The sequence below is a fragment of the Narcine bancroftii genome, chromosome 5 (assembly GCF_036971445.1).
Source record: "Narcine bancroftii isolate sNarBan1 chromosome 5, sNarBan1.hap1, whole genome shotgun sequence".
Lineage (NCBI taxonomy): Eukaryota > Metazoa > Chordata > Chondrichthyes > Torpediniformes > Narcinidae > Narcine > Narcine bancroftii.
The window spans coordinates 234,142,564-234,286,742 of record NC_091473.1 but is presented as its reverse complement, the minus strand read 5'-3'; the positions used below and the strand labels follow the sequence as shown (position 1 = coordinate 234,286,742).

The 144,179-nt window shown below is 40.7% G+C and overlaps 2 long non-coding RNA genes across 2 annotated transcripts; one reads left to right on the top strand and one right to left on the bottom strand.

Moving 5' to 3' along the window:
- Positions 1-58,130: 58,130 nt before the first annotated feature.
- Positions 58,131-116,591, top strand: LOC138765052 (uncharacterized). Its single transcript, XR_011358440.1, has 3 exons — positions 58,131-58,165; positions 104,616-104,799; positions 116,431-116,591. It is a non-coding gene; the product is annotated as an uncharacterized lncRNA (long non-coding RNA).
- On the bottom strand, positions 60,018-62,823 carry LOC138762943 (uncharacterized). Its single transcript, XR_011357251.1, has 2 exons — positions 62,399-62,823; positions 60,018-60,437 (listed from the first exon to the last, which is right to left on the bottom strand). It is a non-coding gene; the product is annotated as an uncharacterized lncRNA (long non-coding RNA).
- Positions 116,592-144,179: the final 27,588 nt, after the last annotated feature.

Genomic DNA, 144,179 nt, shown 5'->3' with positions numbered 1-144,179 from the left:
AGTTCTCGTAGAGGTTCACCGTCTTGTCCCTTCTGACCGCCATCCTGGGTTCCGACTTCCTCCTCACCCACGGGCTTCTGGTGGACATTCAGGGTAGGCGCCTGGTGGATACCCGTACTTTTCAGGCCATTCGCCTCAGCGCCTCCCGCACAGAGCAGCCGCAGATGGCCATGATCAGCACGCCCAGCGACGAGTTCCAGCGAGTTCGGATGAGTTTCCAACCCTCCTCAAGCCACAGTTCTCCCCTGCCTCGCCACGCCATGGGGTGTTCCACCACATCCTCACCAAGGGCCCACCAGTTCATGCCAAGGCACGCTGGCTCACGCCTGACAAGCTCCAGGTGGTGAAGGAGGAGTTTTCGCATCTGTTGGAGCTGGGGATCATTCGGCGGACCAACAGCCTGTGGGCCTCGCCACTCCACCTGGTCCCGAAAGCCTCCGGTGGCTGGCACCCCTGCGGAGACCATCGACGGCTCAACGAGGCAACAGTTCCTGACCGTTACCCCATCCCTCACATCCAGGACTTTATGGCCAACCTGCATGGTGCGCGGGTATCACCAAATCCCGGTGCACCCTGAGGACATACCCAAGATGGTCATCATTATCCCCTTCGGCTTGTTTGAATTCCTTTGCATGCCATTCGGGCTAAAGAATGCTGCTCAGACCTTCCTGCACCTCATGGACTCTGTGGGCAGGGACCTGGATTTCATCTTCATTTACTTAGATGACATCCTCGTTGCCAGCAGGGATCGGGTGCAACACAAGGCCCACCTGCACACCCTTTTCTCCCGGCTGGCTGACTTTAGCCCCACCATCAACCCAGCCAAGTCCATGCAGTTCCTGGGCCATTCTATCATGATCGAGGGAGCCATGCCCTCCGCTATCAATGAGTTCCCATGTCCGAACAATCTCAAGGGACTGCAGGAGTTCGCGGGTATGGTCAACTTCTACAACCGATTCATCCCAGGAGCTGCGCGCATCATGCAGCTGCTATTCACCTTCATCACAGCCATGCACAAAACGCTCACCTGGACCCCAGAGGCCTGCAGTGCATTCGAGGCCACCAAAGACTCCCTCGTGAAGGCTACCATGCTTGCCCACCTGCTCACCGACCTGCATATGGCACTCTCCTTCGATGCCTCTGCCACAGCCGTTGGTGCCATCCTGGAGCAGCAGGTGAATGGACAATGGAAGCCACTGGCATTCTTCAGCCAGCTTCTCCACCCACCAGAGTGCCAGTATACACTTTGAGTTACTGGGCATGACCTGGCGGTGCGGCATTTCTGCTATATCTTGGAGGGAAGGACTTTTACCATCTTCACTGACCACAAATCCCTCACCCAGGCAATCACGATGGTGAAGGACCCCTGGTCGACCAGCAGTAGTGTGACCTCTCCTTCGTGTCGGAGTTTACCACCGACATTCGGCACAAGGCGGGGAAGGACAATGTGGTCACCGATGCACTCTTGCAACCAGCCATCTGCGCGCTGATGCCTGCCCTCGACTTCGGCCAGCTTGCCCGGGACCAGAAGTCCAATGAGGAGACACGAGCCTTCAGGACTTCCATCACGGGCCTGCAGTTCCCTCCCGACTCCGAGCGGCAAAAGCACCGTCCTGTGCGATGTCTCCATGGGCACCCCATGACCAGTTGTTCCCCACAAGTCTTCCATCACATCCATGACCTTTCGCACCCACCCATCAGGTCCAAGGTCCAGATGATGGCAGAGCGGTTCGTCTGGCATGGACTGCGGAAGCAGATCACAGGCTGGGCCAGAACATGCACCCATTGCCAGATGTCCAAGGTACACAGGCACCCGTGCAAGAGTTCGAGCACATCCGGGAATGGTTCAGCCACATTCACGTGGACATAATTGGGCCTTTATCCATTTCCCGGGGCTACCGTTACCTGTTCACAGTGGTGGACTGCACCACTTGTTGGCCCAAGGTGATCCCATGCTGGACGCCTCCATGGATTCCTGCTCCCGAGTGCTGTTGCATAGTTGGGTTGCCTGGTTCAGTATTTGAATCACCTCACCAGCAATCGGGGTGCCCAGTTCACTTCCGCGCTCTGGGCACATCTTGCCAACAGGTTGGAGATACAGCTACACCGGACCTCGGCCTATCAACAGCAGGCCAATGGGCTGGTCGACTGTCTGCACTGCCACCTTAAGTCGGCATTTATGGCCTGCCTCACTGGTTCCGACTGGGTGGACGAACTGCTTTGGGTGCTCCTGGGCATCCGCTCCACACCCAAGGAGGATCTGCAGGCATCATCAGCTGAGCTGGTCTATGGCGCACCGCTGGCACTTCCTGGTGAGTTCATCAACGCACCTCACAGCCCCCAGCAGTCGCTGCACGAGCTGCTTCCCGGGTCTGCTTGGACTCCTTTGCACCCCCACCACCACCCAGGCACGGCACACAGCCATCCCACGTCTCCAGCGAGCTGCTTTCCACAGAATACGTCTTTATTTGGCAGTGCCCACCCGGGCACCTCTTCAGAGACCTCATGAGGGGCTGTACAAGGTTGTCCAGCATTCAGGGTCTACATTCACCCTGAACATCGACGGCAGGCGGGAACTATTTACTGTGGACAGGCTGAAGCCAGCACAAATCGTCCCCACCGAAGCAATGATTGTGGCCCAGCCCAAGAAGTGAGGCCGCCCAGCTAAAAAGGACATTGGCACTGGTTCTGGGGGAGGGGGTGCTGTGTGGTGGCACACCACTAGGCAGGCAAACCAGCCCCGCTTGTAATCCACGCTGCGGGGCAGCCGGCTAAAATGGCGCCGTCGGGGGTATCCCCTTCTTATCAGCACAGGGCTCAGAAGCCCACGCTGGGGTATCACGTGACGCCCGGGTGACGTCAGCACCCCCCAGTGCGGTTCTCAGCCAGGTCCGGGCTGGGAGTACAAGTCCAGCCCAGCAGCCTGCAATAAATCAGTTCTGCTCACTGAGCTCAACCCGTCTGGTTGTGTGTTCTTTCAGTAGCAGTGTAGCTGCCGCTACACTATCTTGGAAAACAGATATTGAAACCATTCTGTTGAGAACACTTGAACTTTATCTAATTCATAAGCAGATCATAATTCCCCTTTTACATTGCAAATAGAATCATCGCACATTTTTTGAATGGTGTGGCATGATTAGTTTAGTGGTTCGCGCAATGCCTTTGCAGTGCCAGTGACGCAGGATCGGATCCGGCGCCTGTCTGCGTGGGTTTCCTCTGGGTGCTCCACTTTCCTCCCACCCTTCAAAACATAACAGGAGTTGTAGATTAACGGGGGTAATGTGGAATTATCAAAATAGGATTGAACGGTGAGCTGAATCCAGAACAATTTAACCCAGTGTTAAATGGACTTTGATCTTCATTTACATAAAATTATCATTATTACATTCTTGAGCAAAAAGTCAGTTCTCTTTTACACTGATTAAGATGGTATATCTGAGATGAGACTTCAGCAGCATGACTGCGTTTATCCACACCACTGCAGCCTTCTCCATAAATAGCATCATTTTGTGTCAACGTGTTCTTCAGCTGCTTTGAATTGAGGGTGAGTCACTCTCTCGGAGGATCTTTCTTGGACCCAACGCGTTAGTAGCACCATGAAGAAAGTACTTCAGCGCCTCTACTTCCTCTGCAGAGGTTCGGTATGACTCGAAACCCTGGCAAATTTCTACAAACTTGAAGTGGAAAGTATTCCGACCGACTGGTATGAGGGACACCAATGCCCCCTGAGTGGAAAGCCCTTCAAAAGGTACCGATCGCAGCCCAGGACATCACAGGCAAAACCCTCCCCACTATCAAAAACATCTACATGGAAAGCTGCCGTTGCAGAGCAGAAGCAATCGTCAAAGATCCACATCACCCAGCACACGCTCTTTTCTCGCTGCTATTATAAGGAAACAGATCCAGGAACAGCTACTACCCCTCTACCATCAGACTTCTCAACAACATAATCAGGGACTTATTTAAGAACTCCCAATTTGCACTTTATTGATTTTTTTTTCTCTCCTGGTATAGCAATTTGTTTACATTTCTTTATTTGCTTGCATGTATATATGGAGTACAGTATTTTTGCACTACCAATTCTCTCTCACGTGGAGGAAAAAGAATCTCAGGGTTGTATGTGATATCATGTATGTAATCTGACAATAAATCAGAAATCTGATAATAACCATTGAGTTATGATTTAAGAGCCTGAAAACAACTCATCTATGGTGTCCAAGTTGTCTACCTCATCCCAATTTGCTTGCATTCGCTACATATCCCTTTTGCATCCATGAATCTGCTGAAGACTCAAATTGGATTGTTGTCTATTCAGCAGGTAAATAACAAATGTGTATCAAGATGGTTTTAAGAAATTCCTGTAATAAAAACAAAGGTCATTTTATGAATAATATACAACTAGTGACCAATAACTGATTTGCCACCTGTAGGAATATGACAGATACTCACCTGGTCCATCTCTGAAAACACTCTCCTTTTTCTGGATCTCTCTGTCTCCATCTCAGGAGTCTGACTCTCCACTGACATTTATTACAAACCCTCCAACTCCCACAACTACCTGGACAACGTCCTCACACCCTGTACGCAGCAAGGACTCCATCCCTTTCTCTTAATTTCTCAGTCTCCGCTGCATCTTCTCCCAAGATGAGGTCTTCCAATCCAGAGCCTCTGAAATGTCTGCCTTCTTCCATGAACATGGCTTCCCCTCCACCACTATTAACTTGGCCTCACCCGCATCTCCTCCATTCCCCATTCATCTGTCCTAGCCCCTCTGGTGAATGTCTGCCAAGCTTCCCTCTGGCAAGTCTTGCTGTACTAACATTGGCTGTGCATTATCTCTACTGTTAAGGACACTCCCCTTGGGTATAACTGTGTCTGCACCTATTGTCTTTCATTATTGTACCATGAGTTACTGCTAATAAAATTGAAGTGCCATTTGATGAAGTAGACAAAGACAATGTAGTCAAACAATAATCATGAGATCCAGTACAGACCAGGCAGGTTAAATGATCCCTCTGACGCATTGTCACGATCTGCTGCTGGTGCTCAGCTGGAGGGGCTAAAAGAGATCCATAGCAGGATTCATGAGGGTCTTCCACTACATAAGGGCCGACAACCTTCCTTTCCCTCTGGAAGAAGTCAGGAAACTTTCCCTTTGTGATACCTTGCCCTGATGTCTCGTCACCATCTGTCATTAAGTCACTTGACAGAAATTTCAGCATTTTTGGTTTTCCCAATTATATTCATACCGATAGGGGCTCAGCATTCAAGAGCACTGAACTGTGGCGAGCTCTGCTATGGAAGGGGATTGCCACCAACCATACGACGAGCTACAACCCGCAGGGCAATGGGTAGGTCAAAAGGGCTAATGCTACAGTCTGGAAGATTGCTCATCTTGCTTTAAAAACACATGGTTACCCTGTTATCCGGTGGCAGGAGGTTCTGCCTGAGGCACTACATTCTATTCGGTCTTTATTGTGTACTGCAACAAATCAAACACCTCATGAACGTATGTTTGCCTTTCCTGGGAAAGCAGGAGCTGTGATGGACTGGCCAGCCTGTTTATCTGAACCTGGAACCATGCTGCTGAAGATCCATGCTCGGACATGTAAAACAGACCCTCTAGTCCAACCAGTTCAGCTACTGCATGCCAACCCCAACTACGCTCGTGTTAAATTCCCAGACAGTAGAACTGACATTGTACCCCTAAGAGATCTGGTGTTGCCTGGTTCACCCCTTCCTCACACCCCTACTCAGAGGGAGCCTGAGAGATTGGGCTCACCCTCCCCATAAGCTTTCAGATGGCTATGCTGAGGCTCCACTGCCTCACGCTGGCAATTCTGGAGCAGGCCCAGAGGTCAGTCCTTCCCACACTACTGACCAGGAACTGTACCAGTTCCCAAGGTTGCAAAGGAGCCATCTGTTTTGAGAAGAAGCACCAGAATTCGTAAACAACCTGATAGGCTGAAATATTCATAAAACATCTCATTATATTTCGATTGCTTGCTAGATACTGGTGAATTTTGGCTGTTAGAATATTCTCAATGTCAAACATTGAATCCATGAATCGCTTGTTTCAGTCTTTCCTAGCATCTGTCCTTTTGATTTTAACCCTTCTTTTGCTGGGGGGAGTCTGTGGTGAATGTCTGCCAAGCTGCCTGTCTCCCCTCTGGCGAACCTTGCTGTACTAACATTGGCTGTGCATTATCTCTACTGTTAAGGACACTCCCCTTGGGTATAACTGTGTATGCACCTATTGTCTTTCATTATTGTACTATGGGTTATGCTAATAAAAGCCATGATTATTGTTTGACTACATCATCTTTGTCTACTTCATCAACTGGAACTTCAGCTCCCCCCTCCCCCTCACCCCTAGAAACAATAAACACAGAATCCCCTTCTTCCTCACCTACCACCCCACCAGCCTCCACATTCCACACATTAACTGCTGGAATTTCCAGTCTTTACTACACGACCCAGAACCAGACACATTTATCCTTCTCCTACCCTCTCAGCCATCTGTAGGGACTGCTCCCTCTGTGACTCCCTTGTGCACTCTTCCCTCCCCAGCCATTGCCTCCCATGGCACCTTCCACTGTGATTGTAGGAGGTGTAACACCTGCACCATGGTCCGAGGTCCCAAACAGACCTTTCAGGTGAAGCAACACTTCACATGTACCTCCAAATAACTCATTTACTGCATCCGGTGCACTCTCTGTGGCCTCCTTCTCTTCATTGGAGAGACTGGTTGCATATTAGATCACTTCACCCAACTCCTCCTCTCAGTCCACAACAGCGACCTCCCATGGCCAACCATTTCAATTCCAAGTCACACTCTCAAGCTCATGTCTGTTCGTGGCCTTTCGCACTACCCCATCCTGGCCACCCACAGATTGGAGGAACCACACCTCATTTTTCATCTGGGCACACTCCAACTCCAGGGCATGAACAATGAGTTCACTGCGTTCCACTAATCAGCTTGTGTTGTCCCTCTCCCTCCCTTTAACTAGTCATTCCAGTTCCTACTTCCTTTCTCTCTCTACCTAGCCTCCACTTCCCTCTGCCTATCATCTCCCATCCTCACCACCCCCCATTCCCCCTTTTGTTCAGACGTCTCTCATGATCCCCCACACCTTGATGAAGGGTTCAAGCCAGAAACATTGGTGATGTGTCTTTACCTTTGATACATAAAGGCACTCTTTGACCTGATAAGTTTCTCCAGTATTTTTGTTTTTTTCCCTCAAATTGGTGCACTTTTTTTCACTTAATACCTGTGAGGAAAAGAGTCATTGGATTTGTTCAACAGCATAATAAAGTTAAAAACATAGAAACATAGAAGATAGGAGCAGGAGTAGGTCATTCGACCCTTCGAGCCTGCTCCGCCATTCAACAAGATCATGGCTGATCTTAAAGTTCAGTACCCCGTCCCCGCCTTCTCTCCATAACCTTTAATACCCTTATACTGAAGAAATATATCTAATTCCCTCTTAAATATATTTAATGAACCTGCCTCTACTGCCCTCTGTGGCAATGAATTCCACAGATTCACCACCCTCTGGGTCAAGAAATTCCTCCTCACCTCAGTCCTAAATGGTTTGCCTATTATCCTCAAACCATGGCCCCGGGTTCTGGATTTTCCCATCATTGGAAACATCCCATCTGCATCCATTCTGTCCAGTCCTGCCAGAATTTTATATGTCTCTATGAGATCCCCTGTCAATCTTCTAAACTCCAGCGAGTACAATCCGAGTTTGCGCAATCTTTCCTCATAAGTCATTCCTGCCATTCCAGGTATCAGCCTGGTGAATCGCCTCTGCACTCCCTCCATTGCAAGAACATCCTTCCTTAGATAAGGTGACCAAAACTGCACACAATACTCCAGGTGTGGTCTCACCAAGGCCCTGTACAGCTGCAGTAAGGTATCCTTGTTCCTATACTCAAACCCTCTTGATATGAAGGCCAACATACCATTTGCCTTTTTTTTTTGGACTCTGTGGAACTCCTTTTTGGATTCTGTTGGACTCTGTGGAGCTGAGTAATCAGAACAGATTCTCCCCTGTTCTTTGTTCATCAGGCAGATTATGAATGAGTTCCAGTTATATTCATGAACCATTGTATATTCATGAAAGGCTTCACCATGTTCTAGATTAATTTTGAGACACAAAGGACATGCTGGACAGAGTTTATAACAGATATTGGGGCCCAATGTGCATGTGGTGGGAAGAATTTGAAAGGAATTTCCCTACTTTTGGTTGTTCACGTTTCAACCTAAAAAAAGCAACCATTTATTTCTTGATGGCCATTATTTAAAAAAAATACAAAAATAAACAAAACAAAAAAATCTGTAGCACCGGATAATGGCATGGTATGCAAGAGATTGACTTTACACCAACACAAATTACGTGGATAGGCTGCAGAATATTGATTCATAATGAAAGCTGTTATTACAAGACAGAATTATGCAAGATGTAGAGGACATTAACATAATTTCTTTGATCACCTTTAACTGACATTATGCATCATTTCCACCTCAAAAATGTTTCATGGCCTAGTTCCATATCATTCTGCTTCTTCTACTCCTCCTCTTTCTTTTCCTCTCTGGTATACCAGATTATTCATGCTATTCTGCAAAGTTTCTAAATTCACTGGTTCTTTCCTTATTCCAAAATTCAAAGTTCAGAATACAAGCATGAAATCACATATACCACTGAAAATCGTTCTGCCTGCGGGCCAGGCAGGATATGTACTTATTTGTAGTGCAAAAAAAATTCAAGATACCGATACAAAAGAGAAAAATGTAAACAAGGAAAGAAATGTAAACAAACTGACTTCACTACAGAAGAAAAATAAATATATCGGGTAATAAATTAAGAGTCCTTAAATGAGTCTCTGAGCTTGTTGTTCAGGAGGCTGATGGTGGAGGGGTAGCAGCTGTTCCTGAACTTGATAGTATGAGTCTTGTGCACCTATGCCTCTTTCCTTGTGGCAGCAGTGAGAATGGAGCATGTAGTGTGGATCCCTGATGCTTGCTGCGTCAACGGCAGAAATCCATGTAGATTTTATCAATGGTGGGGAGAGTTTTTCCTTGGGATGTACTGGGATGTCTTTTGCAGGGCTTTCCTCTCAGAGGAATTGGAGCCCCCATACCAGACCGTATTACACACCTGTAGAAATTTCCCAAGGTTTCTGATGTCATGACAACCCTCCGTAAACTCCTGAGGAAGTAAAAGTGCTGATACGCTTTCTTCATGACATGAGTGTATTGAAACAGGAAAAGTCCTGTGATATAGTGACTCCCAGGAATTTAAATTGGCTCACCCTCCCCATCTCGGATTCCCCCATTGATCAATGAATTGTACAACTTTGCTTTACCCTTCCTAAAGACCATAATCAGCTCCAATTATTCCTTCGCATTGTTTTAATAGATACTTGGATGGGAAGTGTATGGATGTCTAGATCATTGGAATGACGTAGAATAATAGTTTGGCACAGACAGATTGGCCAAAGGGCCTGTCTTTGTGTTCTATGAGTCTATGGTAACCTAACACTGACAAATTGTAGCAGTGAGCATGCTTTTCCTTCCCTGATCATTTGTCTGGCTGAAACTGCCTCAGAAGGTACCTCAAGCCATTTAAACGGCACCACTGTCACGGTTTCCACTACATCTGCTGATTTCACTGGCAGGAATAGAAACACAACTTTAGTGTCCAATATTCAAGTATAGAGGCCTCAATTACATTCAGTTGGCTTGGCAGGCAACATCATTCAAGTTCAAGTTCATTGTCAACTGATTGCACAGTACAACCCCAAGCAACAGTGTTCTCCAGTCCTCAGTGCATAACAAGCAGGCACACAACCTGACATAACACGCATACAGCAAGTAATACATTTGCAGGACTCTATAGTTTAATAAATGGCAGCATCTTGGATAATTACTGTGAGCAGTTCCTTTGGCCGTTCAGTATCCTCACTGCTGTTTCTCAGCCTGCTGGTGCTGGGTCTGATACTCCTGCGTCTCTTCCCCAACAGGAGTTGCTGAAGGGTGCTGTGTGTGGGGTAGTAGTGGTTCTTTAATGATTTTTGTTCCCCCATGCTCAACATCGGAGGCCTGAACAAAATGGGCATGCTCTTCCAGCCTCTGTCACAGGAAGTGATTCTTAGTTGGACAAAGGAAAAGACACAAGGATATGCCCAAAGTCTTCACAAAATGTTCAAAGCAAAAACCCCAGCGACTCCAGACCATCTCTGGCCCACGATTCCAAAATTGAGAAGGAGATTTTGGAATGATATTGAAAACCTTAACTGTGGGGGTGGGGGTGGGGCAGACCCAAACTCAGTGCTAGTGCAGGGAGGGACATTAAAAATGTCTACTTTAAAAATTACCCCACCATATACCCAATCTGTGCAGTTGCCATGTTGACTTCATTTAGCCCTATCCCCCCCTCCCCCACACCACCACAAAAACAAGTTATCCAGGATCCCGAGGGGCTGCAAGTGTATCTTTTACAATAATTTGTAAATACAACTAACCCAGGTAAAGGATCCTCCTTAGCTTTTGTCTGTCCAATGTAATTATACCAAAGCCTCTTTATCCCTTATCTCTACTTCAGCTAATAAGCAGTCTTGAGGAGCAGATTCGTTCAAGAACGTGGCCTAATTTTGAAATGACCAAAACCCACTGGCTGTTTCTGTGATCTCCAACTAGAAATGATCTTTCAAAGACACTTCTAGCCTATTAAAATCTTAGGCAGCTACATAGCTGTGTAGAACACCTATCCAAAATCCTATATATTTTCTTGAAAACAGATATTAACAGTTAGTTCCAGTTTATAATCAGTTGTGATAATCAGAGAGGAAAAAAATGTTTAAACATATTTAAATAAATGATAGGATAATAAAGTGCAGCATATTTACGTAAAATAATTGAAAACAATTTGGTCATTCAGTTGCCTTGCTGTTTGATGTGGGCAATCATGTCCCTCCATCCATCACAATCTCTAAATTGAAAGCAATAAAATTAATTAAAATGAAGGAAAAGAATCAAAGTTCTCATTTCTACTGACCTTTTAGATGTAGATCAATGATCCGGGTTAAAATGGTCAGACTAGATAAACTAGGCATGACTCATCTGATGCTAAGAATCTGGCTATGAATTGCATCCAGCATTCAGCTCAATCTGATGAGGAACCAACCCTGGCACATTCCATACTTCTGTGTGGCAATGCACAGACATGAAAGTCAGGCATGTGTTGATACAGGTGGAGATACAGGAGCATTGCTCTGAACGGTTCAACCACCCAGTCATAATACCTATGGTTCTTCAGGCATTAAATAGCTATTAAAGAAGCCGACGGGCTTTGTAAGTCTTACAACCATGGAGTCTGTACCCAAGATGGCCACATCAGTGCTGGCAGCAGGCCTCGAGGGGTTTCTTTCTCCGGGAAGCGGTAGACAATCTCAGGGCACCAGAAAGGAGAAAACCCTCCTATAGAGAAGGTGTTATACTACATTTAGAATGTAACATTTGTGAAATTATTGGCCAGTCCTGTGCCTGCTGAGCTTCTGAGATCAGACAATCCAGACGAAGCAGAGGAAATGACCCTACAGGATGGCGAATGTGACCGTGTACCAGTGATGGAATCAGCAGCTGAGGGACCCACACAGGCTCTGGGCGATTTCCAGTCGGGGGATCTGCACGGACTGTGGGCTGCTTGAGATGGGCTCATGGGAGCCAGGTATCGGAGCCAAGATTCGAGAAGGGGTCAAAGACAAGACGGACTCCTGATTGTGCCAGAGGTCTGGATCTGGAGCTCAGGTTTGATGGATAAAGCAGGAGTCTGTGCAGCTACAGAGGCTGCAGGTGTGCTGGAGGAGAATCCAAAGTGTATCTCTGAAGTGACTCTCCTTTGCTTCACTTTCCTTCATACTGCAAGAGGCACCGGGCAACACTAATGGCAACTCTTGGTCCATCATAAAGCAGGCAGAAGGCAGTTTCATGTAATATTACATGTTCTGTACAATAAAAGAATCTGAAATAGTGTTACATGTAAAGTGAAAACTGGTCTTTGAATACAATTCCACTGGGTAGCTATCAATACAATTGTACCATACTATATTAATGGCACCAGGTAAATATATATTGTTGCTGAACCATTGTTACCTTCATATTAATATTGTCCCAAATGAAAATTCTATCACTAAAATTTCCTGGTTATGTGGCTGAGATTGGAGAAGTTGACCTTAAGGCATTTGCAAATCAGCTTCCATTCAATAACTTCACAGTGCAAACAATTGGTAAAATAACTCTTGCTTGCAGCTGGATCACTGGTATCTTAAAATTATGTAATCACATTTGAGGTCTTGAGCAGATTCAGTTGGGAAACAAGTGGAAATAGGTTCAAATAACATATTATAGCTGTTTCTTGGAATATTTTTCTTTCGTTAGATTTTGACAATTTAAACACATTTTTCTTTCAAAATCTCAGTTGAGGTTAAAATAAATCACACTCAAAAATATGTTGTTGTTCTAAATAGCTGCAGAAGACTGCTATTTTGATTATCCTGTGACATCTGAAAACAGAAGGCTTCTAAAGTACAATATTTTCTTAATTCTCAGTTCCTTTCAGTGCTATTGATTCCAACAACCAAAGGAAATATTAGCATTTAGATCTATCAATTTTTGAGGTCTCTTCAGTCAACCAACTTTTTTTAAACTGCATTAATTACCAAAAGGAACTTGCTTTGTTTTTATAGATTCTGAAAAGAAAACTATTGATAGAGATCACCTTGGTGCATATTCATGTGCATGACAACAAAATGGAAAATATATTTTAATATTTAACAGCTATATTAGGTAGATAATATTCTGTTCATTTAGTGAAAGTGTTTAAGTATTCTTCCATTAATTTTATAGACAATTATTCCAAGTTTTGTACAACAATTGCAATAAACACCTAATGACAAATCTGTTGTCTATAGGTGTTCCTAGATTGATATACATAATTATTGTAATATTTTGTGACTCAATGAGCTAAACATTGATATTGTTTATTATCAAGGATAAGCATCTTTATCTTTCAATTATGAAACTGCATGTCTTGTCAATGGAACCGTTAAGTAAAGTTCCATGGGTATCAAAGTTTTTTCAAAAAAGTGACTGATGCTTAATTTTTTTTCAGATAAATTAAAAGCAATTATGGTATTTTTATATTTCTTTGGCTTCAAGTTGAAGGTAGAGCAGATAAGTTGCAAATTTGTGACTTTTGGCCCAATGACAAGTTGTAGATCACTAACTCACCAACATTCAATGACCAACTTTACTCCTGCTTCAGTTAATGAAGCCTTGTCCATGCAGAACCTCTCAATTTGATTCACATTTTCTTCTGATCTGGCAAAGATTCAATTTCAAAAATTTTATTGTTCAGGCGTGGATTAAATGAAACCTGTTGTATTAGAGGCACTGCAAATGTTAGAATGTTGAGCCAAAGAGAAACTAAAGAGACTCAACAGATCAGGTCCCTTTTTCAGATTAAGGTAGAAAAGGGAGATAGCAAGCAGAAAAAGGAGTTGATGGGGGGGGGTGGGGGGTGGGGGGATAGATAGTAGGAGCAAGAATAGGCCATCTGGTCCATTGACCTTGCTCCACCATTCAATGAAATCATGGCTGATCTGATCTCCACCTATCTGCATTTTCCCCATATCTCTTAATTCCCCTATGTAAAAATCTATCCAACCTTGTCTTAAATACATCTGCTGAGGTAGCTTCCACTGCTTCAATTGGCAGCAAATTCCATAGATTCGCTACCCTCAAGGATCCTTCTTCATTCCATCCTAAATATATACCCTGAATCTTGAGGCTACATCTCCTAGCTCTAGTCTCCCCCCACTAATAAGAACAACTTACCAACCTTTACCTTATCTATGGCTTTCAAAAATTTATATGTTCTTTAAGATCCCCTTTCATTCTTCTAAATTGGACTAATGGTGAGAGTGGCAGAGTAGAGTGATAAGTAGCAGAGGAGACAATTAGGGAGGAGACATTGAGTGAAAAGCAAGCACTGGAAAGGGAAAAGAAAATAGGAATTGGTAAAGGACAGATGGAAACAGTAGAAGCAGGTCAGTTTGTGGAGGGGAGTTGTTAAGCAATTTGGAAAACCCAGAGCTCGTGCTATTAGATTGTAGGCTTCCTGGGAGGAATATGTTATGCTGATTTTCAAGTTTGACCTTGGCCTCCTTCTGGTAATGGAGGAATTCTATGTGGGGAAATAAGTAGAGTGAGGAAAGATATTGTATTCTCTCTCATCATTGCCTTTCTTAACTCAGATATATTATTTTATAAAGCAGTTTCAAAGACACAATGAAGAATATTTCATGGTTCCAAGGAAATAGCCATTGTGTGCTTTTTTTGGCATAGTTGGATGTGGACAGATCATGGAAATGTTTACTTCAAGCAATTTAAAGCTGTCTACCATCCCCACCTCAAAACTGATGATGCAGTCGGGGGGGGGGGGGGGGGGTGAATCCAAGCCTTTTCTTGAATGATCACTCCTTAGTCTTGCAGACACTGAGGGAGAGATTGCTGTTCTGGCACCAAGCAACAAGACACTATCTCTCTTTTATATTTTAACTCATTGTTTGAGGCATCGCCTATTTCTTTTAAATCAATGACAAGATATTTCTCAAAAAACATCCTATTTACTACAAATTGCTTCCTTTTTCTGACTTATCTTCATTTGGGACAGCATCGATTTCTATTTTCTCATGTTCAAAATTATTAGATACATTTTAATGGTCATCATTGATGTTCATGTCAATGTGGTACAGGTATCAGACTACCAAGTCTGGTATTGCGTATAATCTTGACTAAATTCTCCTTGTTCCATGTGTTAACTTGGACCCTAAAATATGTCATTTACAAAGGGCATTTACAGTAAAAACCCTTGCTATACAGCACCTATGAGTATTGGTAGAAGTCGGATAAGTGAATTTTCTGTTTGCTTGAGATTGTGCTTCGCGTGAATGGTGAACTACCACGAGGGGACGCTGATTTAAAACCATTGTATTTTTTAATCTATTTATTTTTGGTAATTTTTTTTTTAACTGGTTGTTTGAACTCAGGATAACAGGGATTTTAATGTATAAAACAAACAAAAAATTCTAATAGAGAATTTAAGAAGAAAAACTTCTTGACACAATTAATGAAATCCGACCATCTAAGTTAGTTCTTTGTACTGCGAAAGTCCCAAAACATGGAAAGTTGAAATCAGCTGTCTGCAGTCTCTTGACACTTTCCTTTCTCATTCCCATTTTTGATAATGAAATTCAATTAACCTAAAAGTAATAAACTGTCATAATTAGTAGTAAATTAAGAATGTGAAAAGCCAGTTGCAAACATTGTGTTGAAATCCTAATGGCTTTTAAAGATAAACTTGAAGTTTAGGAAATCATTCAAATTAAGCAATTGCTAATTCAACCATTAGTATGAGAACACAACATAAAACTGCTATGTACAGGACAGCTTAGTCTTGCTTGAGTTCAAGTACTTTGTTTTAACAATATGAAGAGCATTTGGTCAGTAATCATTTTTACCCTTGAATCTTATTAAACCTACTGTTTTAACATGGAGCATTACAGCACAGTACAGGCCCTTTAGCCTTGATGATGTTCCAACTCAACAATCTAAACCTTCCCTTCCTCACAACCATAATCCTCTTTAGTACCAGCCACCATCACTACCCCCACAATGCATTCCAGGCACCCACGAGTCTCTGTGTTTAAAAAAAAAGCATATGCCAATGTCTCCCCTAAACTTTCCTCTCCTCACTGTGAAGAGATATTATTTGCTACTGTCACCCTGGGGGAAATAACCTGTTAGTTGTCCAGCCTATAGTAGGCAACACAGTTAGCATAGCTTTTAGTTCAACACTGTTACATCGTCAGCAATATGGGCCAAGGTTGGAATTTCATTCTGTCTGTAAGGAGTTTGAATGTTTATCAGTGTCTCGGTGGGTTTTCCCCAGGGGCTCTGGTTTCCTTCCACCATTCAATATGTACCTGGGGTGTAATTGGGCAGCATGGGCTCGTGGGCCAAAAGAGCCTGTTATCATGCAGTTTGTCTAAATAAAAAAATAATAATAATCTTGCAGAGCTCTATTAAGTCGTCTCAATCCTTCCTCACTCCAAAGAGAAAACCCCTAGCTGTTAACCATGCTCATAAGATATATTCTCCAATTCAGGCATGAAATATCTTCTCTACTCTCCTTCAACATTTATTTTTATTTATTATGTCAGTCTGTCGTCTTTGAAGAATTAAGTGAAAAGGTTCCATTTGCCAGCATGTTGAGTTATCCTTTCACACTGGGCTACAACAGTTGTTCATAGTGAGACTGGAAATTTACCAGCATTACATCATAATGGCTGCATTAGTAATATTTTGACAGGCTCCAAATGAAAATAGGATTTTAGTTGAATTGTACATGAACTGTTTGATATCTTGAAACTCTGGTGGGGGGGGTCAACTGAGGTGCAAATCAGCCAAGAGTTCCTCCTACTGTTAAGCTCAAACAACTAACCTCATGTCACATCTTTGGGGCAGGGCTATTATTAACCAAAGAGCTGATGGCCTGGTCTGAATTACTTTCCTTCAGGGGTCTGCAATTTTCATATCCAGTGACTTACCACCTGATCTATTTGCTGAACTATTTGAGAGCAAATTTCAGAGGAATTAACCTCCTTATTCCCATGAGGAAGCTGTAATTAGGGCCCAGCAAAAACCAGTTTTGATTGTAGTCAAATTATATATACATTAACATTGATGCACTGTTCAAATATTGTCATTCACACCATGAATTATTGTTTAAGGGAAACACCCTGTTCATACTCTTATCCCCTCTCCTGTCAGATGGAAGTCAGGAGTTTGAAGACACATGCTATCTGATTACAAGACCATTTCTTTCCCAAATGTTAACTCTCTTGAACTGGCATCTTGTAGGTAAAAGATTCTGCATTTTTGTTATTTTTTTTGCATTATTTGTGATACTCGAGCATGAATTTACTTTACAAAGTTTTTATTGAATTTCTCAGAACATATGACAATATTCATTGCAGTTCCGGAGCAAGTTTCTTCTGTTTAGACCATGCCCTTTCTGCCAGATAGGCTGCTATCAGGTAGGTATAGTGGCATTATTTGGGTATAATGCTTAATTCTAATATACTCTGTACCTGCAGTGCTTAAATGGAAAAAAAACCCTAAAAATCTGAAAAATAAGGCCTACTTTGGCTATTACTGGGAAATTATCTTTCTCAAGGTGGGATCTATATTTTTCTTTTATCTATAAGGATTCCCTGGAATATCCTCTCAATCTACCTAATTTATCACATCAGCATCACCTTTGATCATCCTTTGCCCCTCACCGCTCCTGCCAACTCATCCCCATCATCTCTCCAGTCTTTCTCATTGCTTCCTGGATTAGGTCCATAGCCTTTCCTTTGATCAAGAGCCTGAATACTACCCGATTGTCTCCTCAATCATACCCTAACCTCACCATCAGCACTCATTAATTCACCTATCAACTTATGAATGGCCCATGCCCTGGAAAAACAACAACTGTTCATATTATCTCCACCCCTCATGTTTTTGTATAACTCTACAAGGCCAGCCTCAACCTTCTACATTACGGGGAGAAAACTCCCCAGCCTATCAAGCCTCTTATTTAAGAAGCCCTCAAGTCCCAACAATATCCATGTGAATCTTTTTTTTGCACCCTTTCTAATTCAATGACCTCCTTCCTATAACAGAATTGCAGAAAATTGTCCAAATATAGTCTAATAACAGCAGCATGCAAATAGGTCCAAGAATTCCAAGCCCATTGTCTGTTAGGGTGTTACAAGATAGAATAATGTGAAAATCTATCATGAGGATGTGCACAGTCCAAGAAATTAGCTCAACTGGTGCAAAACCTTTATGCCCAAAATGTTGTGGAAAGGACACAATTGAAAATTCCCCAGGATCCAGCGTCGTAAGGAAATATTGAGAAACTGGTGGAATTTCAAACAAATGAGGTCATCTTCAAGCCCTGAAATGTTTTTAGAATCAATGTGGGATGGCAGAACACTAAATACTGCAGGGGAATTCTCTCCTTGTGATTGTTAACATTTATCACTTGAATAGCATTCCTTAAAAAGAGTGCAAGTGAGCTTTTATTTCATTACTGTTTTATGAGACCTGATTGCCTAGGTACAAGGTGATAAGTTTTCCTACATAACAGCTGTGACTATATTTCAAAAACTTCTTAATTAAATGTGAATTGCCTCAAACAGCAAGGTTATGAATGATGTTTTAGACTAGGTTTATGGCAGTAAATCTAGAAGTTTTGCAGAATAAAAGAAAGTTAAATAAAGGAAACCTGAAAAAAAATTGTTGTTCATTATCATTCATTTTATATTGAAGTTAAAAACCTTCTCCAATATTAATCAGGAAGTGCAAAGAAAAATGTAAACCAATTCATATTAATAATTATGGATAGAGGAGTTGGAAATTCATGCAAAAATGGTCTTTTCCTTTTTAAATTATTTTAATTGAATTTAATATATTAATCATATCTACTAATATAGGAAAAAGCATGCTACATCATATACATGTCAAAAATTAGTTTAAACATAATTCAAATCCATCCATTATTGTTGGTTTAACATTATTTCTTAAAAATAATTCTGGATAGAAACTAATTGAGTTACATTATTACCAAGCCTTGGTCAGAACACAGTAATATTTGTCTAATAGGATGAGATGATCTTGGACAACCATAATTAAACCCATATATAATTGGTTAATCTAAACAAAAAGAATAAAGAAAAAAAACCAAAAAACTAAAATTTAAATCTAATCTACCCCCTCCCCCTAATCAAGATGATCTTGTAGAAAAAAAAGTACAATTATGGATCAAATAGTGACCTTCAGAAAAGATTTAAAAAAAAAAATCGCTGGAGCATCCAAATGATTGGGAACATGATCTCACTATAACATTTTTGGATGAAGACTGATACTCTGCTCTTAGTTTGATTAATGATTCTTCATTTTGTACAAAGCAATGTTTATTAGAATTTAAAGTAGTACATAGAATACATTTGCCCAAACTCAAATTATCTATTTTTTTTTTAAATGCAGATGTTGAGATGTGAGAAGTGCAAATGTTTGAAGCTTCATTGATATATGTATTTTGGGAGTTTCCCAATTTAGGAAGTTTTGGGAAAATGTTTTTCAATCTTTATCAACAATTTTCAAGATCAAAATAGAATGATGTCCTTGAATTGCCTTGTTTGGTATTTATTGTGAACCGTATATACTTTTGTCTGCTTCTCCAGAGAAAGTTTTAGCTTTTAGCATGTTGATAGCCAGACGAGCAATTTTAATGAAATGGAAAGATGAATCTTCACCTATTCATACACAGTGGTTACATGGTTTAATGTCATATTTAAGCTTGGAGAAAATGAGATAAAATATTATTGAAAAGATGTGGGGCCCATTCATAGAATACTATGATTGGCAGATTTACCGTATTGGACGTGTTATGGCCTGACCTTTTGGATCATGGACTGTCATCATAAAGGATGGAATTCTGCTCTGAACTCTGTGCAACTTGTGGTATAGCTGGGTGGAGCTATGCAGACGGAGAAAATGGAACATTCAGAATGGAATCTTGATAACAGCAGTTGGAGTGGCAGAGACCAACCGTGACATCCGTGTTAAAGGAACATGCCTCATAAAATAATAAAGGGTTAAAAACCACAATGAGAACTGAGGGAAATCATCTAAAGAGGCACTGAAGGCTATATAAGCTTACGGCAACGCCACACAAGTCATTTTTCTCTCCAACATTCAATACAACATCCTTTTGTTATTCAATTGGGAGGGAGTAAATTTGGACATTGAGCTTTGGGATTGAATTCAGTGGATGGTTTTCGGACTGATTTATTTGACTAATAGGTTTTTGTGGGAATTTTTCTCTTTTTGAATATTGATAACAGACTGTAATGGGCTGGGTTAATTTTTTTATATTGATACTGTTTTATGAAAATAATATTTGCATTTATGTTATAGTTACTTATGAGTGGGATTCATTGGGTTAAGTCATTATAGTGTTTTTAGTCATTAATAAATTTAGAGTTAAAACCTAACTCTTGAATTGTGTCTTCTGTTGATGCTGGTTTGAGGTGTAACAGACACCTTCCCACCCCAAAAAAATGCCTTCAAAACCATCCTGGGTCCTATTTGCGAAGGTAATATTTTGGTGCCGCCATTTTGCAAGATGGCAGCAGGAAGAAAGTGCCCAAACTACTCACCCATTCTTTCCAGAATCACTGCCCCTACTACTCACTTTCCCTGGTAAGAAAGCTTACTCTCTCCTTCCTTCCCGCTTGCCAGCTCTTTCCCTCCCATCACTCACTCTCTCCCACAGTGCTTTGAGGAGAGTGCTGAACCCCCTTGTTCAGGCTTTGTTCAATGACCACAGATTCCCGAACAGATTGAATGAGGTGTGGGGGTGGGTAGCAGTCAGCAAGCCACTCAGGTTGCTCGTTCACTGCCACCCGTCCCTCATCCAATTTGCTCAAGGGACCTGTCGCTTGTTCACTCCCTCCCTCTCTCTCTCTCAAGTTGCTTGCTCTGTCTTGAGTGCTTTAAGGGGAGCGTTGGGCCTCATTGATCATCGAGCAAAGCGCGATTATCGAGGACCAGTGATCCCCTCAAAGCACTCTGGGAGAGAGCAAGCGAGTGACAGGAGGGGGCGAAGGAGTGAGAAAAGGGACTCCCAAGCAAATTGAACGAGGTAAATACATTAAAACAATTTTTTTTCCTGTAATCTCATGTTGAAAATGAGAGAGGGCGGTGTCCTACATGCCAGTGGGTCTTATATATCAAATACAGCAAGTACTGAAATTGTCAATGTACATTTTTTGTTTGAATACAAATTAATTTCTCTACTTCTCATAACCCAAACTCTTCCACCCCTCTCCTCAAATGGCAAAAATATTTCTTCATCGCAGTTTTTGATAACAAAGTAGATATCTGAATCTAATATCCTTGCTCAAGTGTTTTTTTTAAAAAACAAGATAGACATTACCAACATTCTCATATTTGTTGGTCCAAAAATATGCAAGAACAACAAATTTTCATTAATCTGGATTTTTTTTTTGTGTTAGTCACTGATGCCAATCAACAAATCACCTTGTGCACAATCCTTGATGCATGTGAATTGTTATACAAGAATAGCATTAAAGATAATACATGTTGATTCAGGTTCATTGAGAAGCACTAAGAACTTGGTCGTGACTCAATCTTGCTGTCTACAACCTCAATTTCCAAAGGGAACATGGATGGAAGTTAATTCCTAGATTTGCATAGAGCTCCTGTTGGTCTGGCTTAAGGTACTGGCAGGTGCAAAGGCATCTGTCACCACACTTGGGCTCTATGGATTTAAACAGTAGAATGCCATCTTGCAGTAGAATCCCAGACCATACATTTGCCACTCAGATCCAAGAGCACACAAGATTTAGTGTTGGACTGGAGACACTATTAATGGCAGTGGCATTCTTTACCTGTGAAAAAAGGAGACACTTGTAGAAATGATTTTTAATGATACTGAAATACTTCAGTTTAATCTTTTGATGAAATGCAAGTATTAATAAACTTTGATATAGATTTTTTTAAAACAATCACTTATGAAATAATTTTCACAGCAAGTTTTAAGTCATTTTGAATAGTGTTAGATTCGTGGGGCACAGATTTGTGGATGCTGACCATCAAGAAATCATGTTAGAAACAATAAATGGCAAATGTAATAGGGAGAATCCTTTTTTTTCCCTAGTATCAAAGATAATTAACTTTTTGTAGGATTTTGACATGTGAGTTATTGACAATATGTTGCATCCATATCAATGCAAGTAAGTTATTGCTTTTTACTAACAGCAATAAGATTAGTTGCATTTGCAGGCATAATCATATATTTTTCATGTTAACCATAAAAAGCAATGTCATCAATTGATATTTATGAGAAAATTTACTTTCTTAGCTTTTCTCAACATTGAGGTGTGAGCTAGGTGCAGTGATTTGACTGTGCTGGTGTAGGCTCAAAAGATAACTTGGCTGATCTGGACCCAATCTATCACTAGGAACTTGCTTGCTTCAGATACTTAATTTTTTTAAAAGTTGAAAACATCAACCCTCCTGATGGCACACTCTCAGCCACCTCCTACCCTTCCCCCCCACCACCCCCCCCCCAACCCTCCTGACAAAGCAAGCTGTTTTAGTCAGTCCAAACATACTTGGGCAGGCACTCAGTCCATGTGCTATGCAAATATTGTCTTAGGCCTGGGCATGTTTAGTCAGGGTAGATGTAGACAGGCTATAAAAGTGGTTCACATATACAGATGCTGTGTATTACATTGCTACAGATCGAATGCATGTTGATGCACATGTTCTTTAGGTAATAGCATTGTGAATGTACTTAACAATAGCATTTATTGTCTTCAGGAAGATTCAAAACAGCAGAAATGTCTTGTGAATATCAGTGATGAACATGGTGAAAGGTTCCACTAGGACATTGCAATAATATAAAAGCCATATGGGTAACTGGAATCCATCTTTGCTGGCTGACTATTGTTGGACACTGACACAAGAAGCATCAGCTGCTGAGTACAATTGAAAATCAGTGGCAAAACATTTTTAGGTCAGTTGAACTAAAGCAATGTGTTAGCATCAATACGTGATTAAACATGCTAAATTCAATAAATGTTAATTTAATGTTCCACCAACTTCCTACATGAAGCAGCAAATCTGAAATTATCTTTGTGTTCATCTTGAAGTTATCTATCATAATCCCCATTTTTCAGGAAGCAAACCTTTTTTTAAAAAAAATGTTGCCCCGTTTAATCAGGTTCAAACTGTAAGGCATCTCTACGCCTCCATCTGCCATAATATTACCTCCACAATTGATCAACTAATATCCTGAGCACATCCCCTCTTGGGCCTCTCCTGTGAACCATATCTCCATCATACCAATTTTAAAGTAACCGAATACAAGGGGAAAAAAAACGTGCATTTTTTTTTATGTTCAGTAAAATGCACTGAATAAATTTCAAGTTGCAAGTGACTGCCCGAGAATGTCAAATGCTTCCTCGCAAAGAGGAAACCAGTGAAGATACACTGCTCTCTATGTACCGACCTAAATTAACATTCCACAAAATGAGTTGAAATCTTGTAAAGGGATACCACACAACATTCAATTTAGAGGTTAGAACTATTTCAGTGATTCAAAAGTAACACTTGTTTTCACATGAGACTAGGTTAATTAAAATCTAACTTGCATATTTTAGAGTAGAAAATTTAATAGTTCACCAGAAAATAAATTTATATTATTATTAAATGTAAATGGTGCTAGAGGCACCCAGCAAATCTGGCATCATTCATAAATGTGGGAAAAAAAGTTTGTGTTTCAGTGTTGCAGCCCCCCACCCACCCCATGGTTGCAGCTTGTTTTGATAACTTTCCCAGCAGTTTGTTTTTATTGCATCTGAAGGGTTTTTTTCCCCATTTTCAATTAGCTTCAGTTTCAGGGAAAATTTCTTCTTTAACAATACTCAATGATTATGGCAAGAACAGGATGTCAAATTACAGACATGTCAATAAACATCAGTGATACTGCAATCGGTTGTATTGTAATAATGGTAAAATGATTGGCATTTTCCATCACTTCTGAGTAAAACTTAACTGGCAATAGCTGACATCTGTATGCTTACAGTATCTTGAAAACAACAAGGAGACACAAGACACTGGAATGTGGAGCAATAAAAATATCTGCTGGAGGAACCCATTGGGTCAAGCAGCATCAGAGGGCGAACAAGAATGGCTGATATTTTGTGCCTAAACTTTTGATCTTTTCCTCCCACTGATGCACTTGACCTTTTGAGTTCCTTCAGCACAATGCTTGGCATCTGGGGTGGGTCTCCAGCCGCTTTGAAACATGGTTCCTCAACAGGTCATTGTGTTGCAATTTTTGTGGATGCAATCCGCTTAGAAGAACTGATGGGCGGAGATTTTTGTTTTGACATATAACATGGTCACAGGCCCTTCTGGGCGGCGAACCTGTGCTGTCAACCAGCATTGGATTGAAGGGTGGGAGGATACTGGAGTTCCCCAAGGAAACGCACATAGAAATGCTGAAGGAACTAAATGGGTCTTGAAGTGTCAATAGGAGGTAAAGACGTATTACTGATGTTTTGGGCCTGAGCCCTTCCTCAAAGCTAGATCGAAGATGAAGTGTTGTTCCTTTAATTTGAGGGTGGTCTGGGCACCCTCCTTAGAGACCGTACCAGATTCCAACCCAGGTTGCTGGTGCTGTGACAGCATGGCAGAAACCGCAATGATAACCATACTGTTATAGAAATTGGTAAAATCTGGCATTGCTATTTCAGTTTTTTTTATCCTCCGCAAATGTTTCCAGCAGAACAATGAAATTAATATATCCCTGCATTTTATTTTTTGATTTGGAGTCTAAGAATCCTTCAATTCAATTGATACCTCTGGCTGTTGTTGGGCTCAATGCACCTGAACATCTCAGACACTCTGCAAATGGTGTTAAACCCCAAACTTGTATCGGAAAAGTCAGAAACTTCATCACTGTCAATCTAATCAGACATCTTCAGTTTATGTAATCAGCAACATGGTCCTTTCCCGTTTACTGCAATTCTCGGATAAGATATAATTGACACTGGAATGCCAAAGGAATTCAACTATTCTTGCAGTGTCCATTGGAGGTCAAGATTTATTAGTGGTTTCAGGTTTGAGCCATTCCTCAAGGTAGAGTGAAAAAAGACAGGCATGTGAATTAAAAGCTGGGGGAGAAGAAAAGGAGAAGAATGGAAGGGGAAGACAGAGAGACCAATAGACAAAAGGTGTTAGTTATATACAAGAGGAAAGATAAGAATTGATTTTGGCTCTGTAAAAGGCAGGAGAGCGGAAAGGAGACAGGGAAGAAGATGGAGGGTATTTCTAAAGGAAAACAGAGGCCAATGTTAATGGCATATAATTGGCGGGTGCCCAGACCACCCTCAAATTAAAGGAACAACACTTCATCTTCGATCTAGCTTTGAGGAAGGGCTCAGGCCCAAAACATCAGTAATACGTCTTTACCTCCTATTGACACTTCAAGACCCATTTAGTTCCTTCAGTATTTCTGTGTTTTGGCTAAATCAGCGTCTGCAAACTTTTTTCACTCTTGTATTATTGAGCTAATCTCTCTCTATTCTTTCATCCTTAAGGATGAAATATGATGGAAATACTGAGTTAATATTCTAGAATTTCCCCCTATGCAAAATGAGATACAAAACTTTGCTGTGCTTTCTATTGATTTGAAATGAAGTTAACTCGATCGCTCTTGCTACAGGTTCAAACGTAAAATAAAATCACTTCTTGTCAGGAGCCAACTTAATGGGAAAGTTTACTTTAACAAACAGGAAGGATGTTCTAGTGGAGAAGTCACATCTCATCAGTGAATCTGTTAGAATGTCTGTGGTTTAGTTCAAATTAAACTAACATTTGGAAAACAATTCTTTATTGGTTTTGGCGTAGATTCTCAATCTGAGCCAACTATTATTGAAGTATAATTCTGATCCTTCAACTCTGTTGTTATGTAGACATTTTGGTAATCAACTTATTTTCAACCCTCTTAAAAATAGGATTCCTGGGATAGATTTCTGTGCAAATCTCAGGCTGGATTTTAGCCTGTAGGCTACTTTTGTGTGGCAGATATTTCCAAAGATACAAATTCCTGACCATTTCCCCTCACACTTCCACCACAACTAATAGTGGGTGAATTAGATGCAGTTGAGTTCCTCACCCATGTTTTATTCAATTTAATCTCGGAGATATATCAAACTATTTTTTTTGTGAGTTAATTATTTTTATTTTAGACATGCAGTACTGCAACAGGCTCTAATGGCCCATGAGCCCGTGCTGCCAAAATACCCCAATTAACCTGCAGCCCATGCACATTTGGAAGGGTTGGTGGAAACAGGGGCACCCAGAGGAAACCCACACAGACACGGGGAGAACCTAAACTCCTTGCAGACAGCGTCAGGTTCACATCAAGGTTGCTGGGGCTGTAATACATGTGTGCCCAACATTACAATGCAAATATCAGCTTCCGGTACTGCACTGAAGTGTTTGGTGTTCATATCTGTGTCAAGAAATACAGTCAAGGGAGGAGAAATGAAAGAGAAAAGCATTAAAATTTGTATGATGGAACTTTACCCAGGCTCCACATTTTTGCCAGCCCCTCCCATCAGATCCTGGATCATCGGTGCAGCCACTTCTTGTCACGATCTATAAACTCCTTATGATCAACAGTCGAGACAAGGAACCCACACAAGTGAAGTCTTCACACGAATCAGTTATCTTCCTGCTATTTCATCTTTCTCATGCCGAACTAACATTAGCATCTCCCTTGCTGGACCTACCTGAGCACCTCAGCTGCACAATAACAAGTTTTAGGTTTCCAAGACTCAAAACAGCAAATAAACTAACTCACCCACCCAATTATTTATGGTGCATACATGAAGTAAGGGGCAGAATAAACTCTATTCTTCCACCCCCCCCCCACCCCATCTTTCTGCAGTGATCTTGCACTGAGCAGATTCATATTTAAATTAAAACTTGTGTTGAAAATTACTCATGTTTTATTTTGTTCACTCGCCATGTATTACACATGAATAAGAAAAAAAATTACATTTTCCTCTGAAAACCAACTATAAACAAATCCACTTAAAATTCAGTTGCCACATTGGGTTGGATCATGTTTTTTTTAAATACTTTATTTAAAACATTTTAAACCACAAAACATTGAAATACATTTGAATAATGATTCATATAAAGAAATACATGGAATATATAATAATGCCCCCCCCAAGCCCCCATTCCCACCCACCCTGCTACCCCTCCATCCACCCCCTTACCCTCCCTGTAAACCTAAACCCCAAAGATAGAAAAAAAGGGAAAGGAGTTCCAAACCATCAATCACATAACTAAATGCCACGGACTAGAGTAACACCACACACCATAGAAAGTTCAAAATTTTAAACCCACATAATCCAAATAAGGGCTCCAAACTTTCCATTTGAAAAATTAGCAAGCAAATTATACATAACCTTTTCCAATGGAATACACTATCTCAACTCCATAATGCAAACTTAAACCAATCTTATTTTTCCCCCAAGTAATTGCTGTACATTTTCTTGCTACAGCTAAAGTTAAACTCAAAAACACAATTTAATACCTATTTAATCTCAATTTCAAGATCAACATTTTAACATTACTTCATAAAAACTGTTGGTTCCTTTGGCAATTTATTCTTAAGAACTTTCTCTAAAAACGATGTCGTGTCCAAAAAAATTTAACCATATCACATAACCAAGTAGAATATAGGAAAGAACCTACTTCCTTATGACACCTAAAACACAAATCTGAAGAAATTAAATTATACCTCTAAATTTTATAGCTGATTTATGAAGCTATAATGAACTAACCTATATCTCACATTAACAATCTTAGTCATACTATCTTTACATAAATTTCTCTAATCTTCCTGATCAATTATTATCTCCAAATCTTTTATCCGCTTTAATTTCGACTTGTATAAATCTAACTTAGTCATTTTATTCTGTAATAACGAATACATTTCCAATATAAATTTTTCCTTCTCACCTTACATAAGCAAAATTTCAAATTTTGACTGTTTTGGCAACCTTAGAGAATGTCCAAAATTACCCAATAATAAAGCTCTAATTTGATAATAACAAAAGAAAGTGTACTTTGTAGAATTTTATATTTTTCCTTCAGACATTAAATAATTAGCTTCGTAACAATATTGGACAATTTTAATTCCTTTCTGATCCCATATTTTCAAAAGTTGATTATTAAGCATAAGGAAAAAGTTGATTCTAGTATAAAGGTGTCTTAGCTGAAATTTTCCCCTGTGTACTCATTTTTTAATTTATCATATTCCAAAATTCAATTAAATATCTCAAAATAGGTAAATTATATGTAAATAATAACTTAGAATTCCATTTATAAATAAATTGCTCCTTTTTCTTCTCACCAATTTTGGACAATTCAATATTAGCCCAAACCAATGGATTATCCAAATCAAACATTCTATTAATAAATTTCAATTGTGCTACTCTACAATAATTTTGAAATTTTTGAAGTTGTAATCCTCCCAGTTTATACCTCCAAGTTAATTTTTGTAAATATACCCTAACCATTTTATCTTTCCACAAAAATTTCCTAACTATGTAAAACATTTGAGGAACTTTACAAGGTATAGATTGAAAAATATATTGCATTCTATGAAAAATATTTATTTGAATACAATAAACTCTACCTATTAATGTTATCGGTAAATCTTTCCATCTATTTAAATCACTCTTCATTTTATGAAATAAAGGCAAATAATTTAACTCATACAAATGATCTAAAATCTTATCCAATCTAATAGCTAAATATTTAATTTGATCTGACCATTTAAATCAAACAATATCCTTTATTCCTTGTTTCTTATATTTATTGTATGTCTCCTTTTTTTGACTCAAGTTTCCAATATCTCTTGTAAACTATGGCTCTCTCAAACTTTTGACACTGCCTTTTATCCTGACAGGAACAAATATTTTGTACCCTCAAAATCTCACCTTCAAAAGACAGGGATTCAGCCTCCCCGCAGGAAGAATAGGAGCCTGTGCAGTACGCATGTGCTGAGTACCGTGCAGACGCAACTGCTCCTCAGGCTCAGGAGGAAGAGGTCTCTTGTCATGTCTCCCACCTACATCATCACACCACGCCCGAGTTGGATCATGTTAACTTCACTAAAGTTTCTAATTTATTTTTAAAATGACTGAAGCATGTAGGAATTACATTCAAACATCTTTATTCCTCCAGCAATGCCTCACTGCCATTACAATGGGAGCACTTCATACAGATTTCATCATACTTCATATGGTACAGTGTTTGTACCATTTCGGAATTTTCTTTTGATGCTTGGGAGCAATGGGAACAGTTAAATGTCTGAGAAAGCATATTAGGAGATTTCTAAAGCTAGTTCAGTGTCACCTCAATGTAAAATATTACAAAGACAAATCAATCAGGTAATTGAGTGCCAGAGATCTGGTGATAGATGAAGCTTTTGAATCCAATGACTGGGCTAAAATTATCAAAATTATTCATGGCATTTTCAGTAAATGACAGTGGGGTATTGCTATTTGCTCATTGAAAAAGAGGACAGATCAGCCAAGGTTAGAGTCACAATGATGTAACTATTCACCGAGGGAGGTTTGTATTCATTAACAATTAACCTTCCCCAACTGGGATAAAGTAGACAGTTAGATTTCGGAGAAGAGACATGTGGATTTAGTCATCTTAGTGAATCCTAAATTATCATCAGCTGCCCCCTTGTTGGACCTCAACGGGCACATCAGCTGCCCCCTTGTTGGACCTCAACGGGCACATCAGCTGCCCCCTTGTTGGACCTCAACGGGCACATCAGCTGCCCCCTTGTTGGACCTCAACGGGCACATCAGCTGCCCCCTTGTTGGACCTCAACGGGCACATCAGCTGCCCCCTTGTTGGACCTCAACGGGCACATCAGCTGCCCCCTTGTTGGACCTCAACGGGCACATCAGCTGCCCCCTTGTTGGACCTCAACGGGCACATCAGCTGCCCCCTTGTTGGACCTCAACGGGCACATCAGCTGCCCCCTTGTTGGACCTCAACGGGCACATCAGCTGCCCCCTTGTTGGACCTCAACGGGCACATCAGCTGCCCCCTTGTTGGACCTCAACGGGCACATCAGCTGCCCCCTTGTTGGACCTCAACGGGCACATCAGCTGCCCCCTTGTTGGTCCTCAACGGGCACATCAGCTGCCCCCTTGTTGGTCCTCAACGGGCACATCAGCTGCCCCCTTGTTGGACCTCAACGGGCACATCAGCTGCCCCCTTGTTGGACCTCAACGGGCACATCAGCTGCCCCCTTGTTGGACCTCAACGGGCACATCAGCTGCCCCCTTGTTGGACCTCAACGGGCACATCAGCTGCCCCCTTGTTGGACCTCAACGGGCACATCAGCTGCCCCCTTGTTGGACCTCAACGGGCACATCAGCTGCCCCCTTGTTGGACCTCAACGGGCACATCAGCTGCCCCCTTGTTGGACCTCAACGGGCACATCAGCTGCCCCCTTGTTGGACCTCAACGGGCACATCAGCTGCCCCCCTTGTTGGACCTCAACGGGCACATCAGCTGCCCCCTTGTTGGACCTCAACGGGCACATCAGCTGCCCCCTTGTTGGACCTCAACGGGCACATCAGCTGCCCCCCTTGTTGGACCTCAACGGGCACATCAGCTGCCCCCTTGTTGGACCTCAACGGGCACATCAGCTGCCCCCTTGTTGGACCTCAACGGGCACATCAGCTGCCCCCCTTGTTGGACCTCAAACGGGCACATCAGCTGCCCCCTTGTTGGACCTCAACGGGCACATCAGCTGCCCCCTTGTTGGACCTCAACGGGCACATCAGCTGCCCCCTTGTTGGACCTCAACGGGCACATCAGCTGCCCCCTTGTTGGACCTCAACAGGCACATCAGCTGCCCCCTTGTTGGACCTCAACGGGCACATCAGCTGCCCCCTTGTTGGACCTCAACGGGCACATCAGCTGCCCCTTGTTGGACCTCAACGGGCACATCAGCTGCCCCCTTGTTGGACCTCAACAGGCACATCAGCTGCCCCCTTGTTGGACCTCAACGGGCACATCAGCTGCCCCCTTGTTGGACCTCAACGGGCACATCAGCTGCCCCCTTGTTGGACCTCAACGGGCACATCAGCTGCCCCCTTGTTGGACCTCAACGGGCACATCAGCTGCCCCCTTGTTGGACCTCAACGGGCACATCAGCTGCCCCCTTGTTGGACCTCAACGGGCACATCAGCTGCCCCCTTGTTGGACCTCAACGGGCACATCAGCTGCCCCCTTGTTGGACCTCAACGGGCACATCAGCTGCCCCCTTGTTGGACCTCAACGGGCACATCAGCTGCCCCCTTGTTGGACCTCAACGGGCACATCAGCTGCCCCCTTGTTGGACCTCAACGGGCACATCAGCTGCCCCCTTGTTGGACCTCAACGGGCACATCAGCTGCCCCCTTGTTGGACCTCAACGGGCACATCAGCTGCCCCCTTGTTGGACCTCAACGGGCACATCAGCTGCCCCCTTGTTGGACCTCAACGGGCACATCAGCTGCCCCCTTGTTGGACCTCAACGGGCACATCAGCTGCCCCCTTGTTGGACCTCAACGGGCACATCAGCTGCCCCCTTGTTGGACCTCAACGGGCACATCAGCTGCCCCCTTGTTGGACCTCAACGGGCACATCAGCTGCCCCCTTGTTGGACCTCAACGGGCACATCAGCTGCCCCCTTGTTGGACCTCAACGGGCACATCAGCTGCCCCCTTGTTGGACCTCAACGGGCACATCAGCTGCCCCCTTGTTGGACCTCAACGGGCACATCAGCTGCCCCCTTGTTGGACCTCAACGGGCACATCAGCTGCCCCCTTGTTGGACCTCAACGGGCACATCAGCTGCCCCCTTGTTGGACCTCAACGGGCACATCAGCTGCCCCCTTGTTGGACCTCAACGGGCACATCAGCTGCCCCCTTGTTGGACCTCAACGGGCACATCAGCTGCCCCCTTGTTGGACCTCAACGGGCACATCAGCTGCCCCCTTGTTGGACCTCAACGGGCACATCAGCTGCCCCCTTGTTGGACCTCAACGGGCACATCAGCTGCCCCCTTGTTGGACCTCAACGGGCACATCAGCTGCCCCCTTGTTGGACCTCAACGGGCACATCAGCTGCCCCCTTGTTGGACCTCAACGGGCACATCAGCTGCCCCCTTGTTGGACCTCAACGGGCACATCAGCTGCCCCCTTGTTGGACCTCAACGAGCACATCAGCTGCCCCCTTGTTGGACCTCAACGAGCACATCAGCTGCCCCCTTGTTGGACCTCAACGAGCACATCAGCTGCCCCCTTGTTGGACCTCAACGAGCACATCAGCTGCCCCCTTGTTGGACCTCAACGAGCACATCAGCTGCCCCCTTGTTGGACCTCAACGAGCACATCAGCTGCCCCCTTGTTGGACCTCAACGAGCACATCAGCTGCCCCCTTGTTGGACCTCAACGAGCACATCAGCTGCCCCCTTGTTGGACCTCAACGAGCACATCAGCTGTCCCCTTGTTGGACCTCAACGAGCACATCAGCTGCCCCCTTGTTGGACCTCAACGAGCACATCAGCTGCCCGTTGCTGGACCTCAACGAGCACATCAGCTGCCCCCTTGCTGGACCTCAACGAGCACATCAGCTGCCCCCTTGCTGGACCTCAACGAGCACATCAGCTGCCCCCTTGTTGGACCTCAACGAGCACATCAGCTGCAAGATAAAAGTTTCACCTTTCCCCAATCTCAAAACAGCTAATCAACTAACCCATCTACCCATTAATTTATGGTGTATATATTAAATACAAGCCAAAATAAATTACATTTACCCCCCACCACTTCTCTCCATCTTTCTACGGTGGTATTGACCAGAACAGATTCAATATGATGATTAAATCCATCTTTGCAAAAGTATGTTCTCCTAATTATTCTGATATCATTTTATCTGCCAAGATATTGTACACAAGATGAAAAGATTACATCCTGTATTGGAACACAATGCAATAACGGGTCCTTAAAGCCATTGCTGATCGACTTGCATCCAAACTTTCCATTTCTATCTACATGCTGTACTTTTTCATCTCCCTTGCTAATCAAGTGTCTCTCTATTTCTCTCAGCAGTTAGTGCAATGCTGTTACACCAGTGATCAGGATCGGGTACAAATCCCATGCTGTTTGTAAGGAGTTTGCACATTCTCCCTGTGTCTGCTGGGTGCTACAGATTCCACGAGCTGTTCAAAAGGCACCGAGGTTGCAGGTCAATTGGGTGGCAGAGTCTCATGGACCGAAAGGGGTGGCCAAAAGATTTTTGAATCCAATTCCTACATGATTCAGTCATAATCAAAATCAATTAGTAACTGCAGTAAAGTTTGCAAGATTCAACCCAGTGTTTGTAGTAACTCAATTTTAAGTGAATCTGTTTATAGCTGCTTTACAGAGGAAAGGAATAGTTCTTCTGTTTCTCATTTTTGCATAAATTCAAGGGAAGTGAAAAAAATATAAAACAAGAGTGTAATTTCAATATAGAGGTTTTAATTTTAAAATGAAGATTTGGTCAATGCATTAATATATGCATTTTATTTCATTGCCTGAAGTAGATGTTCTTTGGTTAATATTTTGTATTCATCCATCAACATGATGAATGTTAGGAGTAAGAAATAAAATATCTTGTTACCTTAAGCTGATGGTATTATGAAGTAAAACAAAATTCTGCAGACACCATGTTTGAAGTAAAAAAAATGCTGGAGAAACTCAGCAGGCCAAACAGTGTACTTTATGTAGCAAAAATAAAGATGCTTAACCAACATTTTCAGCTTGAGCCCTTCATCAAGGTATTATTCCAGCATTGTATTCATATTGAGGATTACTGGATCAAGTTTATTGGAATTCTGTGCACTGAAAGGCAAATACCATACATTTCAGCTTATAAGAACCTTCAGATAAGACAGGTCCCCAGTATCAGTCGGAATTTCATGATGTTATCATAGATGATGCCCTCCAAAAATACGTGTTGACTGAGCTGGCATCGCATTGAATGAGCTAATGGGCATGGCCAGATGGTGAGCGTTACCAAGGAGCCTCCAGCAAAATGGGAAGCAAGTTTCAAGTTCAAAGTCATTGAAGTGGCCAAGGAATCGACCAATTCTGCTGCCGCTGTGGGGACGTTTGACATAACTGAGAAGAGGGTGAGAGTGAAGAAAAAAGATGTTTTAAGAAAAATGTCAAAGAAACAATATTCGATGAGAAGAGGAATCATTCATTGGCCAGAGTTGGAAAATCATGGGTACTCAAACAAAGGCAAAATTGCTATGTAGTCACAAGAAATAAAATCAGAGCATATGTACTGAAGTGGACAAGGACAAAGCCAGAACACAGTAGAGATTTTAAAGGCTTAATTTTGGAAACATTGTGTAAATTAAACCTACTTGTGTACTAGCCATGCATAGGAATTCTGCTGTTGAGATTGCCAGTCTGATCCTATTATTAAATTTGGAACAATTTTGTATTGAGATGGCGATAAAACCAGAATGATGAGGATTGAGAAAACCCCCCATGATAGGCAATAAAATGATGAAATATAAAGGCGTGAAAAATGTGCAAGCCAGAAGTACACATGAAAGGTGCATTTTCTTTTACAATTAGAAAAAATTTTAATAATATACCAGTAGCTTAAAGATTTGTGGTAGGGTGGGGTTTGAGTGAGTTATTGAACCAATCTTGTGGTATTTTAAGTAGAATTTTAAGGTCAGATTTTCATATCTTGCCTATAAGAGAACCCCTGTTTTTGGGTGCTTCAAGGATCATCTTCTATGCCAAAATATACAGAAACATTAAACTCCAGAAACTTGAAGGAAATACTTATCAGATCAGTGTTGCTTGTGAATCTCTTAAGCACCTGATCTCTCCAAAGATTCTGTACAAACCGTCTTGCCATCTTCGCCACTGCAGCTATTAGATGTCTCACTGCATAATGTTCCCCTCCAGTACTTCTGTCAGCCTTCTGGCTAAAAACAATCTTGCACCTGGCAGTGAACTTAACAGTATTGATTTTCTTTTCTCTGATGTATTACTATGCTCATTTGTTGTGAGAGATTGGATTTTAGCTGCTTGGAAAACTCTTGGATAGGTAAAACCATTGCTTAAGACAGTGAATTATCAAGTTGCTCAGTAAAATATTCAAATTATCAAGTTGCTCAGTAAAATAGTCAACCTTGAGATTCAATTCTGCATCCATATTTTGAAGTAGAGTTTTTACTGTAATAACACAAAGTCATGCTATGTGTTTACATTGTAAATGCAGCCAGATATACTTGAAACTTCTCCATACACAACGAGAACATAGAAATGAATTACACTGAGTATAGTCATACTGTTTTTTTGATATTGTTTGACACGAAAAGTTGTGAATCTATTTTAATGAGTATTTACAATTTGATGAAGTTATTCTTATTATAGTAAGACTCCTAAAAACATTATGTAAATTAAACCTACTTGTGTACTAGCCATGCATAGGAATTCTGCTGGTGAGATTGCCAGTCTGATCCTATTATTAAATTTGCAACAATTTTGTATTGAGATGGCGATAAAACCAGAATGACGAGGATTGAGTAAGGAATTCAAGGTCAGAATACAACTATATTGAGCATTGGTCTTGGAGGATTCTTCTTTTTTAAGCAAGGGGCATCTTCATTGGACACAGTCCAGAAAAGGTTCTTTCAGATAATTCCAATGATAAAGGGTTGTCATACAAGGTATAGTCATGGCTATACATGGGATTTTGTGAATATTCTATTTTTCTTAAGGGAGAAGATTCACAAACCAGTAAGTGACATCTCATAATAGTGGGCCACCAATTTATGACTGAGATGAGGATAAAAAAATCTTCTCTGAACAATATGCATCTTTCTAATTCTCTACACAAGAGACCTGAAGAGGCAGAATTGTTGAATATTAAATTTCAAAATTTGCCTCACCTTTATCTAGTCTGTAAAATCTCTTGAAAATGTATGCAGAAATAATTAAGAGGTTCATTTTTTCCACTTTGGTTAAATTATTCCAAAGATGCAAGTATGGTTTGATATGAAAACATTATAAAGCCATCTCCAGATTCCAGCATTTATTGTCTCTTGTGTGGGCTCCCTACATGCCCAAAAGAGAGCAAGATAGAAGGAACCTCCTTGACAATTGTGCTATTGGCAGAAGCTTCTCATTTCCAGCCCGTAGAACTTTTTTTCCCCTGACAAATTGAACCACGGATCAGCATAAAAGATTATGAAAAATAGAAAAGCAAAAGATGTTGGGTACAACATGTCTAAAGCTTGCCAACTTTTTGTTTTGACATGGCTTATGTTCAAGAGTGAAAACCAGACCCCCGTATCTCTAATTTCCCAGTGCAGACAAGATCTGGTTTTAATTACCTGTCCAAAATGCAGAAATTCCCACAACAGAATTGCTTCATTACCCTAGCCCAGATTATGTAATTAACTCCTGGAGTAAAGACAGAACCCACATTTTGACAAGTGAGCAAAATGAATCAAACTGACAAATTAACACTGGAGAATCAGACACCAGAGACTTAATTCAAAGAGAATGTGTTTCCTACAATTTATTTCAGAAACAATTCTTATTTCTAGTAGTCCATTAACATTGTCAAACATTTGTCAAAAAAGACTGAATTGATAAAATTTTATTGCTCCACTGTATAGTTCTAAAGCAACTGCGATTCAGTTTATAATATGCAGTTTTTACTTATGAAATGGCATATCAAGCATTAGTTATTTTCAATTTTATATTAAAAATACAAGAGCAGATCCAAGTCTGAATGCCATATTGAATCCATTATTGACAGTTGATTAGCAAGATGCCTAGTTCTGATCCAATGTGCTGCAGGATGTTAAAAGTAATCTTCACCAATATATGATTGGAAGGTGGATTGCTTCATTCTATGGGAGAATACAAATCACTGATAAGAGGACAACTGGAGCAGCAGTTAGCTCAACCCTGTTACAGCACCAGCACCCGGGACCTAGGTTCGAATCCGGCGTTGTCAGTAAGGAGTTTGAGTTCTCCCCATGGCTGTGTGTGTTTCCTCCAGGTGCTGCGGTTCCTCTCACCATTCAAAAACACACCAGGTGTGCAAGTCATTTGGGTGCAATGGGGCAACACGGACTCCTGGGCCTTAAGGACCTATTAATGTCATTTGTCTAAATTTGAATTGTATTACAATCATAAAAGCTGGCACATTCACATATTACTTCAGTAAATAACATCTTATTGTCTGCCTTCGGAAAATATGTCCTTAAAATGAAAATAAATTCCTTCAATAAATATCTGAAAGTCGCACAATTAAGATTTGCTTCATAAAGAGCTTCCAGAGGTGTTGTTGAGATGGTGATCTTTCTTTCTTTCAAAAGATAGCTTGATGATTGACATTTGAATCTGGTGCGAGACCACATTTTGTGGAGTCACTGCAATCTCTCAGGACTGAATTTCAAAGAAGTAACCAAGAGGTCAAGACTGACAGTTTAAATTTAAATTTAAATATACAGCAGGGTAACAGGCCTCCCAGCCCACAAGCCTTTGCGGTGCAAATACACCCAGTTGATCTCCAAACGCTTTCCCTCACCCTCCCTCCCCCCCCCCCCACTCCACTCCACATTGTGAAGGGTGGGCAAAAACTGGAGTGCTCAAAAGAAATCCACGAAACCACAGGGAGAATAGGCAACTTCCTTACTGCCAGTGCTAGATTCAAAGCTAGGTTGCTGCAATTGTAACTGTTTCTTCATAAATTGAAAAGCAAGATTAACTTATTGCTTCACTATCACTTATGGATGAAGTGTTGTATTGTCTATGTCATCCCTGTAAAATTTTAATTCTGCTTTAATAAGAGATTCATCTACACATAATGTTCTGTACACACATATATACACACACACTTATATATACGTGCCTGTATACATATGTAGATACACATGTGTGTGTGTATGTATATATATTGTATATTTACGTGTATGTATATATAAATGTATATATATGTGTGTGTATGTACACACATACACACATGAATCTGTATACATACACACACATATATATGTGTGTGTATGTATATATATTGTGTGTATTTACATATGTATATATAAATCTGTATATATATATGTGTATGTACACACACAAATCTGTATACATACACACATATGTGTGTGTGTATATATATATATATATATACACACACATACATGTGTGTATGTATATATACATACACTTTGCTCTCTCGCTCTCCATAGATAGAGGCATTTAGAACAAAACAGCTACAGAAACAGGCCATTCAGCCCATAGTATCTATGCTGAATAAGATGCCAAATTAAAACCCTGCTGTTTCCTTATATTTATCACTTCATTCTCTGAATATTTATGTCCAATTAAAAACCTCTGTTACAGAGTTCTGGGTTGTGCCTATGTGATGTGTAGTTTTATGTCAAAAAGTGAGTTTGCCTTAGAGAGCCAAAGTGAAGGAGAGAGTGGGAGACAGACTGAGCATGTGCAGAAAATGATCTAAAAAAAATTCGGGACTTGGATGATAAACCACCACTGGTGGGTGCTGTGGAGAGGAAGGAGGCCCAGAGCAGGAGTCATGGTCTAGAGGACAGTTTAGAATGTTGGGATTTCAAAAGGGATGAACATTCCAAAGGCAGCCAGAAGGATCCAGACCAAGCCAGTGGTTCCTCTCTCTGCAAGCAACACAAGACAACTTGAATTTTGGGCTCTCTCACACAAAGATCTTTTGGCTTCAGTTTTCCAAACAAACTGAATATTGTTTATGATCTTTGTTTCGGTTGAGATCGAAGTTTTGTGAGTCTTGTGTGTTTTATGTCAATTTTTTTCTGTGGGCTGGTTGGAAATATAACAAAGTAATCAAACTCTAAGTTATATTTAGGCTGGGAATTTATTAGTTTTAAACTGTTATAGAGATTTGTATAGTTACCAGTGGGCATTTTTATAAAAGGAGGGATTTTGAATTAATGTTTGAAGGTGAATTTTCTTGTTAATACAGTAGTTGTTCATCTGTACCCCTGTGATATGCCTTCTTTGTGGTTGCTGGTTTGATCATGTAATACCTCAAATTGTGTCTGCTTCCATCTCTACCCATGGTAGCTGGTTCCAGGAACTCACAACTGTAAAAAGACTTGCCACACACATTTCCTCAAAACTCCTTTCACTTCCCTCTCCCACAGAATATTTATTTTGCAGGGTGACAAAAATGATTATAAATAATGCTGCGAAGTAAATATTATATAGGTTTTGGCAATTTTCATTAAGAGCAATCCTTTAGCATGGAGGTAAAAAGCTGTCCGAACATTGCTAATGTGTGAGTCCATGTCAATACTGAATGGCAAATAATTTCATTAGTATGTGGTGTTAATCAACTTATAATTCATATTAGGCTCATCATCCATAGATTTTTTTAGACTGTCAATATAATCTGACGGGTACCCTCATTACCAAGAGTGAATAGGAGATACAAACCAGACAATTATTACACAAGATCATATAGGATGTACAGCCTCAAATCGGTCAAGTTTATGCTCCACTGGACACTTCCCATCTTTCCTCATTGATTATCAGCTTATCCCACTATTCCATTCTCCTTCATGGTGTTATTCAGCCTCTTCAATGTATCTGTACTATTTGCAACAACCTCTCCTTGTGGTTATGAAAACCTCAAGAATGGAATTTTTTGGTGACCATCTTTTTTATGATAGCCCATTTATTCTCTTCCCCTGAAGTGGAAGCATTGTCTTTTGAAAACCTTCATGATTTAAAAACCCCTATTCCTTCTTTGCCCTAGAGCAGTGGTTCTCAATCTTTTCCTTTCCACTCACAAACCACTTTAAGTATTCCCTATGCCATAAGGCTGGCTTAAGGTGGGTGTGGGTGGAAAGAAAATGTTTGAACACCACTTTTAAATCGAACCTCATCGACTCGTTATGTGCAAGGTTTCATAACTTCAAAGGAAATGGACCAATGACAATTTTACTCAAGCAAAATATTTCAATAACACCTGGGTCTAGAGCAGTGATTCTCCACCTTCCCTTCCTACTCACATCCCCCCTTAAGCCATCCCTTACTAATCAGAGCATTTATGGCGTAGGGATTAAAGTGGGATGCGAGTGGAAAGAAAAAGGTTGGTAACCACTGCCCAATAGGAAAGATACTCATCCATGTGGAGAACTTGTCTCTCACAAACCTAAAGTAAATCCTCCAAATGTGCAATGATTTGGTTAATGGCTGAAAAAACCCAGCATCCACAGACATGCGCACGCAGATGTGCAGATGCACAACTTATTTGCCATTTAGACCATCTGTTTCAATTTGGATTTAATAATAGTAATTGCTGGAGAGCTGGAAAGTACGATTATGGCAAGTGATTTGTTTAACCATGGTCATTCTGAGCAATTTTGATTTTTTTTTTGATGTAAAGCAACACTGGGCTACACATTTTCAGGGCAATTGTAAGCAAAGCAAATACATCAAACTCTGTTAGGCAGTAGTTCCACTGAAAAAAGTAAATTAGTGTGGTTCATGTTTGATTTCCAATCTGAATGCATCCTAATTACACTTTAAGCAAGAAATTAAAGTGATTATCAGTCAGTGTAAAAATGTTTAGAATTAGTTGTCAGATGGCATACTTGCCTTGTGCTTGCTTTGTACTGAAGCTCTTTCTGGATAATTTTTCTTAAGCTGGTACAGAAGAAGTTAAATAAGTGATATAATTGTAATAGGGAACACTTATGACCCTAAAGGATTCATAGCGGCAGATGAAGTCAGGTGCAACATCAGTGAAGATGGCCAAGGGCATCAGCAAACAGTGGATTGTGGAGAAATTTAAAGTCTGAGAAGGCAGTTGTGTCATAACGGACAATGATGCTGGAGTGTGGGCTTGTGGCAGTGAAGGTTCAGGTAACAGATTCAAAGGGTTCAAGGAGTTGCAATCCTGGATATGTATTAGTATCAAACCACAATTTTTTTATTTCCAACCAGGAGCAAAAGCAAAACCAGAGGCCACACTAAAAATGATCCTACTAGCGTCAAAGTTCACTAAACTATAAATACAAGAGAAGATAACCCTACCCTGTCTCGACCTCCAAGGTGGGTGAGGAATTGGGGTGGGGGTGGGGCAGGGGGCCAGCCGAGAGCAGAGTGGGGGGAGGAGCAATGGCTGTCTCTCTTACCCATAATCCCCCATGTTGCTGGAACCACTTTGGTATTCCAGCAGCATGATAGATTGAGTAAGGAAGATGGCCATTGCACGCAAGCACTGACATTATTTTCGACCCAGACAGCCGTTGATCGTTTACAAATTGGCCAACAACAGCTACATGGTGCATGTACATGGGTAGACAATCCACCTCCAAGGTGGTTAGCCTACCCATGCATTTTTTTTTTTTTTTTTTTTTTATAAATTCTACCCACTAATTGGCCTGAACACAGGTAGATAACCTGCCAAATTGGCAGGTCAAATCCAATTTGTAAACCTCTCTTAACTCATGACTGCTCAAAGTAGAGAGGATGATTTCACAATGGAATTGTAAGCCAAGAGTTCGTGTATTTCTCCAGACACTAACACTTGAGAAATCCCGTGTTTAAACCTGTCTAGCCACCTATTGGTAGCTTTGAATTGTGAGGTTTCTCTGTTGATCAGCTGATCAAACTTCTGTTTCAGCTTTTGAGAAATGGGCCTGGAAATTGGAAGGCCTACTGACCGAGCTTGGATAAACCACTCGTACAGGGAGTCATCGAGGCTGACATCTTTGGCTGTCTTCATGCGTTTGGCATTTAGTCTCATCTCTTCTTCAACTTTCCAAAGTGATGCACGCAACTCATCTTCCTGAGATTTAGAGCCAAGAGGTGTTGATTCAGGTATGCCGAGATCACGTGCAAGCTGGGTTTGAATTTTATTCTTCAAGAGCGTGAAGTTCATCTTTCACTGAAAAGATTTTAGTCTTCAACAGTGCATTCCAGTTTGATCTGAAAACAAGTTCAATTCCAAAAAGGAGGGGAAAAAAGGGTCCACTGGCTGATCACTTTATATCCAGGTTCACATCTTCCACTATATCTGCATTAATATTTCCTCAGAGATTTATGCTCAATTTACTTCTTTCCTGTGAATCTTATCGCTTAGAACTTTATACCTGCACAAAGTGACTGTCAATATTCGGATCAAAAGATCAATTAGTAATCTCAGGTAGATTAATATATGGTTAATAACATTGAGAAAAAATGTTAGCTAATCATTGTGCAAATCTCTAGCACAACATTGTGATCAAATGAAAGATTCACTGAGCAAAGAGAATGGGATTGTGGCAAATAATACAACAGCAAATCCCAGAGATTTGTAATTTGCAGAGTATCTCTTAATCCCATGCTTGTTGTTTGATTTACACATGAATATCATGGTGGATTGATCACACATCGCTACTTTTTCTGCAGTTTCCAACCCAAAATGATTAGCATTCCTTGGACAAATATGCATCAGCAGGAGCAGGATGCAGCTTAGAGCAAGAGATTAACTTGTTCTTCGTTGTTTATTCTGACAGCACTCTCTGAATCCAGTCAGATGTCCTGGAACAAACAGCATATTATACATTTTACCCTTGAAGGAGAATTTGTTGTGCATTTGGCATTATCTCATGGTGGATAATCAATGTTCCCTTCAAAATATAGAAAAGGTATAAAGTCTCAGCACAGGGAAATGAACAAAGCACCACAGAGCCATAGAATGTTTTGGTTGGCATAGCTGGTCTGAAATTAAGACACCACTGTGTATGCAAATAACAGTCACTGTGCTGAGAAACATGTTGAATTTTCTTGGTGAATTTGTGCTTAAGAATGGATCTTTGACTTTAATATTTCAAAAATAAGCTTAATTCAAAATGCATACAAGCACAGTACAAATAGTAGATGTATTTAGTTATTCATAGCATCAAATTAATACATTCAATTTACAAAATATTAATAGCACTTGCATGACTTCTGAATAATATGCCTACTTATTAGTGTTTGAGAGGCTGTGATGCTGCTCTCAGCCCCTCAATGTCTTGTGGCAGGACCTCAGGTTACAAATCCTTTGTGTTGGTGGAACCAAGCTTCAGTTCACCCTTAAGCATGTACTCTGGAATATGCCAGCTGTCACAGTGTTAGGTCTGCTTTGTTCATGAATGAGTGAGTCAAACACCAGACGGAGTCGAAATCAAGGTTCTTTGTTCTTTATTGCCGGATTGTAACACTTGCAACTAACAGTTGCATTCTGCCGTTATCAGCAAGTGGTGTTTTTTATATACCTTAGGATACGTACTTAGTAAATTATCATACCATGACATTGTCCAATGAATAAACTGTTGCTGTCCCTCTCTGCACATCAATTTGTCATCCCCACTCTTATCTTGAGAGTACAAGGTCACAACTGCATCTTGTTACGGCCCACCACTGGGTGACTCCCTCTACATTCCCAGCTCATGATGTTTTTACCTAACAACAGTGACAACTGTTGAGGGTTATGGAATGGGTGCAGGTCAGTAGGACTAGCGGTATGATGTTTCTGGCACAGACTAGAAGGGCCGAATGATCTATTTTCCATGCTGTAGTGTTATTTGGCAGCACTCACTAAAGACACCTCGTTGCATTTCAGACCAACAGATTTTGAACAGATCAAAGTGTGTCTGACTCCAAATTGCTGAATTGTCATGTGTCCCTGGGGAACAGCCCATTAATCAGAGGTCTTGTGAAGCTGCGAGCCTCATCAGACCTTGACAAGGACTTTGCTTACTTTTCCAAAACTTTTTGGCAAAAGCAGATTCCACAAAGGTGGACAATCATTTTGTTCTCAGTGCAGCAGTCATGAGACAAGATAACATTCCATCAAGAACTACAAGGTGAATTTAATCAGCACCAATTTTTAACGTGCAATCTACTGATAAAATTGGACCTATCAGTTATGGCAATTAAGAACTTTATTAGCATTCGCTGATCACTGTAATTAAATAAAAGTAGCACAGCTACTGTCTCGCACTGAGAGAGACTTGGGTTCAATCCTGACGGGCGTTTTCTGAGTTGTGACATTCTCTCAGTGACTATAAATTTCCTACCATATCACAAGGTCATATGGATCAGTAGGTTAATTGGTCACTATAAATGGTCCCTGGGTGAGTGGTAGAATCTGAAAGGAGTTGATGAGAATGTGGGGAGAGCAAAAACTGGGATTAATGTAACTGTGTGATTAAGATTAGTGCAGACTCAGTGGGGTGAAGGCCCTGCTCCCATGCTAAATGATGATAGTCATTGTTCTGAGATGGATTTATACCTATTAAACGTGTAATAATTCTATTGGTCTGTGCCATCCAATCAAAATACTTATAATTGTTCTAAACAAGAGAAGCAAATGCGAAGGTTCTTTACTTATTTGCATTTTAGCCAATCCAGTGAGTGGTGGGTACATCAAGACTGGTAAACCCCCAGGGGGCAAGAGAAATAGAACATCTTTATCAGTCCAAAGATCTTTGAAGGTGACAGGACCATTTGTCAAACAGAAATGCTGGAGGAACTCAGCTGGTCTTGCAGTGTCCATTTCAGGCCTGAGCTCTTTCTCAAGGTACAAGTGAAAAAAGAGACATCTGAATGAAAGACTGGGAAAAGAAAGGAGGAAGAGTGGGAGGGAGAGAAGTACAGATCAACAAAAGGTGTTAATTGGATATGATGAGGAAAGGTGAAAATTGTTTTTTGGCTCTGTCAAAGGAGACAAAGGGAAAGGGAAGTGAGGGGGGGTGACAGAACTAGAGGAAAGGAGACGGGGAAGAAGTTGGTTGGGGGAGGGGGAGGGTAGTTCTAACAGAAGCCAGAAAAATCAATGTTAATGCCATCTGGTTGGAGGGTGTCCAGACAGATGAGGACGTTGTTCCTTAAATGTGCAGATAGTCTGGCTGTGCATGTGACCATGGACAGACATATCAGCAAGGGAATGGGGAGGGGAATTAAAAAGTAGTAAGGAAACAAGGTAAGGAAGGCATGTGGATTACTAGCCTTCAATTGCTTGGGCATGGAATACAAGATCAGGGAAGTAATGGTCCAACAATATAAACATTTACAAGGCCACAGCTGGAACATTGTGTGAAATTTTGGTCATCTCTGTTTAGAAAAGACATAATTATTCTGGAAAGAGCCCAGTGGAGATCTGTCAGGAGGTTGCCTGGGATGAAATATCTCAGTCAGAGGAAAAACTAGATCTCTTTTAGATGGAGAAGAGAAAATTGAGTGAGAACCAGATAGAGATGTACAAAATTATGAGGTTCATAAATGGGATAGACATCAGTAAACAGTTTTATTTCCATGGTTGAAGTGCCTATACATAGAGGGTGCAATTTTAAATTAAAGAGTTGAGATTAAGGGAGTAGAGATGGAAGTTTTGGTTCCCCCAGAGGATGTTTGAGTTTAGAATGCACTGCCTGAGAATGTGATGAAGGCAGAGGCTCTCACAATGTTGAAGGAGCATCAAGATAAGCACTTGAATTGGCATGGAATAGCAAACTTCAAAGAAATTGCTGATAAATAGGATTAATGTATCTATGTACTTGCTGTTTACCGTGGACAAGTTGGATTGGTAGGCTTGCTTCTGTGCTGTTATGATGTATGGCTCTACAACTATTTGAATTTTTTGATACATTTGAACAGATGTTCAGTAAACTTGAATTAAAAAGTTGCATACTAAATAGTAATCTTCATGCAACACTGTTCAGTGATTTTTTCCCCCCCTTGCTACTTCAACTAAAATCCAGAGTCTCATTTACCACTAATGGAAAAATTTGTGTTTAAGTAGAATCGTCTAACATTAAAGACAGCAGCATTTTAAATCTGTGTGAATGTCTGCCTGATTGATTGCTGTAGAATTCATTCTAATTGACCAAGCTCTAGTAATTGCTTGTTTCTAACCAACCTCATTCTATTCAAAACCAAGATAAAGGGAAACAATCACACACAGACAAACATACTTGCAATGCACCATACTTTCGGCATTCTGAATGAAGAAAAGATCAGTCTTCCCAAAGAAGAACAGTTTTAAATTCCAACATGGCCTTCTTGCTTTTTTGGATACAGTCACTACATCTTAATTGTGCTTCTCTTGTTACCAGGTCTTCCCCAGTGTCCCCTTTTTTTTGCCAGCCATTGCTCAATGGTGGCACACGGTCAGAAAGTTGTGTGATTCAGGCCCACTCTGGACACCTGAGAACACAATTTATGTTTACACTCCAGGGGGTGCTTTATTTTTAGAGCTGTCATCATTCAGATGAAATTTTTAAAAGATTATAAAGGGAAAAAAAGGAATTCACAGCATTTCCTGCCAAATCTATAACCTTCAACCAACATTAACTAAACAGATTAGTTGAGCAGGAGGAAATCTGTCTTTGGGACATTGCTGCATTTAACGGCTTTTTTTTTGATATTGCAATAATGACCACGTTCAAACATTGGCAACAAACTGGTTGCTATTTATGGAGGTTGGGAAATGCACCACACATGAATTCTGACACTATTTCTTATCATTGATATCATTGCGTCCTTTGTGATACCTTCAGTTATTTTGCAGCAGAGACCAAGACAATTACCCAACAGTTTGTTGAATGAGCTTAAAGTTTCTATGGTCTCAAGCAGAAGGCAGCAACACCTAATGATGTTGCCGCTGTTCCTCCTCTTCATTTAAGGAGTGAAAGCTGCCAGTACATGATTTCCCCCCCCCCCCCCCCAATATGGGGGAGCCATTGATTGAACCACACATGACCTTGACAAAGCAACATATTAATGCAATGGCTTAAGGATGTCACAACAACAGGAGACAAAGTTATATTTCAAAGACCTTGTGTGTACAGGCAGAGCAACAACTCATCACATTTTCCATGGCAGCTTTTCCTGTAGCTCTGGTGTCTGCCAACAAGAGAAACCAATCACCTAGGAATGCCAGCACCTGCAATAGCCTTTGCTAGGTGTATGCTATACTAGCTTGAATGCATAACATTGATCCTTCTTTGAGGTCGAGTCAAATCCTGCATACAGTATGAAAACACATTCACAAGTGGTTTCCAGTGTTTCAAGAATGCAAGTTCTCACAAGGACAGTATAAAAGTGAACAATGAAACTACTTGCCTGCTGTGAGTGAGGAAGCAGGGTTGGTAGGTCTCAGAGACGTGGTCTCTGGATACAGCTTTGATGGGGAAGGATTTTATTTACAGAAGGCAAGTGTGGGAAATGGTAACAGATGCCACACATACACATAACACACTACAGCAGCCATGGGAAAGTTATAGTGGACAGTTAATAACAAACATGGGGAAAATTGCATGGGTACAAAATACACACACACGAACTGGTACATGCAATGATCAAGGAAAAATCACTACAATGCCCTACCACTCCTCGACTCAGTGCAGGAATGGCACTATGCTACAAGGGACACTAATTAAACATTCCCAACCCTTTTAAGAGTGCATATCTTACCAACTGTTTCTTCAGCACCCTTCCACATTTCTAGGCCTGGAGTGAAGCAGGGTGGTCCCAAGCTGGGAAAGAGAGAAAAACCAAAGACTACATGGTCACCTTTATAGTGTTGGAAGTCCAGCCCAGTTTGTTAGCAGGACAAATGGCTTGGTGCCAGGAGGGTTAATCCAATTACAACAGCCAATGGCCCAAGCCCAAGTACAGGCAGGCTGAAGAGTCCAGTTACATGGAGCCAATAGCAAGGTGTGCATTAATGGATGGGCAGAATCAAACCTTGATTGGCAGCTGGTGTGTCCTCTGACTAGGTTGGGAGCAGTGCTGTCACATGACAGCCACAAACCTTCCCAATGCACAGTCTCTTTGCTTAATATTTTCCTTGGCTTTAATATCATCTCCAAACTTTCCAATTTTAGCTTGCATGGCCAGGTCATTGACATATATTACAAAGTACAAAGGTCCCAATACTGACATCTCAGGAACGCAATGGTATACTTCTCTCTAGACTGTTCACCATAAATAGCTCTGGGTCTTTCAACCAATTTTATATCAGTGGTGTGTCAGTCTCTTTTTTCTCAAGGGCTATAATTCAGTTTCAAATTTGCTAGTGGTCAACATGCATCATTCAGTAACTTTATCCCAGAAGTAACAACACCAGAATAATCATTTGGCTGGCCTTGTATGTGAAATTGGCAGCAGAAGGTTTCAACCCTATTCTACATGTAAATGATAGCAGTCAGACTATGGCTAAAGTGTTGACTGAAAAATGTGTTCAGAAAGTGAAAGGACATTCTATAGTCATGGTGTCATTCCTGACAATAATGTGGTTAAATATGGGAAAATTAAATTCCTCCTTGTGATAGAACAGATTCTATCACCAATGTGTATATGTAGAGATGGTAGTGTGGGATGACTGTGATTGGCTGAGAGTGTAGCCACACCTACTGGCAGGTCTTAAAGGATTGCTCCAAGCCAGACCAGGTCATTCTGGACTGATTGATCTACTTGTGATATGCTCCAATCTTTTAGTTAATAAAAGCCTTGGTTTGGATCAACAAGTCTTTGGTTCTTTGGACACGCACTACACTCCTTTCTGGATATCCATGCATCTGGAGGCCTTTCACACCTGAGCATGATGGCGACTCCACCCACCTATCCACAATCCTGCACCCCTCCTCTGCCCACCTATCTCCAACTGTCTCATCCCTGTCTCTCTGCTCTTTATACCAGCCATCTTTTCTTTTCCATTCTCAGTCTTGATGCGGATTCTCAAATCAAAACATCAACAATTCCTCCCCCTTCTCCATCCCCAATGCTGCGGCTTGCATTTTTTCTCTTGCCATTTTTTTTGTCGATTTTTTTTTTGCATCCTGTTCAATACACAGTTCTCACCATTGTGTTCAGAGTCATGGACATGTGTACAAATTTTTATTTATTGGCTTTTGGGGCGACCAGTTATATAAAGTTATTGAAGCAACTGCATGGCCCCTCATCCATTCATTGTCCATGTATTGTTCAGATGGCTGGCTCCACCTCCACCTTCCCCAGTATTAACCCTCATTTTCCCACCTTACCTCAGATTCACCTGAGCACTATTGTGCCCACTGGCCACTTATTGTAACCTATTAAAAGCATGTTTGTACTCCTCACTTGTCTCTGAGGGCATACAGTCGCGTTACAATTTTAATAGCTTAACTTTGAAATGGGTTGGAAGCCTTGTTGAAGCCAGGCATGCTCCAAATCGACCTGCTGTCCCCAGAGGTGCCAGAGGAATTCATTTACTGGCTGGAGTGCTTCCTGTCCTACCTGACAGCCACACAAGACGTCTTCAACTTGGATGGTCTACAGAGATCAGCACTTATCTCTCAAGTCGACCCCAAAGGGTACACTGCCATCAGAGACTGTGCTACCTACGAGTCGGCCTTAGAAGGCATGAGGCCCCAGAATGATGTGCTGGTGAAACACTGACCCTCTCAATGTTGGCAGCGTCCGGGTGAGTCACTGATGACTATATTCTTGAACTGTGGGCCCTGACCGAAAGCGCCTCTATGAAGCGCCCACGGCCTGTGTGAGAGAGGAAGAACAAATGTGGGATGCCCTCGTGGCAGGAGTGAGGTCGAGGTATCTGAGGCAGTGACTGCTGGAGTTGGGGAAGTAAGACTTAGCCAGCACCCTGGAGCTGGTGAAAGCGCTCGAGCAGGCCCAACTGGGAGCTGATGACCTCACAGGCAAAAGCGACGCCTTCTCAGAGGACGGCTACACATGACCGGGGATGCTACTTCAGAGGGCAGGCACAGCACCACATGCCTGATACCCCGTGAAGAACTCTGTGTGTGCAGGATGCGGTAAGCAAGGGCACTGGGTGAAGGTCTGCCGAGCTAAAGTGAACTCAAAGAGGGCAACTGTGTGTGCAACCCCCAAACCATCACTTGACCCGTGCCCAAGTCCAGAAGGACCAACCCACGCCTCTCTGTGCATCTTTCTGTGCCTTGTGGCGGAACCTTCCCCCAGAAGTGGACCATTGCGGGAAGCCACCGCAACCATCTTGCCGTGCCTCGAGGTTGGCACCACCTAGTCCATAATCAGATCAAGATAGAGGGTGGCCATCTTACTGGGCCTCATGGTTGATGACATCTTTTCCCGTGGGCCAAGAGGAGAGAGTCGACGTCAGTATGGGAGCAACGAGGTTTCCGGAGCACTGGCCTTGGACTTCCTAGATCAGGCAATACCTCACTAATTGAATAACTTGAAAATGGAAGTGAGAGTAATGGACATTTGACTGATTGCTTAGTAGACGGGCTTTTGGAGCTTTTATAAAGCTCTCCATGGAGAGCTTTATATAAACTCCATGATGGCTCTGCGGTACAACTATCATATTTTTCTAGTTTTGCACTCACACTCTGCAACGATCCAGGGGTATTGTACATCTAACTGTAAAAGGTGGAGAATTTTGTAAGTTCCAAATGTATGTATTCCCCCCCCCACACCACTGTTTCTGAACCTGACTCTCAATTGCAAACCAATAGCCACAAAGAGCTGGTGATATCCAATAGCCACAAAGAGCAGGTGATATAATGCAGAGGGATCGGGAATTTATCAGAGCAAAGACACAGTGGCTGCTCAAAGAAAACATCATTGAGCCCAGCCACAATCCATGGAGAGCCCACGTGGTAGTTGTGAAAGGGGAAGAAAAGTGCAGGTTAGTGATTGACTAAAGCCAAACAATTAATTGTTTCGTACTCCTGTACGCGTATAAACCTCCCTTGAATTTTGGATCTGGTAAGCAAAATTGTGCAGTACCAGGTCTATTTGACCATCAATTACCGATCCATTTCAAAGACTGTCCCTATGCAGCATTTGAGGTAGATGGTCAGCTCTATCTGTTCCCGATTAAGAATAAATGCCTTATTTTCATTGTTTTCTGATGGAAAGTAGATTCAACATGTTCCTAATGGAAGATTACTTACAATAAAACCATCCTCATTACAGAGAATCAAACTTCGTGCCCATAGTAGCGGTAAACAGAAATGGTGTAGTTTGAGAATGTGACTTTTCATTAATAGAATCCTTACCTACTCAGGTAGTATAGACAATAATTCTGGTTAATGATGTTTTCTTTGAGCAGCCACTGTGTCTTTGCTCTGATAAATTCCCGATCCCTCTGCATTATATCACCTGCTCTTTGTGGCTATTGGATATCACCTGCTCTTTGTGGCTATTGGTTTGCAATTGAGAGTCAGGTTCAGAAACAGTGGTGTGGGGGGGGAATACATACATTCGGAACTTACAAAATTCTCCACCTTTTACAGTTAGATGTACAATACCCCTGGATCGTTGCAGAGTGTGAGTGCAAAACTAGGAAAATATGATAGTTGTACCGCAGAGCCATCATGGAGTTTATATAAAGCTCTCCATGGTAGTCTAAAATCTCAATCCTTAGTTAGCTATCTGGATATCCATGAAATAAATTTCAAACACTTAAACATACTTGCAAGCAATATAAAGGTAGCACAATAGGTTCATCGGGTGGCAATCTCAACAAGAAATATTATTTTAAAAAATTCTTATTGCTCTATAGAATTCCATTTTGAGAGGGGAGACAAAAGGTGAGAAGAAGGGCATTCTATCTTAGTTTTACATAAAATAACTAATATATGGAAGAAAATGTGTCTTGTTTGTCATCTCTGATGTACTTACCTGATAAGGCCTAAAACTATTACAGTAATTAGTGATATTCCAGAACAATAAAATCTCAGTGAGACTCCTTTTAGTGTCAAGCTTAAAAAGGAGTGAAGGGCAGGTATATAATTAAGCCCAATAGGTTCCAGCTGCATTATATGTTTGCCACTCACAATGACAGAAAATAACTAAGATTTTAGTGAAATACAAAGAAATGTACTGAAATTGTAGGCCCACAACAGATTTTTAAAACCAATTTTAGATATTGAAACGTTTTTCAAAAGATATCACCTCTTTTTTTTAAAAGACATTTTCATTCCAGTATGCAATTTTCAATCTTGCATGAATTATATTCTAATTTTCATGCAAAAATGGCATAAAATCAACCCCTAGTTGAAGGTAGATTTAATTATTTCTCGCAATGATCAGTGTCACTTTCTGGTATGCTTAGCTGCATTGACTCATGGGTATTTGAAAGCAGTGAATATTTGCATTAGTACAATAGCCCTTTGGTTATGGTTACAGGCATTATATAATCTGTGCCTGTGCTTGAATTGTATTTGATTATTTTTTTCAGGCACCGACATAATGCTGATTAAAACTGTCCTGACATTCCTGTCTCTCCCAATGAATATATTAATTAGGGAGTGTATTGCAGATAATTGCATTTCATTTGAAATTTGCACCATTAATTCCAGGGGCAAACTGCAGATCATGTTAAAATTTATTTCAACCTATTCTTAAACGGGACTAACCATTCAAGCAAAAAAAAATTAATGTTGCTAGAACTCAAAGCTTTTACCAGGGAAAAGCTGAACAAATGTGGATGCCTGAGGCAGATAATTTTTTTTTCCCCTGGATCTTTATTACACCAATGAGAGGCCAGCCACTTTCAGATTTTGTGAAATCTGGAGTTGATATGCTTTATGTCCATGAATGAATCAATCAGAGTCAAATTTCATGGGATGACATTGAGATTTCTTAACAGAAATGCAAGTACTGAGTGTGGAGTTCCATACTTTTAGTTTGATAAAAATCTCTAATATTTTAAACAGAGGAAATCATGAAAATGTGTGAAGTCATATCTGAGCAAGTAATAGAGAAGCACAAAAACTGCAGATGCTGGGGTTAACAGAGACACACCCCAAGGACGCGTGCTTAGCCGACTGCTCTACTCGTTATACACCCATGACTGTGTGGCCAGGCACAATTCCAATGCCATCTACAAGTTTGCTGGTGACACCACAGTTGTCCCCAGAATCACAAACGCCTATGAAGAAGCTTCCAGGAGGGAGATAGATCAGCTCGTTGAATGGTGTCATGACAACAACCTTGCGCTCAACGTCAGCAAAACCAAGGAGATGATTGTGGACTTCAGGAGGAAGTTAGGGGAACATGATCCAGTCCTCATCGAGGGCTCAGTTGTGGAGAGGGTCAAGAACTTCAAATTCATGGGTGTCAATTTTTCTGAGATTCTGTCCTGGAACCTCCATGTCGGTGCAATCACAAAGAAGGCTGGCCAGTGGCTGTACTTTGCGAGGTGCTTGAGGAGGTTTGGTATGTCACTGAAGACTCTTGAAAACTTCTACAGGTGTATCATGGAAACCATTCTGCATGGTTGCATCACTGCCTGGTATGGAGGTGCCAATTCTCAGGACAAGAACTTCAGAGGGTTATTAACTAGGCCTGTGACATAACAGGCACCAGACTTCACTCCATTGAGAACATCAACATGAGGCAGTGTCTTAAAAAAAGCAGTCTCTATCCTCAAAGACCCCCACCACCCAGGCCATACCCTTTCACTCTGCTACCATTGGGAAAAATGTCCTGAACCTCAAGGTTCAATGTTCCTTTTTATTGTCATGTAATAATACAAAAAAAATGGAATAGCTGGAATGAAATACAAAGGTCTGCAACACTGTAATTGTAGATAAAACACAGCAAATGCTGGAGGAACTCAACTGGTGTCACTTCATCCACAGGAGGTAAAAGTATAATTGATGTTTCAGGCCTGAGCCCTTCTTCAAGTTATGAGTTATAAAAGAGGCCTGCCAGGATAAATGGTTTGTGGATCTTGCTTAAGAGGTAGAACGGGGAGTACAGGCTTGGGAACCAATGAAGTTGGAGGCCGCATGAGGGAGATGGTTGGAAGTGATGAGTTCATAGATAGTGCACGAGACGGTGGTTTGATTAGTTTTAGTGGGGTCCTGTTGGGGGATAAGTAAGAGGAGGTGTCTGAGAGTTGTCATCTGATTTTGGCAGAATAGAGGTCAGTGTGCCAGAACACAACAGGACCACCCTGTCTGTGTATTTGATAGGGAGGTTGGGATTAGTTCAGAGAGAATGGAGGGTGAGGTGCTCCAAGGGGGTGAGATTGGAATGAATGAGGGGAGCGGTGAAATTGAAATGATTGATATTTAGGCCGCAGATGGAAATATAAAGTTCCAGAGGAGGTATAAGTTTGGGCAGAAGTGTCCAGGAGGAGGAAAAACGGTCTGTAGTAGGTGATCTTGGTTGTAGAAGTGGGAAAGAGGTGTACCGATAGAAGAGTTCAGCATCCTGCTGTGTGTGGAACTCACTGAGGTGTGGGGAAAGAGGATAAAGTGAGGTCTCTACTGAGATCAGAGCATTCCTTCTCTGAAAGGGGAAGGTCAGAGGGGATGGTAAAGACTAGGCAGGGATTGAAGAGTAATTCAGTGGGGTGGAGGTTGTCGTGGGGCAGAGGAGGATGGGATGGACCAGGAGGTGGAAGTTAGAAAGGATCCAAAAGAGGGTGAGGAGGACCTGAGAGAGAGTTTGCAACAGAAGCTCGGTCCTGTGGGCTACCGGAGCTCGGGTGAGAGTTTGCCACGGAAGCTTGGTCCTGTGTACCGTCGGGGTCAGGGAGGGGATTCGCAATGGAGGCGCAGTCCTATAGGTTAGCACAGCCAGGGTGGGAGTTCTTGAGGCTATATCTTTTAAGTTGCTAGGGCCAGTGTGAGACCTGCATTGGTGGTCACAGAGGCAGCAGTCTCAAGGGAGGCGAGCTTCCTGACCCTTGATGGACACTTGGTGAGTGTACTCCTAGGGGTTGTATCTGTGGATCTGGCAGAGGATGTAGTGCAGGAGAGGTCCGTGGCAGGTCATGGCAAGTGAGGTTCAGAGTTGTGGTAGCAAGAGAGCGATGGTTCACTAGTATCTATGCATGGAAAGAAAGATGGCCCGTAGGATACAGTGAGAGAAACGAAGATAGCAACAATCACTGAGAACCTGGTGGGGTCCAAACTGGGAGGCCTGAAACTGGAGCTGGAAGTCATGTGGCGCCAGAGGCCAGTAGTTAGGAAGGACATGCGGCTGTGGAAACGAGTCTGGGAGTGCAGATGGGAAGCAGTGAGAGAGACTCTCACAGAACTCTCTTTTTTTTTATTTTATTTTTTTTATTTTTCACACTATGAACCATACTAACCAAAATACACACAAACATTTCCCTCTTGAATATACACAGTGTCATTTTCTCCCCTTTTTCACCCTCCCTTCCCTCCCTCCTTCACCCCCCTCCCCACCCACTCAACGTTCAACCTATATGATACATTAAACCCATTAAACAATGTCATCACACAATGAAAATAAACAAGTTGAAGACACAAATTTCTTGTTTATTTTCACAGAACTCTCTTTTAATAGAGAAGGAAAAACCTGGGCAATTTCTGCTCTACAGTGTCATCCAGTGGCTAGTGGACAAAAGTGCAGACCCATTCGCAGTTTTACTCTTCAACAGGAAGGAGGAACACAAAAAAAAATGCAGATTCTGGATTCTTGAGCAATGTGAAGCTGGAGAGACAGAGCAGGACAGGCAGCGTCCACATCAGTAGCAGTCTCAATAAAGGATCCTGACCCGAAACAGCGACTGACCATTTCTGCCATGGATGCTGCCTCACTACCCTTTTACAGGATATTTTGAGACTGTCCCTTGAGATCAATGAGAGTTTATCAACATTCCTTGACAAAAAAAATCAGGACAGTTGAATTTGTCAAAATTATACCTTATTATATTGTTGCCTACAGATATTGCAACTAATTACAAATTACAATAGGGATGTGGATGTGATTTGCAATGCAGGCCTGTGGCAGTGACATCGCAGATCCAAGCTGGGTAGATGGAACTAAAGATCTAGGTGAGTGGAGTCCAATTAATTGCTGGACCAGGAGCTGAATGGTATGTTCCTGTTTCAATATTACTTAGGCAAGTCGTTCTTAACCTTTTTCTCTCCACTCACATGCCACCTTAAGTAATCCCTTACTAACCACAGATCACTTATGGCATAGGTGAGAACTTATCTAGTACGATTATTAAGAAATCATACAATTATTGTTTTGTTTTAGATTACGAACCAAGCCAGGAGCACATTGAGTACGTAGGATTTTCTCGAACACTGAGTGCTCATTTTCAGGTATCATGGTTGGAAAATTGCAACAAAAAAAAGTTGTTACTGCTGAATAGAGGCATTTTGCATTCTACATTTTGTGCACTGAAGAGATAAACAGATTAAAGAGCTAAAAGGGGAACCTTTCAACCTTGACTCAAATATACATTGTTACAAAGTTGAAACAACTGGGAACACTTAAACAATGGGAAAACTGAAGAAAATGTAAAATTGCATAAAATGAATTATTGACCCAAAGAATTGTGTCCATTTTTGAACATTTTTAACCAGTTATAACCTCAGCACCAATACTTGTCCCAAGTTGCTTACAGAGTCATATATTCCTTGTGCTCTGTCACAAACATGTTATTGTGGAATTATCCATTCCATACTTAATTTGCAAGGAGATTGAATTTTCCATTTCAAAGCGCGGTACAAATTCAAGTATTGCAAAAGAAACACCATCTCGCCTGCAGTCAATTCTGCAATTATTATATGGCAATTCTTTTTTTTAAAATGTCAATTAATTTTAGTTTTGTGTCTCTAATCTTATTGGTCTTAACTTCAGACCTGCATTTTAGCTTGCCTGCAAGGTTCTCCATCTGCATGAATGCAATTTCAGAAAAAGTTACACATGATACTGGCAAGCAGAATGTAGAATCTTATCATTATGTGACTCATGGGGCTCTCATGCATACATTTGGAGATAACAGTGAGCTTATCATATTTTCTCCTAAGTATTGTTACTGATGCACAGTAAAACTCCTGTTATTGGTCATCTAAGGGGACTGGAAGCTGCCGGAGAAGTGAATTTTTCGGTTGTTTGAGACTGCGTGTTGCACGGTGGGTGAGCTAATGGCAAGGCATACCAAGTTTAACCTTCTTTAGATTTGCCTATTTATTTTCCTCTTTTTTTTTTGCTTGAGACTGCCAGTTGTTTGAATACCAGATAACAGGAGCTTTAATGTATATTCTCACAGTGAGTTGCCCAAAGGACCCTGACATTTATTTTATTTTTCAGTGGAATCATTACAATTGGATTCTTTGCTGAAGAGTTGCAAAAAAGTCTACATTTGATGAATCAGTCCAGAAGTAATCATAACTCCTACATAATAATTTTAGAAAGGAATAAATAGGTTTTGTAAGTGGATGTTTCCTGTGTCTAGAGGGCTTGGTTAAAAAAGTTATGAACCAGAGATGCAAGACATATGGAGTCAATGATCAAACACTGTGATCTGAAGTAAAAACATAATGCTGGAGAAACTCAACAGGCCAAAACGTGTAGTGAAAATGCAAAGCTGGAGAAACTCAGCAGGTCAAGCAGTGTCCTTTATAGGGCAAAGGTAAAAATACATAATCAACATTTTGGGCTTTTGCCCTTCTTCAAGGTAGGGGAAAATGTCGGCTGGTATCCGAACAAAAGAGTAGGGAGCAGGGGGTGGTGGTCGCAAGGCAGAAGGTGATAGGAGGGAGGGGACGGCAGCGATCAAGGGGAGGAGGGATGGCTAAGTGAAGGGAGGGAGGAGAACTGGAAAGGGTGGTGGGGGGAGAGAAGAGGAGAGCAGGTTAGCAGAAACAGGAAAAAAATGATGTTAATCTTATCTGGATTGAGAGTGCTCAGATGGAAAATCAGGTGGTTCCTCCAATTTATAGGTGGTCTTGGTTGGATAGGACACAAGACCATGGGCAGACATGTGAGTGTGGGAGAGTGAAACAGAACTGAAATGGTTGGCTACTGGAAGGTCAATCTTACTGTTGCAGACTGAGCGAAGGTGCTCAGCGAAGCGATCTCCCAATTTGCACGCAGTCTCTCCGATATGGAGAAGGCCGCAAGGGGCCATAGTAAATCAGTTCTGTGGATACACAAGTGAAGTGTTTCTTCACTTTGAAGGCCTGTGTTTTTATTTTTATTTGAGTCAATGGCCAGATGGCCACCTCTTTCCAAGACTAAATCCAATGGGAACAAAAGTGGAGCAGAAGGCAAGAGGGCTAAGCATGTCCCATCCCCAATATTGGTGTGCTACATAAATTGAGGGTACCACCATGGGGCTGTCATTCTGTGGAAACCTCTGGAGCACAGGCAATCAAAAGAAAGAGGGTTAATTTTAAAAAATGATGTTTAATTTTCACTGCTCTTTAAAATACATTTTCCAGGCTTTGCAGAGAATATCAGCAAAGTGCTTAAACAGAGGGGGGAAAAATGAAAAGTACTATTGGATAATTGAAAATAGTAGAGGCATCATGAAGGTAATTAAAATCAAAATGTGTTGCTGATACAGAATGTTTCTGATGACTTATGTGAATGATATAATGAAGGAAGAATTTCCACTGAATTAGAAATCGAAAAGTACATCATTGTGGCACGTGGGGGATATTAAGGCTGTGAGGGAGGGGATGGTTGGACGTAGAGCTGTGCCAATTTTGTGCAATCTCAGTCCGGGAGATCTCACTTGTGGAGAACAAGGCATATGGGCAATGTGCAGATTGAGGGGGAGGGAACGAGGAAAGCTGGTGCAAGGCAAACAGTTGTGGGATATTTTGACAGGATCGTTGGGTGTCAGTCAGGGAAAAATAATTTAGTCAGGACGGGACAATGGAGGGGTATTAATCAGGGGAATGATTGGGGTGTCAGTCAGGGTTTCGAGTGATTTAATAATTGGGATCAGGGAACAAGAGAGCATGATCAAGTAAAATTTAATAATCTAAATAAAATATGATAGTTCCTTAAGACAAATGCAACCACTCAGCTGAGATCATCCCCTTTTAAATAGTACCAAACAGGTTTCAACACTCTTGCGTTAGTCTCATGTCTCTCACAGTCTGCTCCATAACTATTCAGCACAAATGACATTGAACTCTATGTTCTATGTCATTTGAGGTCACTGACAATATCCAGAATGAACTGGATCGATGCATCTGATGTACAAATTTTTTTTCAAATTTTAATCCTCCTAATCTATAAATACACAATTGCACTTGTAGGTCAATTAGTTGCCCCTTGCTTATGTTTTTCTAACACAATGGGAGGTAATACTTAATAAGAATTCATCACATTTCCTTTAAGTTATTCTATTTTCCTTGAAGCTCCCTCTAACCAAGATGCCCTTATGGCCTGTGCTAATTAAGATACTGAAAAGAAGCTGGTGTGAATTTAATCAGGAAAGAAGAATTGGGAAATTAAACAAAATAGTGTTAATTTTAGAGGAGAACATCATCTAAGCATTGCAAGGTGCAGTTATTTTAACCCAATATCACTAAAACCAATGAGCTGATTGTGGACTTCAGGAAGGGAAAACCAGAGGTGTCTGATCCAGTGATCATTGGGGGATTAGAGGAGAGGGTGAGAAAATTTAAATTCCTGGGAGTCACTATCTTGGAGCCCCAACAGACTAATGTCATCATGAACTAAGCACATCAGCACCTCTACTTCCTCTGGAGTTTGCGGAGGTTTGGTATGACGTAGAAAACCTTGGCAAACTTCCACAGATAGGTAATTAAAAGTGTGCTGACCAGTTGTATCACAGCATGGTATGGTATCACCGATACCTCTGAATGGAAAGCCCTGCAAAACGTAATGGACGCAGTCCCAGAACATCACAGGCAAAACCCACCCCACAATTGAGAAAGTTGACATGGAATGCTGCCATTGGAGAGCAGCAGCAGTCCTCAAGGATCCACACCATCCACATCATGCTCTGTTCTTGCTGCTACCATCAGGAGAGTGGTATGGATGCCACAAGACTCACACCATCAGGTTCAGAAACAGTTGCTTCCCCTCTATCATCAGACTCCTCAACCACAAACACCATCACCAACTCACTTACTTATTTTGCACGTTATTTATCCCTGATTTTTCTTTTCGGTATTGAACAGTTAATTTCTTTGCATTTCTCTCTTTGTTTCTATTTCTCTCTTTTGTATACGTATGTTTTCTTGAGTATAGTTTTGTGCACTACCGATAAATAAAAGTTTTTGCCTGTCCTGCAGAAAAACAGAATCAAACACTTCAACAATAAACTGAATCAGGGCCTCAATTAAAGGACACTTGCTTTTGCACTTCATTGATTTTTGTTTTTCTCTCGCGGTATTGCACAGTCCATTTGTTTACATTTCTTTATTTGTGTGTACATTGAGTACAGGGTTTTTTTTTGCACTGCCAAGAATGTGGTCATTCTGCCTCGCCCGCTGGAAAAGAATCTCGGGGGTTGTATGTGATGTCGTACAGGTTCTCTGACAATAAAGCTGAACTTTGAACCTTGATCTTTGCATCATATGTTGCACCAGCATGCTCAGTTGAGCAGCATAATTAGTCTACTGGTTAGCACACAACTGTTACAGTGCCAGAATCACGTTCAAATTTGGCGATGCCTACAAGCAGTTTGTATCTTCTTTCTGTTTCAGCATAGGTTTCCTCCAGGTGCTCCAGTTTCCTCTCACGTTCCAAAGATATATGGGATTAGTAGAGTAATTGGGCAGCATGGAATTGTGGACTGGAAGGACCTGTTACCGTACTGGATCTCTAAATTAAAGATAATAAAAACATATTAGTAGCATGGCATTCCAAAGAATGATGTGCTTGTTCTTTATCTCTCCACAAAGCCAGGGAGTTCAGTAATCGGCCAGGTACACCTGAAAATTATGCCCATCACGAAACCAACCGAGAGTTGGGTGAACGCATGCAAACACCTGCAAAGGAATTGGCACAATGTGAAGTAGAGGATGAGGCAAAACATTTTAATGGGATTGCTTTCAATTTTAAGATGCAACTAGAACTGAACTTCAAAAATATAGAATTTGAACCAAGCATAGATGGATACAATGTCCAGATTAGTAAGAGTAGCTGAAGAGCCATTATCGGTACTGTACAAATCTACAACTCAATCACAGAATCACTTCATACTGATCAAGCAGCTTTGGAAAATGGTTTGGACTATTCCCAGAAGAAGTAATAATTTCAATATTCTGCATTATTCAGAGATTAATAGTTGCATTTCATTTGATCACAGCAGGGAGGCCTCACCCCAATAGTATCTAGGATGCTGCAGTCCTATTTTCCTCAGGGTTGTTCCGACTGCTGAAGTAGAGGGTTTAGTTACTTCACTTGTGCTAAATAATCTAGAGCTTATTGTGATTTTTTTTAGTGCATTTACTTTTTATGTCTATCCTAAACTTTCACACAATTTGAAATGTATTTTTCTATGCCAACAAAATGAATACAATCCCTGTAAACCTGAAATACCTCTGTAATTAAAATATAACTATTATTTCCTAGTTCAGCAAAAAAATAGATGCTGAATGTCTATCAATGATCCTGTAACATCGTGCTGCAATAATAATATTAGGTGGATATTGCGGACAGCTTTAATTCAAAGGAAAATGCAGCTTCAGTGACCTGTCCTGACCTAGCCATATTAACGCAATGGCCAAGTAACCACCCCAATGCTTCTACTTCCTCAGAAGCATGAGACAATTTGGCATGGCACTTGAGTCTCTTAACTTGCATGGATGCACCATGAAAAGTATCCCATCAGGATGTAATACTACGTGATACGGGAACTGCTCCTCCCGAGACCATAGGAAACTACGGAAAGTTGTGAATGCAGTTCAGGCCATTACACAAATCCTCACCGTCCCCTCCCATATGACACCATATAAACCTCCTATTGCCTTGGAAAAAGCAGCCAATCTATTAAAAACCATGTCATTCTAGCCACATACCCTCCTTTTGTCAGGAAAAAGCTAAGTGTGACATCGCACACCTCCAGATTCAAGGACTGCTATTTTCCCATCTTTAACAGACTTCTGAATGAACCTCACACTAATAAAATTATGTTGCTTTGTTCTGTACCAACTGATCTCTCTCAGTAACTCTGCACTTCCATACTGTGTATATTCTATACCTGCTGTACTACATATGGCATATTGAGCAAGTCTACTCATAAAACAAACTTTCTTTCTACACCTTGATACATATGATAATAAATTTGAACTTGAGTAAAACAATAATCTCCAATTGAACTAAGCTAAAAATCTTCAAAAAATTAATCTGAAGAAATAAATCACAGTAATGACTCCCAAGGATATTTTTTTTCTTTTTGCTAATCGTAAGATTTGCAAGCATTTAATGTTCTCAAATTGTTCATGGCTGAAGACAGAACTGAAAATGTTCCATGGATGAAAAGTTTCCACCAACAAGAGTTTATGGCAATCACATTTTCAGAAGTATTATTACAGAAATCAGAAGGTGGGACTCTTTATCAGTTACGCCTGAATCAAATTCAGAATGTATTGACGGCTGGCAATCAAATGTGTATAATCTTTTAGGAATGTATTACTTTATACTTTAAATCTTGCAATGAATAATTACAATCCCATTCTAAATGTGCAATGAATTGATTAAAGCTCTGAAAATTAACTGGGTGACAGTTTGGAATCTCTAATACATCCACAATGTCAGTGTGGTGTGTATCTACTACTTACAATGTAATTTTCTTCTGGATGCTACATACTTCAATGTCATTTCACAGCAAGAAACAGTTGGCAGGCTGAAACAGGAGAAGGCTGAAAGTACATGCAAACCCCAGCTAACCTCATATACGAGTTGAAATAATTGCTATTTCTTCATTTGTTTCCATAGGCAAGGCTGGTCATTTTGCCTTTCCCAGTGTGCATTAATTCAGTCTGTACATTAATCCATTAAGTATCCTATGGTCAAACCGAAGATAGTCTGTATTTGGGAAATGTTCTCGCGCAATCCCAAAGCTTGCGGAATCAGTGCCTATTGAGACTACGTGATCCCTCATAAACATTCCCTTTTTTCAATATCCCACATTGTGCAGGCCACTAAGAGAACCACGAGTAATCCCTAGAAAGAGATAAATATCCTGTTCGACTAATCAGTGATGCGGTTGGGTCTTAAATGTGCTCTGATTTGATCCAGAAATCCATTCCATTATGTTGTGATGCCATAATACTTTTATCACAATGGCTACAGTTAAATATAAGGTGACTCAGCATCATTTTCTCAAGGGCAATTTGTGCATTAAATGCTGACTTGCTGGTGATGTCCATGATCTAAGAACCAATGCTGAAAATAATGAGGCCACTCAGAGCCCACTGTGATGTAAACTTTCTATTGGGGTTACAAGTGCATAAGGTTATCCTCTAATTCCTGAATATGTTGTGTTTTACATTGTATATAGATATGATTTTGGGAGATAAAGTGCGGCAGTTTTTTTTTAGTGTAGGTCACATACAAACACTTCAAACAGATCTCATTTAAAATGCTCAAGCTAGACAGGCCGGCTCCGAGTGCCTGTCTAAGACCCTCTAAGAGGGTCACCTGGTTTTTGTAAACAGAGAAGGAGTCAAACAGGCTTTTCTCTGAGAGAGTGAGTGAGAGAGAGAGAGAGAGAATTCAGTTCTGCAGTTTTTACAGTCCAGCAGCAGCAGCTGGGACTGGAACAGGACAAGCTGGCAAGCTTGTGGAAAATCCCATTTTGAAGACTGGTTGTGAGTGTTTAGTTCAGCCTAGTCACAGCCCTTGTGGTCCATACAGGAGGAGAGGACTGGGTGCTTAATGTTTCACTTGAAATAAGGGAAACAAAAAAAGAACGCTGTGGTGACCTGAAGGAAAGAGGTTATCATCTGGAAAATCCTGATGGGACAAGTTTCTTCGGCAAGACACTGACATGGCTGATTAAAAGGGATCAGTTTGTATCCAGCAAACAAGAAATCTCTCTCTGAAAACCAACAAGAACCTTCCCGAGCAGTAATCATTTACCTTCAAGCACCAAAGCCTGGTGAAATTCATAAATGTTAAATTCTGTCTACACTATAAGAATTGCCTGCAACCAGTGAACTTGGAGGAATGGACTGTGAATTAAAGAGCTAATTTAAACTTACATACATGTGCTTTTAGAATTAGAAGGGGTTGTTAAGTTAAGTTAATGGTAATATAAGATAAAGTTTGATCCTGTTTTCAAGTTTAAAGATAATTAAAAGCAACTTTTGTTTAAGTAACCATTTGTCTTGGTGAATATCTGCTGCTGCTTGGTTTTGGGGTCCTCTGGGCTCGTAACACCATCCTGACTGAATAAGAATGACAATAATATAAACATTGTGAGTTGCACAGATACCTAAGCCCCTTTTCCACTGGAACCTTGTCCCAGGAATTAATGGGAAATTAACTGGGACAGGGTGCCAGTGGAAAAAGAAATCAATCAGCAAGCCGGTATCAGATGACATCATTTCATGGCAGGGAATGACAACCTCGACCCCTACTCATATCCCCAGTGTCAGCTGATGCCAGCGTGCTGATTAAACCAGTGGATAAAGGACAGCAGAAAGATACCTGTTTCTGGTTGAAGGTAGACGCTCCTATCCATGGGTATGAGTTGTGTTCAGTGGAAAAGCAATCAGTTTCCCAGTTAAAGGTGACCTAGCGGAAACAGCACAAACAGCTTTCTATCCCAGGACATTGCAAGGCCAATTAACTGGGATGCCAGTGGAAAAAGGGCTCTAGGTACAGAAACGTTCCTCTTCGGATTTTGACCCAAACCAACAAAGTTGTGTTTCATAAGGTGGCGCAGCACTGTTACAGCACTAGTGATTAGGACCGAGGTTTGCATCCCGCACTGTCCGTAAGGAGTTTGTATGTTCTTTCCGTGCCTGTGTGGGTTTTGTCCTGGTGCTCCGGTTTCTTCCCACCATTCAAAGCGTATCACCTGTTGTAGGTCAATTCAGTGTAATTAGGTGGTAGGGCTCATGGATTGAAAGGGCCACTTACTGTGCTGCAAGTTTAAAGAAATCTAAAAAAAACTTGAGAACAAAAGGAAAGGAGGACATTTTTTTGTTTGGGCACCTGCCAACATTTGCTCACACCTCAATGAAGGGCTCAAGCCCAAAACATTGGTTATATATCTTTTTATTTGCTATATAAAGTACACTGTTTGACTTGCATTGCGTTTTTACTTCATTCAAGGAGTCTGCAGTTGTTTTGTGTTTTGCTCGCAGGAAATTAACCTTTTGTGTAATCCACAAAGACTTCCACAGAGCCAGGCTGGCTGTGGCTGCAGCAACTCTGAGTGAGGCCTCGGGAGGCCGACGCAGGCTTATATCCCGGAGGGTGATTGACACCCGACCGGGTGGGGCTTGATCCATTCAGGCCGACTGATTGACAGCCGGCCAGGTGTTGTCCTGACCCCTTACACTTCTGCAGGTACAGAGGTTTCCCCCTGCAGTAGGCCGGCAGTACACTCCTGCAGGTGCAGAGATTGCCCCCTGGAGTAGGCCAGTGGTTCACTCCTGCAGATACAGATGTTTCCCCCTGCAGTAGGCCAGTGGTACACTCCTGCAGGTACAGAGGTTTCCCCCTGCAGTAGGCTGGCAGTACACACCTGCAGGTACAGAGGTTGCCCCCTGCAGTAGGCTGGTGGTGTACCACCACATATATTATTCCTTTATTATTTAATCTTGGATGAACTTAAAACTGATTCAAAGGCCCAATAATATTTTATTGAATCAGTAACTAAAGAGAGTGAGAGGGAAGAAACTAGCAACCACTGTGGTGCACTGTTAGACAGATTCAGATACACACACAAGGTAAAGACTGTACAACAGGCTTTAATCCACAAAGACTTCCACAGAGTCAGGCTGGCTGTAGTAACTCTGAGAGACTTGGGAGGCTGGCGCAGGCTTACATCATGGAGAGTGATTGACACCCGACTGGCGGGGCTTGATCCATTCAGGCCGACTGATTCACAACTGGCCAGGTGTAGTCCTGTCCTCTTTACTCTCCTGCAGGTACAGAGGTTTCCCCCTGCAGTAGGCTGGCAGTACACTCCTGCAGGTACAGAGGTTGCCCCCTGCAGTAGGCCGGTGGTGTACTACCACATCACTGAATGTTAATAACAGCCTGGGACTTTTACACCATCTCATCAGCAATCAGACTCCCATAGTTTGCTTTTCTGTTTTGTTTTACATAGTCCTGTGTGAGGATTAAGGCAAATCCCAGTGCATACCGTATATTCTAAAGTAATAGTCAATCTCTGTCAAACTCTCTACCTGAGATCTACGTCCTTATTCTTTCCCTTAATTGAGATCTAGGCAAGAATAGGAATTAGATCCTCTGAAGTGGATCCCGGACCCTGACGGTTCCTCTTTCTTTTCATCTTCTGCTTTTCATCTTCTCTATTTTCTCCATCTTTCCTTTCTATTTTCTATCTTGGAGTTTTGTTTGAGAGGGAAGGAGGGAATGAGGTCATTTTGAAATATGGACAAGCTGTATCACCAATTTATTTTTTCATTTCAATTTATGTACTTAGGTAATGGTTAATTCTAGATAAATGTTTGACCACAAAATTAAAATATTTTTAAGAAAAGACCTAAAATTGGAAATCTGAAATCTCTACCTGGCAGAATCACACAGCCCCACTTACCCGAAGTCTATGTCTTGATACCAGTTTTATATTAAATTAATAAATGCAGTCATAACCAAAAAAAAGTGATAGTCAATCCCGACTAATAGTCGACCTCCCTTTCTTAGCCCAAGCCGCCCGCTCATCTGAGCTCCTAACCCCCTGACCATGAACCCACGCTTCGGCCACCTGCCTAACCAAGCTCCCTATGGCCTGACCATGCACGCATCTGAGCTCCTGACACCCCAACTGCCCACCCATCCAAGTTCCCGATGCCCCAGTGACCGATTCGCATCCCGGCCACCTGCCCACCAGAGCTCCCAATGCCTTGAACGCAGACTTACCATCCCATCTCAGCCATTAGAGCTCCTGATGCCTTGAACAATGCATGTACTTGCTGCGGTCCAAAGTTGAGGCCAAAAATTTGACCTGAAAAATTAGTTAAAAAACTCAACTATTACCTGAGTATATATAGTACATTAGAAACAAGAGGGTAACTAGGGTGAGGGTAGGTCCACTTATGGACAAAGGGGGGAATTTATGCTTGGAGTCAGAGGAGATAGGTCAAGCACTAAGCAAGTATTTCGTGTCAGTATTTACCAGGGAGAAGGATATGGAGGGGAAGGGTACACTGAAATTTTGTGTTGTAATAAAGCAAGATTCAACATTCAAGAATCAATTTATTCTGATGTAATAAAAACATTGTCATATTACACAAAATTGCCTTTTACACAGATTTACCATGAACAGAAATTATCGAAGCACCCCTAACAGTCAGAGGATGTGAAGCAAAAGGGAGACCCTCCAGAATCACTGAGTGTCCGAGGATTCATCTCCAATGCTGTCCCAGCCCCCATAGCCACACAAAGTTCAGTCCGAACCATTGGCAACCCAAGCTCCTCATCTGGACCTCCGATATGATTAGGAACCCTCCAGCGCCCTGAGCCCCCTCTTGTATTCTGGTTCTGATACCTGGTATCTCTTCAGTCAGGTTCTAGCCAGTCTCCAGCGGTCCGCTGCCAGGTGCGAGTCCCTTGACCGCAGTCTCTAGAAGCCCACGGCCTGCATGGGTTCCTCGCCTTGAATCACCAACCGCCCACCGCCCGTGTGTTTCTCAGCCTCAGAGCCCCTCACTGGTCTGCCGCTATGATCACCATCTTTTCTGCTTCTCCTTCAGAAATGAGGGGGGGTGGGGGGAGGTGGGGGTCAGAAGGGGGGTAGACTCCCTGTGTTCTGGTTCCCTGAACCAGTCCTCCACTTCCTAGGAGTCTGCAACCTCTCATGGCTGCTGCCAATTATAGGTGCCCCCATTTTGGGTGCAGACCCCATAGTGGTGGGATTTTAAATAAAACTACCATCAAATCCTTTAACAGACCATTCAAGCCTTTACGGAGTTGGACTGGGCAGTTGGACCTCGCGGTAGAGCTGCATCTCCACTCCCCACTCTCCGTGGGTCTGCACCAGCGGCAGTGCTGTCGTTAAAGCAGCTCTAGCAGTGTTGCCATTTATTTATTTCTTGAAGTGGGAATACCAAGGTGAAGAAATTGCCAGGGTCTAATGAGAGCTATCTCAGATTATTCAGAGAGGCAAGAGAGGAGATTGCTCTGGATTTGACAGAGAAGACTGGAGAATAGCCAACAGTTTCCCTCTGCTTAAGAAGAACAATGGGTCAAGCCAGGAAATTATGAGTATTATATGGTAAGGAAATAATTAGAAAAGATTCTTAGGAATAGGATTGACTCGTATCTGCAAAAGCATAAACCATTTAGGGATATTCAGTACTGTTGTGTGTGGTTGGGGGTGGGGGTGGTGGTGGGTGGGACTGCCACATCATACATGTTTGATGCAAATTACTGCAGGGCTGTTTGTCGCTGGTCCGCATGGCAGACATTGCAAGTTAATGGTGTAGGGACAGAATGCTTCAAGTGATGGATGGCAGTCTGCTTAATTAGCACTCCTCTTACTGAATGCTGTTATATCCCTTGGTGAGCAGCATTCATCCAGTTTAAATAGACAGAATTACACCCATTACAAGCAAAGTAAATAAAAAGTGGAGAATACTGAAGAGAATCAGCGGACATCTGTGGAAGGAGAAACACAGCTAATATTTCAGACTAGTGAAAAATTAGATACCAAGTCAGCTTTATGTTGCAGAGACATGTCATGGTTGGCAGAGTAGTTAGCCAACTCCGTAACAGCGCCAGCGACGGGGATTCGAATCCCTCGCTGTCAGTAAGGAGTTTGTGTGTTCTCCCCGTGTTTGTGTGGGTTTCTTCCGGGGGCTCTGATTTCCTCCCACCCTTCAAAATGTATGGCGGGGGGGAGGGGGGGGTTGTAGGTCAATTTGGTGAAATTGGGCGGCACTGGTTTCTTGAGATGAAAGGGCTGAACGTCTACATTTAAAATTTAAGAAAGGGGTGGAAAGGAAAAAAAAAACAAAAGGGATGTGTATCATAGGGAGGAGATCACAAGAAATGGAAGGTAGCTGGAAATACACACCAGGTAAGGCCAGATCTGTGGGAAGAGAAACAGCATTAATGGTTCTGTTCAAAGTCCCATTGTCAGAATTTAGAAGGGGAAAGAAACTTGGTTAGGCTGAAGAGAAGTCAAGTAAAACCAATGTGACCATGAGGATAAACTGATCAATAAGTGAATGGGAGGAGAGGCAAGATGTGTCCAGTGGTCAACGCCCTTTCATGGGTATCATTCTTTTTGGGACTTCCTAGCCCATTCTTGCATTTCCAACAAGCATTCTCTTTCTAATGGCATGATCCTTAGCAATTACGGACCATGGACCCTTCCCCGCCCTATCTGCAGCGTAACTATCATCTTTCATTTCCTTTTCCATTCTAATGAAGATCTTCAGATTTATCACCTTTAACATGGACAATATCCTGCTCTCCTGCCAACTCCTCTGTAAGGAGACTTTCTTCCTCAAGTTCACCTTGTGCCCATGGCACTTCATAAATATTTGTGCTAAAAAACATTCAGACAGTCTATTATTATTATTTCCACGTGATGGATCAATACAATATCAATATGCAAGATCCTGTGTAAATCCAAAACACATAATTACAGAGTGGAACAGGAAAGTTTGCAAATGCTCTGATTGCAATACATTACACAAAAGTGCTGGAGAAACTCAGCAGATCATGCAACATCTATAGGAAGGAAAGGGTAATTAATGTTTTGGGCCTGAGCCCTTCGCCAAGGTATGAGTAAAAAGATGGGGGTAGGAGAGGAGAGAGAGCAAAACCAAATATTCTGTCTGGGGCCTATCCTACCAAATCTCCATAGCTCTCCATCTCCTTTTCTCCGGCTTCCCTCTTCCCTGTCCTCTTCATTCAGAGAGCAATCACCTCACCATCACTTCAGCTTTTTTCTCTCTCATCTATCCACCTATGACCTCTTACCTGTTAGCCTGTACTCCTTCCCCTACCCCTTCCTTGCCTCCCTGCTTCTCTCCTCCCCTCTCCAGGTGTCTGCCTGCTACATAAAGCTATCCTGACTTTGCCCAATCTTGATGTTTGAAAGGATGGCAAATCCTATTGCCCAGAATCCCCTCCAATACATTAACCACCAATGATATCAGTCTTACTGCCAAGAAATCCTCTGGCTTGTTTCCTTTAATAAAGGAACAACTACGGTAGCCACTTTCCACTCTTCTATGACTTACAATGGTATAAATAGTTCTCACAGGTCCCCGTTCATTTTTTTCCCTACTTCCCACAAAGTGCAAGTATACACTTGTTCGTTTAGGTCCCACCTTCATATGCTTCAAGGCTGTTAGCACATCCTCTTATAATTTGAATGTAGTCCAAGACCACACTGCTCATTTGCTGCAATGAATAATCTTCTCCACAATAAATATACATGACAATTATTAATTTAAGCTAGAGACTCGTTTTGGTGAGGATTCCAGTTCCAAGATGTTAGGTTGGACCCTAGAGTAACCCTTCTTAAAAAAAAAGTGTGGTAGAGTATGGGTGGCGAGTGGTAGTGTAGGCTATAACAAAAAAAGGGGGGGAGGGGAGTCTAACAAGCAGGCACATTAAGAAATAAAATTAATGCAAAATAGCCATAATAGGCTTGACTGTAGAAAACCCAAATACATAAGGAATATGGCAGAGTAATATTGCACGATATACTACAAATTAAATTGACAAAGAAAATAAATAGGTCTATTTTAATCAACATCGTAAAAGCTCCAAAATATAGGTTAATGAGAAATCTGATGAACCGAGAGGAACCTGGTAATATCTTTCTTTCTTTCTTTGGCTTGGCTTCGCGGACGAAGATTTATGGAGGGGGTAAAAAGTCCACGTCAGCTGCAGGCTCGTTTGTGGCTGACAAGTCCGATGCGGGACAGGCAGACACGGTTGCAGCGGTTGCAGGGGAAAATTGGTTGGTTGGGGTTGGGTGTTGGGTTTTTCCTCCTTTGCCTTTTGTCAGTGAGGTGGGCTCTGCGGTCTTCTTCAAAGGAGGTTGCTGCCCGCCAAACTGTGAGGCGAAATGTTTCAGGAATTAGTAAATTTGTTGAAGACTCAATTTAACCTCAAACTGAGATCATATAAAGATTGAAGTTTTGTTCACTGTTAAGAAGATCTAATGAAATATTGGCTAAATATATAGCTGTGGAGGAATTATACCAAACAATTTTGACACCATTTTCTTTTCTGTTCAAGGACTGGTAAAACTCCATTAATATGGCATCTTTGGTTTTGTCTGATTAACAACTTTTCCAGACTATTGGCCACTACTTTTATTAATATTCTCATAGAACTATAATTCACTTATTAGTAGTACAAGAAATCTTGCAGTAAATCCAGTGAGAAAAAGGGCACATACATTTCAACAAACCATGGGAAATGGGGGAACCAGTGAACTAGATTCCAAATGATCAGATACTAGATTATTGGAGGTTTACACATTCTGAAATAGAGATGGCCATCTCAGATGTAAACCCAAGTTTTGTAAATGCACTGAAAATGATCCAGGCAGTCTTTTGCAGAATTTGCAAAAGCTAGATGGTTGTGTGGGTGCATGTGGGTATGTGCACTGTTCGTTTTCTGAACGTTACTACAAGTTGCCAAAATGTCATACAGGTTTGAAGGGATTCATCTCTGGAGGTGATTGGAATATTTATAAAAAAGAACAAAAGGAAAATGAAAATAATGGAAGGCATTCAATTTGAAAACATTCCACAATTTAGAAAGCAAGTTAAAAACTAGTACCAAAATAAAGTATTCATGGCATTCAATGCAAGGGGACCAAGTTAACAAAAGCAGAATCATTAACTAATATCATAAAGATAAATGACAGAAACATGACATTTGGTCTTGATTGTTGCAGCAATAACAGATTGAACTTACAGCTGGGTGGTTAGGAAAAAAAACATCTGAACTTCAAGCCATAGATAAATCTGAAAACCTCAATATTAAAGATGAATGCATTGAAGTAATTTGCATTGCTGACATGACAGTAAAATATAGATAAAGACTGGTTAAAATTCTGCCTCTGTTAGTTGTTGCATGCTCCAGACCAAACCTGTTGCAATAATGCTGGGGGGACAACGTCCCATTTGTTTGTTCATTATGATGTGTGAGGTTAGAACATTATGGGAGGTGATCCAATATTATGGAAGCTTCCATAGATGAGCTGAACATCCAAGACAAAATTTATGTGTCATAATCCTTCAAGGCACTATCAGTGCCTTATGCAATGAAAACAAAATTGGAGGTTAAAAAAAAAACAGAAAGAAAATAAACTACACTTTAAATGGGCACCATACTTTATCTGTGGAGTCATTAACCCAGTTCAAGATTTAGTAGTGAGAATTCCTTAGGGATTGTAAAATGATTTCTGAACACAAAAGCTCTTTGAAATTAAGTTTGAACAAGAAAGTTATGAAGATTTCCCCTGGAAACAATATTTTACTTGCATCTAACAAAGTCTCATGTATAACAGTCTTATGTTGTTAATGCAGTACAACTCCAATTATCCGAAATCGGATTATCCAAAATCCTCAGTTATCGATTTTTTTTTTGGACCTGGAAGTGACATCTGTTCGGCTCCAAAAAAATTCAGATAATTGAAGATTTCAGAAGAATTAAAAATCCTCATTTATCTGAAAAAATTCAAAGCTAAAATGACGTCATTTCGCCTCCAAATATTTTCAGATAAATGAGGATATCCGAAATAATCAGAAATCCTCAGTTATCCGTAATTTTTTTCGGGGCCGAACTGACGTCACAGGATGTAAAAATTTTGGAATTTTGGAAACACCTCTGAGTAGAGTTTTGAGTTTTTTGCATTGGATTTATCTTATTTTGTTCAGGTTGTTTTTTGGTGAGATTTAAACATTATTTCATGCTTTAAAAAACCTTCCCTTGGTGTTTGCTGTTGTTTAAACACTGTTCAAAATGATTTGCTATTGCTACTGGGCTGTGTTTGAAAAATGACCAGCAATCCAAAAATATTGTTTATCCGAAATAAGCCCTGTCACGACTACTTCGGATTATCAGAATTACACTGAATTTGATGAGACTAATTAATTTTTCATTTCCATTTTCCCTTGTGTTACCCAGCTGCTTAGTGTCCAGCATGGGTGAATTTAAATGTGTCCGAACCAACATCAATCCTTTGCAAGAATGCAGGCTCTCTCACTCCTGTGACTTGGCCACATGGCTGCAAAATGTTGCAGTATTGATGATGAGAACTCTATCTTCTTTATCATTTATGAATAGATTGAACTGAAAAATGCAGAAAATATCCCTGCAGAGTTCCATAATTGTCATTTCTCTTCGAAAGAGCCTTGCCAATTTATCATCGCCCACTGCTTTCTAATGCCGAGCCAAATTTTAATCCAGCCAGGTAATTTATCACAAATAAAATCCCTATCAAAATCCTTCAAGAACCTTAGAGCATTTTATCTATTTCATGCATAACCAAATAAAAGACATCAGGTTCATTAATTTTCTTTAGAATTCAATCAACTCTATATTTTTAGAAGTATATTTGTAAACTTATTCACACTGGGATAGTTCCCACGTGACCATTTTGTGTGTAATTCGAGATAGAATGATAGAAAATAGGTGGAGCAGGTCATTCAATCCTTCAAGCTTGCATCATTATTCAATACCATCATGGCTGATCATGTCACTTCACTACACTATTCCTGCTTTCTCACCATGCCTCTCTATCCCTTCAGCCATAAGGGCTCCATGGATATATCTAACAAACTCAAAAACATTTCTAGAGCAGGGAGTTTAACAATTTCACAACTCTGAGTGAAGAAGCTTCTCCTCATCTCATTCCAAAATATCTTATCATAGAATGGGACCGTCAACCCAACTAGTGCACGCCCACCAATATGGGATTCTAGACTAATTCCATTTTACTACACTTGGTCCAAATCCTAACAACCAACCCCCTCTTCTCCATAAATCTGCTCAAACATCTGTTGAATGTCATGATTTTTCTCACTTCTACAGTTTCTTCTAGCAGCTCATTTCAGATGAGGACCACCTTCTGACTGAAAACAACAATTTTCCTCAGGTGGCTCCTAAATCTTTCCCCTCTTATCTAAACGTATGCTCTCTAGTTCTAGAATCATCTGCCCATGTTGCTCACGACTTTGTAAACCTCTACAAGGTGATCCCTCTGTCTCCTTTGCTCTCAGGAATAAAGACCCAACCTATCCACCCTCTCCCCACAACTCAACCCCTCCAATCCGAGCAACATCCCTATGAATCTCTTCTGCACGCCTTCCAACTTATTGATGCCCTTTCTATAGCTGGGCCAACAGAACTGCATACAGTACTCCAAATAATGATCTCACCAACGTTGGGTGCAGCTGAATTATGAATTCCTAACTCTTGTATTCTGTACCCTGCCCAGTGAAAGCAAGCATCTCAGTGCAAAAGCATGCAGACACACAACCAAACATAACATGCATACAGACAAGCAATAGATCTGCAGAAGAAATATACATATATAAAAATGAATAAATAAATATTATTTAATAAATAGGAGAGTCTTGGTGGGTTATTGTGAGCAGTTCATTTAGTTGTGCCCATAGGACGAAGCTATTTCTCACCATAGTGATACTCACTCCAATTGACCTGTATCTCTTTCCTGACAGGAGTAGCTAAAATATACTTTGTGCATTGTCAACAACCCCCTCTTTGGACAACTATCCCGTATGATCTCGCCAATGGGATGGAGGTGAGGGGATACTGTGGATTGACCTTCCAATTCAATTTTCTAAAGCAACCATACCATACTGTGATGCAGCTAGCCAGTATGCTTTTGAATGAGCTTCTGTTGAAGGCTGATATGACGATGGCTGGTAGCCTTGCCCACCTCAGTCTTTACAGGAAGTACAGTCACTGTTGTGCCTTCCTAATAAGTGAGGAGATGTTGTGTGTCCAAAATAGGTCACTTGTTAAGCGGAATCTGAGCAACTTGGTGCTCTCTACCCTCTCCGCTACTGAGTTATTAATGTATAGTGGACACTGGTCATTCCTGAAGCCCATAATCATCTCCTTCATCTTGTCAATGTTGAGACTCTGGTTGTTATCCATTCACCCTATCACCTCTCTGCAGTGCGACTCACAGTTATTGCAGATGAGGCCACCGACTGTCGTGTCACCTGAAAACATGTTGACTCTATTGGAGCTGGATCTGGTTTTGCAGTTGTGGGTCATGAGTGTGAGTAGGACCGGGCTGAGCACACGGCCCTGAGGGTGATGGTGCTTAACATTCTGCTGCCGACCCACAGAGAATGTGGCCTTTCAGTTAGGAAGTCCAGAACTCAGTTACAGAAAGGGGTGTTGATTCACAACAAGGACAGCTTCTCTACCAGCCTCTGGAGAATGAACATATCAAATGCCAAGCTGAAGTCAATGAACAGCAACCTGGCATATGAGGCATCCTTCTCCAGGTGGGTCAGAATTTGATGATCCTGTACTTCCTTCTTGATGTGTGCGAGATGGATAGGATCCTCAAAAATTCTTTGAGCCCTATATAAGCAATGGCTCCATTAAAATGTTGTCAATAAAGGAAAGGGAGCCCCTGTAATCCCCTTGGCTGTTTTGATAAATTTCTGTACCGACTTCTGATCCAGTTCTTTGCAATGATGCAGCCAGGCAGGACGCTCTCAATGCTCCAGTAAAATGTTGCTAAGATGGGGACCATCAGCCTTGCCCTCCTCAACATGAATCACTGAATCAGACCTCCAAACAGAAAAATATCCTCCCACTACTACCTTTGCTTCCTTCCACTAAACAAATTTTGAGTCAGATGGGCTAGCTCACCTTGGATCCCATTTGACTAAACCTTCCAGACTAACCAGCTCATGGGAACTTATCAAAGGCCTTGGTGAAGACCAGATATGCAACATTTACTGCCACCCTCATCAATCCTCATGGACTACTCTTCAAAAGAAAACTCTCATGAGATTCATGAGGCATGTTCTGTCACTAATGAGTGGGTACCTCCAATCAGTCCCTAACTATCCAAATGTCAGTAGATCCTATCCCTCAGATTCCCCTCCAGCAGTTTTAGAAACACTTGACATCAAGCTCACTGGTGCCCAACTTGTCCTTGCTTCCTTTTATGAAATAGTGTCACAACATTAGCCACCCTCTAGTCTTCCAGCACTCCCAAGGCCAATCATGAAAAAAAATTCTCAGCAATGTACTCCATAATTTCTTCCCCAGCATCCTGCAAGGTGCAAGGATGTACCATATCAGACTCTGGGGATTTATCCACTGGAATCTTAGATGTGATGCCTTGTTTTGAACTTCCTCAAATCAGGAACTTTTTTTCCCTGCATCTAACCTATCTTGTCCTGTCAAAATGTTATCTGATTCAATATGATCCCCTCCCATACTTCCAAATTCCAATGAGTATATCATATACCTCCAGTCATTCCAGTCTTTCTTCATTCTTAAGCCCTGCAATTTGAGGAATCAGTCTGCTGAAATTTTGCAGCATTCCCTCAATTACAAGAATGTCCTTCCTCAGATTAGGAATTCAAGGTGTGGCCTTACCAAGGACCAATGCAACTGCAGTAAGAGGCCTATGCTTTTATACTCAATGCTTGCAACTAAAGGCAACATGTCATTTGCCAGTCTAGACTTCTTTGACCCACAGTGAGGAGGGCTAAGCATCTGAAACCCTATCCATCTCTGCATTGTGGCAACTAAAGGAGCATTCCATTTGGATATTTATATTCATAACTGGATTAAACTATGGAATATAGAGTGGAATCAAATAAGCAGAGCTATAAAAAGCAACAAGCAACTACAAAATATTATGAGATACCAAAAGTTAGAATGAAGCAGTGCAACTTACTTCAATTATCACTTTATTTTCCATTATATGAGACTGTGAAATGGGTTGATTAAGACTGATAATAAAGAGATGATAGAATTTTTCAATTAAAATCTGCTTTTTGAGAAAATGGCAAAATAACAGTGCCATAAAGGAAAATAAAAATAAATCCAGGAACCACGTTGGGAAATAAAAAAATGCCACGGAAGCAGAAAGAAATTTAGCATTTCAGGTCAAAGACTCTTCAACAGAAATGGGAAAGAGAAAACTCCCAAGTTGTGGAGATCATGGAGGTCAGAGGGGTTGGACAAAGGGAATGATTCTGATATAGCTGGGACAGGGGTGCTATAGGGAAAGTCAACGATGAAGTAATTTACTTGATGCACAGAAACAGACAGATGGATAGTTGTTAGATATCAGATGGATAGTAGATTGCTATTCCTCAAGATCTTGTCAGGCTTCCAAAAATCAGGACTAGAGGTCACAGACAGATAGATTAGGATAAGGATGAAATGGAGAATTAAAGTAGCAGGTAATATGAAATGCAGTATTGTTCTTGCAGGTTGAATGGTGGTGTTATACAAAATGGTCATCCAATGGTGTTGGGTTTCTCCAAAGTAGAAGATACCCCTTTGTGAACACCAAGTATGGATTGAAGAAAGCACAATAAATCACTGACCGCTTGGGTCCCTAGATAGGGTAAGGAAAGAGATAAAGAGGTGTTATATAATGTATTTCATTCCTTCCTGAAAAATTCTGTTATTACCCATTTTGCTAGTTTACCCCATCACCTTGTCCCTACTCTTCAAACTTCTAACTGTACCCTCAGCCACCCCTTCTAACAAACCCTGCTCTCTGCAGTTTTTTTTAAAGTAACTTCTTTATGATTCTGCATAGATTTTTTTTGGGATCAAATCCAGCTCAATTAATGCATTTTAAACTACAGGAGCACACAGGGTTAGCTGAAGATTATGATGGAAATTGGTGGGAACAGAAAGAGAGACAGCGATTTAAAATTTGGCAAAAATACAAACGTACGATGAGAAAATGCAAAAAAATATTGAATTTTGTTCCTTTTAAAAATTATTTTTAACCCACATTTTAGCAAATGTGGCCTTAATATCCAGGCCAGTCTTTTCTGCCTAACATCCAAGTCTGTTTTTTTTTGACCAAGACCAGAATGAGGCCTGGACCAGGATATTCATGGCAGGTTTGAAACTAGCTAGCTGTAGCAAGTGAATATGCACCACTTCTAATATTGCATGGAAAATTAAGTAGCCTTACAGGGAATTGGGCGACCAATTGGATTTTGCCCATTTTATGTCTGCTGAATGTAATTTGGCAATATTAAAAATAAATGCAAATTCTGCAGATATATTGTATTCAACAACTTAGATGAAGACACTTATAATTCTGGTGTTTAAGCCTTCAGGAACATAAAAAGCATGCTGTCAGGTCTCATAACCATTGATTTATCCATTGTATTCAGTTATTTCCTGAAGCCATGTGGAGTGAATTAAATTGAGCAAAGACTAGATTTTATTAGTGTGGCAATCTCAGGTGGAAGTTGGAATGGATCATTAACTTCACATTTCTGGCAGTGCATTGTAAATATTTTGGTTGTTTTTTTTTGCAGTGATGGCAGTGAGAAAGCAGATGTTCCTTGATCCTCATTCTCCACTAGATGATTTAATTGTTTACAATTATTCTTCACTGGTTGCAGAAGCATTATAGACTATTGATCCAATACAACTTTTTGCAAATCCCTCAGTTTCTAGTACATGAAAACTGTCCTTTGCTGTAGCTTCTCCAGATTGGTATTTTTAGGTCTGTTTGGTGTGGCTTCAGGCACCCTCTTTAATAATCCTCATTAAAGTAGGGTTAATATTTTAGCTTGAAGGTCAAAAGAGAATGAGGAATAAGCCCTACTATGGGGTTCTAAGTGGTGGTAGAGTACAGTACAAATTTATTGTTGCAGATGCTCCACAACATCTCACGGATGCCCTGTTTTGACCTGCAAGATCTATTCTGAATCTATCCCATTTAGTATAGTGAACCTGACATAGAACAGAGAACTCAATACATTCAATGATATCACTGTAAAGATGGGATTTTTCTTCATTTGGACATTGATGTAGTGACTCCAAATATAATAGAGTACAACTCCAATTATCAGGACTGGTCCCATTTCGAATAAACCATTTGTTTTCAGAGAACTGGTCATTTTTTTAAAAAAGTAGCCAAGTAGCAACAGCAAATCACTTGTAATGGTGTTTAAAGAAGAACAAACAACGAGTAAGGCTTTTTAAACATTTAAATATTTCATTTAAAAAATGCTGACCACTGTCTAACATCGACACTTCCCCACCGAGGCCCCGCTCGAGCTGGGAGCTGCTGCTGCCAGGAGGCCGAGGTCCCACTGCTTCCACCACCAGGAGCCTAAGGTCTGCTGCTGCCAGCACCAGGAGCCCGAGGTCCACGGCTACCAGTATTGGGAGCCTGAGGTCTAATGCTGCTGGCGCTGGGAGCCTGACATCCCTGGCCAATTCGGTTTCTGAAATTTTTCGGATATCTCATTTATTCAAAATCCTTTTAAAATTCTGATAATTTAAGATTTCAGAGAATCTGATTTCAGATAATCGAACTTGTACTGCAGAAGTGTGCAAATGGTTTTGAAAGGAGAGCAGCATGAGCAAGATCAAAGCCCAGTTTGTTGGTTTTGATTTACTAGCTCTGGTAATGATGGTTTACCTATTGTTGATGAACAATTGAATCTCGTAGTCAGAGTATATTCTCTGCTTTTGATTCTCTCAGTATTCCTTCCAATAGATATTCAATATGAAAAATGCCAATTTCTCAGCATTAGCAAAAGGTATCTGACCATTTTATAACCAGGGGGTCAACAATGGAGACAGTATATTATTGTTCCATCAACTTCTGGAAGATGTTCTGCCAATAGGGAGACTCTATTCCAAAGGTAATTATAGAAGGATCAGGAGCACTGGTTGAACAATTTGATCTGTGGGATGAGCGTGCCACAGGCAAGTCCAACATTAATTGTGATTTCAGAAGGTGATGGTGGTCATGGTAACCAATTAATGAACTGTTGCTGTCCTTACGAAAATACATTGACCATTAGGTAAGGTAGAGTCCTCCAGCAATGGTGAAGTGAGATACGTTTTTAAGTCAAGATAGTGTGTGAGGGGAGTAGGGAGAGCCAGCAGATAGTACCTATTACCTTCCTTGGTGCTAGAAGATGCACCTGTTAATGAGAAGTTCTCCAACCTTCATCAGGATCCTGGCTGTGCGTTCAGATTAATTCTGCCGAGCATCTTGTGAGCACATGTTGGAAGCTTATTGCGATTGAGTGCTGAGTGGCATGTGGGATACTGATGTCAATGTTGATCACTTGCTATGACCATAACCTTCAAAGTGGCAATAAATTTCAAGCTTCACTTCCTTGCCATTGTTAGATGGGTAATAAGGTGTAGGTTGATTTGGTGGCTGGATGGGGATGAGAGGGTCCTTCTGTTATCCTCTTACACCTGGTGTTCTGCATTACTCTCTTGCAGTTGGGCAAAGAACAAATCTCCAAGTGACAGCAATGACAAGTTGAGTACAGTGGCCTTGGTGTGAGTGCCTAGCAATTAAAGTAATGAAATTGAATTAGGCTGAGTTTGAGGGAATGATAGTTGGAGAGGGATACAAGGAAGTCTGTAAAAAATAAAATAAGGATGTTGGGTTGAATGTATAGTCTTGTGATTCAGCAAAGAAGGGTGTTGGTGACTCCCTTCATTCTCTGAGCTGGTTGGGTCAGTAAAGCATTTCCTTCATGAATCGAAGACCAAATCAACTTCATTCCTCCTGGGCCTTCCCCAATCATATATTCTTTTTGGCAACAGTAGGTTTCCTCTCCCCTTACTTCAGTCTGGGTCATCAACTCACAAGATTACTTAAAGACTGACACTGAAACAAAGCATGGTACATTCTCAAGCCTTTCTCATGTCTCGACTTACATTCTTTCTAATCCTATCATTCCCGAATATTGCTATAAGTATTCATTAAACAATTAGTATGAATATTTGTTCACCAACAGTTTTAAATTCTATGATGGAATTTATTTGATAAATTGTTTTAATGTTTGGAAGTATCTTACTTTAAGAGGTGATTGAATTGTTTAGTTCCATCTAATATATTTTAATAATGATCTTGTGATAACTTGAGGGATGTCCCTCAATAAAAATCCAATGACTTCCATTCACAATTCTTGTTGTGCTCCATTTCTTACTTTATAACATGAAAGTTGTTAGTATTAAATTATCCATAAGTAATTGCATAGGAGCTAGAATTTCAAGTAAATCACAAAAGGGTGTACAATAAAGAATTAAAACATTTAAAAAAAATTAGACATACAGCATGTTAACAGGTCATTTCGGCCCATAAGTCTGTGCTGCCCAATTACATCCAATTGACCTACAAACCCAGTACCCAGAACAGTGAGAGGAAACCGGAGAACCCCAAGGAAACCCACGCAGACATGGGAAGAACACACAAACTCCTTAGAGGCAGTGTAGGATTCGAACTTGGTCCCAATCACTGGCGGTGTAACAGTGTTGCGCTAACCATGCCACCCCAATACTTAACATCTTCATTTGATGTTATAGATAAAAATACATTTAAACTACACACTCATGGGTTCAGATAAACATCAACAGAACCAAATATGGAAACAGTGAAGCATAACATGCACTTAAAGGATGTGGATGCATTGGAATCTATCGACTGCTCAACCTTTGACTTGGGTAACTTCAGGTCAGGCTGAATTGCACCCTTCCATTCAAGGTACTCACAGACATGGGATACTTGTGGTCTTTTCATGGAGTTAACAGGACTAAGCAGAGTTCCTCAGACTTCCAGCTCTCCAGCTGGGAAATCTGCTCTCTGAACCTTGCACAAATACAGTGAAATAAATGGAAAGAAAGGGCTGACAGTTGGATGCATTTAGTCCTTCTTATTTCATTCAGTAGTATTAATATATTTAACAATTATAGATTATTTTTTTTTAATACTTTGTCTCTTTGAAGCAGTTTCTTTAATTGGAAGCCTTCAAGCCCAGGGGAAATGTCTCATCAACCATTGAGGCCTTTTTGGAAGCATAGGGAGGCACGTGAGTTTGAGGAGGCTCTACATTGTCGCACACCATGCTGAACTTTGCTGGTCTAGCTGAGTGGGGACCCATCAGTGCAAGATCAGAACCTGAAAAATAAACAGTTTGATCTTGTGGGAGCTAGTCAGTCAAGAGATAGGTTTGGCAAATTAGTATAAATGATCAATGACTTTGTTAAAATTACAGGTTTAAAAAATATTCTTTAAAAAAAGGATGTAATTTTATACCTTAAAGGACAGACTGTATTTTCTGTAATTGCTTATATGAATGAAATCCATAGATTGTACCAAGAAAGGCAGAGTATGCAGTGACAGGTAACAACATCTATACTAGTTTTGTCCAATGTTACTGAACCATTAAAGAAGATTTAATAGGATGTTTACAGGACTTGAGGAAACAAGTTACAGGTAAAGATTAAACAGGTTAGGACTTTATTCCTTGAAGCAAAGAAAATGAGGGGAGATTTGATAGAGGCTTTCAGAATTATGATGGGTAGAGATAGGGTGAAAGGGGAGAAGTTTAGTAGGAACATTAGGGAAATTTCTTCAGACAGAGAGTGATGGAAGTATGGAATGAGCTGCCAGCTGAAGTGATGAATGCGGGCTCAATTTTAATATTTAAGAAAATTTTGGACAGATACATGGATGGGATAATTATGGAGAGATATGGACTGGCTGCAGGACAGTGGGACAAGGCCGAGTAATAGTTTGGCGCAGACTAGAAGGGTCAAAGAGCCTGTTTTTTGTGCTGTAATGTTCTCTGGTTCTATAACTGATTTATATTCCATATACTTTGAATTATTGAAGAATGAGATAAAAGCTAATCTCTTGAAAAGGTTGTCACAATTCTAAAGGGTAGGTATGGAGTGACATTGTTAATTTTCTTTTGTTAACAATACCAGCCATCTATAATATGGAGCTTACTAATATTCAAGTTATAATGAGAACTATTCCCAACATTCTCACACATCTTGATATATCAGAATCATACTTAATAACCAAAATCTGTTACCTGAAAGCTGGCAACTCCAAAGGGAACATTTATCACTTTAATTGAATGTAAATGGTATGAGTGCAGTTCCTTTGTTGTCTGCAGTTCTAAAAAGGCAGCATGTCAATTTAGGATTACAAAAATTCTGAAACTCATCTGGGGATTACTAGAAAGGTCACTGGATTAATTAGTAATCATTCAGAAAAGAATATATAATCAGAGACAAATTTAAAGAATCCCCATTCAAATCTCATTCCTAAAATATGGCCTCAATGGATTTTATACAATACAATGAGAGCAGCAAAGTAACCAGGTCCCTTGAAACTCAATAAACCAAGTTATCCAGAATTTGATTTCCATTGAGTTGACAGCATGGAATCCAATTAATCCCATCATCTGTACAACAATACTGATATTCTTTCAGCCCCTGCTCCCTATGCATCCATGGATGACACAAATTGGCTGAATGATCTGGTTTTGTAGCTTTATGTCACATTAGTTCAGAAAGTTTGCAACTATTGACTTCATCATTCATTAGAATAAAATATTGATCTTTCACCTTTCCCCCTGTGGTCAAAGTGGCATTGAGCTGGTAAAATCGTGCTCTTGTACAAATATTCAGTCGTGTGAGAGGATGTTGGAGAACCCTTTAGATTTTAACCTTTTGAACCTAATGGGCAAATAAAAAGTGTGTTGATTATATAAAACTTACAAATCCAGTCCCCCAAATAAGACAGATATTGGGGAGGCTGTGCATAATTGGTCCTAGACCAGTACAGTCGCAAATATTTGGGGAAAACAAAAGTGCCCCATCATATTTTTCCATCACCCTACATTGTGACTCTTTTTGTGAAGTCTCCAAGAACAAACTCAGAAGTGCTGATCTGGAGAAAGTTTCCATTGCATTAAATAAGAGTACTTGGGAATAGAAATTCTAACATTTTATATTGCATTGAACCAGTTCAGTACAATGGGCTTCATAACACTGGGGAAATAATTATGCTAATAACATACATATTGAAAATGAAACTCAGGCAGAAAATTTAATTAAGGGCTAATTTATTCACTCCCAAATGAACTCAATACCTTCTACACCCGATTCGACCACAAGAACAAGAAAGGACCACCAATGAACACCCCAATGACCCCTAATGATCCACGCTTGTCAGAAGAGTGAATCCGAGGAAAGTATCCAGTGCGGATGGAGTACCCGGCCAAGTTTGAATAAGAATCTTTGCTGACCAACTTACCAAAGTATTCACAGATATATTCAACACCTCACTCCAGCAGACAACAATTGTACTGGTGCCCAAGAAGAGTGTGGTAACTTGTCTAAATGAGTATCGATCAGTGGCACTCACATCAACAGTGATGGTGTTTTGAAAGGCTGGTACTGAAGCATATCAGCCCTGTCTGAACAGCAACACGGATCTGTTCCAATTGGCCTATCTTAGCTAAAGGTCTATGGTGGGATGCCACCTCACTGGACAGCAAAGATCCGTGCTCTTTATCGACTACAGTTTAGCATTTAACATCATCATCCCCTCAAAATTGATCACCGAACTCCAAGACCTGGGACTCAACACACCACTGTGTAATTAGATCCTGGATTTCCTCACATCTATACCCCAACCAGTTAGGATGGGTAAGAATATTTCCTCCACAATCTCCATCAATACCGAAGCACCACAGGGCTGCGTTCCTAGCCCCTACTTTCCACCTATGACTGTGAGGCTCAGTATGACAACACCATTTACAAATTTGCTAACAATACCACGGTAATGGGTTGTATAAAAAGGGACGACGAGTCAGCATACAGGAGGGAGACTGAAAACATGGTTTAATGGTGCACCAACAACAACCAACCTCACATTCAATGTCACCAAAATCAAGGAGCTGATTGGGATGTCAGGAAGGGAAAGCCAGAACTGTACAATTCAGTGTTCAATGGGCGAATCGGAGTTGGAGAAGAGCATATTTAAATTCTTGGGAATCATTATTTTGGAGGATCTTTTTTGGACCCAACACACTAATGACATCATGAAGAAAGGATGTCAGTGCATCTATTTCCTCAGAAGTTTGTGGAAGTTTGGTATGACAAAGGAAACCCTAGCAAATTTCTACAGATGTATGGTGGAAAGTGTTCTGACCAGCTGCATCAAGGTCTGGTATGGGGAACCAATACCCCTGACCAGAAAGTCCTGATAAAGGTTGAGGGCACAGCCCAGGACATCACAGGCAAAACCCTCCCCACTATTGAGAAAATCTACATGGAACACTGCTCTTGGAGAGCAGCAGCAATCATCTGGGATCCACACCAACCAGCACACATTCTGTTCTCACTGCTACCACGAGTTCACACCACCAGGTTCAGGAACAGCTGCTCCCCCTCCACCATCAGACACCTCAACAACAAACTCAATTGGGGACTCATTTAAGGTCTCTTACTTCTGCACTTTATTGATTTTTTTTCTCTGTGTTTCAGTCAGTTTGCTTACATTTCTTTATGGTGTACATTGTTAAAAGTTTTCTTGCACTACCAATAAGAGGTCATTCTGACTCACCCATGGAAAAAGAATCTCAGGGTTGTATGTGATGTCATGTATTTACTCTGACAATAAATCTGAAATTTGAAAACTGACATTTTGCAAATCCCAGAATATTTAAATGATTTTCCATACCTTTCAGATGAACAAATGTTAAACTCAGTCCTTATTTTGTTGATAGATTTCTGGATTTGCACATTGTTGTGTATTACATACCATCTATTCTTCTGAACTGGAGTCTAAAGTGGAATATCACTCTCACATAGTCCTGGACTTGAAGCTAATATTTGATCTGCAAGCATAGTTCGTAGAACCAGGTACATTCATGTGACATGTATTTTTCCATAAATAATATATATAGCATGGATACATGCCAGTCAATTTGTCTACCCAAACTAGTGCCATAACCCTCTGAACTTCACCATCTAGCGATCAAAAAGCCTTTTAAAAGATTGTAATTGTACTTTCCTCTACAGCTCATTTTATGAACTCACCACCCTTGGTGTAAAAATGCTAACCCCTCACATCCCTTAAATATGATATCTCTCACCTTAAACCAAAGTGCCCTACTTAGTGGAAAAAAAAAGACTGGCACCATTCACGTTCTCTATGCCCCTCAAGATCTTGTATACCACAACAAGGTTAACCTCCAGCCTTCTTTGATTCAGAAAAAATGTCCTAACCCAGCCTTTTAACTCAGGCCTTCTAGTCCTACCAGCAAACTCATGAATCTTTTCTGTACGCTTTCCAGTTTTGGATTGCTGGAACTGCACACATGGTGTCACCAATGTATTTTACAGCTATATCATGACATCTCAATGCCTATCCTGCATTGAAAGCCCGGACTGAAGGCAAGTGCACTAAATGGTCATTTCGTCTCCCTGTCTATCCATGTGGTCACCATGAGCCTCTCTGCTTGAGAGCACTTTCTATTCATTTACTATTCAAGCCCTTCTCTGATTTAACACCACAAATGCAGTAACTCCTGTTTGCCTAAGTTCAATTCCAATTGCCATTCCTTGACGCATTTCGCCAGTTGATCTGGATCCTATTCTATATATAACACACTGGTTATCCTTTAAAATAAAAAGGCATTTCAACATAGTTGCATTCATGAACTAACTACATCTCCTTACCTAACACATTCAATGTTGCACTTAAGATCTATGATAAACTATTCAAATTGTTTCCAAACATGCACAGTACAGATTAGAATCTAAACCAAAGGATTCCAGAATTCATATTAACAATTACATAACCTTTTTTTACTTTTTTTAAATTTTTCACACTATGAACCATACTAACCGAAATAAACACAAACATTTCCCTCTTGAATATACAGTGTCATTTTCTCCCCTTTTTCTCTTCCCTCCCTCCTTCACCCCCCCCCCCCCCCCACCCACTCAGCGTTCAACCTATATGATTTGAAGCAGGCAATTCTTTAGTCTGTGAAATCATCTTTCATACCCAAACCATTTCACAACATTGCACATCTTCTGTCAGGTCCACCGATTTCCCCTTAGATACCTAAATGCTGTACTTTCCCTTTTGCCACATTCCTTTCATGGACCCTTGCTCTGGACTTTTCCTCTTCTTCTACTTTCTCCTTTTGGCTTGTGCTATGCGCCATTTTGACAGGTTTTCTGTCGACTGTCTTGAGACACATCGGACTGAGCATTCAAGTACTTGTGACACAATGGGGCCACGACAGTGTTGTAAACCTGAAGCCCCAAATGATCAAATGCAATGAAAATTACAGCTAATAATGACATAAAAAATGCTCACCTCCTAGCCTGCATACACAATAAAGATCTCAATATCAGATTTGATTTTCCACTGGATTTTATTTGTATTCATTTGTTCAACCAAAAAGTCTGCAGAAGCTGTGATTGTAGTTAAATGCACAAAAGTGGTGGGGAAACTCAGCAAAAGTCACGCAATGATCTTTATGCAAGCAAAGATATGTAACTAACATTTCAGGCCTGAGCCCTTCGTCAAGGTTTGAGCAAAATTCTGTCAGGCATCTGAATAAAATGGTGGGGGATGGGCAAGGGGAGGAGTGTGCCCATAGGGAATAGGTAATTGGTGGATATGGGTCAGAGGGCAAAAGAGAAAAGCTGGGAAGTGATGAAGAGGGAAGGGAATGGAGAGGGAAGGGGTTTGAGAGCTGATGGAAAGGAGACAGAGATAGGGAAAGAAAGGGAGACAGAGAGAAAGACAGAAAAGGGAGGGGTCTAACAGAAACTGGAAAAGTTGACATTAGTGCCATCTGGATCCATTGGTGTTATTTGTTTAATCTCACTGATTAAAATGATGTGGTGTTCCTGGTGTTCAATAAGGTTATTGATGGGTTGTTGCTCTTATTGCATTGTTATCAGCTTGCATTTATAGCAGGCTACAGCACAAAAATATATCAAGCGGAATGACTTTTACCTACAAGGAAAGCTGTGAAATAACAAAAAAAATTGTCTTTCTCTCTGTAACACATAGAAACATCACCTTTCCTCCTTTTCACTCCTATTTCTAGATCCTAAAAAGTATTTTCTGATATAACTACATGAAGGATAATAAAAAAGATTGAAAGAGTGCAGAGAATATTTACTAGGATGTTGCCGGGTCTTCAGGAGTCGAGCTACAGGGAAAGATTAAACAGGTTGGGACTTTATTCCTTAGAGCGAAGAAGACTGAGGGGAGATTTAATAGGGGCTTACAAGATTATGAGAGGTGTAGACAGAGTGGATGTGAGTAGGCTTTTTCCACTTAGAGTGGGGGAGATAAATACGAGAAGTCTGTTTTAAACTGAAAGGGGAAAGGTTTAGGGGGGAACATGAGGTGAAAGTTCTTCACTCAGAGAATGGTGGGAGTGTGGAATCAGCTGCCATCTGATGTGGTAAATGCAGACATGATCTTGTGTTTTAATAATAAATTTGATAGATACATGGATTGGAGAGATCTGGAGGGTGATGATATGAGACCAGGTTAGTGGGACAAAAGAGGATTGGCCCAGAGGGGCCTGTTTTCTGTGCTGTAGAGTTCTATGGTCCTATGATAACTGATAGTATCACTATTCATGGATTTTGTGGAACTATTTCCTATCTCTTGACCATTTTTTTGATGGCATGATTGTTCTTTGAAAATAAGTGTAATAGGGCACGAAGAGCATTAGAAAATAATATTTATAAGGCTAATTGTAACCTGTGGTTGTTGACGTATAGTGGTGGGTCATTGATTAAATTAACATACAATTCCATCTGTTGATAGTTCCTGCATCTTACTATTTAATTCCCCTTTATGATTGAAGGAAAGTTAGAGTCAGTTTCACCTATTTTGCCAGTCCAGTGACTTTCATAGTATAAATAGATTTCATTTGGAATTATGACAATGTGGCACATTGACCTAGAAATATGATGGATGAAAAATCCCATCTTAATAGTGTTGGTGAAATGAATGTATTGACTTTTTCAAGTGTTTATCTTACCTTGACAGAACTTGTCATATAATATAATTCTAATTCACTGAAAAATTTAAGATTTGATCGGAGAATACAGCAATTGATTTTAAAAGTAAGAATTAATAAATTTTTATTTACACTTGTCAAGAGAGTGGGATTCTATTAATATTCTTGTTGTTCTCTCATTCTGTGAATGCTTCTAAATGGAAGTTGGACAGAATCAGAATTTAAATGAATGTGCATTCAAAATGCAAATAAAAATATAATTAATAAAGCATCTCCTGAGTGGAATACAATTATTGCTCGAGCTGAATAATTGTTCAGCTGAAGCTTGAAAGAAGCAAAACAACTTTTAGTATGAACTGTGTTTTCCAAACAATCTCCAAGAAAGCAGAACAAAATGTTTCTCTGTAGTGTGTTTCTCCAGGAAGAAATAGTAGATCTTAGCTTAACCAGCACATTGTGCAAGGTTTGTAAATTTTCACAAACTGAATTTCTCTAGCCAATTGATGGCTGACAAAGACTTGGATAATGTTGGTGATGGAATAAAAAAAAGATAATTAATTGGGGACTGCGTATTCAGTTCCTGAATAAAAGATAAATGGATTGAACCAAAGGAGTATTAATCAAAATTGGTGCTATCTGTAGGACAGCAAAAACATATATTAAGGGCCTGAGTAAAATTTCAAAGTTCCTTCAGTATTTCCTTGAAGGATTAATGAAAGTTAATTGTTGAATCCTACTTCTTTAAAAATCAGTGGTATCCAGACCACATAATTATATCGTAAAAGCCACAAGCAGAAACATTTGCAAAGATATCCATGCCTTGAATTTATTTCAGTCCTGGAACAACATTCAAATCCATCTCAACGCAATCACCCATTATCAGATCGGAGATTATTAAGATAACAGAAGACAGATCATAAATAAGACTTATTGACAGGAATTTTAACAGCTGAAAATCTGATCCCACCAGCCAGAAGCTGTCGCAATTGAGGATTCTCATTTGCAATCTATTTATGGATTGTCTGTTTCTGCCCCATGGGGACGTTGCCTGCGCAAGATGCCAGTTGCATGGTTGTATATCTGAGCAAAGGAAGGAAATGAAGCGGAGGAAGCAATTAGTAACAGTAGAGAGTGATCATGGGAAATGTCTCATGTATTTGAAAGGCTTGTAGAAATATTCTTGCTCTTCTGGATTCCACACAAAATAAAACAGACCATAAAGCAGATAAAATCCTCCATGGTTAGACCACCAGCTGTTCTACAGCAGAGTGGACTCCATTCATCATGTCCAGTACTCACTTCATTTGCCTTCCTGCTGTGACATCCTCCTCTCTTTCACATTTTTCACTTTTCCCTTAACTTCCTTCATCTCTTTTAATGACCCCAATACTATTCCCCTTCCTACAGGCAAGGTAGAGATGTGTTTCAAATGTTGGAAGTTCAAGCACAACTAAGTTAATGTAGTAAATAACAAGCTAAGGCACCGCATGGAGGAAACTGTAAACACAAGAACCATTTCTCCTCAATGGTATGGTTTAAATGCAACCTTTGGAATTCAATCCCCCCCCCCCACCCCATGAACCACCTATTCAAAAACTGAAGAGCCTTAAACATTCACATATTCACCTATTTTTTTCTCTTGCCTCAATTCTTCCCAGTTTCTTATTAGCCCTGCACCATAGTGAGCTATACAAGATAATAGAGTTAATTGTCATTGTGGTGGTACACCGCCGGCCGACTGCAGGGGGCAACCTCTGTACCTGCAGGAGTGTACCGCCAGCCTACTGCAGGGGGCAACCACTGTACCTGCAGGAGTGTACCGCCGACCTACTGCAGGGGGCAACCTCTGTACCTGCAGGTGTGTACCGCCGGCCAACTGCAGGGGGCAACCTCTGTACCTGCAGGAGTGTAAGGGGACAGGACAACACCTGGCCGGCTGCCAATCAGTCAGCCTGAAGGGATCAAGCCCCAACCCGGTTGGGTGTCAATCATCCTCTGGGGATGTAAGCCTGCGCCAGCCTCCTGAGGCCTCACACTGAGTTGCTGCAGCCACAGCCAGCCTGGCTCTGTGGAGGTTTTTGTGGATTAAAGCCTGTTGTTCAGTCTTTACCTTGTGTGTGTCTGATTCTGTCCAACAGCGCACCACAGTCATATTCATAAGTACAATGTAAAGATATACTGAAATTATTACTTGCTGCAGTCACCAAGATGCATAAGATGCATCAACAACAAAAGCATTTTTTTTAAATTACCATAATGCACCAGGTCACAAAAAGAATGAATCAATAATATTTGTAATTAGTACAAAAAAAACCTGATGTTACAATAGTCCAGACAGATCTTTGGGTGGTGCTGGCGTAGTGTAGGGTTAGGGTAGTTTGGGGAGGCTCAAAGTCTGATAGTTGTTGCAAAAAAAGTGTGTTCTTGAACCTAGAGGTGTTAGACCTCAGGTTTCTGCACCTTCTAACTGAAAATAGAATCCTTTAGAATACTGGCTGCTTCTTGAGGCAGCGACTCATGTAAAAGTTGGTGCCCTTGATGGACTTGGCTACCTATGCCACTTTCTGAGGCTTCCTTTTGCCTCATGTTAGGTGCAACGATAAACAGTTCAATGTTGTTGACAATTAATTCAATCCATGAAAAAAAATCGCTGAACAAATTCATCTGCAGTTTTGAGAGCGAAGACAAATTTAGAGGTTGAAGTCAAAAATACTTACTTGAAACATTCCCAGGACACATATCTAAATGTGTTACATCACATAACTATGTCAAGTTAAATTTGGTCTACAATCTATTCTAACCAAATAACATGAGTTATCTGGAGCAAAGAATTTCACCCAGGGTATTTAAATTTGTAGCAAGCTTAAGCAATTTTAAATTTAAACTTGGACATACAGGACAGTAATAGGCCCTTTCGGCCCATGAGCCCATGCCACACAATTTTACCCAATTAACATAACCCTGGTAGGTGTTTTTTTTTCAAATGATAGGAGGAAACTGGAGTACCCAGAGGAAACCCACACAGACAAAAGGAGGACATACAAACTCCTTAAAGACAGTGCCGGATTTGAGCCCAGGTTACTGGTGATGTAATAACATTGTGCTAACTGCTACGCTCACCATGCAAAAAAAAATATTTTCAACAGTATAATGCCAATGTGAAGAGTCAATCTCAAGAATACTGAATTAATAGAGCTTAACTACCCTGTTTTCTGACCAAATAATATTCTCTTCATTTATTCTAAATGATCAAAAGCTACTTTCATAGAATGAAAGAACAATTACAGCACAGAAACAGGCCACCTTGGCCCCTCTAGTCTGTGCCAAACCATTGTTTTGCTAGTCTCACTGATATGCACCCTGCCCTTAGCCCTCCATACCTCTCCCATCCATGTACATGTCCAAATTCTTCTTAAATGTTAAAATTGAGCCTTCATTTACCATTTCAGCTGGAAACTCGCTCCACACCCCCATCACTCTGTGTGAAGAAGTCCTGTGGATGTCACCTTGTCGTGGTGGAGAAGCTTGTGAGATCCTATGATCCCAAGAGTGATGCCGTCTGGAGCTATGCTCCTAGTAGGGTCATCCATGGTGGTAAGGTCAAGGGTGAAGTCCCCGACAAAGAACTATCCAACAAAGTCCTCAACGTTGGAACAGGCAGATGAAGTTATTCTGAACACAGTGGCTGTGAAGGATGACAAAGGCTGCAACAAATCCATCAACTTAAATTATCGTGATTTTCATGGATGGGAATAGGTTGATTTGTGAAGTATCGTGTGCTTCTTGGAGTGTAACATCAAGTACACTTTAAAAAAATACACACACAGACTTCTTTGCGCTGTGGATCAACAGAATAAAGGTCATCGTCCTTGACTACAAGGGATAGCCATGACGATGAAGAAGTTCCACCTCATATTCCCCCTAAACTTTTCACCCTTAACCCATGTCCTCTGCTTTGTACCTCAGTGGAAAAATCCTATCTACATTTACTCTGACTATCCCCTCATAATTTTAAACACCTCCATCAAATCTCCCCTCATTCTTCTGCGCTCCAGGGAATAAAGTCTTAACCTGTTTAACCTTTCACTGTAACTCAGTTCCTGAAATCCAGGCAGCATCCTAGTAAATCTTCTCTGCACTCAATCTATCTTATCCTAAGATATGGTGATATATCTTAGATGATATATTTCCTGTAGTTAGGTTACCAAAGCTGCACACAATACTCCAAATATGGCATAACCATGAAGACCCAGTGTCTGAACCTTCCTGACTATTGTCCCACACGGAACCTTGTCAAAGACCTTACTGAAGTCCACGTTGACAATAATCACATCATTTCCTTCATAAACTTTACTAGTAACCTCCTCAAAAAAATCTATGATTGGTTAAACACAACCTACCATGCACAAAGCCATGTTGATTATCCCTCATCAATCCCTGGCTATCCAAATAATTGTATATTCGATCTCTTAGAACACTTTCCAATAATTTACCTACCACTGTCATCAAGCTCACCAACCTATTATTTCTGAGGTTACTTTTGGAATCTCTTTTAAACAATGGAACAATGTGAGCTACTCTCCAATCCTCTGGCACCACACCCGTAGCAAAGGTCCTAGTAAATATTTTAAATATTTCTGCCAGAGCCCCTGCAATTTCTGCACTATCCTCCCTCAAGGTTCAAGGGAATATTTTGTCAGACCCAGGGGATTTAACCACCTTCATTTGCTTTAAGGCAGCAAGCATTTCCTTCTCTTTAATCTGTATAGGTTACATGACATCACTGCCCGTTTTACTTTCTTCCCATGAATCTGTGCTCATTTTCTGAGTGTATACTGATGAAAAAAAAGCTATTTAAAATCTTCCCCATCTCTTTTGACTCCATACAAAGCCGACCACTCTGATTGTCAATGAGACCAATTTTGTCCCTTACTACCCTTTTGCTCTTAATATACCTGTAGAAGCCCTAAGGATTTTCCTTCACATTGTCTGCCAAAGTAACTTCATGTCTTTTTTTAGTCTTCCTTATTTCTTTCTTGGGGTTTCTCTTGCATTTTTATACTCCTCAAGTACCTCAGTTGCTCTATACTTGTTTTATGCCTCTCTCTCTTCTTCTGAACCAGAATGCCAATATCCCTCAAAAATCAAGGTTCCCCATACCTTCTAACCTTGCCTTTGATCCTGACAGGAACATACAAAATTTCAGCTTTGAAGGTCCTCCAGTTACTTCACACTTCCTTGTTGGAAAACAACCCAACCTTTCCTCATAATTGGCTTTTCTCCAATTTAAGGCCCAGACCTATTCTTTTCCATAATTGACAAAACTAATGGCATTATAATCAATCAACCTAAAATGTTCCCCTACTCCAACTTCTGTTACCTGCCCTGTCTCAATCCTTAAAATGAGATCTAGTATTGCACTCTCTCTAGTTGGTACCTCTATATATATTGATTTAGAAAACTTTCCTGAACACATTTGACAAACTTTAAGCCAGCCCTTTTAAGCATGGGAGTCTCAGTCAATATGTGAAAATTAAAATCTCCTACTATCATAACTTTATTTTTCCTGCAACTGTTTGCTATCTCCCTGCAGATTTGCTCCTCCAATTCTCACTGAAAAGAACAGAAGTTGTTAAAAAGCATAATACAGCCCCATGAGTGTGGCCTTACTTTTTCTATTCCTCAGCTCCACCCATTTAGCCTCAGTAGATGAGCTCACTGGTCTGTCCTGCCTGAGCACAGATGTGATATTTTCCCTGAGGAGCAATGCCACTTCTCCCCTTTTTATCCTCCCTCCCCATTCTATCACGTCTAAAGGAATGGAAGCCCAGAAAATTGAGCTGCCAGCCCTGCCTCTCCTGCAACCAAGTTTCACTTATGGCTAAAATATCATAATTCCATATGCCACATTCTCAACTACCTTTCCTTGCATTGAAATAAATGTTCAATGGGTTGAACATTTCCATGATGTTCAACCCATTGACTTCTAATGGAACATGCAATTTTTGTTCTGGGAATGTGCATGCACATTGATGTCATATACACAGAGTTACATTGTTTGAGGAGGTTCAGTTTTGGCGCTAACTTAGCATGAATAAAGATGCTTATATTTTCTCAAGTGAGGTTGTTTTCAAAGGGAAAATACACGACAAAGTGGTGATGAGGATTTAAAATAATAAAATTCCACACTCTAGATGATGGGATCTAAGGATTTCGGGTAAAAAGGATGCCAGTGGTGAAAATTTGGTGGAAAAAAACAATGTCAGGAATGATGTCGAGCTGCAGTGAGATGAAAACATTATGCTCGGCAGAAGGAAGAAAAGGAAGAAACTTGAGAGGAAAATAAAAAGAGAGAAAGTGAGTAAAGGAGAAAGAGAAAGAGAGGGATAGGGAAAAAGAGAAAGAGAGAAAGGGAGTCAGACACCAAGAGAGGGGCCTAGCAGCCAGGGGCCAGATGTCGAGTGAGAGGCCAAACAGCCGGGACTGGGACAGCCGGGGTGAGGTGGGGGGGGGGGGGGGGGGGAGGCATCAAACGACAAGAGAGGGGCCAAACAGCTGGGGACAGGTCACCCACAGAGGAGCTGGACAGAAGGGACCAGGACCATCAGGACAGCCGAGGCAGTCTGCAAAGAACAGAAGTTGTTAAAAGGCAAATTAAGGGCTTTTAGGACATGATGATTGCAGGGGAAGAATATTTAAGGCAGCGGCTGAAAAAGAGCATTGTTGTGTGGCAGAAAGAGCTCCATGCAGTGTGTCAGAAACTTGGTTTGGATTCATGTCTGCCAGAAGAAGATTGCTGCAGATAGAAAAAGATTTGTGGATACGTTTGGAGGCCCTTTTTGAATGAGAAGAAAGAAAGAATGGCAAAATTAAAGGGCCTTAAGGAGGAAAATGAAGAGCTCTGTGATATATTGTGTACAACTGGCTACTCCATTGATTATGATCCTGTCCCCAGTGTTGGACAGCTAGATGCATTTCGTCAGCACATTGCTTCACCTAATGAAGAAAAGGAATGCAGAAGGGTCGAGTTTGTCGAAACGAAGAAATAAATCATTTTGTGCATGGATGAACTCAATCAACTGCCTGACACTGTGAGTATGAGGATACATTCTTGAAATGAAGGGGGCTCAGATTGAAGCAAAGTGCTTCAATAATTCACGTGGGAATGGATGAAGATTTCTGATGATAAACAAATGCATCAAAACTGTTCAGCTGAAGTCTTCAGAAATGAATCATGGGAAACGAAAACTGTTACAAAGAAACTCCAAGAATTTAATATCTTCAGGAAACTTTAAAATCTTCAAGGAAATGAGAAAAGAAATGGGAAAACACAGGAGAGGGAAGGATAAAGATAAGGAAAAAGAGAGGGAACATGAGCAAGAGGAACAAGATAAGGCACATAGAGAACAGGAAAGGCAGGAATGGCAAGAACAGGAGGAAAAGGTTGATAGGAAACGTTTGAAGAACTTGGATGACAGGAAACCTAAGCGAGACTCACTGGAGGAAGGAATGCTTCAAGAACACAAGATGGAGATGATCATTCGCAATTCACCACACAGATGAAAATGATCGATAGACGATTGAGGTAGGGAGGATGATACTTTGGCAATAAAACCTCCTCAATAAACCTCCAAAAATATTGAAAAATTGTACTCCGGTTCAGAGTTCTTCATCCCCAGGAAGATCCAAGAGAGAAAGACGCCCTCCAGTACATTTAAAAGATTATGTGCAGTGACTTAAAGACTTAATTCAGTATGTCGTGAAGACTATGGCCAGTGACTTAAAGACTTTGTGTGTTTCCAGTTGATACATTTTAAGTTAGGTAGCGCGAGACTTATAGTTACCATGATTAGTGCAAGTTATGTTAATTCTCCATAGTGTTAACACAGTTAAATTTTATGTTATACTTATTTACTAGTAAGTATATTTTTTTTTGAGGGGAAGAGTGTTATAGGAACACTCGTGCGCATGACATCATATACACAGAGTTACATTGAAAGAGGAGATTAAGTTTAATGCCATCTTCGCATGAATAAAGATGCTTACATCTTTACTTCAGTGAGGTTACTTTAAAAGGGAAATAACATGACAATTTTTCACATCATCTTTTCCTTCTACCACTCCTCTATCTGCTCTGGTTTCCCTCCCCCTGCAAATCTAATTCAAACCCACCGGAGCAGCACCAACAAACCTGCCCATAAGGACAGTAGTCCCCTTGCAGTTCAGATGCAAACGATCCCATCAGAACATGTCCCACTTTCCCTGGAAGGGAGCCCAATGATCCAGAGACCGGAAGCCTTCCCTCCTGCACTATGTCTTCAGCCACATGTTAAGCTGCATTATCCTCTTATTTTTAACCTCATTAGCACGTGGCATCCTGAGATCACTACCATGGAGGTCCTTTCCTTCAACCTAGTGTTATGAACTGCACGAAACAAGCAGCAATAGACAATGAGTCAGACAGTGTTTAATTTTAGAGCACTAATTTTATTTCTAACTCTTAAACTATAGTCTTAACTTTTAAATTATTCTTAACACTAAATCTATATGCAGGTGTACTAGTTTGTGTGTGTGTGCTTGTGTGTGTGCGCGTGCGAGAAACCAGGCCAAAATCTAGGAAGTTACTTCAAAGTTCAGTCTTTAAATTCAGTGTTGAAGTGTAGGCCTTTGAAATTTGATGCCCAGAATTAATGTCAAACTAGTAGGAAGAATACTATGTACTCACAAATTCTCCTTGCTTTGCCTTTGAAGAAATGTTCATAATACTCCTGGTCCTTTAGTAGGCAAGGATCAAACTGGGCGACCTCCACGAAGCTTCCAAGACCCTGGCACCGATCTCTCCAAGTGAACTTCACTATTGGTCACAATCAAAATGAAGCACTTTATTTCCCAAAAGATCCTCCTGACACAGGTCATTCCACCGAAAAGGCCCAGTCATTCACAGAGCGTGCTTTGCACTGAATTGCACAAAAATGGCTGGTCATAAGAACTGCTTGAAAGATTTGTTTTCTCCCCAGCAGTCAGAATGGTTCTCCCTTGCAAAATCACAATGTCTTTGCAAATGTATCATATCTGTGACAAGCCTTCCTCAGTTCTTCCAATGTATCGCATTGTCGCTGGCTGTGACTCGTGTTGTGTATGTGCTTGTGTGAAATGTTAAATATTAACTGTGAACATTCAGTTCATCCTGTCTATACTATCCCTGACAGTATAATCTCATTAAAAATGGGAGCTCATATCACTATCACCTAACTCCCTGACTCTCCTTGCAAGACCTCCTCATCCTTCCTACCTACATCATTGGTCCCTACATGGACCATGACATCTGGCTGCTTACCCTCCTTCTTGAGAATGCTGTGAACTTGATCTCTCGAACCCTGGTACCAGGGAGGGAACATACCATCCAGGATGCTCAATCTCCTCCACAGAACCTCTTTTCTGTCCCCCTAACTATGGAATCCCCATTACTGCAGCTCACCTCATCTCCTCCCTTCCCTTCTTAGCCACAAGACCAGGATACATATCACCTAAAATATGTTCTGTGTAGCAGTTAAGACTCCATGCCAGAGACCTGATCACCATGGCTTGTACCTGTTGAGGTGTAATGTCATTAGTTTGGCATTTGACTTGTTGATGATGTCAGGGGGGTGGGCTTCAATATTGTGTTTTTCCAGGTCTGATGGGGCAATGGAGTGAAGGAGGGGTCCCGGATGAAAATTGTACTGCAGGATTGTTTTCAGTAAAGGTTCTGAACACTAAACACAAAGTGGTCTTTATTGTATATATCTGAACCCAACACAGCATGGGTCAGAAGTGGATCTACTTTGAGCCACGGACCGGAGGACACACATCCTGCCTAAAAAAAAACAAGCAGCTTGGAGAATGAGCTGGGACACTTGGAGGCACCTCAACCGGGAACTGCGGCACCTTCGATGGCGACTTTCACCATTAAACCTACGGAAACCTTCGACTTCTCAAAATCACAGGAGTGGGAGAAGTGGTTCGGGAGATTCGAGTGTTTAAGAATGGCGAGTAACTTGAACAATTCCACCAAAGCTAACCAAGTGAATACACTGGTATACTGCATGGGGGACAAGGCGGATGACGTGCTACGAGGGCTGGATTTAATGAATGAGCAGTATCATCATTATGATGCTGTAAGGAAAGGTTTCGATGGATATTTTGTTCCAAAGGAAAATGTGATATATGAATGGACCAAGTTTCACAAAAGAGTACAGCAGCTTATGGAAGCAGAGGACTCATTTATCACAGCATTGCATGCACTGTCAGGGAACTGTGAGTTTAGAGATCTGCATGGCAAACTATTGAGAGAGAGATTAGTAGTGGGCCTTAGAGATTCATCACTGTCAGAGAGGATGCATCTCAATAAGCCCTCACCCTCACAAAAGCTATCACAATAGCTGGACAGTTAGAGGAAATAAAGTGGCAACAGACTGACTTGAGAGGAGAAGAGTGCTAGTGCAGTAGCAATGGATGCAGTGCACGTGAAGAGGGGAAAACAGCACAAATACAAAGCCAAGGACAATCAAGAAAACAGTGCAGAGCAGGGTGGACCGTAAAGCGTGCCCAAATATGGTAAATCACCTTTCCACTCAGCATTTCAGTGCCCAACCAAGATTGCAGAATGCCACAAGTGATAAAGAAGGACATTATGGAAAAGTCTGTAGGTCCACCAGCACAGTGAATGAGGTTTCGGAGGACGTGGATGGACTGTTTCTCGGAGTTTGTACAAAAGAAGGCTAAAATGAGGATAGAATATATATATTAAATCTTGACAAAATCGTCAATTTAAATATTACTACCAGAGACAGATTCCTTGATGCTCTTTGACTTTTACCAAGTTAGATTCCTAATTTTTATATTAAATCATCAATCTTAAATTAGCATTTGCCATATTTACAATTAAAGTAAAAGTTGGAATATTTCTGCTCTGATATATAATTTTTAACTTTTTTAGAAACAAATTAAAACAAAAGTATGTAGATAATCTGAAGAAAATTGCACTGATTTTGTTGACTAAACTCGATTAAATTAATTGAAGAGGCAAAGTATGTAGAAAATGGGAATATCCAAATATAGAGATAGAATGGCATGGTTGCCATAGCATTAGCACAACCCCTTTACAGTGCCAGTGAACAAGACCGGGGTTCAAATCCCTCTGTCTGAAAGTAGTTTCTATGTTTCCCCGTGTCTGCTTGAGTTTACCCTGGGGGCTCCGGATTCCTTCAAATCTTCAAAACATACCAGGGTTTGAAGATTAATTAGGTGTAAATTGGGCGACATGGACCTGTAGGCCGAAATGGCCTGTTACTATGCTGTACGTATGTCCAAATTGTCTAAAATTTGATGAAATCTCCCAATATATAATCTTAAAGGAAATGTAGCAAAATGCCCCATAACCTATATCACCCTTCAGTATATTTCACTTAATATCCTGATGACAATTCACATTTTGAGGAAACATATCACCCACATGTGTCTATAAATACATATCACCTAAAATATGTTCTGTGTAGCAGTTAAGATCAAACTTTAGGAAGTATGTCAAAGGTAAGACATTATTGAAAGACCAACATTTTCCATGTTGATGCATTCAAAAAGAAGGCTCGCCAGTGGCTCAGCAGCAGGTGTCTGAGGAGATTCGGAACATCACCGAAGGCTCTCGAAAACTTTACAGGTGAACCGTGGAGAACATTCCGGTTGGTTGTATCACCGCCTGGTATGGAAGCACCAACTCTCAGGACAAGAAAAAAATTCCAGAGAGTTGTTAAGTTGTCCTGCCACATCACAGGCACTAGACTTTACTCCATCAAGCACATCTACTTGAGGCAATATCTTAAAAAAGCAGCCTCTATACTCAAAGACCCCCACCACCCAGGCTTCGCCCTCTTCACTCTACCAATGGGAAAAAGGTACAGGAGCCTAAAGACAAACACTTAATGGCACAAGGACAGCTTCTTCCTGAATGATCAATGAACCAAAGGCACTGCCTTACTTCTTGTGCATTTAAAAATATATATATATATTAGTGCTGTAAGGTGGTTATATGAATGTTTGCGCTCTGATGCGGCCGCAAACTCCAAATTTCATGACTTCTTCATGACAATAAATTCTGTTTCTGATTCTGATACTCTGTGACTATTTATGATTTTTTTTAAAATTTGCGCATGCTGTGCATAGAATGTTATAAAGAACCATGAATCAATCCATAGACTTTGATAAACCATGCATATTAAAGTTGGCCACGAAAACTTGACCGAATTTCTCAATAAAACTGTGAAATTATTAAAATAGAAATTAAAATAATTTGTGATGATTGAAATCACTGAACAGCAAGAAACATACTTTATTTTCTGCACTACTGTCTTTTTCAATGTTGCGCTGATTTAATTCTGAGCTCGCATTGTAAAACCATTTTCTGAGCATTGATGTGATGCACTGTTCCCTATCAAAGATGGTGCTGTACAGATTTTGGCACAGCAGCATTAATATAATCGCTCAGGCATTTCCACAGTGAACTAAGTGTGCTATTGCGCTAGCGCAATGCAAAATGGGATTTAATGAAAAAAACCTACAGTTCATGAGATGCATCATCTTCCCAGCAGGACAAGTTTGAAGGACATTTTATTCACATTTTAGAACAGTCTTATAATCATAAATTATAGAGTTAAATTATGATGGATATGATCAGTTTTCCTCCCATCTCTACACATATTAGCAGTGTCAAGGCAGCAATAATTGAACATGCAACCTGAATCAATAATAGGATATTTTACAGATTTTAAAATACATATCATTTTCGGTTCTCATAATGAAGAAGGAATGTTAGCACTGAAGTATGATAGACTTTTCCATTCAACGCTAACATCTTTCTTGGGCTTTAATCGTCATTTAAGAATCTGAAGTCATACAGGAGGTCCACAGATGCTGGAATCTGGACGAGAAAACAACCTGCTGGAGAAACTCAGCAGGATGTTCTGTAGAAGGAACTGGTGACATAACAAATTGCATAATAATTGTTCTATTGCTAATTAAGTTGCTAGTTCTGAAGCAAAACCCTTCAGTTCCACAGCGAGGACGTTAACTGCTCTCATACTCACAGCCATTTCTGGAAAACGTGAAGAGAAAAAAGCCAAAATGTATGTTTCTTTGGGGTCTTCTAGATGAGTGGGGCCACAGGCAAAGGTAAAGGTTCCATTACTGTCACACAAATGCTACATTTAGAATGTAACATACATGAAATTCTTTAACTCTACCTACCATAAGGAAGACAGAAAGTCGCCATTTTGTCCAGTGTCAGTCTTGCTCTGAGCATTCACATGCTGTGCATTTATTACTTATTTCTCATGTAAAGAAACAATAATCTAAGAAAAGATGACTTATTATTAATAGAAGAACATTAATAGCTGATTTTACAGAACAAATAAAAGGCAAATTCTGCTTTAAATACACAGAAAGTCAAGCAGTATATGTGAAGGAGAAAGGCAATTATTATTTCAAGTTGATGCCCTTTCATCCGAACTAGAAAAAGCTATTCATGAAAATTTTCATTGGTAAGCCAACGAGTATATGACAATGAGAAAATGATGCCAAGGCAGGATAGGTGCATATGTAGCTAATCTAAAATCTGAAATATGTTAGAGGAGCACTTGATTTTATTTTAAGGTAAGATATGTGAGATACATGCATCATATCAGAGTCTTCAAATTCCTTATTACTGAAAGATCTTGAGATCTTCCTGATCACCCAAGACTTTCAGATACTAATCGGAAACACAGGGCTTTTCCTCTTTACTCCAAAGCAACAAAGAACACTTTTCAGATTGTGCAATAGCTGAGCAAGAAGTGCTCTTCCAGGGATGAAGTTGAGCATCAATTAGCAGTGGTAGAATTGGCAGGTGTCCAGCACATTTCTAACCTAATTATCACATTGTGCCTTCAAAAAAAAGATTGGTTATTTTCACATTTATCACCACAGAAAGCAATATCTTGCCTGCATCAGAATTATGAAGCAGAGGTTAGCAGTGCAGTGTAGGTTAAGCACGATTCTTTATATCTGGGAGAGTATTTTTGTAGATCATGAAAAATGATTGCCATGATTCGCAAAATGTATAACGGTTATTGTATCACATTAGGATCAAGGATCAAATGATGTATGTCAATGAACAAGCTTAAAAATAATTCATTGAATCCTAATTATAACATCTCAAATAAACAGACACACCAAAAAACAAGCAGAAATAATGAAACTAATCATGAGTTTTGTGAGAATCCAAACTTTGATTATGGCAAAGCACCATTGTTTTATTATCATTTGTTAAATTTAGTCCATAGGAAAGAAAAAATATATATATAATTATCCAAAAACAACTGCCAGAAAGTTTGTTGTTTAAGTGGCTGAAGAGCATTTCTATTTCAGTTATGGAACCATGTTAGATGCTTGTCATACTTCAGAGGTTTGATAGTCATTCATATTTAGAATTTTGATTTTTTTTTCTCACCTATTGAAATCAAAGAACTACAAATATTTTACATCCAGAGCTGCAATTTTTAGAAATCTGGAGCTAATTTGCAAAAATATCTCTTATAATGATGACAAACACAAAAGGAGGTAATTCAGCCCATCAGATTAAAGCTGGTGCCAAGCAATATATGCCATGAGTCCCATACCATCTCCTTATTTTCCTGTATTCCTCTCAGCACATTCTCTTTCACACATGCCTAAAAAATCCTTTCTTTACTTTTAAAAATAATTTTATTGATACTTAAAGTATAAACAGTTGAATGGTACAAATATATAATGTGTAACAGAATTATAAAAAATATATAAGTATGATCATAATTAAATAATCCAGAGCACATTCTTAATAAAATAAAGCAAGAACAACAAAGAAAAACAAAAGGGGGAAAAAAAAGTTAAATAAAATTCAAAACCCCTTCCTCTAAGCTATGATGAAAATTGACATGTATGAATCAAGTTGCACCTTCTTGGAGAGGGACGACACAGCGCCAAATTTCCAGAACAACATTAGATTTTATGATTATGAGTATGTAAATGAGCCCCATGTCTTTGGAAGTGAATATTTGAATCCTCAATAGCATATATATTTATTTTCTAAATTTAAACAAGATATAACATTGTTCAGCTATTGTGCATGTGTAGGTGGGGTATTATCTCTCCATTTCATCAAAATTGCTATTAATGAAGTAAAAGACAAAATTTAGCTCTGAATGGAAGTCAGTAATACAACGTCCTCTTGAGATATTCCAAAAAGGGCAAATAAAGGGCAAGGTTTCAATTTTAAATTTAACATCACTAATTGTGTTTGTGAAACATCCTTCCAAAATTTTTCTAAGCTACGGCAGGTCCAGAACATATGAACTTAAGAGGCATTACCTATGTTGCAGTTGTCACATAAAGTATTCATAGCTGAATAAAAATGTGACAGTTTAACTTTAGACAGATGTATTCTGTGGAATTGCAACAAACGATGCTTTGCACAAAAGGAAGTCGTGCTAATCAAATTAAAAATGAATCCCAAACCTCATTGGAGAAAAAAAGGTTCAAATCCTGCTCCCAGGCATTCTTGATTTTAACTAGTGAGGCTTGTCTTAAATTAACCACTTTGTCATAGATAAGAGATATTAAGCCTTTGTATGGAGGTTGTAGTTCAAAAAATGTATCAAGTATATTCGCCTCAGGGATTGCAGGAAAAGTCTAACAACTCTTCAATTCTTTTTTACCATCAACCTACGCTCAGAATCCATTTAATCCACCTGCACGTATTTGGGGCTGCAAAAGAAAAACCAAAATACGCAAGGGGAACCCAACGGGTCATAAAGAGAAGATGCAAACTCTGCAAACACAGCACAAAAGGTCAGGAAAGAAACCGAGTCCCTGGAATTTTGAGAGAGAGAAGAATTAACATGCCGTCCCACATCCATGTAAGCACATTTCTTCCTGCAAGTTATTAGCTTGTGCATTATCTCAATAAAGGAACTAATTCACTCAAAACAATCATGCAGTGTTACAGAAGAGCATAATACAGTATAAGAAAATGTACAGACATCTGTTCTCAAGATATTTAACGATGTATTGATCAACTAATTTATTCCCCTTTTCTTCCTTATTGTATTTCCTCATTGAGCTTTGGATATGAATTCCAATAAATCAATGTTGTAAATAAAATTAAATGTGTTGTATTAGAATACAAGCAGGAATCATGATACAGTTTCATAAAAATATTTGTGGCATAGAATTGGATCATTCCATCCATTGCATCTAGACCAGTCAAAATTTGAGCTACTGAGGTGACTGGCATTGCCTGCCTTCTTTCCGTGGCCTCATAGATTTTTATCCCTTTCATTCTCAGCTTGAAAATGTGGTGAGAGTAGCATCTGTGCTGTGCCAGCTGTATGACTGAAACTATGCCATCTCCCTCCAAAGGGAGGAGGCTGTTCTTTATCTCCTGCTTGAATGTGTTGAAAAACAATTAATGAAAGTCTTTCTTGACAACTTAGCTGAGGATATGTCTTTCCAGCTGAATCAGTCACAGCTGACGTTTCAGGCTAAATATGCATTCATGTGCCCTTATTTGTATTTAATGCAAGAAGTTACTTCATGGTGCAGTTTTGGCAGCAATAATGGATAAAAGACAACATTTCACTTTCGAAAGGAAGGATGTCAACTACCAATACAATCGGAACGTTAGAATGACTAAAACCAGAATTATAACAATAGTGCCCCTTAAGACACTCAGTAATTTGGTCTCAGCAGGATTTTTTTTTTGCACATCATTCATATCTAAGGCATGTGGTCTTGATGAAAGAGCTTTGAGCTGAAAGGCTGGTTGATTACTGAGTACCCTTGGCATTTTCTGTTGTATTTCAGATTTCCAACATTTGCAATTTTTTTCTCTTCTTTTACTTTGCATGCATTGAGAGAGGACCACTGTTCCTGACCTGCCTGAAACAGTTAGAATCAGAATCAGGTTTATTGTCATGAACATGTGTCACAAAATTTGTTGTTTTGTGGCAGCAGTACTGTGTATTTCAAGTCAGGTCACTCGTCTGAGTGCTACTGGTACCAATGTAATTCAATAGTACTTGATGCATGTTCAGGTGGTCAGCGACTAAACTGGCTACCTCACCAGGTTTGCCTGGTCTGGACAGTGACTAGACATCCTCCAGATGAAAATCAAGACCTCTCTTAGGGTCAATGGGCATGTGCCGTGAAGCGCGGAGAGGGCATCCCTTGCATCAAAGGTTGGTCTGACCATTCACTGTAACAGAACTTCCCCCAATCGTCTTGGACCTCATCCTGCTGATGGATCCTGGAGGGAATGTCGAGAAGGTGGGCCTGGACCTGTGCAACCCCTACTCACCTAAATCCATTCATGCACCAACTGTTCTTTTCTGAGGAGGGGCATCAGGTCCACAAACTGGCTGAAAGGAACTATCATCATCCTAGAGGATGGATAGCCAGAAGACTGTGCATTACAGGTGTAAAAATTGCTATATATTTCTTTTCCATTAATACTGTACACTATTTAAAAATAAATAAATTAGTCCAACAAAAGAGAAAAAGTGCGGTCATGTATGGGGTTCATTGTCAATGGTGGAGGGGAAGAAGTTGTCTTTGTACCACTGGGTGTTCATCTTTAGGGTTCTGCACCTCCTTCATGACAGTAGCAGTGGAGAAGAGAGTATGGCCTGAGTTGGTGTGGGTCCTTGATAATGGAATGAGGGGCACCAAATTGTATTTCAATAGTCAATAACAGTGCAGTATGGGAGTGGACCATATGTGTGAGAGATGTCCAATGGTCCATTTTTCTCAAACTTGGCACACAGACATAGCTCTGTGGTGACGAATCACCTTAACACACACATAGCATCTTTCATCTGCTCCTGTCGAGGAAGAGACATAGGAGCATCAGAGACACCACCAACAGGCTGAGGGACAGATTCTTCCCATGCTCAGGGAGAATGTTGTACACCAAAGGAACTGCTCACACTAACCATCATATTTACAAAACAATATTTATTCATTTATTTATATGATGCATACTTTTCCTGCAGATATATATTGTTTATTTATATGTGCATTATGTCTGGTTGTGTGTCTGCACGTCTTGTACCAAGGACCGGAGAACACTGTTTTGTTTGGGTTGTAATTGGGCAATAAATTTTACTTCACAATTCTACGTGCTGGCAGAAGTTCTGCCACCTCAACTGCTCCCCACTCAGAAAGACACCTGAACTACTCTTCTGGCAACATAAATTGCTAAGTGTGATTTACTGAGTCCTAGAAAGAATAGAATTTTGATGGCTGTCAGCTCTGCTCCATGATAACTTACAAAGACATGCAATTACTTAGCAACAAGCACTTCTTTTATTGATGCACTGTTATTTTACAGTTTTGGAAGGTAACCTCTTTGCTTAACCCTATTCCTTCAAACTCACTTCAGCCCATCATTTTTTATGATTCTATATATCTTTTGGCCAGACTGGATTTCACAATGTAACGATCAGGTGCATATTTGTGAATTCTCATGTCCAGACTCTTAAATAAAATAGCAGCTTTCTTAAACAGCTTCAGAGAAGAGCAGAATATTCCAATGTTTCTTTCAAGCACTGTGCATATCGATAATTATTTCAAATTGCACAACATACTCATTTTTAACAGAACCAGGAATACATTTTTTCAAATTCTTCCCTTCTTCATACATCTTTGGTCTATCCTTATGCAGTAGATAAATTGATCCCTGCTGTGACAACCACATTCAATTCAAACAACCGAGGCATTTCAAAGTTTTCTTGGTAATATTATTTTCAAAAAAAACCTAGTGCTTAAGTTCCAAGCATCGGAGAGGTATCATCCAAATGTGTCAACTTAACAAATGTCACTATTTCATGCCAGTAACTTCATCAGATCATAAAACAAAACTGTTTTTATATCACAGAGCAAAGTTAAAACAAAGCTACTTGAGGGGGAAATCAGGAAACAAATAGAAACAGAATTCTGAAAATATTTTTCTCCAAAATCAGTCAGATGATCAGATGATGCTTTTACCCTGGAAAAAGATTCTGGCTGTCCACCCTATCAATATCTCTCATGATTATATAAACCTCTATCAGGTCTTCCCTCAGTCTTCCATGTTCCAGAGAAAACAATCCAAATTTGTCCAACCTACAGATCAACCCCAACATATGACATGATATTTCAAAGATATGATGGTCAGAATCAGGTACTTTTGTTTCAAGATATGCAGCTTTTGTTCGGTTTAATTTGTGTTATAATAAAGGTTTTCAGCATTTAAATTAAATTTAAATTTTAAAAAAACGGTAGAGGGTGCTATTGTTTCAACTTATGATAATTTCAATTTATGCGAGTACTGGAATAGAACCCTAACTTAAGTAGGGGTATACCTGTGCAGTATTTCCACAGCTCATACTCTCTTAACCAGGCAACATCCTGGTAAACCTCCTGCAACCTTTTGAAAAGTCTTCATATCCTTCCTATAATGGGGCGACCAGAATTGCCCAGAGCATTACAAATGCAGCCTAAGCATGGTTTATCTGCAGCATATCCTTATTTTTGTACACAGTGCCCTGTTCAATGCTTTCAAGCATACCATGCCCTTTTTTTTTGCCACCCTATCTACTTGCAAGGCTACTTTCAAGGAGCTATGAACTTGGATGTCCAGATCTCTATGCACATCGATGCTTTTAAGAATCTTGCCATTAAATATAAATTTTCTGCCCCTCGATGAAAGGGCATTATTCTACTCATTACTAGTGATGTACCAGAGGGGTTGGTGTTGAGTCACCTGTTTTTGTGATATATACAGTAAAATCCCCATTATCCAGATTCAAGCAACTGGCAATCACAAGCCACCAGCAAAAAAAAAATGAAAAAAATAATAATAAAATAAAAATAATTAAAAAATAAATTAAAAAAGATAATTCATGTCAGGGAAGTTATTGAACCTCGCCATAACCAAAGTATTTGTGCCTGTATTTTGGAAGCCTCATGGAAGTCATACATTTCATTTATTCTACGCAAGGAAGAGGGGAGTTGTGATAATCATACATATGAAATGACATTTATCTGGAAGCAACTCGGCAAAGATTAGTGAGTTTTCTGCATTCTGATCACTCAGTCTCTCAACTTCTTCATAATTACTTCTGAGCATCAGTTTAAAAGTCTGATTTTCAACACAGGAGAAAGGATAATTTTTAAGAATTGAGAAAGGATCTAGAATGGGTAAGAAGACTAAATATATCCCTAAATGCAAATATATCCTGTTCCTAAGAATCCTCTCCAATAGTTTGCCCACAACTGACATAAGACCCACTGGTCTATGATTCCAGAATTCTCCCTATTTTTAAACAAGGGGAATACATTTGCCACTCTCCAATCCTCCAGTATCTCCCCTGTGGCCAGGAATGAATCAAAAATCATTAACATTACACCAGTAATCTCTTCCTTCACTTCCTTTCAAAACCCACGGTATCTCTCCTCTGGTCCCAGAAATATCAATCCTAATGTTTTTAAGAAAATCAAGCACTTCCTTATTCTTAACCTCAATATACTCCAGCACATAAGATTGTTCTACTGATCTCACATTGACCAAGATCCCTCTCTCCAGTGAACACTGAAGCAAAGTATTTAATTAGGGCCTCCCCTCCCTCCTCAGCCTCCAGGCAAATGTTGTCTCCCTTATTTTTAAGAGGCCCTGCTTTCACTTTAGTCATCCTTCGGTTCGTCATGTATGCAGAGAATGCCTTGAGGTTTTTCTTAATCCTACATGCCAAGGTCTTCATATGCCCTCTTCTTAAACATTTCTTAAGTTCCTTCCTTGTTACCATATAATTATTATGAACCCTGCCTTTTTATTTTTGCTTCCTATACTTTATATATGCTTCCTTCTTTCTCTTATCTTTCTTTGGCTTGGCTTCGCGGACGAAGATTTATGGAGGGGGTAAAAGTCCACGTCAGCTGCAGGCTCGTTTGTGGCTGACAAGTCCGATGCGGGACAGGCAGACACGGTTGCAGCGGCTGCAGGGGAAAATTGGTTGGTTGGGGTTGGGTGTTGGGTTTTTCCTCCTTTGCCTTTTGTCAGTGAGGTGGGCTCTGCGGTCTTCTTCAAAGGAGGTTGCTGCCCGCCAAACTGTGAGGCGCCAAGATGCACGGTTTGAGGCGATATCAGCCCACTGGCGGTGGTCAATGTGGCAGGCACCAAGAGATGTCTTTAGGCAGTCCTTGTACCTTTTCTTTGGTGCACCTCTGCCACGGTGGCCAGTGGAGAGCTCGCCATATAACACGATCTTGGGAAGGTGATGGTCCTCCATTCTGGAGACGTGACCCATCCAGCGCAGCTGGATCTTCAGCAGCGTGGACTCGATGCTGTTGACCTCTGCCATCTCGAGTACTTCGACGTTAGGGATGAAAGCACTCCAATGGATGTTGAGGATGGAGCAGAGACAACGCTGGGGGAAGCGTTCTAGGAGCCGTAGGTGATGCCGGTAGAGGACCCATGATTCGGAGCCGAACAGGAGTGTGGGTATGACAACGGCTCTGTATACGCTTATCTTTGTGAGGTTTTTCAGTTGGTTGTTTTTCCAGACTCTTTTGTGTAGTCTTCCAAAGGCACTATTTGCCTTGGCGAGTCTGTTGTCTATCTCATTGTCAATCCTCGCATCTGATGAAATGGTGCAGCCGAGATAGGTAAACTGGTTGACCGTTTTGAGTTTTGTGTGCATGGTTCCCTTTTCCTACCATCTTTTTCCTGTCTCAGTGGAACAAGCCTATCCATCTGGACCCTAAACAACCTCCTATGCATTACTTCTATGCATTTCCCTGAGACCTTCTGCTTCCAATTTACTTTCCCATTTCCTGCTTAATCCCATCATGATTAGCCCTTCCTCAATTAAATTTTTTTACCATTATATCTACTCCTATCCTTGTCGATGCAAAAGATCATTGAGTTGTGGTCACTAGCAGGGAAATGCTCCCCCAACGAGAGGTCTGTCATTTGATCAGGTTCATTACCCAGTACTAAATCCAGTATGACCTCTCCTTTAGTCAGCTGGTCCACATACTGTGTCAGGAATCCTTCTTGGAAACACCTGACAAATTCTATCCCATCTATCCCTTGCAGTCAGAGGTGCCAGTCAATATTTGGGAAGTTGATGTCTCCCATAATAACATAGAACATAAAGCCCTACAGCACAGTACAGGCCCTTCAGCCCTCCATGCTATGTCAATCCATATATGCCTTAAAGAAAAGTACTAAACCCTCCCTACACCGTAACCCTCTATTTTTCTACCATCCTTGTGCCTGAAATTGTTTGGCCCAATACAATAAAATGAAAATCAAAAAACTTCAGCTCTTCGAAATCTGTTACAGTCATTATTAGTCAGGGTTGACAACTTTTGGCAGTAGTGCAATCAAAACAAAAATAAGGTAAAGGTAAAGATTTCATTTTTGGCACGAAATAGTACATTTAATATGTAACATACATGAAATTCTTTAACTTTTGTCCACCATAAGGCAGACAGAGAGCATCATTTTGTCTAGTGTCCCTCACAGAAACCTACAGCACCTGGTGTTTCCTTGCATTGTCTCCTCCAAGTACTGACCAGTCCTGTGCCTGCTTAGTTTCCGAGATCAGACAATCCCAGGTGTATTCAGGCTATTAGGTGCTGTAGATAGACATTATATATATTGTTTAATAGATATTAAAACTAACCCAATGATGCAAAAGAAGTCAGAAATTAGAAGGCTGAGGCGGGCAAGGCTACCATTATATCAACTTTCTACAGGAGCTCTATCGAGAGCGACCTGGCCAGCTACATCACAGTGTGGTAAGGTTGCTGTAGAGCATCAGATCAGAGGTCAATGCACAGGATGATAAAAGCAGCAGAGAGGATCATAGGGATCTCCCTCCCCCCTCGCCCAACCATAGATAGGATTTATCAGGATCATTGTTTCAAGAGGGCTCATAAAATCAGTGAGGAAACTTACCACCCCATCAGAAAAGTGATACAGAAGTATTAGAGCCAGGATGAGGAACAATTTCTTCCCATGGGCAGTGAGAATTCTGAATGACTGAGAACTGCTGAAACAACTCTCCAAGACTCCATTATTTATCAATCATATTTGTTTTAAATATATTTATATATGTACTGCCTTGTCTACATGTGCATTATGTCTGCATGTGTGTTGGCACTGTGAACCAGAGAGCGCTATTTGTCGGGTTGTACCATTATAATTAAATGATAAATAAACAAACTTGAAAAGAAAGTTGCACTAATTCTCTGATCTAAATCCAGGATTGGTATTGAGAAAGTAATCACAGCTCCTGCTCTTTTGGAGACTCTGTACAGATAAAAAGAACTGAACCCTGGTAATCCATGTATATTAATGCCTATGAGACTTTCAAGTCATCTTTGATGTTGCACGTTTCAGTTATAAAACTTTCAATCCATCTGTTAGATCTCATCTACTCTATACATTACCTTGCTTTCATTGAAAATTCACGATTGCTGGTCAAAAGTTACTTTAACTCCACGTTATGCTCATTCAGAGCATTAACATTCTCCCTCTCCCCCTCCTCCCCCCTCCCCCCATCAATGGATTGGTCGATGTCTGAAGAGGGCGCGCAAAATCAGTGAAGACCCCTACAACCCCGCACAGAACATCTTTCAGCTACTCCCATTAGGAAAGAGATACAGGAATATCAGTCAAAACCACCAGAGTGAGAAACAGTTTCTTCCCACGGGCAGTGAGACTGCTGAACAACTGATGACCTGATCGTATAAACCCTCCATGACTCAACTATTTATTGATAATCTTACTTATTTTAATATTTGTACATAAATTCTGTGCATATGTATTGTTTGTCTGTACGCGTGTTATGCCTGTATGTGTGTTTACAGTATGTTGCACTGAGGATCGAGAACACTATTTCATTAAAGTTGTACTTCTACAATCAGATGGTAAATAAACCTAAACTCAAACCAAATTTTATTTTTTTAAAAATTAATAAATAAATAAATAAATAGAAGAAGAAATAAACAGGTCAGAGGTCACGACTACCTCCTCCTGTTTAAACCGCCCAAAGCTCTTTTTGTTTTCTGATTGTAATTGAGAGGGAATTAGGAGGTTTTTTTTCTCTCCTTTTTTTTTTCTCTTTTTTTGGGGGGGGGGTTTCTCTTTTTTCTCTCTTTTTTAAGAGGATGATATCACAGAAGATAATAAGTCAAAAGTTGAGCATGTTGAATTAGATGAAGAGGAAGATGAGGGGAAAGGTTATAAGAAGAAAAAGAAGAAAACCAAGTACAAATACATTGAGGGAGAAGAGTTTAATAAAATTAAGTTAACTCGATAGAGAATTTTGAAGATGTTATAAATGAAGAATATGGAGAATTTTATAAGAGTTTAGACTTTTTTTTTCTTTTTTTTATATAAGGGAATATATAAAGGGAAGGGAATAAAAAGTTTATCTGATTGTTTTTCTAAGGGATGTTTTTGTTCTCTCGATGAATTATAAAGGAAACTTGGTATTAATGGAAATTCTGTATTTATGTATTATTAATTATGATTTTTTGTATAACAGATATGTGGTTGATATATGATTTTAATATTTGAGCTTAGTTTTAAAGTGGATTTCATTTGTTAAATACATGTATCATGTTTGATTTAAATATATGTTTAAGGGTATTATTTTAGTATTGATTTTTTTTGTTGTTAGTAATTTTTTTTGTTGTTAAGTTTTATCCTTTTTTTGTAAGTGGGGTTTTTTCTATTTTATTTACAGCATTGTTAATTAATTCACTCTTTATTTTGGGGGGGAGGGTTGGACTAATTTTAAATTGGATGATTAATGTTGTGTTATAATTATTGGGGGGGTTAATTTGTGTAGTTTAATGATGTAGTATTCTAATTTTTATTATCTTATTTTTTATTATTTCTTTAAATGTAATTTTTATTTTATTCATGTCATAAAATTTTAAATAAAGTTTAAAAAAAAACAAATTTTATGTTTGTTGCATTATTTACCAACTCCCAAATAATGATTGAACAATACAGGATATAATGCTTGCCTTATCTTATAGTCCTTCTGCCTCTCAGGTCGACTGGCGAGCTCTTCTCAGAATTAGAATTAGAATCTAGATTTATTGTCATGAACAAGTCATGAAATTTGGTGGTGCTTTGCGGCAGCGTTATAGTCTTTGCATCTTTTGAATTTGACTTTTTCTTCACCTGGGTGGTTTTCAATGAATTGCTTTGAATTGGAGCAAGTATCATTTGCTTCTAGCACCTCAGCCTATGTGGATCCAAAAGCTTAGGTGTGTGTTTTGTGGGACTACAGTAACGTAGAATGGAATTAAGTGTTGGATATTGCACTGATGGTTCCACACTTTACCATTCTGACATTTCTAAATAAAATATTGCAAGACACCTATTAATGTAACTGAAGATTACATCATCCTTCATTGATCATCTCATTTGAAAGAATAGTGTAGCAACTTCCAACCTCCAATTTCTTCTCCCAATATGCTTCCTCTGCATTGCAGATTGGGGGATTGCTTCATTGAACAACTTCACCAACTCCATTGCCATCTGCCTCTGGCCTCATGTACTGCCATGTTGAAGCCACTCGCAAGTTGGAGGGAAAACACCTTATATTCTGTTCCGCCAGTCTCCAACGAGATGACACTGAATTTCCATAATTGTCCTCTCCGAGGTCTTTCTCTTTCCCTCACCACTCTGATTCCTTTCTTCGAGCTCCCTATCCCCTTTCCTTACTACTCCTTTAAAAGAGCTCTCTTCTCAGCCCTCTCCTCCATCATCTATCAGCTCCTTCCCCCTCCCACCTATATTCACCTATCACCTTCCAGCCTGTGCTCCTCCCTCTTCCCCTTCCCCTGCCCACCTTCTTATTCAGGCATCTACTTGACTTTTGGCACTCTTGAAGAAGGATTCAGGTCTGAAACGTCGACTGTTGCTTTCCACGCACGCTGCATGATCTGCCTTTTGTCTTTTCCAAGTTTTTTTCTATTAAATTATGGAATAGGCCCATCCAGCCCACAACCCTGTGCTGCCCAAACTACAAACCCCGTATGATTTGAAAGGTGGAAGGAAACCCTTGGAGAAAATGCACACAGACACAAGGAGAATACACAAACTCCTTCTTGGCAGTGCCGGATTCGAACCCTGATCGCTAGTGCTGTAATAGTGTTACACTAACCACTATACTAACCGTGATACACATTGGTCAAAGGCCAAGGTAAATTAGTTTCTAAGTCATTAATGATTTGAAACCTCCCAATCGCAATGGCATTACTGAAAAAGTTCTATAGAATTGTGTTTCTTTTCGCACGTAACCACCAGAATAGTTAGGAAAAAAATAGTTTAATTAAAGAACCCAAGAGAATAATGATGTTTAACCCTTATTATTAAGTGAAGGTCTCACATTTAAAAAAATATTTTATATCATTATCAATAGGCTTAATGAAAATGTTCATTCATGTAAACGACATGGATATGTTGATGTATGAATTATTAATCCAAAGAAATTAGCACAAGATGACAAACATATTGTCTGCCAAGTGCTCGTAATGAACATTCATTGACTGTTGAGGCACAGGATGTTCTGTGCCTTTGACACTCATTGTTAATTACATTTTTCAAGATTTATAACAGGCAATGCCTAACTTTGCTCTCCGCCAAGTAATGATGTTGACAAGAAACGCTGAAAAGAATAAAACTAGAAATATTGTTCTTCAGGATCCAACTCAATCCACTTTTAACAACTCAAGGAACATTCATCTGCAGTTATACAGAAAGTGCTGGAAATGTTGAGTAAATCTGTGAACGAGAAACAGAATAAATATTTCAGGTTAATGATATTTTATCAATGACTCTTTTCATATAAGATCTCTGACCTGAAATGTCAACTCTATTTCTCATTCCACGGATATTTCCCAACTTTCTAAGTATTTCCTGCATTTGGACTTTAAATTCTAATTTACATTGTTGACAGGATTTCACTTTTATATTTATACCTTGGGGAGACCATTGAAACAAGTCACAAAACAAAATACAAAACTACATCTTCAAAGAGTCCGATGTGGCAACTATTGATTCTATATTTATGTGGTATGTTGAGGTAGCAGCGAGCAAGCACAAAACTCGAAAGACTGTACAACAGACTTTATTCCAGTAAAAGTCTGAACACCAGTTCATGCCTTGGTGGCTCCCCGTGTGGTCTGCTCAGGTCTATATTCGGGTTGGCTGATTTACAGCCAGCCAGGTAGAGTCAGCCCCTTAGGTGATCTTCCTGCAGGTACAGAGATCGCCCCCTGCAGTTGTATCATCACATTTTATCATGATGAAATATTTTTTTTTAACAACAGATTGTGCCAGAGAGTATGTTTTTATAAATGTACTTTTTTGATAACTAATTGCAGTGTTTCACAATAATTTTGGTGTAAGGATGACATCTTTGAAATACTTCCAGTGAAGCAGTTGAATAATTTTTTTTTCTATTTAACCCCTCAACTAGATTTAATGACTTCACCTCAGCCAATAAAAGAGGTCAGAAGAACTGCAATTATCTTCAGTTCCCATGACCCAGGAGAAGAAATTGACCAATGGCAATTTTGTTTGAAGTGGGCATCAATTTAAATCAAAATAAATCTCATGTCGTTACTGTACCTATCAAATAATGCAAGCAGTAAGTCGTCAGACCAAAGTTTCCTGGACAAACTCCTTTATAAATACAAGATCCCATCCATTGTCTTTAAATGTAATTGTGAAGTGTGATTTACCATCAACCCTGACTCTGCAGTCAGCAATGAAGGAACTCGAAGTCCAAATCAGAATTTATTGTCATGAACATGTCATGCACTGCATTGTTTTGCAGCAGCGTCATTCCTTGCTTATCTTGCTAAAAGCTGCCTTAGAAAAGCTTCATGCTTTTAAACAGAAGCACGTTCAGTTGCCTGTTTGATCCAGTATGGCACAATCAATGTGACGTCTGTGAGAAGATTAAAAAAAAACAAGTCTTTCACGACTCAGCTTGAAGAATCCCACTGAACACATTATTAAAATCAAAACGTGTGAATTATATCAATTATTAGAATCAAACAATGTACAGAAATTGAAATAAAAATTGGAAGAGCCATTACTTCATGGAAGAGGCATTAATTCAATACCTAATTAAATTGTGAAGGAATGAAAGTGTAAAAAATCTAATCTTTTGGACCAGAGAGTAAATGTAATGATCATGTTTCAATTTACTCCTTAATGCGCCATCCTTAACTTGTTTTAATCATATCTTCACTGAGGAACTAGAGAAAGCACACAGTAATTTTGCATTATTGATTATTTTTCAATCCCAGGATCTATTCAAACATGGCCTCAATTGGAACAATGAAGAAAATAAGTTAGAACTACATACATATATTAGTGTATGTTTTCATATGATTATTGGTGGCTGGTTGTGAAATCTGGTTTATTAAGATGCCTAAAGCTTAGTATCAGTTATTCCAAGCCTTTCATGTGTATTTGCATGGCATGGTTGGCCTGACTTACACAATACCTCATCATGCTATGAGGCGCATTCGGGAAGAGAATGTGGAGTAAAGAGACAATGTGGAAAGTTGTGAGGTGGGGCTAAAGATCATAAGGGAATGATTGAAGAAGAGATGTGTGGTGAGTGGACATAGATGGGATGTGGGTCAGGTAGGGGCTGGGAAAATAGCAAGGGCCTCAAGAAAAGGTCAGAATGGGCGAGGAGGAGGCTTGGGTTGAAAGGTGTTGGTGGAGAAGAATCTAGTGGAGACATGATCGCAAAGAATCATCTATACGATCAAAACCTTAAAAATGGTCATTGTGATTTGTTGTCAAAAGTTCTGAAGGCATACTCCAAAAATGTGCATTTGTTCCCTTTCAAAAATGATCATAATTAACTATGTTCTTATTTACATAGCACAAGCATAACATTTCATTTTTTTTTCATTGCTGTATGGCAACAAAATACATAAAACTTGTAGCAAAAATCAAACTGCTAGGGTAAATGCAACAAGTCAGGCAGCATTGGTGGAGGGAAATAGATAGTCAATGCTTTGGGTCCTGATGCATATCTCAACCTAAAATATCATCCATCTCTTCCCCTCCTCAGCTTTGTTTTAAATGGTGTTACAAAAGGTTACAGTGGCCACTGGCTCTGTACAACAATAAACCCCCCTTCCCTACATGTTTAATCATTGTCAAACACTTAGCGGAATTAAAAGTGCAGTGGTTAGTGCAACGTTATTACAGCACCAATGACCAGGATTCGAATCTGGTGCTGTCTGTAGGGAGTTTATACTTTCTCCCTGTGCTTGCGTGTGTTTCCTCCGGGTGTTCTGGTTAACTCCCAGTCTTTGAAACATACTAGGGATTGTAGGTTATTTGGGTGTAATTGGGTGACACAGGCTCATGGCCAAAAGGGCCTGTTTCTGTGCTGTATGTCTCAATTTTTCTAAAATATTAAAAATGAAAGGAAATTAGAAACATAGCATGGAATTTCGAAATAGAGGGATCAGTCTGATAAGATACTGAGAGGTTTTAACATACTGAAGCAAGAGAGCTAGTGGAAGGGCTTTGCGAGAAGATAGAAGAAAGTGGGCCGGCATCAGAGTTAGACTAAAAATTAACCCCCAGACTTGCACTCCTGATGATCTTACTCACAAATGTAAAATCGCTAGAGAAGAAAATTGATTACCTGAGATTCTATATGAACCAGAGAGAATTGCAAGGCTGCTGTGCTCTGGTGATTACAGAAACGTGGCTTCAGGACTTCATTTCAGACTTAGCTATCCAGCTAGATAGTCTTATTTTCCTCAGGGCAGACAGAGATACTGCTGGTTTTGGCAAGACTTGATTAGTGAGTCTGTGCATTTAAATCAGTGAGAACTGGTGCACAAATGTCTCGGTTGTGAAGACCTTCTGCTCAGCAAAGATAAAGTACCTGATGGTGAAATGCAGACTCTTCATCCAGCCGGGAATTCACAACCACACTGATTACTGCAGTTTACATTCTGCCTTCAGCAAATAAGGGTGTTGTAATGAAGGGGCTTTATGGTGCCATCTGTGAAGTTCAGATGTCCCACCCTGATGGTTGAATGATTGTAGTCGACTTCAACCACACCAACCTGAAAGCTTTTCTACCATGCTTTCAACAGCATGTAGACCTCACCACCAGTGGAGAGAACACCTAGATTGAGTGTACACCAACATCCCTTGTTGCAAAAAAGGTTGCAATTCACCCCCAGCTTGGAATCTCAGACCACATACTGAACTGCTTGCTAACCCCAGTATACAGACCTCTGGCAAAATAGATGAAGTCAGTTCACAAAGAGATCAGGCCAGGGGGATGGGGAGGGAGTGGGGGAGGGGGGGGCCACAGCTTCAAGACCATAGACTGGAGTTGTTTCGGAGAAGTTACCACAACAATGGCCAAGTAAGCACTGATGAGTACACAAGGTCAGTGTCAGGGTACATTTGCAAATGCATCAAAAAGATGCATTTAGAAAGGTCGGACTTAGGGTCGGAGGAGGCAGTGAGTCAACGCCTGGTGTCGTGTGAGAGGAGGAGGAGCCAGGAGACAGCATCAGAGCGGTGAGTAGCAGAAATAGTTGGACTTACCGGGGCTCGGTCTTAGAAAGATCGGACTCTGGGTCGGAGGAGGCAGTGAGTCAGCGCCTGGTGTTGTGTGAGAGGAGAAGGAGCCAGGAGACAGCATTAGAGAGGTGAGTAGCAGAAATAGCTGGACTCACTGGGGCTCATTCTTAGAAAGGTCGGACTCGGGGTTGGAGGAGGCAGTGAGTCAGTGCCTGGTGTCGTTTGAGAGGAGTTAATTGGGGTTAATTGGTAAGGGCTAATAAAAGGAGTAGAAAGGGAGGGAGTGGCCAGAGCATGGGCTAAGAAGGAGCTCCTTGTGTGAAAAGGTATCTTTGAAATAACATATTTATAGTAAGAAAGGAGGAAATGGAGTCAGTTGGGGTAGTTAAGTGCTCCAGTTGTGGGATGTGGGAAGTCGGAGACAGCACAGCTGTTTCTGAAGACGACACCTGCAAAAGGTGCATCCAATTGCATATAATGAGTGACCGTGTTAGGGAGCTTGAGCTGCAATTGGATGAACTGAGGATCATAAGGGAAGCAGAGGCAGTGATAGAGAAGAGTTACAGGGAGACAGTCACCCCTAGAAGGCAGGAGTCAGGGAATTGGGTGACTGTGAGGAAAGGAGGGAGAGTGCCAGTGCAGAGTACCCCTGTGGAAGTGCCACTCAGCAACATGTATTCGGCATTGGAAACTGCTGGGGGGAACAGCCTACCAGGGACGAGTCGTGGGGGTCAGGTCTCTGGCACAGAGGCTGCCCCTGAGGTTCAGAAGGGAAGGAGGGATAAGAACAGGATTCTTGTAGTTGGGGACTCATTAGTCAGAGGGACAGATAGAAGGTTTGTGGGATGAGATCGGGGATCCAGGTTGGTATGTTGCCTCCCTGGTGCCAGGGTCAGGGATATCTCTGATCGAGTTCATAGCATTCCGCAAGGGGAAGGAGAATAGCCAGAAATCGTGGTCCATGTGGCGACCAATGACTTAGTTAGAAGTGGGGATGAGGTCTTGAAACAGGTTTATGTGGAATTAGGTAGGAAGTTAAAAAAACAGGACCTCAAAGGTAGTAATCTCTGGATTGCTGCCGGTGCCACGCGCTAGTGAGGGTAGAAATAAGAGGATGTGGAGGATGAATGCGTGGCTAAAGAGATGGTGCAGGGGGCAAGGGATAAGATTTCTGGATCATTGGGATCTCTTCTGGGGAAGGTCGGACCTGTACAAAAGGGACGGACTCCACTTGAACTGGAGGGGGATCAATGTGCTGGCAAGCAGATTTGCTCGAGCTTTGGGGGAAGGTTTAAACTAGTTTGGCAGGGGGGTGGGGAACAGAGTGTGAGTGCAGTGTCAAGGGAGCATGGCCACCTAGATAGGAATAATAACGATAACAAAGGTAGGATGAAGATTAGGGTAAGAGGTAGACAAGAGAATATAGGTGAGGGTCATTCTCTGAAATGCATATATTTTAATGCAAGAAGCATAGTGAACAAGGTAGATGAGCTTAGAGCATGGACAGATACTTGGGGTCATGATATTGTGGCAATTAGTGAGACCTGGCTACAGGAGGGGCAGGACTGGCAACTTAATATTCCAGGATACATTTGTTTTAGATGTGATAGAGCAGGGGGTAAAAAAGGGGGAGGAGTTGCTCTGCTTGTTAAGGACGAGATTACTGCCGTGAGGTGGCAGGATGGTCTGGAGGGATCGTCCAGTGAGGCTGTTTGGGTGGAATTGAGGGGTGAAGGAGGCATGAGGGTGCTAATAGGGGTGTATTACAGATCACCAAATGGGCCAAGAAAATTAGAAGAACAAACTTGCAGGGAGATAACGTATATGTGTGAGAATCATAAGGTAGTGATCATGGGAGATTTTAACTTCCCTCACATTGATTGGGATACCCATACAGTTAGAGGACTGGATGGGCTAGAGTTCGTTAAATGTGTTCAAAATTGTTTTCTAAATCAATTAGTAGAAGAACCGACTCGGGACGGTGTAATACTAGATCTCCTGTTAGGGAATGAGCTAGGTCAGGTATCAGACATTAATGTTGGAGAACAAATTGGGTCTAGTGATCATAACTCTGTTAGTTTTCGGGTAGTTTTAGGGAAGAGCAAGGAGGGGCCTAAAGTTGAGGTTCTGGATTGGAGAGGAGCAAATTTCGAAGGAATAAGAAGGGATTTGGGGAGTATTGAGTGGGACAGGATATTTTCAAGTAAGGATGTAAATGAAAAAAGGAGGATATTCAAAGAGAAATTTTGAGGGTACAGAGTAGATATGTCCCAGTGAGGATCAAAGGAAAGGCTGGAAGTCATAGGGAGGCTTAGTTTTCGAGGAATATTGAAAATTTGGATAGGAGAAAAAGGGAGGTGTACAAGAGGTGTAAAGAGCAGGGAGCTGAGAGTTTGAAGGAGGACTACAAGGAGTGTAGAAGAAATCTTAAGAAAGGAATTAGAAAGACCAAAAAAACGCACGAAGAGGCTTTGGCAGACAGAGTAAAAATAAATCCAAAGAATTTCTATAGGTACATTAAAAGTAAAAGATTAGTGAAGGATAAAATTGGATCCCTTGTAGATAGTGAGGGTAGGCTGAGTGAGAAGTCAGAGGAAATGGGGGAAATTTTGAATGATTTCTTTGCCTCGGTATTCACTAGGGAAAAAAAAATATTGAACCAGTTTAAGTAAAGAAAAATAGTGGGGAGGTCATGAAGCATATAAGGATAACCGAGGAGGTAGTGATGGCTGTGTTGAAAAAGATAAAGGTGGATAAATTTCCGGGACCGGACAAAATATTCCCAAGGACACTCAGGGAGGATTGTGGACAGATAGTGGGGCCATTAACAGAGATATTTAGGAAGTCACTGGTCACGGGGATAGTGCCAAAGGATTGGAGGGTGGCACATGTGGTTCCGCTGTTTAAGAAAGGGTCCAAATGTAAACCTGGGAATTATAGGCCCGTGAGTCTGACGTCTGTGGTGGGTAAGTTGATGGAAAGTGTTCTGAGGGATGGTATTTACAAATATTTGGAGGTACAGGGATTGATAGGGAATAATCAGCATGGGTTTGTCAGGGGTAGATCAAGCTTGACGAACCTGATTGAGTTTTTCGAGGGGGTTACAAAAAAGGTTGATGAAGGGAAAGCTGTGGATGTTGTCTATTTAGACTTTAGTAAAGCTTTTGACAAAGTTCCCCACAGGAGGTTGGGAAAAAAGGTGGATGCATTAAGTATAAATAAGGAGGTAATGAAATGGATTCAGCAATGATTGGATGGGAGGTGTCAGAGAGTAGTGGTAGAAAATTGTTTGTCCAATTGGAGGCTGGTGATCCTCAGGGATCGGTCCTGGGTCCACTATTGTTTGTTATATATATTAACGATCTGGAAGTAGGGGTGGAGAATTGTATAAGCAAGTTTGCGGATGATACAAAGATTGGTGGTGTTGTGGACAGTGAGGAGATTACCGTAAATTAAAAGGTGATTTAGGAAGGCTGGAGGTATGGGCTGAGAAATGGCTGATGGAATTTAATACAGATAAGTGTGAGGTGTTACATTTTGGAAAGGCAAATCTAAATAGGTCATATGAATTAAATGGTAGGCTATTGAGATGTGCAGAGCAACAAAGGGATTTAGGAGTGATGGTAAATAGTACCCTCAAGGCTGATACTCAAGTAGATGGTGTGGTGAAGAAGGCATTTGGAATGTTGGCCTTCATAAATCGGAGTATTGAATTCAAGAGTAGGGAGGTTATGATGAAATTGTACAAGGCATTGGTGAGGCCAAATTTGGAGTACTGTGTACGGTTTTGGTCACCAAATTATAAGAAAGATATAAACAAAATAGAGTACAGAGAAGGTTCACGAGAATGTTGACAGGATTTCAAGGTTTGAGTTACAGGGAAAGGTTGTGCAGACTAGGGCATTTTTCTCTGGAGCGTAGAAGATTGAGGGGGGACTTGATAGAGGTGTTTAAGATTTTAAAAGGGACAGACAGAGTAAATGTGGATTGGCTTTTTCAATTAAGAGTGGGGGAGATTCAAACTAGAGGGCATGGTTTAAGATTGAAGGGGGAAAATTATAAGGGGAACATGAGGGGAAATTTCTTTACGCAAAGGGTGGTAGGGATGTGGAATGAGCTTCCGGCAGACGTGGTCGAGGCGGGATCATTGGTTACATTTAAGGATAGACTGGATAGTTACATGGAGAGTAAGTGGTTATATGGTTATATGGTTATATATGTCATGGAGATCAAATGCTACACAACCAGGGCTAACCAGAAAACATGGGTGACACTAATGTCCATGCATTTCTCAAAGCTCAAGATGCCACTTTTAGGACAGAAAACAAGATGGCACTAAGGTCAGCCAGGGCTGAATCCTCCTGCGCAATCCAGAAGGCAAAGTGTAGGCACGCCCAGATCCATAATCAACTGTGCGATACCTGCACCACGAAGTGCATGTGGCAATAAATGATCACAAAACACCCTTGCAAGTCAATGACAATGATACCTCCCTTACAAATAGACTGAACTTCTACACATGGTTCGACGTGAAGAACAGGCTGACGCCAAAGAAAGTTCTATCTCTTGCTGAAGGACAGATCCCTTGCATAGTTGTGGCCAAGATATGGAGAATCCAATCCAGGGTGAACCCACACAAGGCTGGGGACCAGACAACATACCCAATTGAATGACTTCAGACCAACTGATGGAGGTTCATATGGAGATCTTCAACATGACATTGTAGTAGGCCATCATCCTTCCAGGTTTCAAGGCAGCTATCATCATTCAAGTACCAAAGAGGGTGGCAGTAATAGGCCTCAATGTTTACTGCCCATGATCTCCAACATTATGAAATGCTTTGAGTTTCTAGTATTGGAACATATCAAAGTGCACCTCCTAGAGACACTGGACCCATATCCATTTGCCAACTAATTGAACCATTCCACTGACAGTACTATAGCCTTGTCCCTACAGTCCATCCAGACCCACTGGAGAACTATATATCATATTATGAATATACATATATTAAAATAAATATTATTAATAAATAGTAGAGACACGGGGAGTTATTGTAGCTCTTGAACAGTCATTGAGTAGTCTCACTGCCTGTGGGAAGAAGGTGTTCATTAGCCTGGTTGATCTGGCTCTACTACATCTGCACCTCTTTCCCTATAGAAGTAGCTGGAAGATGTTGTGTGCATATTATACATCATACGCAAGGCTGCTGTTCATCGACTTCAGCTTGGTATTTAATGCAATAATTTCCCAGAGGCTGGTGGAGAAGCTGTCCTCACTGGGACTCAACAGCCCTCTCTGAAACTGGATTCTGGACATCCTAATGGAAAGTCTGAATTATCAGCAGAATGTCAAGCACCATCTTGCCTGGCACTGGTGCACCTCAGGGTTGTGCACTCAGACCAGCTCCAACAGATTCATCAAGTTGGAGATAACAACAGTAGTTGGCCTCATCAGCTACAACAATGAGTCGAAATACAGAGAAGATGCAGAAAATCTCCTGAAATGGTGAGAGAATAACAAGGCAAAGGAGATGATTATGGACTTCAGGAGGTCCGGGGGCAGATACTCTCCACTCTACATTAATAGTGGAAAGACCACAGAGATTCAAGTTCCTCAGATTCTACTTAAGAGGTGACCTATCCTGGTCACACATCTCCTCACTTGTCAGGAAGGCACAATCGCAACTACACTTCTTCTGAAAGCTGAGGCAGGCAAGCATACTGGCCACCATCCTCTGAACTTTCACAGAAGCTCTATTGAGAATGTCCTAGTGGGCTGCATCACAGTGTGGTGTGGTTCCTGCAAAATATCGAAGATCAATCCACAGTTCCATAAAAGCAGAGGAGAGGATCACTACACTCTCCCTCCACTACATTGTTATGATTCACTGGGATTGTTGTTTAAAGAGAACTTGCAAAACCTACCACCCCACACACAGCATGTTCCAGCTACTCACATCGGGAAAGAGATACAGAAGTATTAGAGCCGGATCCACTAGACTGAGGAACAGCTTCTTTTCAAGGGCAGTGAGACTACTCAATGACTGCTGAACTGTTAAAACAACACCCTGTGACTCTCCTATTTATTAATAATGTTTATGTGTTACTTCAGAGAACATCCACTTATACAATTTTAAACTTTTATTAAATTGGTAAAAATAGATCAGCTGACAAACAAGGAAAGAATAAACAGTTGCAGTACATTAGATGCTGAAAAAGCCTTTGATAGGCTTGAATGGAGTTTCTTGTTTAAAGTATTACAGAAATGTTATGTACCAGAACAATTCACTAACTGGATTAAGGCCTTATATAACAATCCTAAAGCAAGAATATTGACTAACAGGTATATCTCAGATTCTTTCTCACTAAATAGGTCAACTAGACAGGGATGTCCACTATCACCTTCCCGTTTTGTTTTAGCTATTTATCTATTTCCATATATCAGTGCTGTATTTTTTCAAAGATGTTTCCATTTTCCAAGTTGTCGCTATGCATTTTTTTTGTTGCTGCTAAAGCATTCATAATAAATTATTTTTGAGATCTATCCAATTTTAACTGTAGGTCTTTATCATTTATATCACTTAATAGAATTTTTTTGGGATCTTTATATATTTTATTTTTTTAATTTGATTTAATATTAGATTCAATTCATCCCAGAAAAATTTTACTTTCTCACATGTCCAAGTTGAACATAGTATTGTACCAATTTCTTGTCTACACGGAAGCATTTATCTGATAATGTGGGATTCCATTCTTTTAATTTTTGAGGTGTAATATATAATCTGTTTAACAAATTATATTGTATCATATGATACTGAGAATTTTTGTATTTATCATAATACCATTATATGGTTCAGACCAGGTTTTGTTATATTTAAATCCTCTTCCCAATGTTGTTTTGAATTGCCCTATAGGGCAGAGAATGCTGGAGATTCACCACTTCTGACAGAGGAAATTTCAACATACCTCAATTTGAAATGATCAACTTCCTTTCTAATAGATGGCTGGCTCAGTTAGCATAGTAATTAGTACAGTTGTTAGAGTGTCAGTGACCAGGGTCCGAATCCCTCACTGTTTATAAGGAGTTTGGAGGTTCTTCCCATGCTTGCTTTCCTCTGAGTGCTATGGTTTCCTCCCACCCTTCAAAATGTACCAGGTTGTAGGTCAATTAGGTGTAACTGGGTGCCACAGGCTCATGGGCTGAAAGGGCCTCTCATTGTGCTGTATATTTAAATTTTAAATTTAGTCATGTCCTCTTATTTAAGACTCACTGACTAGTGAAAATATCCCAATTTCTACCTTAGTAATTCTTCTTAGGATCCTATACATTTGAGTAGGTTTCCCCTTGTGCTTCAAAGCTCTAAAAAAATACAGGCCCCACTGTTTTGTTTCACTTGGTAGGGCAACTCTCTCATCCCAGGAATTAGACTATAGAATTTTTAAGTTCTTTGATCAAAAAAAAATTCTGATAGTCAAAGAAAAAGGAAAGTGTTAACTAAGGGAATTGGAAACAACAAAATAAAAAGACTTGGTCAGCATGAAGCTGAAGAGACCATGTGAAGTTAGGTGAGGCTGACATTTAGACATCTGGTTAATATCACTCTGAGAGTAGAGCTGAAGTAATTTTCCAGTTAACACAATTACCCAGCACCGTTAACATTTCTTCCTCCTATCTTTGGCACTAAGGAACATAAACAACTGTGAGATACTGTGTACTAGAGACAGAAAAATTTAACTAACCCAGACTTTTTCTACAAATATAATGAATTTAGATGGTCAGTTTAGTTTGGGATGATTTAGAATCGTCTCTTATCAAGCTCTTTCAGGGATGCCAAATCTTCCCAATTAAATGCAGCACCAATTGAAGCACATCAGTGTAGTGTGGAGGATAATGTGACCTCTCTGGAGGGAACCTGTGGTCGGAAACCGTGACATCCATCAGTCAAGACCACAAAAGATCACACAGGGTGCCAATGGCTGTGTTGTTCACCTCGGATGACCCCTCTGACCACCAGGTGCATATAAAGCCCAACATGTGCAGCAGCTGGGTCTCTGTTCCCCAAGGAACAAACCCGAGCTCCACTTCAGATCACGAGCCAGAGTTGGCAAACTTGTGGAAATACCCTTGTGAAAGACAGAGAGAGTACCTGGGGTGACATTCCATCATGGGCAAATATAGGCTGTTATTTCATTTGATCTGTATCTAAACTCATTGCTTCTCGTTCCTCACATAACAACCAGACAATGGTTTTATATATTGATTATACTTCATTGTTAATTGTGATCAGTTCAAACAACTCAAAGATTCAGTACGAAAGAAACTCATTAACTCTTTAATGACTTAGTTTTTTTTAGCTTGCTTCATGATCCTCAAACCTCACTAAGTGAATTCAGAATGACTGGCCCTGGATGAGCCTGATCAAGGGCTAACGTGATGAGGTCCATTTCCTAACAGAGACTTGAGGTCTTCTTCAGCAGTCGTTGTTCTCCGGACTGCACTTCATGAGGAGTTTGAGGTAATTTGGCATGTCACCAAAGACTCTTCCAAATTTCTACAGGTATACGGCCGAGAGTATTCTGGCTGGTTGCATCACTATCCGGTTTGGAGGTGCCAACGCACAGAACTGGCAAAGGCTATGGAGAGTTGTGAACTCGACCAGCACCATTATGGGGCATCAGTTTCACTCTATTAAGGACACCAACAAGAGGCAGTGTCTTAAGAAATCACCCTTTATCCTTGAGGACCCCCACCACCCAGGCCATGCCATCTTCACACTTCTCCCATCAGGAAGGAAATACAGGAGTCTAAAGACGAACACCCAACAGTACAAAGACAGCTTCTTCCTCTCTGCCATCAGATTCCTGAATGGACAATGAACCCAGACATTACCTCACTTTTCCTTTCTTTTGCAGGAACTTATTTATTTTTTAAAATGTAATTTATATCAATATTTGCACCTGTAATGCTGCCGCAAAACAACAAATTTTGTGACATGTATATGACAAAAAAAATTTGATTCTGAGTTATTGCTGTTGGTAATCTCATAAAATCCCTTTTTTATTTTAACAGACCCTTTCGGCCCACAAACACTGCCACCCAAATATCCCAATTAACCTAAAAACATTTTTCTTTGTCAACACTCTAGACATTGCTTTGATTTTATAGCCCATTGTGTGGCAATAAATCAATTCATTTTCCATGTAAGTTCTTGGTTTTCTTTCTTTCCTTATAATTGCTTTGGACACTTGGTCCTTAATTAGCAAAGCTAAGATCTGTACAGTTTATCAGACGCTCTCTGATACACAGTATTTCACATTTGTTTGTGTTTCTCAGTGTCACGGATAGACGGAAAAATATTCACAGCACTGTATAATTGTCTTAGCTGGAAAATTCCTTTGGTTGCACTCCCACAGTGACACTAAATAGATGGCTAAATGTCAGCATGAACTGATATCACATTCTTGAGCTTCACGCTGGCCAAGTTATTTTCTTGCTGATTCTAATTCTCCAAGTTAACTCTTTCTTATTAATAATGTGTGTCATCCCACTGTCCCATTACAAAAGGTTTTTTCACACTCCAAGAGTTATATTGGGAATGTCGTTTAGCTCGCTACAAAATCTTGATCACATTTTCTAAAATATTGTTGATCAGATCATCGTCATGCATTGTTTGTGGGATCTCACTGTGGGAAAATCAGCTGGAGCATTTTCACAGTATAACACTGCCTTCCATAAAACTATTCTTGGGTGTCGAATGCTTTGACATAGCCTGAAATGGACATCAATGGCACTAGGCCAACACAATCTTCTCTTTCCAATCAGGTGTGAAGCTACATCTTAAAAGCCAAAAGGCATTTTTAATTCCTTCCATTGAATCCTTCAAAATGTATAAAGAAACAAATCTGCCAGCTCAGTTAATATTCAATAACAGTACTTGGAAGCAGAATGCTTTGCCTGTTTGGAGTATTACAAGCTCCCATTTCATTTTAGTGGGACTGTCTCTTATCTTAAGAGTTAACAAATCAAGCTGCAACCCTGCACAGCTTTGGAGATGGCCCTGGGAGGCTACAAGTCATACAGGGTGTACCAACATTGCTACTTTTGAAGAGAAGAGAGGAAATGTGTTGCTTTTCCAGGGACACAGGTGGGAAGAATCATGTGAGAGACACATTTAAAGGAACAGGCACTTTGTGATCAGAAGCCATTTTAAAGAAGCAGCATTTTGAGCAATGGCACCTGGAGGAACCCTGTACTGGAGTGGCTCTGTGTGGTAATGGTAACATTTATTTGTTTTTCCCTATTGGGAGAATTTTTCATATCACAATGGCCAGAGGAAAGGTCATTTTGAAGGAGAATTAGTGGACCACACTGTGACCAAAGGAAAGGTCATTTTTGAAGGGGAATTATTGTTTGGCCAGTATTTGGGATTTTGGAAGCAGAGAAAGGACTGCATTTGGATCGTGACAATTGTAATGGTCATTTTGCCTGTCCCGAGCCTAGGTTCTGGAAGCATTGTGCAAGTCACTTGTTTTGTTTCCCCTAAAAAGGGAAAGGGGAGTTGTGACAACCACTTGTCTGAAAGGACATTAGCTCTGGAAGCAACTCGACAACACTTTTTGAGTTGTCAACAGTCTGGTAACTCGGTTTCTCCCACCTCCTTTGTGATCACTTTTTTGCTTCAGTTCAGTGTCTTCATATCAAACACTGGATGTCTAAGACTGACTTTGAAATAACTTCCCAGAATTTTGCCTAAGCTGTAATGGTTTTGGGTATCACGCACCACAAAAATATGTCTATTCGCACATAGTTGGGGGTTAAGTTTAGATAAGGTGTTATAGCAGTGGTTTTCAATCTTTTTCTTTCCACTCACATACCACTTTAAGCAATCCTTATGCCATCTGTGCTCTGGGATTAGTAAGGGGTTGCTTAAGGTGGTATGTGAGTGGAAGGGAAGGCTGACAATCACTGCTCTAGACCCAATTGTTACTGAATTTTTTTGCTTGTGAAAAATTGTTATTGGCCTATTTCCTTTAGAGTTGTGAAACTGTGCACGTAACGAGTCAATTAGGTTTGATTAAAGCACTGGTTTTCAAACTTTTTTTCCCCACTCACATACATTATATCCCTAATTGCTTTGTATTTCACTGACCTCCTTCAACAAGAAATATCCAGATACCCAGGGATGAAGTAATCCCTTTATAATCACAGACCACCTATGGAATAGGGAATACTTAAGTTGAGTATGTGAGTGGAAAGAAAAAGGTTGAGAACCACTGGGATAATGGATCAGCTCATGATGGAATGATGGAGCAGGTTCAATAGGCCAAATGGCTCACTTCTGCTCCTATATCTTGTGGTCTTTCACTTCTTTTCTTGATTATGGAACTTGGATAAGTGGTGCCTCTTTGTGTGTCTTTACAGAGAAACAAAGGAAAATACAATTTGTGTATTTTATGTACATGAAAATAATGAATCTTGATCCCTGAATATTAAAAACATTACCTATCCTAACTAACACCAAGGTTCATTCGACCATCACCTTTAATCTTGTTGGTGACCCATATTGCTTCCAGATCGCACCATACATACATTTCAAAACATCTGCCCTAATTTTCAGTGAGCTCATTGGTCTTAATATTTCCTATCACTCAACTGTCCTTCAGCATACGGTGCAAGAGAGCTGATAGATTTTAAATAGAATGGAAGACATATGGAAATGTCTGCTTGATGTTCCTGAAGGTTAATGTAGTTTGAAGCCTCAGGCCATTTTGCCTCAGGTACGCAAGGTCATTCTGAAACTTTACAATGCCGAGAACGTCTGGATTGTGGGTATGTGCACTCAGTAAAATCTCGGTTTTGCATTTAATTTTAATGGATTCATAAGCATCCTGGGTATCTGGATATTTCTTGTTGAAGGAGGACAGTGAAATACAAAGCAATTAGGGATATAATGCTGAAGATCCAGCTGCGCTGGATGGGTCACGTCTCCAGAATGGAGGACCATCGCCTTCCCAAGATCGTATTATATGGCGAGCTCTCCACTGGCCACCGTGACAGAGGTGCACCAAAGAAAAGGTACAAGGACTGCCTAAAGAAATCTCTTGGTGCCTGCCACATTGACCACCGCCAGTGGGCTGATAACGCCTCAAACCGTGCATCTTGGCTCCTCACAGTTTGGCGGGCAGCAGCCTCCTTTGAAGAAGACCGCAGAGCCCACCTCACTGACAAAAGGCAAAGGAGGAAAAACCCAACACCCAACCCCAACCAACCAATTTTCCCTTGCAACCGCTGCAACCGTGTCTGCCTGTCCCGCATCGGACTGGTCAGCCACAAACGAGCCTGCAGCTGACGTGGACTTTTTACCCCCTCCATAAATCTTCGTCCGCGAAGCCAAGCCAAAGAAAAAGAAGAAAGAAAGGGATATAATGTAATGTTATGACCAAACTAAGGGATCTTGGATGCCGTCTGTCCCTCTGCAACTGAGTCCTCAACATTCTCATCGGCAGACCCCAATCAGTGCCAATCAGCAACATCCCTTCCTCCACGCTGGCAATCTACACAGGAGCAGCTAAAACTGTGTGCTTAATTTCTTGCTTTATTCCCTATACTTTCATGACTGTGGAGCCAATTTTGGCTCCAGTGCAATCTATAAATTCAGTGACGACACCATTGTTGTTGGCCGAATAACTGGAAATAATGGGTTAGATTAAAAAATGGAGATCAATAATCTTGCTCTTACAGTTACCAGGACTAAGGAGTGCTTTGTTGATTTTCGGAAGGGGATGGTGGGAGTTGGAGATAATTTATTGCGAATGTTGGGAGACTAATAAAAATAGATTAATAGAGGATTCGTATAAATGGATGGTTGGACTCGGTGGCCCAAAAGGCCTGTTTCCATGGTGCATCTCTCGATAACTATGACTCCACATGATACCTTGCTTATGGGTAAGGGCTGCTCAATTTGTAAATGAAATGGAAGCCATTTAGAAATGTTGGTCCTCGATATTGCTGAAGGTGAGTGCCTTAAGCTATTATGCTTCAAGAATGAAATAATCTTCCTAAGACATATCACACATGCCGGTGTGTGGAATCAATGCAAAATAGAATGCAGTCTCAATTTACTCCAGATATCATCGAATAACTCAATCTAATTGTGCGACTACTTAATGAATAATCAATAATAGAAAGTCACCAGAAAGTTTGAAATGGTTTTATTACTCACCATTTGAAGTGACAATTTATGAGCTAAATTCACCTTGTATTTATCAGGATGCTGTATTTTCAATAGAGGTACTTGGACTGCAGGATGAACATGTAGTATTTCACCCAGTGATTAATTTTTGACCTTGTTTATTAATTTAAAATCAATCAAGCTCTAATCTTGAGAATCTGAGTTAAAGCAAATGAAGCAAGATATCAGACACAGCTAAGCTTTGTAAACTACTTATGGCAGGATGGAATGCATACCATTGGAAATCATACGACTTTAATATAGTCAGTCATGTCTGCAAGAGTATAGGTTTTTAAATTATTGGCAGTAATGAGCAGGTCATGTTTGCCATCCAACTATCTGCTATATATACTATAAGTAAATCCTCGAGAGAAATTCCTAACACAAGTTGTCTCAACACTTATGCAAAGCAGAACCTTCTGAATACCGATGTTGCAGAGACAGAACAGGTCCTATTCAGTGAAATACAAAGATAAACTTTGATCGCTAGCTTGTCTTACCCATGGTTAACATGAAGTCAAAACATTAAAAAGATGAACAAATTGACGTTCCAAAAAATAAAACTAAATCAGACTGTTGTGACAGATTATGTTATATTTTATATTGTATATAGATATGTTTTAAAGGAGATAAATTGTGGAAGGATTTTTTTAGTGTAGGTCACACACAAACACTTCACAACAGGTCTCAGTTAAAATGCCAGAGCTCTGCTCAAGCCAGACAGTCCAGGCTCTGAGTGCCTTTGCAAAAACTTTGAAGAATGCCTATAAGGACTTCACAAGTAGGTATTAATTGGACATGTTGTGGAGTAATGGATTATTGTTTTGTCAAGCAACAGATGAACGAACTCGGAAGATTAGGTCCGGAGATGCAGTCCGAGTGCAGTTGGCTGTACTAAGAGGGTCATGTAGTTTTCTGTGTGTGTGTGTGTGTGTGTGTGTGTGTGTGTGTGTGTGTGTGTGTGTGTGTGTGTGTGTGTGTGTGTGTGTGTGTGTGTGTTTGTGTTTGTCTGTGTGTGTGTGAGAGAGAGAGAGATTTCAATTCTACAGTTCAGCAGCAGCAGCAGGGACTGGAACAGGACAAGCTGGCAAGCTTGTGAAAATACCCCATTTTGAAGACAGGTTGTGAGTTCTTAGTTCAGCCTGATCAAAGCGCTTGTGGTCCATACAAGAGGAGACAGCTGACTGGATAATGTTTCGATTGAAATAAGGGATACAAAAAGGAACTCTGTGGTGACCTGAAAGAAAGAGGTTATTATCTGGAAAACCCTGATGGGGCAAGTTTCCTCAGCAATACATTGAAGTGACTGATCAGAAGGAATCAGTTTGTGTCCAACGAGCAACGAATCTCTCTCTCTGAAAACCGACAAGAATCTTTCTGAGCGGAAACCATTCACATTTCAAGCACCAAAGCCTGGTGAAATTCATAAATGTTAAATTCTGTGTACAGTATAAGAATTGATGAACTTGAAGGAGTGAGAAGTGAGTTTGGACTGTGAAACAAATAACGTTTCTGAACTTATATATTTATATATATATTTTATACACGTGCACTTAGAATTAGAAGAGGGTTAAGTTAGTAGTAATAAGTTAAAGTTTGACCCTGTTTTTTTGTTTAAAGATAATTAAAAGCAACTTTTTTTTAAGTAACCATTTATCTTGGTGAATTTCTATTGCTGCTGGGTTTTGGGGTCCTCTGGGCTCATAGCTCTGTTAAAAGATTAAACACATTTATTAAAAAAAAACACTTAAACACTTACAATAATTAAAAGCATGCTATGCATTCAAAACAGTTAATCATTTGTTTTCTCCCAAGTCTTTGATAATCAGCCTTCTCCATCGAAATGAACAGAACCTCACCTGGTTCTTGTTCAGTGGGAAGATTCTTCATCATGAGTACAAGGGAATTGCAAAAAAATTATGGTCTGCACAGAAATGTCACACTTTCTTATGAAAACCATGTCATATATTCTTAATGCACAATGAAGAAGTCACCACTATTCACTGTACATTGTATAAACGTGACCAGGAAAGACAATGGACTATTTAAAAATTAGTAGGCACTGGCCTGAAGGTAAGTATTCAGTGCTTGTAAGCATGTACTTTTGCATGCACAGAAAGATTGGAGTTGAAAGAGATAATAGATCGTGTGCATCTTTCATTTGCAAAATTCCGACTCTTTTTTTTTAACCTGTTCTTCAAATTCTTAGCTAAATTTCCCAGCATGGTCCTTGATACAGTTTCACAGGTAGTGCCCTTACATTTTTTGAAGCCAACGTACATTCTGACAACATGTTAATGGACTGGTTGAAGCATCACAGATGAACAGACATCTTCAATATGTCACTGCAGCAGTCCTTCAACCCGACAGGTTTCACGACAGCCACCTGGTATGAAAGAAGGCAACAGTAACAGTCCTCAATGATGACTGCTCTGTGGGACTGACCTCCATCATTACAAAAGGCTTTAAGGGTCTGGTGATGCAACGCATGAAAATGGACCTTCCAAAGTCAATGGATCCATATCAATTTGCCTACAGATGGAGCAGTTTCACTGATGATGTCATAACCTTGTCCCTCCACTCCGTCCTGACCCACCTGGAGAGTGACACTTCATATGTCAGGGGGCTGCTCATTGACTTCAGCTTGGCATTTAATACGATCATTCCTCATTGATTGATGGTCAGCATGCTACATCTCTCTATGACTGGGTTTTAACTACACTCTCTATAACTGGATTCAGGACTTCCTAATGGAAAGACAACAGTCTATCCAAGTTGACAGCTAAATATCGAGTACTTTAGCACTGACCACAGGCTCATCTCAGGGCTGTGTGCTTTGTATGCTCCTGTTCACATTACTGACTCAGGATCGCCACACCAGATACAGCTCCAACAGTCATCTTAACCTTCTTTTACCTCTCAATCTACTTTCCCATCCATTCCCTCCCCATTCTCCACCTGCCCACTAATACATTAAAATATGCCACTAAGCCCATCAGATTCATCAGGTTATTCGCACAAATCTCCTTTCCCCTCCATCATCTTCTAACACCATCAACATGGCCTCCTATTTCTTTCTGTTTTGTAGCGTCTTCTTTGATGCATCAATTTGTCTCAACATTTCCATCCACTGCCTATCCGAGCAAAGATGTTTTTGCTGATTCCTCACTTTTTGTTTATTTAAAAAAACATTTTACATGACCTTCAGTTTAAACCTTGGATCAGATGTTCAATATTACAATCCACTTGTGTGTTTCAAGAATCACCAAGTGATCAATAATGTATAGATTTAAAATACTACCAAAGATTTTACTAAATAATCCCACCAATCATTCTGTTTATGATTGACCTTGCATTCTTACATATATTCCATTGATTTTTCTCTTAATATCACACTACTCTGCTGTGACTAAACCCGATTTGACCTCAATTCTTGCTAGGCTACTCTGTGGGCTGTAATATTTGTTCTCTGTATGTTCATATTGCTGCAACTATGCATCACTGAACTATATTACAGATGACAGATAATTTTTAGCACCAGTATTGCTATATTGTGCTTGACCTTCGGTGAATTCTAGCTTTAAAACAGAGTTCATTATCCATCTGCGGAATTCACGTGAGGGTTTCAGAAACACCAGTCCTGAGAACATGTGAACCGATAACCTCATCACTCATATGAGCTTGGAGTCTCCATATATCAACATTACATTCAGGAAACAGTAATGTCTAGTACACTGATACAAATCAGACAATACCGTTCTCTTGGGCATCGTAGGGAATATGATTTTCATTTTTCCATTACTTTCATTCTTTTCTCATTCAATTTTACTCTCCTTGGCAAGATTGAAATAGGCTCCAAACTCCATTCTGTTGCCCTCAAGGGTGTCATTGTCTGCTTGTGGACTATTGACTGCTTCAGGTTTTGATTGATGGAACTGGATCTGGACTCAAATAAAGTGAGACAACCAAAGAAGAAAGCTTAATGCTGTAAAACCCACTGTTCCATCCAGCCAAAAAGGAATCCAAGATAATTCTTCTGCTTCTCTCATTTGGACTACATGTACATTAGAATCCCTGTTACCTGGAATTCAAACAACTGGCAACCTCAAGCAATCAGCAAAACAAATAGAAATAAAAGAACTACCAAAAAAAGGAAATAAATAAGAATAATTATTAAACATTTGAATAAAAGTTGTTAAAGTAAATGTTCTCTGAAGTAACACATCCCTTTGGTGAAGATGGGGGCAAATATTCAGCCAGTGGAGTGTCTTGATTGTGCTTTGCTCATAGCAGCTGTTTGAATAAAGGTGTGCTTGAAAAAAAAATGACGTTGACCAGAATGTGGAGTTGGTTGATACTGCTCGCTGTTGCCTGCCTGCTTAGTAGGAGTCTTAGTAAGAGGCTCGCTCATGGACCTAAGTCGGAATTTTGCCTGCACATGTTGAGTACTGAGGTCTGAAGGCAAATTTTTTAAATCAAATGTTGTATTTGACTAACTATATGAGGGATACAGGGCATGTAAGAACCAAAATGCGCATACTTTCTGAGTCGGCGTCCCAGGGTCTGCAGGCTAGGCACAGCCATCTTGAACCTATGTGCACGCGCAAGTCTTCGGTTGGTGCATGGGCGAGAGTTAAGCACCCTGACAATATTGAATTTGTACCTTAACTCTCGTCCATGCGCCAGCTGAACTCCAATACATGAATCCACTGGGCAGGTGGCAACCGAAGCCACACACATGCACATAGGGTCAAGATGGCCACACCCAGCCTGTGGACCCCGGGAGGCTGACTAACAAAGTAAGTATCTTATACGCCCTGTATATAGTTTGTCAAATACAACCTAAATTGGGTAAATTTTATAATTTTTCTTATATATATTTTATATTTTATAGATCAAGATGGTAGCACTGACGATGCTACTGTAGCAGCAGGGACCCGTGGGGAGCGAGGGAGCAGAGATGCAGTGCTCCCACCATAGCGTCCAGCCGGCCAGTCGACTACCATCCGCTCCAAACGAGCTTTGAACTGCCTGTTGAAGGATGTCGACGGGGATTTTATTTGTAATCCCACAAGCGCGAGTCTGTACCCAATTGGCGGCGCCTATCAATTAGCAGCAACTCAGGGGGGGCTGCAGACTCTGGGGAAGTGGAGGACTGGAGCAGGGCACTAGAAGACGGGAAGGTTATGCACCGTCTGAGAGGGAGAAGCAGAGGAGATGACCCTTGGTGATGGTGACCATGGCTGTGAACCTCTGCAGCTGAGGGATCAGTGCTGGCGACTCGAGGCGAGGAACCTGCAGAAGATGTGGGCTGCTGGAGACTGCTGTGGGGAGATCGTGCTGGGCTGCGGACTGCTGGAGACTAGCTCCAACTGGCTGGAGGGGTACCAAGTATTCGAAATGAGATGAGAGGAGGTGCCAAGGGCGCCTCGTGCCAGAGGTTCACATCTGAAGCTTGGATTGCAAATGACTTAGACTGGACCCTGTGTGGCTGTGGGAGCTGCGGAAGCGCTGGGGGAAAATCCACGGACACTCGATGACACTGGGGGGGAGGACTTTCTTTTGCTTCTCTCTCCCTCTGACTAAAAGTCTGACTGTAGGTGTGATTGTTAGAACTCCAAGAGGCACTTAGGCAATTCCTGCCGGTGACGAATCTGTCTGCCTTGCCGAAGAAATTTCATGCAATACATAATTGTTTCATTACTATAAATAAATTGCTATGACAATAAATTGAATCTTGAATCTTTTTTTAAAAATTCGGTCGCATGTGTGGATGGATGTAAGTCACATAGGTTGGAAATTGGGGAGTAAGGCTTTATCAGTAAATTTGGGGGCGGGGTTAATTTTGATGATACGGTTAGCGAAATGCTGATACAGAGCAAGCGATCGGTGGTACAGGGAAAGCCGTGATATTTGAAGAAGGAGGACATCTCTAATGAAAATTTAGGAAGCACTCAACAGATCAAGCAGCATTTGTTTAAACAGGAACAGAGTTTTAGATCAATGGCTCTTTGTCACACTTCAACTTGGAATGTAACGCTGTTTCCCCTTCCTCAGATCAACGTGGCTTGGCTTCGAGAACAAAGATTTAGGAAGGAACATAGACATGGGCATGCCCTTCGAGCCTGTGCAATGGATTTATTTTTAGGTGCAGTACTGGACCCACCCTTTACATCTGGGGTTTATCTGCCATGGCCTACCATGCTGGGATGGTGACAACCACGTTCGAGAGTCAGAGTATCCTTCTCCTAGGTGGATGGCCTGTTGAGGCTAATGATCCCCATCTGTCTAGGTTTGAAATCAGAGTTGTCCTTCTCTTAGTCTGGCTGCCAATCAAGGCTAACGAGCCCTTCCTCAGATACAGCACAACTTTCTGGGTATTTTCAACATTTTCTATTTTTATCTCAAAATGAAACATTAGCCTTCTTTCAACCAAACCATGGGTTAAAAAGGACAATTTATTTATTTCTCAAAATATTAGGTTGGAAGAAAGAAAATACCTTAATTTATGTGGCATTTCTCATGACATCAAGTTATCCCAAAGAATGTTACAGCATTGTAGTAATTTACATATAACCTATTTAAATTAGAAACATACCCGCTAATTTGCACAGCACACTCCAAATAATTAACAGCTTAAAAATAAGAAGATATCTTGTTTTAGTTATTCAGTCTGTAAGATAAGTAAGGATCTGCTGACTAAGGATAACTCTCCTACTTTGATATTTCCATGGAATATTTCTTCTTTATTTTTGTGGCAATTGAGGCCTCTATTTAAAGGCAGCTCTTATTGAGTTTTCCTTTAGCAGATGGTTCCACACCTGGAGTCAGCATTGAGTGTTTGAGAGAGAGTCTAGGTACGTGCACCCCATCATTTTCCATATGAACTAGGACCCTATATTTTTGTATTGATTGATTGGTGTCCTTGTAGAGGTAAATGGTTTACTTATTTCATGTTGATCATTTGCTTTCATTGCAAGATGTTAAATTGGTAGAATCCATCCAAATAACCACTTCCTGTCAAAGTTGTTACATTTCATAGAATTTACAGGACATAAATATATGGCTTAATTTATCACAGTATTTATGCGTCACCTTAGCCTTCTTTCACTCGATCTTACTCATCGGCAACTCTATTTGTCTTAAACATCTACATTCTTACCACTCTCTGAAATATTTATTCAAATTATTGGTTTTGACATTACATTTATGCCCCGAGTTTGGCACACATACTACTTACAAAAAATTTCTGCTTTCCATGCCTGAAGATCTTTAGATTTCCCTCAATCTGGTTCAGTCCAGCAAAATAAACACGACTTCTTTAGCCTTTCATTACGGTTAAACCTTCTCGGTTTGAATGGCATTCCTGTAATCGTACATCCCTTTTTGGAGGGTCTATCACCTTCTTCTTGTATGGAGAACAAAGCTGTGCACAGTCATCTGCTGGAACACGATCCAAGTGTCATTTCATTTTAATATTGCTTTTGAATTGAATTTATCTAGGAAAGCACTCCACTGCTTTGTCTAGGTATGTTAAATTTTTGTTTCTGATCATTTGTGAATCTAAACCTCTGAATCCCTTTGTTTCTCTGTGCATTTTCCAAAGATCATCCCTCCTACCATGTACTGCTTCATTATCATTTATGTGCATATTCAGAAAGTACATCTATTTGTTTAGATTATTTCTCCTATAGTCTCTGATTTGATTTCCTCCAATTTTGATTTTGTATTTTGAAATCCAAATCAAATGCTTAATAACAAATCAGCTTGAATAACTGCTTTTTCAATTCCTCCCATTTTTTTTCCAAACCAGAGAATGACGAGGGACCACAGCTACAAATGTCATTTCAGTCCCTGTTCCAAACTAACTCCAGTAAGATCCTCCATCTCTTTCTCTATTACACAGGCGACTACATTGGTGCTGCCTTTGGCACCTATATAGAATTCATCAATTTTATCATCTCTCTGCCAATTTCCACTCTACCCTCAAATTTACTTGGATTATTTCCAACCCCAATATTCTGGCTTTCACAGTCTCCATTTCAGAAGACAAAATTATGTCCTAACATTATAATTCCATTAACTCCAACAGCTACCTGGACTTCATCTCTTCCCACTATCTTTCTCCATTTTAGAAACATCTCTTCCTGGGATGAGGCCTTCCAAGACATCTGGAATGTCCTTCTTTAAGTAAGTGGCTTCAGCTTTGTCATTGATAAAGCCCTAACCTGCATTTTCACAATTCCACCAGCCTGTCTTCCCCCAGACAGAACAAAGACTGACCTCCATTGGTCCTCCATTTTCACCCACCAGCCTCCTCACTCAGTACATCATTCAAGTTCAAGTCAAGCTTGTTATATTCTGATTGCACAAGTACAATCTGAGTGGTCACTGATCCTCAGTGAAAAACATGCAGGCATACAACCAGACATAACACACATACATATATGTAAGACAAATATTCATATACACAAATAAATAAATAAATAAATAGATGCTGTTGTTTTGTGATATGCAAGTCTTGGATGGTCAGTGTGAGCAGTTCCTTTGATCATTCAGTGTTCTCACTGCCCGTGGTGCTGGTTCTGATACTCCTGAATCTATTTTCTAATGGGAGTCATTAAAAGATCCTGAGCACAGGACGAAAAATGTCCTCAATGATGTTGCACACCCTCTTCAGACAATGATACCAGTAGTTTACGTTGATGGAGTTGGGGGGGGGGGGGAGAGGTGGGGAGGAGGAGACTCCAGTTATCCTCTTTGCCACTTCAACACTTTCACCAATTGCAACTCAATTCCACTGTCAGCCAAATCTTCCCCTCTCTACCCTTCCACTTTTTGCAGTGATCATATTCTCCACAACTCCCTGGTCTCCACCTATCCTTCACCCACCCCTCCACACCCCCCACCCCCCCCTCACCACCAAGGCATCAAGTAGAGGCAGAGTTTTTAATGCTCCTCCTCCAACCCAATCTACTCTATCATTGTTCTCAATATGGTCTCAAGAATTTCAGTGAGACCAAATTCATATTGACCAACTGCTTTGTCGACCACCGGTTTTCACGAGCCAACCAGAATTCATGGCTGTCAGCCAAATTAATTCCTCTTCCCAAGTGGATAGCGCAACACTACTACAGTGCCAGTGACCTGTGAATCTGGTGCTATCTCTAAGTACTTTGTACTTTCACACCGTGATCTGCATGGGATTTTCCTGCATGCTCCAGTTTCCTCCAACCCTCCAGAAATGTATGAAGTAGGTAGGTTAATGAGATGTAATTGGGCAGCACGGGTTTTAATGTCCACAATCAGCTTTTACCAAGACTTAAATTTTAAAAATATTGAAATTAAAATGTCTGCCTTCATCTATTGTTGTCCAAATCCACAAGTAGCCCTGTTGCTAATGTTGTCCACTATAAGTCACACCATGGAGGGCATCTCCTCTTGCCTGCACATCCAGTCTGACATCATAGATCTGATGGAGTTTGAGTGAGGTTCCTCTATTGTATTGGAATTTTGGAGAGAATACCTCCTCTACTGTGCTGCAGACCATTTTGTGAGTTGTTTTAAATTACTGCTAGCCATGGATCTCATTAAAAGTCTTCCTGCTGATGTGCTTAAGATATCATAAATAACATGAGGATATTCAAATACCAAAAGAAAATTATCCTGTGGCTGCCGGTAGCACAGATCTTTCAACCTAACCATTCATGCCCTAATTTGAATAATTGATATGGAATTTTCTGGGCTTTAAGCTGTAAAATAGTTGTCTTATTTTTAATATACTATCATTAAATAATGGTGAAGGCCAATACATTTTAAAAACTAACCAAGCATCAAAGCAGTGAGCTTTTCAATTTTAATATGTTAATACTTCACCAGTTGGTTACAAAGAGAGAGTTTCATTTGAATTAATTTAGTTCTATTACATTAATCAAGCTTCTAAAGGAATTTAATCGTATAGTGTATGATTATTTTTTGTGCCAAACAATTGAATTGCAGTGTAAAATTAGTCACTGAATCCAATTAGACACATAACAAGTTCGAATCATATGCTTCCATGGGTGTTAGGCACTCCATTCGAAGTTCTATGATGAGACTACAAGGTATAGAAGGAGAAAGATCAAGTCGTCATATATGCAAATAAGTTAATATATATTATTTTGTGAATGTAAGAGTCATGGATGGTTAGTGTGAACAGTTCCATCTCCTGTTGTCAGTATAAAACATGCAGACACACAACCAGACATAACACACAATACATATACAAGACAAATATTCATACATACAAATAAACATATTGTTTCATGAATATGAGAGTGTCGGATGGTTAGTGTGAGCACTTCCCGTGAAAAGAGGGTCTGTTAGCTCAGTGGATAGCCCACTGGTCTTGTACACCAGGAGTTGCGAGTTTGTTGCTTGCTGGGGCCTCATTTCTGTGAGGGGCGCTGGACAAGGTGGTGAGTCTCTGTCTTCCTTATGGTAGACAAAGTTAAAGAATTTCATATATGTTATATTCTAAATGTAGTATTACATGACAATATGGAACCTTTAACCCGTTCCTCAGGCTGGCTCTGATACTCTTGCATAATTTTCCCGACAGGAGCCACTGAAAGATGTTTTTGCGTGCCCTCTTCAGACAATGATCCCAGTGGATCACTTCAAAGGGAATGATCCTCTCTGCCACTTGTATGGTCCTGTGGATTGATCTCCTATCCATTTCATTACAGCAACCATAACCCACTGTGTTGCAGCCGGACAGAGCGCACTCGATAGAGCTCCTATAGAGAGTAGACATAATGCTGGCCGGTAGCCTTGCCCACTTCAGTCTTCTCAGGAAGCGCAATCGCTATTGAGCCTTCCTGCCCAATGAGGAGATGTAGTGAGTCCACATTAAGTGAAATACATAGTTACCCATTAAGCATTTTTGAGGCTAACTACTGTTGTGTCATCTGCAAGTGAGCCAGTCATGAGTCAGTAGCATGAAGAGGAGTGGACTGAGCACACTGCCCTGAGGTCACCAGTGCTCAGCGTGATGGTGCTCAGTGTTCTGCAAATGACCCAGACAGACTGTGGTCTTTTCATTAGGCAGTCCAGAATCCAGTTACAGAGAAGGGTGTTGGATCCCAGTGGATACAGCTTCTCCACTAGCCTCTGGGGAATGATCGTATTAAACACCGAGATGAATGGATGAGCAGCTGCCTGCTGTATAAAGCATCGTTCTCCAGGTGGGTCAGGATGGAGTGAAGATTTAAGGGTATTATTAAATTCTCTTTGAAAACTGGCTAAACTTTCACCAACTCCTATGAATCCCTGGTCTAGATCCATTCAAAGTGAAAAAGCAGGATTCAAGATGTAATTGAAACAAAAAAATCTGCAGATTCTGTGATTGTAGAAATGCTGGGTGAACTCAGCAG